Below are 114,964 nucleotides of genomic sequence, written 5' to 3'. Positions count from 1 at the left end.
ATCATAGTGGGTCCGACTTGTCATCCTCATCTCAGCCTTTTGACTGCGTGGACCAACGTGAAACACCCAGTCACTCAAGATGCCATTGGGTAGGAAATGCGGTCACCCGTACCCATGCCCACTAATTACTCATATCCAGATTACCCATCCCAAATAACATGGATAATGCCCAGCGGGTATGGGTAACCCGTGGATAAAGAGAACGCGTGAGACGCGCAGAACGCAGGCGTCGTGGCCGCCGTCATGCCGCCCTTCTCCGTCCCCTCGTCTCTATCGTGGACAGGCACCTTGCGGGCCCCTGAAGATCTTTTTCCACCGCGGGATCTCGCACTCGCCGGGCTCCACCTCGTCCCCCGCGGCGGCCTCGCTCGCTGTCCCTGCGCTCCCGCGGCACCCGCCACCGGCTCCGCTCCACGGACGGCGGCCTCGCGGCGCGCGGCAGTCGCCGCCTATTGTCGGCGAGGCAGATGTCGAACAGGACGAAGCCTCCGCGGCGCTGCCACCAGTGCTGGAGAAGGATGAGGCCAAGCAGGACGAGGAGCCGCCGCCGTCGTCGGCGAGGCAGACGTCGAACAGGACGAAGCCACCGCGGCGCTGCCACCAATGCCGGAGCAGGATGAGGCCAAGCAGGACGAGGAACAGGGACGCAAGGGCGGCTACGAACGCGATGCCGAGCGCCTCCCTCATCTTAGCCCGCGACTTTTCCGAGTAAACGGAGGCCTGCCCCGCGGCATGACTGTGCGACGAGCAATGTCTTCCCCAACCAGCGGAGTATAAGGATGGATTCGGATCGGATACGGATGTCACCTTTTACCACATTTTAATCCGGATACGAATGCGAATGCGGATGTCATCGGATACGAATACAAAACGGATATTTCGAATTCAGATTCGAATCCGGATATCTTCTCGATTTGAAACATAGAGCTATCATGAGTATCAATTTATTTTGTCAACAATTTATAGTAGATCAAAATCATTATACAAGTAGGGAGTAAAGGATTAGAAGATAGCTAATAAAAAAAGAATATAATTATCTATGCATAGCTTTTATATTAAATATATAATACTAATTATAAATATAAATAAATAAATATTTAAATACTTAATAATTAATATATAAAAATATTTTATCATTAAATAATTAATTAATTTGACTCATATTAAATAATTTTAATCATGAAATAAATATATTAAATAGTTAAAGTTAATTTTTATATCATTACTAATTTTAATAAATATATTATTAGTTATCTAGCTTTCTAAATAATTTAAATAGTGTACATCATTAAGTAATTAGGTATAAAGATAAGTTTAAGATTGTCTCACTAGTCACTTTTTCTTTGCGGATACGGACAGATACGGATGTGATCGGATATTCCTCGAATACGAATATGGAATCGGATAGAAAAAAGTTCTTAAAATCGGATTCGGATGCATCCATATGACATCTATATTAAAATCGAATACGAATACAGATATCCATATTTACGTTTAAAATCGATACGAATATGGATAATTCGGATGTTCAGCCATCCGGATCCATCCTTAGCGGAGGAGCAGCAGCATGGATATTAATACTTGGTTTATTCTCAACAGGTATATGGTCAAATGGGTAATTACCCTCCAATATCCATACATATACGGATAATCCATACCCTCTCCAGACAATATGAGTCTGAATTTGGGTACGGGCAACGGTTAACCAGTGGCATCATGACCAGTCACCCACCCCACAGTGGGTCCAACTTGTCATCCTCATCTTAACCTCTACCCTACCCCCTGCTACCGACCTGCTTTGTCCCACCCGCGCCCGAACAAAACATGCGGCCCGCAAAGCATTGTCCTTGAACAAACACCACCGAGGCGAAGCATTTCCCGTGGGCCCCCGCATTTCCGTGGACGCAAGCAACGCACAACAAAAAGCAGGGGGCCGTAAAATGCAAGCCGCTAAAAACTCGGACGCAACGCCGTCACGAGCGCATGGGCCCCAGAACAACTGTCCCCATCCGGGGCCCAGCTGTCGGTCACGGTCTCTCGCGGGAGGTCTCGCCTGCTCCCCGCGAGTCTTATCACCCCTGGCCTCGTTCTAATCCACACGAGTAGAGAGACGAGGCCGAGCACGGCTCCAACCGCAGCAGCGCGCGAGCCACGGCAACCGAACGCCCGCGACGCGAATACAGCCAGCGCGAGCACGAGCTCCTCCGCCACCCAGTGTGCCATCGCGTCGCCGCCGCGCCCGCCGTCCATGGCGTCCGTGTCCACGGCGCCGCGCGCGCCGCTCCCCGCGGCCGCGTCCTCCCCGTCCTCCGCGCGGCAGCTGGATCGGAACCCTAGCGGCGGCCGGTTCCTCGCCGCGCGGCGCCTCCGCGCCGTGCGACGCCTCGCCGGCGCGGCCACCTCGCGGCGCGCGCCGGCGGCCCGGTGCTCCGCGGCGCGTAGCCCGGACGCGGACGCCGGCGGCGAGCGGCGCAGGCGGGGCTGGGACGCGATGCTCCACGACGCGTTCCGGGGCGCCGTGCGGCGGTGGAGCGAGTACGTCAGCAATTACTGGCCCCCAACGCCCGCCGCGAAGGAGGCAGGTACGGGGAAGAGGGTTGGGAGTTCTCACGAAGCGATGAGCGGGGATGAAGAGGCGAGTAGGGCGGAGGAGGAGGAAGAGGGGATGTGGAGCTGGGAGATGTGGAAGCGGCACTTTGCTCTCATTGAGGAGAGCGAGCGCCTCGTTGATGAGCTACAGGTTAAATTGTATCCATCGTTCTTACCTGTAATGCTTCACATGTGGACGTAACCTGCTCACGATTCAACAGTGGATTTTTGACACTACTAATCATTTACTGGTTAGCATAAGTTTGAATGCATTGTTGAATGGAGAAAATTTTTTCATTTATGAGTGGCACCAAACTTGGAAGTTGAACCCTTAGAAATTACCTCTGAGGACTGTGCTTGGAACAGGTTAGGTTTTTGTAAAGTGACTTACCCCATGGAGTGAAATATGATGTACATAATGATTTGCCGTTTTTTGTTTAGCTTCTGCATTGCGGTTCATGACTTGAGTGGCACAAATCTGAAGAAAGTGCCTAGTGTGGATACTTTACATACTGCATTCATGCTAATTAGCTGTTATAAGAAGCCCAGGAAGAACTATTAAACCCACACTCAAATCTGAACAGGCTGCTTGGAAGATAATATTTGTTTTTGGGGGTTCAAATAGGTGTGTCAACTAGATCCAGAGGTTGTTGGATGTATTACATGGACCAGCTTGTAGGCTGATGAAAGGATCATTCACCAAAACTGTTATGTTATCTGTCACCATGCCAATGACTTATAGACTTTTCACATGTTGTCAACAATACGCTTTTAAAGTTGCAGGCTGAATGCCTGAATCTCAAACATTGAAAAATCAATTCATGATAGGCTCAATCATACAATAGCTTCACGAACCATGCATGATACTGTTGGTTGAAATCTGTAGATAGAACCCCTATGATTGCAAGAATTTCCATGGTCACAGGACTGAAAACTGCCTTTTCTCTTTTGTAATTTCTATCAGGCTGCATAGTTTTCAGTATACTATGTGCAAAAAGGTCTTTGGTTCTGGTTCATGCCAGTGTTGCAGCTTATGTGCCATTTTGGTGAGGTCTGATGTGGTTTTAAATTATTGAGCTTCTATTCATGTGATATCGAATATAATTTTATAAAGTACATGTGGTAGAACTTTATCTGTGTGAATGGAATGGCTTGCTTGCCTGGTCCACCACTGTGTATGTGTGTATGATTTTTGTGCAGATATCCCACTTCAAATTTTATAATAGTGTCTATATTGTCAAATTTCAAATGTCTTGATACCTATATATTTAATTTCAGCTACAACTCCGAACTGCTATTTATAGAGAAGACTATAGGAGTGCTCATAAACTGAAGCTGGCTATCGCGGCTACGGCAAGAAATGACACTGTGGGCAGAGCTATCTCTGACTTAAATGTAAGAGATACCTGTTGTTTCTTTATGCTATTACTGATAAATGACACTTCTGATCCAATCTTTGAATTGTCCTCTATACATTAAGTCCTAAGCATATCCCTCTGGTCCTGTGCTACAAAGGGTTGAATGTCAGGCAAAGTTGGTGGCTTGGATGTACTCCTTCCATTAAAAAATAAGTGACATTTTAGGATGCCTGCCTCCAGACAATTTAAACTTGTTCCCATATTTCCTGAATACTTAGATTGGATATAGAAATGATATGTGTAGATTTGCTATAAAAGTACATTACTAGAGTTTTAATATTGTATGTTCAAAGTGGTGTTTTTGAGATCTTATCAATATCCAAACCACCGCTTGGTTGTGGTTGAAGGGAACAGTAGCTAATAAGTTTGCAGCTGCCTGAAATAACTCAACTTATGGGGGCAACTAGTTGTTCTTGCAACCACATATTCTGTTAGCTGTTGTCCTTACATCCTCCGTTGTAAGCTGTATCTGACGACACATGTCTGACTTCATGTTAACAGAAGGGTGCTATGCAATACAGCACATATATAGAAGAATCAGTATTAAGGGTTTTTTTTTCGTCTAGAGGAGCTGAATTGATCCATGATCAATTTGAGGGATTAAGATTGTTATTTATAAGATAATTGACTGCTTTTTTGGGTTTTGCAGAGGGCAATAGAAGAGGAGCGCTACAGGGATGCAACATATATCAGAGATCATGTTGGTGCAGGATTGGTCAGTACCACACAGTACCTCTATATCATGTGCCCGCTGCCATCTAAGTTTCTGTAACCTCTTTTCATCCAAGCTAATAAATCTTAATTATACTTTCGCAAAAGATGAATATTGATCATGCTTTGTAAATTGTTCACAATTACCCATTTCTACATCTTATTTCTTTTCATCTGTGCAAAACAATGCTATTGCCTGATCCATTAGAGCACATGCAGCTGGGGTGGTGGTCTGGAATTTCTGGAAATTTGTCTGATCCATATGGTCTTATAATTCATATAAGTGCTGAACATGGTCGATATGTTGCAAGAAGTTATGATACAAGGTATTAATTTGTTGATTACTTATTATTTATGTGCATAATTACAATATTTTATTGTTTACGCTTTAGTTTATCATTCCGTGAGTGGACTTTCTGCTCATGTTTATGCTTTTTTCCCCTTTATGGCTGGAAAGCTCTCATTCATTTCATTTTTACAATTTCATTGGTGTGGAAAAAATGTCTAGGAAAATGTGGGTTTCCTACCGAAGTTTGCTCCAGTTTAAGGAGCTGTTGGCATTGCCATGGCAATGGGTCATTTCTGTGGTAATTTCAGACGCCAGGAGTGGCTGTCTTAGATAAATTGATGGGTGAAGCAGTAGAGATGTGTGTCCGTTTGTGATTGACTTGGCCTTGTTGATATATCAATCAGTTACTAAAGCTTATTTTTGAAAAACCATTTGAAATTATTACACTCCATTGAAAAAATGTGTTATGGATTCATAACAATGAAGAAATTATTTTTTTAACACAGCATGTCTCGGTATCCCAATCATAAGTCATCAAAAAAGTCTTCTGGAGTACTGCTACTGCAAGAACTATTTTATTTTATCATTTGTAGTTGGTGAATTGTGTAGCAAAGCTGCTAGAACAATAACAAAAGTGCATGTCTCATAAGTTAATACAACTGGCACTATAATTTTAAACTTTTTTCAATTTATGTGTTCATCCATGTACATATTATAATGACTCTTATATGATTTCATTTTACTAATGTTGAAAATGGTTACTTTATTGTATGAAATACTTATTTTTCATGGTGCGTACTAAATGACTTTTCAAATTTCTCTTCTTTTTCTTAGGCAGCTAGCTTCAGATGGCCATGGTTTTCCTATATTTGAAATATACTTTGCAGAAGCAAATGGAGAATACAAACTGCAGGTACAATGTTTTATGCTTAGTATAAGGAAAGTAGCATGCAAATATTGAATATCATCTTGATACTGCAAGTCTGGGGGGCCCCTTTTATGGGAAAAAAATCGAAATCGTATTCAATATAATAGACATGTTACCACTTGCTAGCAGTTTCATGATCAGAATATCAAGTTATCATGTTCTTCAGGAAAATTCAGGATGACCCCTTTTAATAACGCCATAAAATAAATCTGTATGTGACTTGTTGATCAGCTTTGCATATTCTCATATTGGTCAGCGTGATTGGGTCATATTGTTGTAGGCCTGTCCATGCTGGCATGCACATGTCCCTCAGGCTTGATAAAACATGCAAAACCTGGTTTCACTTTCAGTGTTGCTGTTATGTTGTCTGGGTCTCTGGGATGCTGTTATAGGCTTTATTCATTCAATCAAACCAACAGCCTTCCCATCATAGCTGCCCATTAGTTCTCTCATGTCAAGTTGTCAATGTCAACAAATCCATGCAATTGAACTCTGGAGTTTGAATTATACGTGGCCTGCATGATTTCCTAGATCATATTTCTTCAATTCCCATTTGAAGAGTTCGTTTTTTTTAAAAGGTATATTCTTCCATAACTATGGCCAAGGCCATAAGAACTCTTATCTTGTTAACTAATGTATTTTTATTTCCATCCATTCTCTGACAAGATAGGGCTGATATTTTCAGGCAGTGCATCTGCGACCAGATGATAGTGATTCTGACCAATTGCCAAACATTTTAAGAGAGAAACTTGGCATTGACAGTATAAACATATCTAGCAGTTCAGTAGGGTCTAAGCATGAAGAATTCGATGGAAGTGTAAACATGGATGATCAAGATAATGATGACAGTAATATTACTGCTGGTGGCCCAGCTGGTTTGAAAAACTTATCAAGCGATTCAACTGCCATTCCCAGGATTAAAATCTTGAAAGTGGTACCCATAGAAAATGTCAACCAAGACTACATAATCAATATTTTTGATCAAATTTCAGAGGAAGATGATGACCATGATGATTCTGAGGTCGAAAATGAATCCTCTCATGATATTGGTGATGGAGATAACACTGAAGGAGCAGAAACAGTTTCTGCAGAAGAGAATGGTGATGAATCTGGCGATGAAAATGATATTGAAGCCTTGATTTCAATTGATTTTGTCAGTGAAAATAACAACGATTATGCTTCCCATTCATCAGCTGCAGCATTTGAACGAATGCCAGCTAGATTAGAAAGAACAGACCGCTTCTCATTTTCCTTCTATACTGAAGAATACAATAAAAAACTAGGTGCGGGAAAAGGCCAGCAGACTTCAAACAGAACAGTTAGTCTGCATACTAGTCAGCAGGATGATGATGGTTTTGTCCAGCTTGATTGTGTAAAGTTGAGTGGCAGCAACAAGAAACTATCGGTAAGTATTTTATTGATATTGTGCTCTGCATTGGCTTTTGATGCCCTTCATTGTACTTGATGAATCATCTAACTGAACATCAATTCTTCAGTCTTGTTTTCAATTGTTCAGTCTTGTTCAGTCTTGATTCATTGTTAATGGTCTCTTCTGGTTTAATGTCTCTTTAGACGGATCACTCATTATCTGTAAGAACATGAACTGGTAAAACATCGAACATAACTTTTTATGCTTGAATCCTAGTGAACTTTGTGAACCACATTTCTTTCTGTAAACTGTGCCACCTTGTCCTTTGTTAAGAGCATGGGATTTGTCAATTATCTCGCTGGCAATACCTGCTTTTTTATTTTTCTGTTAATTGTCAGATTGTTAGATCTGTGTCAAGTACCTTTGAACATATTGATAGTGTGGACCCATGATGCTTCATGTCTCTTTTCTGCTTATTCTCACGTGCACACAAACACAAGTATATCATTCAGTTCAGCAATTGAAAGTTATATCATTATGTGTGCTTGGAGTAAAAAGAAAATGATTTTTTCAATAGTATTGTGGACTTGCATAATGAAATATCATTTCAACTTATCTTATGCAGATACTACAACTTGGCATCAAACAACATAATAACAAGGTTCAGCAAAAACTGCATGGAGTTACCCACTTCAGTCGGATTCAGGCGCCTATATCTTCAGATCCTCTTAACGGTATATTCTAAATTGTACATACCACTTGCCTTTTCTTGTTCTCAAATACTTTAAAGAGAAAGAGAATTGGCATTGTAAGAAACCATCCCACACACCTTCCACTTGAGCTTTTCACGGTAGCTTTATCCTCGTTTTCTGCTGGGGTATTGGCTGAAAGACATCCTTTGGGCAGGTTTATATGTGACTGCTTCAGGATTTGACTCAGAAATTATTAGTTTGCAACGGAAATTTGGTCAATATCAGGAGGATAATTTGTCAGAGGAGCATAGCGACCTACTGTTCTATGAGTATGTTGAAGCTGTAAAATTAACAGGGGACAACCTTGTGCCAGCGGGTCAGGTGTGAGGCCTCACTCAGTTCTTGTTAATATTACCATGTAAAAAAATATTTAATGATTGTAAGTAATATGCGTGTTCTGGTTTAGCCCATCCCGCTTTGAAGGATAGTTGAAACATCATTTTTTTATATTCCTATCCAAATTTGCAGTTTTCACTTACCAATTGTCTGCTATGGAGTGTGGTCATCGTATCATAAACTCTTTTGAACAATCTTCTCTGTCTATTTCCTTCAGTTTTGAGTAGCCCACTCTAAGTCTGAAGAGTTATTTAATGTGCTTTTTCATTGAAAGACATGATAATTCAGATTGACCTGATATGATTCCTATGCCAGGTTGTGTTCCGTGCAAAAGTTGGTGAGCGCTATCAGCTTCCTCATAAGGGAATCATCCCAAGAGAACTTGGAGTGGTATTCCCATAATCTGAATAGTGATATTATCTTTTCACCGGCAAACATCAAACCTTACAACTCTCCATGATATAGGTTGCTAGGTATAAGGGGCAAAGGAAAATTGCAGACCCTGGTGTCCAAAACCCTCGATGGGTTGATGGGGAGCTTCTGATACTTGATGGAAAGGTGAATTCAATAAACAAATTGCATCTTGGGTCCATAATATTTTTTAACATACTTCTGTTGTGCAACTTGCAGTTCATCAGAGATGGTCCTGTGATAGCTTTCTTTTACTGGACATCAAATTTTCATCTTTTTGAATTCTTTAGACGGTTGAAGCTTCCTGACTAGTTCCCTTCTAATAGAAGTAGTTGAAGGTATGCATTTCATCTTGTAGGCTCACAATTCCTCCATTATTGCATCAAAGTATATTAATTTCATTGTTGTGTCTTCCTGTGCTTGCCAACCACCGATATTTGTTTCATGCAGAGGTGATGCTTGTTGGTTGTTGCATGCCACCATTGGGCTTACTAGTTTTCTTCAGGAAATGCCATAATTTTTTTTCTAAATGTCATATTCTTGCTGTCCTGATAAGCATTAAAATGGACAAAACAGATCAAACTGAATAACTGGCTTAATTTTGTTTTGACACGAATAGGTGCTGTCATAGGGTAAAGCCAAAACTAAACAAAGTACGGTATTTTTATATTTATTTAGGATAAATACTATCGCTATGGTTTGGTGATGCTATTGAACCTTTTTACTGGTTACCATGAGTTTCTTGTGGTCTGTCTGCTTTTGATCAAAGTTGTATAAATTGCAAAGCTGTGAACATTTCAATTCAAAAGTTTGTTTGGGAATTGCTAAAGTGGTAGGGAGTTAAAGAAACATTGTTCCTGACTTCTCGTACCAAGTTTGGCTTGATATTTATGACTGTCTTTGATGAATTCGAGGACTAGTTTCATCATTTGTTGCCTGATAATGTCATTATGTTGGATACATCTGGTGTCGAAGTGTAGTATCCTAAATAGTTATAAATGTTCTGGCTATTTGATGTTCCTTAGTAAATATATTGTTGGGATCTTTGCTTCTTAGATGCCCAAACAGGGAGCATGAACAATAAGAAACTGGCGATGAAAGTAGGCACTTAATTCTCCAGCAATAACCAGAAAATTCAACCCTTTACACTGTGGAGAGAGGGGGCTATTTATACCCCTAGCCCTTGGCCAGGTTTTCCTAAATTGCCTCCTAACCCATTTACAGTTCACTTACAGCCGTTTTCGGGGTAAAATTACAAGGTGAGGTGTACAAATCCAACCTTCTCACGTATTCACGTTTTACACGCACGCCTACTCCCGACGAAGGTCTCCATGTCCTTCGTCTGGTCTCGTCCTGATGCTTGACAACATTCGGGCGCCGAGGTCCTTCGCAGGCCCCCGCCCACTTCTGAGTGATCAGCCGTGACCATCGTATCCGAAGGTGACCTCCCTGGTTCTTTCGAAGGTCCTGCTCTCCTGGCTTGTGCTTCCGGGCGAGCAACTGCATCCTTCGGTCCCCCGAAGGTGAGTTCCCTGGCCTGGGGCGATCTCGCGAGCGACCGTCGCCCTTCGGGTGTGCTCGCCTTCCTTCGTTGGAGCCCTGCAAACGAGTTAGGGAGCATTTCCGAGGGTGGGATCGACCTCCGGGAGTCTATCCGAAGGTCCAATTCCCAACAGTAGCCCCTCGAGGGTGAGGTCCGAAGCCGACGGTCCGAACCCGCGTTAAAGAAGAAGATTGCTCGTATCCTTCGGGAAGCTCCCGAGGAAAAACGTCTCCCGAACCGTCGGCTGCAACGGTCGGTTTTGGTTGTGTACATGTCAGGCTCCGATTGCGTCGCTTGGGAGGCCGACTCTTCGATTTTACCGTTGGTACTGTTGGTTTCCCCCGCCTATATAAACGGAGGGGGGGGGGTGTAAAACCTGTGCCCTCTTGAGCTTTGCTTACCTTCGATGTTTTTTGCTATAAAGCGCTTCTTCCGAAGGTTTTTAGCACTTATTGTGCCTTTGGTGCCGAAGGTTTTTTGGTTCGGACCTTTTGACAGGTCGAAGCCCCTTGGCGTTTATTTTAGCACTTATTGTGCCTTTGGTGCTGAAGGTTTTTGGGTTCGGACCTTTTGACAGGTCGAAGCCCCTTGGCGTTTATTTTGATAAGTATGCAAAATTTGCGGATTCTGCATACTTTGCTAACTTACAGTTTTACGCAGCATACAGATGCTGGCCGAAGCTTGCCGTTCAGGCTTCTTAGGCGAAGGTGACACTTTACTTGGGGGAAATTCATTGTATTGAATTAGTTTACAACAGGTCCGCCTCGTCAAAACCTCACCTCCGATGTGGAGTTTCCCCCTGTGAGGAAAAGAGTACGACCCTTTACAACATAAAAAGAAATGAAAACAGCTACGAAGGTCCGCAGTCGCTTATAGTTTTGCGATGCGGCCTTTTTACATGCTCATATGTAGTACTTCTTGAGGCTGTCAGCATTCCATGGATGCTGCAGCTCGTTGCCTTTGGCGTCAGACAGGTGGTACGACCCTGGCCTGTTGCTTTTGGTCACTAGGGATGGCCCTTCCCAGTTTGAGTGGAGTCTGCCGGAAGTTTCGGCGTTTGGCTTTCTTTTAAGGACCCAGTCTCCGATGTTCTTTTTCACGACCTTTTTGTCTCTCCACTTCGTGGTTTTTTTTGATACTTCTCAAGGTTCTCCGAAGCTTGAAGGATATCTAATTCCATAAGATCCTTTTTGCTCGATGGTATGGCCTCGACTTGGTGAGTCACCCTAAGACTTCGGTTTTAAGTTCTTCTGGTGTCATTGCTTCGGCACCATAGAGTAGCCTGAATGGGGTGAACTTCGTTGTTCTTGATTCTGAAGTGTTGTGGGACCAGATGACCTTCGGTAGTTCATCCGCCCATTTGCCCTTTTTCTGATCAAACAATCATTTTTTGATGCTGCCGAAGATGATGCCGTTGGCTCTTTCGACGGCCCCGTTAGATTGCGGGTGGTAAACCGAAGCAAAGATTGCCTTCGTGCCCACACTGTAACAGACTGAACTCTCTGAAGAGTTATGAATCAAACTGTTTGCCATTATCGACGGTGATTTCCCGCGGGACCCCAAACCTGCAGATGATGTTCTGCCAGAAGAATTTTCTAATTGTTTCTGATGTGATGTTGATTAGGGGTCTGGCTTCGATTCACTTTGTGAAGTACTCGACGGCAACTGCTGCGTACTTGTAATTGCCTTGAGCGGTGGGTAGGGGCCCAACAAGGTCAATTCCTCATCTTTGCAGGGGCCATGTCGGAGGTATTACCTGGGTTGGCTCCGAAGTTTTTGAGGACTTTGGGCCCATCATTTGGCATGCTTGGCATGTCTTGACTATGTGCTGGGCGTCCTTTAGCGTCGTGGGCCAGAAAAATCCTTGCCTGAAGGCTTTGGAGACGAGTTGTCTGAAGCCAATGTGGGATCCACAGAACCCGGAGTGTATTTCCTTGAGGAGCTCAATGCCTTCGGCTATGGAGATGCACTTTAGCCATGGGCTGGTGACGCCCGACTTGAACAGCTCACCCTTGGAGATTATGTAGCCCCTTGCTCTTTGGAACATTTTCTTCTCTTCTTTCTCATTTGCTAATTCATTGTTTCCCCGAAGGTATTCCATTATGGGTGTTCTCCAGTCTTCAGCTGATATGATTGAAACGTGCTTTTCTTTCTTCGGCTTGACCGAAGGTTCTGTGATTTCTTCGAAGAATACATCCGAAGTTAATTGCTCCTTTCTTGATGCTGTCTTTGCGAGTTTGTCAGCTTCGTCGTTCATGTGCCTTGGAAGAATATGAACGATATCGAAACCCTTGAAATATTTCTCCATTACTCTGACGGCATCGAGGTACTCGATGAGCTCTGGTTTTCTTGCTTCTGAATCTTTTTCAATGTGGTCTCTGACAACCTTCGAATCTGTTCTGACTATGAAGTTTTGATGGCCAAGGGCTTTCATTTTGCGAAGGACCAGGAGCAAGGCTTCATACTCGGTGGTGTTGTTGGTTGTTGATTTGAGGTTGCCGAAGCTTACGCGTGCTGCGTATCTTGTTTTTGTTTCCGAAGGAGACTCTATGATTGCAGCAATACCCGCTCCGTCGTTGCACCAGGCCCTGTCACAGTGCACGATCTAGGTTTCAATCGAAGGTTCCTCCTTGAAGGTTGGGGATGTCTAATCAGCAATGAAGTCTGCCAATACTTGTGACTTGATGGCTGTTCTTCTCTCGAAGTCTATCTAGAACTCAGAGAGTTCCGAAGCCTATTTGGCAATTCTGTCTGAGGCCTCTCTGTTACTGAACAAATCATGCAGAGGTTGATCTGTGACTACGATTATCTTGTGAGCTTCGAAATAGTGTCGAAGCTTCCGAGCAGACCTCACTACTGCATATGTAATTTTCTCTAGCTCTGAGTACAGGAGCTTCGAGCCTGCAAGAGCTTCGGATACGAAGTAGACAGGTAGCTGCTTCTTTCCTTCAACTTCTCTTTCGAGTACGAGCGCTGCACTGATAGCAGAGTAGGATGTTGCGATATACAGGAGCAACACATCCTTCGGGTCAGATGAGGTCATTTTGACCATGTTCTGAAGGTGATTTTTGAGTGCCTGAAGGGCTTCGCTTTGCTCGAGGCCCCACTCGAATTTGTTTGCATTGCGAAGGAGCTTGAAGAATGGTAGGCTTCGGTCAGCAGAGCGATGGATAAATCTGTTTAGGGCTGCTATCTGCCCTGTGAGCTTCTGTACGTCCCTGATGGACCTGAGCTCCTCCATGTTCCAGAGAGCTTTTAGTTTATCAGGATTTGCTTCGATGCCCTTTGTGGACACGAGGCATCCTAGCACTTTTTCCCTGAACTCCAAAGATACACTTGTTGGGGTTTAAGGATAACCCTGCTTTTCTTAGGCTGGCGAAGGTTTCAGCCAAATCTGCCACATGGTTACTCCTTATTGAGCTGGTCACAATAATATCATCAACATAAGCCAAGACATTTCTTTTGAGTTGGTGCTCTAGGACCACCGAAGACATTCTTTAAAAACTGTCCTGCATTCTCTAATCCTTCGGGCATTCTCATGAAGTAGTAGGTGCCGAAGGGTGTTATGAAGCTGGGTGTTATGAAGCTTGTTTTCTCTTCATCTTTCTTTCTCATCCATATCTGATGGTATCCAGAGAAGCAATCCAGCAGAGACATCAGTTGTCTGTTTGCCGCATCATCAACGACCTTGTCGATTCTTGGCAGTGGGAAGTCATCCTTCGGGCAGGCTTTATTGAGGTCAGTGAAATAGATGCACATGCGCCATTTGCCATTCTTTTTGACCGGCACGGTGTTTGCCAGCCATGTTGGGTACTTAACTTCTCGAATAACATTTGCATCTAGCAGTCTCTGGACTTCGGCCTTGACTGCTGCGACTTTTTCATCTGCCATTTTGCGAAGCTTCTGCTTCTTCGGCTTGACGTTTGGGTTGATATCTAAGCGATGCTCAATGATATGTCTGCTGACACCCCGTAGGTCATTGCTGGACCATGCAAAAACATCTTGATTCTTGCGGAGGAACTCGAGAAGCTCTTTTTCTTCCTCGGGCTCGAGGGTTGCATTGATAGTTACCATTTTGTCGGGTAGATGCATGTCAAGGGGGACCTTCTTGACTTCTTAGTCTTCTTCGAAGGTTGCTTTCTCGTTGTCTCTTTGCTGCTCTTTGAAGGTAACGGACTTGGATTCAGTCCGAAGGTTGTTGACATTTTTCTGGCCTGAGGTGTATCCCTGCTCTATGTCCCGCGCAAGCTGCTGGTCCCCGCGGACGGTGATGACTCCCGCGGGAGCTGGAATCTTCATGCACAAGTATAGTTGATGAACAATAGCTTCGAACTTATTGATTGTCCCCCTTCCTAGGATTGCGCGGTATGGGTAGGGCATCTCTACCACATCGAAGGTGATGTGTTCTGTTCTTGCGTTGGCTGTGTCTCCGAAAGACACATGGAGTGACAGTTTGCCGATTGCGTTCACTCTCTTTCCTCCGAATCCCATTAAAGGGATATCCGAAGGCTGAAGCAGGTTCAGTCGATGCCCATCTTGTCGAAGGTGTCAGAAAAGATGATGTCTGCAGAACTGCCAGTGTCAACTAGTATCTTGCCAATCCTCCAACCCTGAATTTTTGCCTCAATGACAAGAGCATCTGTGTGTGGGTAGCTGATGAGGTTGACATCTTCTTCGGAGAAGGTGATCGGAGAGTGTGACCACTGGGTTCTCTTGGTTGGACTTTTGGAGACGATGCAATGGACTTGCCTGAAGTAGTCTCTGCGCTGTCTCTTGTTTTCAAAGTCTAGGGTGGAACCTCCGGAGATGGGCATGATCATCTCGAAGGTTGGTAGTGCCGCGGGTTGGCTATTTGTGGTTTGGTTTTCTTGTTTTGGTGGGAGGATTGGGGGTGGTGGTAGCTGTTCTTGTGTTGGCTGAGCTTGGGTGACGGGTTGACTGGGGTGTGTTTGGGGGTTTGGCTGCGGCTGCCAGTTATGGTTGTAGTTGTAGCTGAACATGGGTGGGCGGTATGCTTGGGTAAATGGGAAGGGGGTGGAACGAACGAAGGTTGTGTGTACTGTATTTGTTGAGGTTGAGTTTGTGGAGTCTGAGGCCATGTAGTATGTCCAACTAGATTGGTTTTTTTCTCAGACTCCATTCTCTCAAGGGTCTTCTTTTCCGGGCACTGGTTTGTTCTATGATCAGAGTCAGACTCGTGGAAGTGACAGAATAATTTTTTGGGCTCACGCGAAGGTCCGCGACCTCGGCCTCTTCCTCTGCCGCGACCTCTGCCCCGTGCTCCGGACGAAAGTTGCTTGTCATTTGTGTGTTGCGGTTCCGACTCTGGTGGTATCATGAAGGGATCAAAGGTTAACTGTTCCTCATCATCTTGTGAGGGTTCCACAGGTAAAATGAGTCACTGAGCTGGCTGCTTCTCTTGCTGCCATATTTGCTGATTGTATTTTTCTGCCTGACACATAATTTTTATTTGCTCTACCCTTCTGCGATGGTCGGCATCTGACTTCGCGTACTTTTCTGCTTCTGTATAGAGCTTCTCCAGGGTCCTCGGGGGCTCTCTTGTGAGTTGAGAAGCAAGCTGACTAGGCAGGAGACCTTCGATGCATTTCTCAATCGCATCTTTCTCTGGGAAGTTTGGGATTTGAGCCTTCTTCTGAATGAACCTCCGGAGATAGTCATAGAGAGGCTCGCAGTCATAGAGAGGCTCGCAGTCGTGTTGTGGGCACTTGAAGTCTTTCACAGTGTTGGTATTTAGCCTTCTGAATCCCTGGAAGTCTTGGAGGAGCCTTCTTTTCAGCTGGTACCTGTTATTGATTGATTGTTGGGGAAGATATGAGTACCAGTTGGCCACAGAATCTTCACAAGCCATGACGAAAGACTTGACCATGGTTGAGTCGTCACCTCCGGCCGAAGCAAAGGTTGCTTCGTAGGCCATGAGGAACTGGGTTGGATCAGTTGTAGCATTGTACTTGGGGAGTTGTGTGGGGTTGTAGCCGAGCGGCCATGAAGTTCGCTGCAGAGCGACTGAAAGTGGCGAGGTCGGGTCAAATGGGAGGTTGACCGGTGGTGACCTTCGGTCTTCGTTGTGAGCGAAGGTTGTCTGGTGGATGACGCGGTTTTCTTGTTGGGCAGAACCTTCGGGCATTTCTTGGTATGCTCTCTGCAAATTCTCAACTTCTGCCTCCATTTCTGCTAGCTTGCGCCTGGCCTCGGCTAGCTTGTTTGCCTGGTCAAGTGCCCTCTTTTTGGTGGCGAGTTGAGCTTCGATGTTCCTTTTCTTCATTTCAAGGGTCTTGAGCTTGAGTGCTGCTTTTGTGAGCTCCGCGGATTGGGTTTGATGAGCTTCGGTGTTTTCGCTGTCTTCAACCGGATCTCCATGAAGAACAGCTTCGGTGGCGATGTTTTCAATTCGTGGGTTGGGCTTCTTCGTGTTGCGGTGGAGAGCCGTCAAGGACATGGCCAGGCTCAGTGGAGTTGCTTGTGGTGCCGGCTGGGGCTTTCCTCTTCGCTGGGGCCATCGAAGGTTGTTTTTCGAGCTAGAACGGTGGGCGTCGCTGTTGGGATCTTTGCTTCTTAGATGTCCAAACAGGAAGCATGAACAGTAAGAAAATGACGATGAAAGTAGACACTTAATTCTCCAGCAATAACCAGAAAATTCAACCATTTACACTGTGGAGAGGGGGGTTATTTATACCCCTAGCCCTCAGTCAGGTTTTCCTAAATTGCCCCCTTCTAACCCATTTACAGCTCACTTACAGGCGGTTTCGGGGTAAAATTACAAGGTAAGAGGTGTCCAAATCCGACCTTCTCACGTATTCACGTTTTACACGCACGCCTACTCCCGACGAAGTCTCCATGTCCTTCGTCTGGTCTTGTCCTGATGCTTGACAACCTTCGGGCGCCGAGGTCCTTCGCAGGCCCCCGGCCACTTCTGAGTGATCAGCCGTGACCATCGTATCCGAAGGTGACCTCCCTGGTTCTTTCGAAGGTCTTGCTCTCCTGGCTTGTACTTCCGGGCGAGCAACTGCATCCTTTGGTCCCCCGAAGGTGAGTTCCCTGGCCTGGGGCGATCTCGCGAGCGACCGTCGCCCTTCGGGTGTGCTCGTCTTCGTTCGTTGGAGCCCAGCAAACAAGTTAGGGTGCATTTCCGAGGGTGGGATCGACCTCCGGGAGTCTATCCGAAGGTCCAATCCCCAACATATATTGAAAGCTTATTGTGGTGACTGGGGAGCATTTAGGATGTATGCACCCAGAGGTACCGGTGCCGTAGCTGGAGAGCCACCTTGCTAGAATGCTAGCTCATTCTGCTCAGTATATGTTAGAAATTTATTAGATAGTCGTTTATTTTATTGTGAACTGGCTAGGCTGTACTTTACTGTCATCCATTCAAGTAAATGAACAGTAAAAGAAGGTCCCCTATGGTGCAGAATGATTATAATTTCTTATGGTAATTCAGTGCTGTGTCAGTAAATGAACAGTAAAAATGGTAAAACAGGCACAGTGAGCAAAAATTGCTTCTAATAGCTGCATTGTGACTACTTCATCATTTTTGTAGTCATGCATGGAGTGTAGTAGGATTATAAGTTTTAATTCAATTTATGTTATGTTTCTTTTTCTGCTTGTTTGCCGAGGGTCCTTCTGCCCTTCCCAACATTTCATTTGTGTAACATTTTCGTAATGTAGGTGACTTGACATTAGATTTGCTGTATTTCTTAGCAGGTCATTGCGATCCTCACATGTACATAGTTGACTTTGGCGCCAACTGGAGTCTGGGCTGCCTTTAAAGTCCCCGAATAGGACTTCCAATGCGGAGAATAGGGTGCTGGATGTCGCTTGAATTTATTTGGCTTGTGCATCCACTATGAAAATCTGCAGTAAGCGTGAAAAAAGAGCACACAACAGAATATCTTGCTGCCAACATGGATGAGCCATGCGCATTTCTGCTCACCTCGTCTACCGGGTCCGGAACTTGACTGCATAAAAACTGCAGTCCCTGTGTTTCGCAGAAAAAGTAGAATTAAAGCACCTAGTAAGGTAAAGTTGTGTAGCCGCAAATAATCCAAGATTTTGAGCGTATCTTGGTATGTAAAAAAGCAACAGTTTTTTTTGTTTTTTTTGGCAGTATGATCAAATAATCGAGCTACAATGAGCAGTGCCCACCTTGACTGTACATGTACTTCAATCAGCAGCGGAGGCGTAGACTGATGCGCATAATCTGCTCAACCCAGAATTGTTAATATATATTGAAGTTTGTTTAACATTGCCCTTTTCTTACGCATTCTACTTTTTTAGTTTTTGGCCCCTCAGCAACAAGCAAGGGTAGAAAAAGGCATGCTGTCGCTGAAGCAAGCGGTAACCTACCCTTTCATGTGTCGCACGCGCTGAAGCAAGCGGTAACCTACCCTTTCATGTGTCACTCGCGCGTGCTTGTTTCCCACGTAAACGATGGAGCGTACCTATAAGATACATCCAATGTTTCTCGAAACCGATCGAATGGTCTTGTTTTGTTACGGAAAAGATCGTATTTGTTATAGATCGAAATGTCATCGTCATGGGCTTGTGGTGAAGATCGTATTTGTTATGGATCGAAATGTCATCGCCGTGGTTGGTTTGCTCCAGGTCTTAGTTTTGGCTTTGGAGACAAGAGTGTCATTTCTTCTCTGGATTGGGCCAAGGAAGCACTGGAGCTTGATGGTATCTTGGCTAGAGATGCCAACTTTTGTCTTCCCTAGGTCATTGTGTCGGCTTAAAGCTCATCCAATATTTTTTTCTCTCTAAAACTATCTAGACCCTGTTTAGTTTGTGTTATACTAGGAATTATATCAATTTTGACCGCTAATTAAAAATATTAAATTAAAGCAGTTTCCAAAACCAACTTCAGAACTCCTGCGCTAGGAATTCTGAAGAATATAATGAGACATTTGGCCGCGTGATTAGATGATAGTTACTGTAGTATCACTGTAGCCAATCATCGATTAATTACTATCATTAGATTCGTCGCGAAAAATTACACTCATTCTTAAAAATATTTTGCAAATAGACTTCATTTAGTACTTCATGCATATGAAATCATGTGCTAGCGCAGGAGTTCTGAAATCGTGTGCTAGTACTTCATGCATACTGAAATTTGCAATGGTTCGATACAATACAATGGAATCTGCAAGTAAAAGACCATTTCAAACACAGGAAGAGTCAACATCAGGTGAAGACTTCCATTTTTCTAAATAGAAATCGACAATGCTTTTTGAGTACTTCATTTTTTGGAGGGAATTTTTGAGTATTTTATTTTGATGCGATTAGAAACGTCGAAGCTTAAGAGAGGAAAAATAGGAGGGAGCTTCCCGAGCGCCACGTTTCCGGCGCCCCCTTCTTCCTCCTTCGCCGAGCCGCGTCAGCGGCAAACGGAACCAAACCTAGAGAGCTCCCCGTCTCCCTCCCCGCCCCGCTTCCCGGCTTCCCCTCCTCTCACCACGCCGATTCCTCGCACCATCTCCTCCCCTCTACCATCCCGCCGCCGCCACCGACGGCCAATCCGCGGGGCCCCGCCCCGAATCCGCGCCGCCCGCGCCCAGATCTCCCCCCTCCGCGCCTCCGGATGTCATGAGCCGCCCCCATTTGCCCAAGGACCCGGCCTTCCCGCGCACCAATGGGTCCTTGGACGGCGGAGCCCGCGGCGTCGGCGAGATCGAGGAGGTGGGCGCGGCGGCCACCGTTGCCGTGGAGCAGTCGCCCTCGCAGTCCTCGTCCCCGACGGCGTCGTCGCCGGCGGCGGCGATGTCGCCGTGCGGGCAGTACATGCTGCACCGGGTGCGCAAGCTGGACACCCTCGCGGGCGTCGCCATCAAGTACGGCGTCGAGGTAATGCGACTGGAGTGACGTCCTGCTGTATTGTTTAGCGTGTCTGGTTTTAATATTACGTTGGTATAGTATCAGATGGGGTATAAAACAACAGCATTCTTTAACTTGTAGCTGTTCTGGGTGGAACGCCCTTCTATTTCGTATTTTTGGTGAACTGATTTTGGAATGGTTGGTGTATCCGGATTGTGTAGGTAGCGGACATTAAGAGGCTGAATGGCCTCTCAACTGACCTCCAGATGTTTGCACACAAGACACTGCGGATTCCGCTCCAAGGGAGGCATCCTCCGTCATCTTACCAGGAGAATGGTTCATTCGAGAGTGAAGAAAGGTAGCTGGAATGTGAAATTGTTCACCAGCATGGCTTGCCACATAAACCATGTTACCAGTGTCACATGTTGTGGTGCTTCTGAGCAAGCGTTTTTTTTTGTTGATTGATAGCCACTAGTTGACGGAACCGATACAAGTTCACTCATGAAATGCTTAGCAAGGTCAAGGTCTGGCTAGGACATTAGTGCAAGATCGCTGAGTACATGCAGATGCATTTCTACTATTGCCATGTAAATTGAAGTGTATAACGTAACTCAAACTAGTAATTGAAAGGGGATCTTAGCCTTGTAGTCTCATGCAAAATGTTTCTTGCCATTTCAAGTTTTAGCTGCATGTTTGTTGCCAAAAACTTTTCCACACCCAGGTGAACCTTCACCCCATCACAATGATCATTGAGATTTGTGTTGATCCTTTGTACTATCGGGATGATTTGGCCTATTAGTTACCAGTTACCCCCCCCCCCCCCCCCCCCCCCCGAGTTTGATTTGATTTTCTATGGAAAAATGATTTGAACTAAATATGGATGAATGTAACCTTGTGTGGGAGATTGCAGCTGGAGGTATGCGTTTTTTTTTTATTCATGGACTGTAACTGAAGGAGTCTTGAGTCCTTAAATCATTCTTTACCCACTTTTTTCTTTTGGCGACATGCACTTTAATCAATTGGGTGGGCATGTAACTTGATACTTTAAGTTCTGAGTGTATGAATGCTCATGTGGCATATTTAAAATGTTCATTAGCATATTTCTTTTGGCAACTTTAAGCTTTCTTCAAGTGACTGCAGTATTAGTTGTGGACATGAGTGAATCAACAATTGAAGAGCACTATAGGAGCTAGAGGTTCATGTGAATACATTTTAGTCATCTTGTGATCTGCACATATCTAAAATAATGTTGCCAAATTGGCCTGTACTTCAGAAACTTCTGAGTTTTTTTTGGCGAATTCTACAGTGGCAGTATTTTTAGTTATCATACACCACAAGAATGTTTGCCTTATTCTCTAGTTGCCGTAGCAACTTGCAAGTGCTTCTTCTTCCTAGCTTGTCGAGTCTTAAGGCTCTCCAGGATATTGGTTAATTTCATTGTATAGGGTCCTCTATAGTTTAGCGACCATCTTTGATATGTCTAAGATATACCTTACCTGATATAATGGTATTATTGTTTCAGGGAATGTACTCCACGACGCATTCATGATGATATCTTGGATTCTATATTGAAGACACCAAAACCCAAAGTTTCGCCAGCCATGAGTCTTCTGCAGGGATACTATGGCCTTGCACCACCTCCAAAGAGAGATCCAACAGGTGAAGGCACTGAGATGGCAGTCTATAGAAAAGGAAAATCTGCGTTTTTGGATGTTGAGCCATGGCTGGAGCCACCAAATTCCGACCCGTTCCCTCTTCAGAATAGGAAAACTAGAAGCTTGGCGATAGGTTCTTCTCTTATTGATGGTGATACTGATGAGAATGGTGATAGTGAAAGGTTGATAAGGCGGCGTCAGAAAGCTGATGGTGAGTTGTTACCTAGGGAGGAAAATGGTGGTGACTTCCTAGCAAGCGCTGGGAAAGGATTGGCGCTGAGGCCGAAGTCGAGTAGTCGACCAGAAATGAACAAGAGTCAGCAGAACCTTTTTGCAATGGCAGAGCCTTTGTTCAGCAATGGTCTGCAAACTGTAAGGAAATCATCCAGCACTCCTGAGTTCCAAGAGCCAGAGAGCAACACCAGTTCGTCCATATGGTCAGCGAGCAAGTGGAGCATAAATACAGATGCTTTTACTCTTCCTCTCCCCTTCCCCCGCTTTGACAACATCCCAAAGCCAATTGCTGCTTGGAGAAACAAGGCGGCTCGCGATTAATAATGTGCTATATCCTGGCCATGTGCATTATTTTCCCTTAAGTCCAGGGGGGCCAGAAAGTGTCCATGAAGGAGCTTACAGCTTAGGTTGACACCAGTCTTCACAGCTGCGGAAGCAAAGCAGGACCTTGGTTGGTTCCTGCTACTTGGAACATACTGAAGATCTGATGCATCCATGTTCACAGATGTTTCTAGATTAGGTTTACATGGTTCTCATGTTATATTGGACATGTTGCGCCAAGAGTAGCAGCGTTAATATTCTTGATATAAATTATAGATGTTAGATGACATAGAGGAGACTTCGATATTTGAGGGGATATTCTTTTGTACACAATGAGATAATGTAGAGGATCAAAGGGCGGTTATATATGTATTGTATGTATGATCCCATACCCTAATTTCCTTACGACGAAATCTGGACGGAAACTTGCAAGGATTTTGGGACAACGAAATCTGGACGGAAACTCGAGCAAGGATTGGGCCACGTCGGCTTGTAATTCCCTACCGTCGATCTTACATCTAGCGGTCAGAACCTGGGCGCAGCTGCGGGCCTTCCCTCGGCCATCTTCTTGAACCTTCACGCGTCACGAGCGGTCGGTGTGACAATTCATCTTCCCCGCCATTCGTGCAGGCATTCTCGCGCCGTCCACCACTCCACCTCCATTTGCTCTGTCCCCTGCCAATGGCAGCTATGGTGCCCAAGTGGAGAGGCCGGGCGCTTATGGACAACAAGCACACGCTCGTTGCCTGCCTCCCTTTTGCGCTCGGAGGAGCAGCGTAAGCAGCACCGCGAAGGCCACGCGGCGCGGGGCGACGGCCGGAACGCGAGGTGAGGGGTTTGGCTCGGCCCTGGTGGAGAAGGAGAGGAAGAGAAAAGAGGTTGATGATGAGAGGTGGGGACCTCATGTAAGTGAGAGAGGAGGAAGACGCATTAGTAAATATAATTGATAAGATAAGGATAAGGATTAAGGATGTAATAATAATACGATTTTGGAGTTAGAGAACGACCAAATGGACTTTTCTGTAAGATTTTTGCGCCGCCGCGCCGTGGACTTCCAATTCATTTCGTTAATTGGTTCCTCATCCAGTGTTAAGAGACAGGAGGAAGCCTCGCACCGTGGCCGCGCCTCGGCCGCCATCCACGGATCCACCCGACCACCGACGCCTCTGCATGCCGATGGCGGCACAGCTCATCAATGGCGCCCCCACCACCACTTCCCTCGCCGACGACCTCCACGCCGTAGCCGAGGTCCTGCTCCGCCTCCCGTCGCCGGCTGCCCTCGTACGCGCCGCGCTCGCCTCGAGGCGCTGGCGCCAGATCGCCTCGTCCCCAGTGTTCCTCCGCAGGTACCGCTCCCGCCACACCTCGTCGCCCCTGCTCGGCCTCTATGTCCCGCGCTCGCACGCCGGGCTCCCCTCTTTCCAGCTTGCGGATTCGGTCCGGTCCGACCGCGCCCTTGCCAAATTTGTGCGCGCCGGCGATTTCAATCTCACCGGCCTCGGGAGCCACCCGGAGTGGCGCCTCCTTGACTGCCACAACAGCCGCCTCCTCCTCTCCAGAGGCGAGTCACGCGCCGTGTACAACCCCGTGTCCGGGCACGAACCCCTATGGCTTCCGCTTCCGCAAATTAGTCCCCTCGAAGGCACCTTCATTTCTGAATGCTTGTTGCAAGGCCGTTGCGACGATGCGGCGTCGTTCCGCGTGTTCAGTGTGCAGCACCGTGGCTGTGACCAGATGGTGCGAGCTGCTGAGTACGACTCATGTACTCGCCAGTGGCGTCGCCATCAGTGGGTGAAGAACATCAGCAGACCTCAACATGACCAGGCGATGCACGCCGGTAGGCTCATCTTTTGGAGATACGAAGATACTTCATTGCTCTTGCTTGACACAGCCACTGTGGAATTCTCCATACTTGGTCTCCCCTTCACCTTCTTCCAACCGTCAATGTATGCCATAGGAGACACCGTCGATGGTGTCTGCTGCCTTGTGGGCCTTGTTGGGAGTGCTAACAACCTTCATTTGCAAGTGTGGCTGCTAAAGGAGGATGGTGTTGCCAAGATGTGGGAGCCAGAGAAGAAAGTTCCAGTTAGCCAAGTGCTTGGCAGGGATGCCCAATTGCATCAAGTCCATGTCGTAACCAATGGAGTAGCTCTTCTAGGTGGCGACCGGTGCCACCAATTTGCCATCAATCTGAAGAAAATGTGTATCGATGCTGAGTTTGAGTGCAGCGCTCTTGGTTATCCTTTGCATATGCCATGGCCACCTGCAGTGTTGGTGGAAACTGGTAGGGGTAAGTGATCTGCACTTGACACTTTAGATAGATGTTCAACAGAAGTATGAGTGAACTGCACTTTTTGGTTACTACTTACACTGGTCAATTGTGGTAACTTTGCTGCAGAGACTATTAATTATATTGTGGATGTTGTAACAAAAAATCTTTCGACAACTAAAGAAACTGAGGTATTTATGAATTTTACCCCCAACTTTTATTTCTATCAATCTATCAAAAGATGTTCCAACTTTTTGCGTACCAGCCATACATGATAATTGCCTGAGCATCTTTGTTCACTCAAATTTTGTTTTATAGCAACTGTACTTTATATTAAATTTATCGAATTTTTGCCACTAAAATTAAATGCTGCTGCAACCAGTCTTGCAAAACTTTGTTCATTAATAATTCTTGCAATTGTTTCTTATTATTTATTTGTTAAATGAATATGATGTTTGGCGTCCAATGTGAGAAGATGGTTTACAAAAGCAAGACAATCCCTACTAGCAGGCTAGATCATGTTGGCGACATGATCCCCTATAATCAAATGATCGTCCATGGCAGTGAGATGGTCCAAGGTATTCATACGACTCATGGTAATGACACTGCTGAGTCAGTGGTACGAACCAAATCAAGATGTGGCGGCGAGATGGTCTCTAGTGATCATAGTGGTAAGATGATCAATTGTAAACAGACAGTTATCTGTGGTAGTGAGATGGTTCAAGGTATTGAGATGACTCATGATAATGGCACTACTGAGGTGACTACTGCATCAAGATGCAGCAACCGGATGGATCATGGTGAGGAGATGATCCACTGCAACCAAATGGTTATTCGTGACAGTGAGATGGTTCAAGGTATTGAAATGACTCATGGTACTTACACTGTTGAGGCGGCACCTACCGCATCAAGACATGGTTGTGAAATGGTCCCTGGTAGGAAGATGGTTCATGGTTGTTCAATGATCCGCTGTAATCAAATGGCCATCCATGACAGGCAGATGGTTCAAGGTATTGAAATGCCTCAGGGTAATGACACTGCTGAGACAGCACCAGACGCACCACCAACCACAGCAAGACGTCGGAGAAAGATCTCCAACATCTGGGAGCATTTCACAACTGAAACCAATTCTGATGGATGCACACGAGCATGCTGTAATTATTGCAAGAGAACCTTTGCTGGCTCCAAAACAGCAGGCACTAGCCATCTAAAGAGGCACATTAGCCTGGGTTCATGTCCTGTGATGAAAGGTCAAGTGCCACCTTCATCAGGAAGGACAGGAAATCATGGCAGCTGTGCTGCTAAGAGGCAATGCATACATGCTGGCCCTGGAAACGATACATTTAATCGAAACGGCAATACATCGTATCTGGGGAACATGGACATTCTGACTGAGGTATTTAAGTTTTTTTTTCTTCCTAATTTCTGTTTCTGTTTATAAGAATGCAGCTGTGTATTTTGCAACGACAGGACTCAGGAGGTAGTTTGCCACTGAATCTTTCTTCTGTCACATTTTCTTATTTAGCAAATAGCAATTGTGTTTTATAACATTTGACTCCTGGTCTTTTTGTATGGAAAAGTGCACCTTCAATGATTGCCTCGGTTTATTTTTTCTGTTGCTAAATCCATTCATTTTTTATAACTAAATCCATTCATTTTTTATAACTAAATCCATTTAGCAGCCTCTAGGTACAAAACAAGGAAATGAATACTCAATATCAAAATGCTTAAAAGTGTTACATGACATGGACAATGTGTCGGATGAGATCAAGCATCTTGCCCTTCATGTTCTCAAGGATGCAACAAATCGAGAGATATTCATGAGCTATGAATCAAGGCTCCGTGGTTTGTGGTTGAAGAAGGAAGTTAGCAAACTTTGAACATAACAGACTCTATGTAAGTCTTGTTGTATTTTCCCTCTACTTTGTAGCTCCATTTTGTTTCCTTTGTTCAAGGTTGAATATTTTAGTTTCAAGAATCGAGATTGCAATTTTTTTTTGAGTAATGCTTAATGAGTGTTATATACCAAGTGCCTTGATTCAGTTAGATCCCTGTTACAGCCTAAATATATTTCTTATGAAAACTTACGAACTTACCTAAGTGCTCCAGTCAACGGTGAAAATACACTGTTCAGAATGAGTATCACATTTTGTTTTGTAGCTCCTACCTTGTGGTCCAGTAGAATACTAGCATTTAATATCACCTCCCATAAACTGGTGTAATTCAGTTGATATAACACCCGATTGATTCCACAGGTAGTCCGACATGGCATTGGCACCTCGTCAACACTGTTTGTACATATTTCAGTTTCTTATTTTCGTCTGGCTGCTGTATAATCTGAGTACACAAGAGAAGCTACAACAGGCTGCAAAACATACAGCCGTGATTTTCTTTCTTTGAATGCTGCATCATTTTTCTTTTTTCTTTGTTGAGACGCTGCCTTTGTTCACTGGGCAAAACATAAAACAAAGGCTTTTTTTAAGAGATAATTTCTTGAATCCCAAGGTCCTCTGATGAATCAGAACTTAAAGTTTTGTGGTTGGAGGAAGTTTGTGTAATAAATTCTGTTGTTTTGCCCTCTATTTTCCGTTTTTCTTTTTGAGTGCAACATTCAAGCTTGGATATTTCGGTTTGGAGATTGATCGTTTGATGTAATGTCCATCCATTGTTTGGCCAAAAGGAAATGCTACATTTATACATAAAGTCATGATGTTTCGCGCCTTAAAAAAAACTTCGAAATTATGTTGACAGCTTGATACGATGCCTGATGGCTCATTGTTTAGACAACTGTTTCTCATAACTAGTTTTAGTAATATAACCCTATCAAAATATTAGTTTTATTCAAAGTCAAATCTCCCTGAATCGGTCCAAGTTTTATACAGATAATATCAACATCTATAACACTAAGAACAATACACTATTAAGTTATATCTCGTGTGAGTTTAATGGAACTAACGACATATAGTAATTTTCTTTTCTTTATAGCAATTTGAAAAGTATATATAGAAATTTGATTTAGTACAAAGGCAACGTATGACATGAAAATCAAGTTATTGTGCAAACTATGCAAACCAGCGATCAGGACCCCAGAATTCTAATCCAATGGCTGCAGATAACACTTAACACCCCCCCCCCCCAAATCCCCTCCTAATCTCACTTTAGCCGTCCAAAGTGAGATTAGGAGGGGATTGATGGGGGGTTTAAGCGCTAAAATAACACTGTTTTATCTCTAGCCATTGGATTAGAATTCTGGGGTTCTGATAGCTGGTTTGCATAGTTTGCGCAATATATCTTGATTTCCATGCCATACATCAACTTTGAGATGATTTTGACGAATTCTTTTTTCACCGCCACATGGGAGGAAGCCTGCGCGCGTGTCGCACCATCGTCCGCGGATTTACAAGCGGAAGCCGGTCTCCCTGGCTTCACTCCCCAACCATCCAGTCTCTCTTCACAGACAGCCACGCGTTTCCCCACCTTCGGGACGAACCTTCCCGATGGCGACGCCGTGCTCCACTCCAGCCGCCCCCGCCGCCGCCGCCGCTTCCGTCTCGCGCATCTCGCCACTACGCCCTTCCCTACACCGCTTCCGCTTGTGCCCGGCACCATCGGCCGCGGCTTCCCCCATTTCCCTGGGGCCGGGCTGTCGTCCTTTGCCCAGTATCCGCTGTCGAGCGGCCGCGGGGCCGTCGCCGCCCTCCTCCGAGCCTCCTCCTCCGTCTGGTATTCGTATTCATTTCTCCTTCCGTTTCTGCAACTTTTGATCTCCAGTTAGCTGTGAATAGTTTTGCTGTAATTGCGCACAATTTGTTGACTGATCTGGCGTTTCAACCCGGGGCTGGGGCTGGGCATACCTGTTTTGATGTTGGTCCGTGGGACATCAACGTAGAGTGCGCTACACATGTTTGATGTAGAGAATTGGGGATTGAAATGAACTCGGTGGTTGGCTATGGTGGAGAAATTTTGGGGGCGAAGTGTGCGCATAATTTTTGAAGTAATCAGGTCAACTAATTAAGACTTGAGTAGATGAGAAGGGGTGACTTCACATCAATTAAGTTAATGCAAAATTCATCACTTGTCCGCTGTATAGAAGGCAATTGTATTCAACAGTCACCAAAGTTGTGGCTGTCCTATGACCATGGCAGAGCTTATTTGAATTAAGGTTCACTGTCATTTTTGTGATCTTTGTGAGTTATTTTTCTTTGTTTCCATGCCATTATTGCCATGTTAGTGCTTGTAATCCATTGATTTAGTAACCAGCCAATAGCCATATGATCGCCCTTGTCTATTCCTTTTTCTTGTTCCAGTGAAAACAAGACAGTAACCGGAAGGTCCCGGGTTCGAGCCCCAGCCTCTGCACATTTGTGTGGGTAAGGCTTGGGACTTAAAGACAACCCTTCTCCAGACCCCGCACAGTGCGGGAAGCCTACGGCACTGGGTACGCCCTTTTTTTTTTAGTGAAAACAAGACAGTCCTAGAGACCACCAAGCTCATCTTTGTGGTGTACTGAACATATAACGACTTGTGGAACACATATTTCTTGAAACATCCTTATCCCTCTTGGTAATAGTATCCTATTGGTTGGTTGGCTTCATGGTCTGATACACCCATTCATATATATTTCCCTTTTTGAGGTCTATCCAGTAAGAATACAATGTACCTATAGTGTGTTGCTGTGAACTATTGGATTTGATATTGGACACCTATAGGGTATCCGAGCTTTTTGATGAAGTAAATAAATTGCTAAAGATGGAGTTATAACTCCGAGCATATAATTAATTTTACTTCCCTTTTGACAGGTTGGCAAGAGAGGCTGTCAAGGTTGCAGGATAGAGTACGTATATTCTTTGCAGTTCTGTTCTGGATGTCATTGTTTTTCTGGGGAAGTGCCTGGGATGGCAGTAACAATTCAGGAGGCAAGAAGCGCCAACGATTTCGAAAGAAATCAAAGTGAAGATGCTCTAGGATTGACATTCAAGGACAGATGAATGTACAATGATGCGTAGTGAGCGTGTAGGCATAGAAAGCTGTTGTTACATGGTTGCATTTCAGCAACCATTACCCTGAAGGAAATTACTTGATCGTGTTGTGTATACTGCCGATCATTGATATGGAGATATGGGTGGCATTACAAAGGATTAAAAGAGACATGTATGCATGTTCCTTTATTTTATTGGTATTTATTCTGGCTGCAGAATTGCATATCATACAAAGTCTCGGTGGCGGCGAAGTTGGGTTTTCAGCTCACAATTATGTTTCAAGCATGTATACAGTCCTGGTTATGACTCTATTTCTGTGTCTGTCTTTAAGGTTTTTTTTTTCAAAAGTTGTTGATCTAGAAGCTTCAGATCTTATTAGAATTTTCCATTATGTTGGAACAGTCACGTACAGCGTTAGGATGTGATCACACAAAATGACACACTTGACCTAGTGGATTAGGTTGACAGATGTGGCGACAGGCACTAGGACGGACTTTTTGTAGCGGCACAACATTCATTGTGATTATCTTTTCTTACCCAGGACTTACTAACATATTCGGTACATATAGGGCTCGCTGGACAAGTGTTGTCAGGAATGATACGCGGGTGTTTCTTTTTTTTAATGAAAATATGGGTATTTCTTGCAGCGAGTGTCCTACAGCCTAGAAACTCTTTTGGAGCACGAGGTGGAGAAGAAAGAAGAAAGAGTGAATGTATGTAGACGTAGAGGAGAGTAGATCAGGGGCGTACTCAGGAATTCATTTTTCCCATTGTTGGGGTGGGTGGGTGGGGGGCCACAGTGCTAATTTTCTAGTAAGTTGATCAAATTTAAAAATTTTACTGCAAATTTTCAAATCATTGGGGGGGGGGGGGGGGGCTGCGCGCCAGAACTAGAATGCGGGTTATTACTTGTATTTGTCTTCTCCAAGCGGGAATGCATCTAGATTAACAAGTAATAACTTCATGATTCATGCATTTTTCTTACACGGGTCAAAAAGAAATTCGGGCTTGCTGGGAACTTTTTCATCGAACGCTCCGTTGCAACATCCAAGCAAGACATACCAGAAATATATAGGTGTAATATTAGAAAATATGTGAAAAAATTAATTAAATCATTTGACTCTCGGGCACGAAAATTTTCACCGCAACATAAACACCATGTTTCATGCAACATTTATCATGAAACATGCAGAAGTAATAGTTGCAACATCGAATATCAACTATTAAAACATATGTTGAGGTGTCCAATTTTTCTTTCCCGTCCGGACGTCTATGTCTTAGCATTTCCGGAAAAAAAATTGACTAGCACATTAGCATGATCATAGTTCACAAATAAAAGGAGGAAAGGAAAGGTTCCTCTCAATCATCACGATAGCAGCATGACTGCATGAGACAGTCGCGTTCATTTTGCAGGCACGTGCCATCTGACAATATGGGTCCACATGCCAGCCGCCGAGGAGCGCGAATCCGTTCGTACCCAGTCCCCTCCGCCTCGCCAACGGTAACGGCCTCCTCCCCAGAACAGAGCGCAAAACATTCCCCCCCCCCCCCCCCCCCCCCCGCCGCGCCACCGAACGAACTACGAATGAAGAGCACCACGGCGCCACCCACACCCACCGCCTCACGCACTTCGCCTTCTCCAACTCCTCCCCCAGCGCAGCTCCCCCTCCCCTTCCGGTCCGCCGCGTCTCCCACCACCCCACCGCCGCCACCGCTTCGCCCGCAGCCCTGCACCCAACCCTACGGCCCCCATGGTGTCCGCCGCCATGTCCGAGGACGACGCCGACCGGCCGCCCCCACCTCCGCCGGCGCAGTTACCGCCTCCTCGCCGCCCGCACAAGCAGCTCCAGCCGCGGGGGTACTGACCGACCGCTCCGATCTCGCGCTATCGGGCCGGCCGAGGCCCGTCGCGGGCGCCTGCTGAGCCGAGCTGATGCGGGCTCCGCTCGCGTGCAGGTACCAGGTGGAGGTGTTCGCGGCGGCGCTGCGCGGGAACACCATCGCGGTGCTCGACACCGGCTCCGGGAAGACCATGGTCGCCGTCATGCTGGCGCGTGAGCACGCCCGCCGCGCGCGCGCCGGGGACGCCCCGCGCCGGATCGTGGTGTTCCTCGCGCCCACCGTGCACCTCGTCCACCAGGTGCGCGTCCGGTGGTCCGTTTATTGTCTTCTCCAAGCGGGAATGCGGGGGTGGAGGCTTATGTTTCTGATGGGGAGGCGGTTGCGATAAGTTTGCGTTTTGTTCTATAGCAATTCGAGGTGATTCGGGAGTACACGGACCTCGACGCGGTGGAGTGCCATGGGGCATCAGGGGTCGGTGAGTGGAGCGCTCTTCAGTGGAAGGAGGCAATCGGGACTAAGGAGGTAAGCGCCAGGGTTCACCGAAGCCCGTGCTATATACGTCTGACTGTCTGAGGCGGTAATTGAGCAATTGTATGCCCAGAGCAGAGCACACTGTGCTTGATGAATGGTTTGGGACAAACAAGCGCCCTGGCGTGTTGACGGCTGAGGTTGTCGTCCACAAATGCATAGTTGTAGAGTGTATGCAGACTAAATAATCCTTGAACTTTGCTAAAAACACATACTGGTTTTGCTGCCAGAACCCTACAAGGATGCTCTACTTACATTCACAATATCTTGTAAATATTGATCAACTTAATTATCTGAGATTTTATGGCTTTCTAGTTCCGTACTGCCATATTCTTCTCTAGGATTTCATAATCATTTACAAGATATTTCAATTATCTTTTCAAAATTCAAAGTCCCATTTTTGCTTATCTACTATCTGCGATTTGGACTATGTGTTTGCTTTGAGTAATGAAGCTTTTCCTTTTCTGTCTCAGATTGTTGTTATGACGCCACAGATATTGTTGGACGCTCTGAGGCATGCTTTTCTAACAATGAATGTAATGAGCTTGCTAATATTTGATGAATGTCATCGTGCTTGTGGAAACCATCCCTACTCACAAATAATGAAGGTAGGATTGAAGATACTTTCTTTGATTTGACAATATTCATAGATAAGCTTTCCTCTATACCCTCTTGCAATGTTTGTAGACAATCACATTTTCTAAATAAGTGTCACGCAAAACTTTCTAATGTTTTATACCCTACTTGAGTTTAAAGGAGTTTTACGCTGATTCTGAGTGGAGGCCAGCAGTATTTGGAATGACGGCATCTCCTGTTGCCACAAAAGGTAGGAGTTCTGTACACGGCAATCATGTGTACTTTCTCTTTCGTCAAAATTATGCTTTGTAGTTACTTAAATTATCATGTTGTTTGACTGTAATTGCCTTCCTTTCGTTATGTCATGTTCCATGAAAAGCTCTTTTGATAAATTCTATGATACACCGATACTCCATTTTGGTGCCGTATTGGTGCCAAGACTTATTCTGGCACTGACACGTATTGTTGCGTGCATCACAAGACATTGCATTGCTGGAACTGTGACGCTTTCTCTTCTACAAATGCCGCTCTACTTCTCATTCTCAGCAGTACAAATTCTAGGTTACTGCCTGCGCATTAATGGTTGCTGCTTCAATATGCATCGGACTTGAATCTTGTGTGCTCATTGAATTTCCTTGTTAATAATTATTTTTAGCGCTGCTATTCATCCTACTGGAAGCTAAGCATGACCAATTTACTGAATCAAAGATGTCTTCTGATCTATGACTGTTTCGTTAGGCATATGTTTTCGAACTAATTATGATAGGTGCATATTTTGGGGATCCTTGACTATTGCTTGGCTAGGTTCATGCAGAGTGTGGCATGGCAATCCTGTTAGAGCATATTGTCACCTAGGATGTCAATTCTACCATAAAATGGATCATGCTATTCTAATTTGCGTTAGCATTTTGCTACAACCTTTTATTTATTGAAGCCCTATATTTTTGTCAGGGGCTTCTACCATAGAAGATTGTGAAGCACAGGTTGTTCAACTTGAACTGATATTGGATGCCAAGGTTCTTTCTTTTAGCAGCCAAAACTTCTTTAGTTTTGAATTTAGTGAGTTCTTTTAGGAAATCCAAGTTTGGAGCAACAAATTGATGTCAATATCTTACATGTTATTCCAGGTATATATTGTTGAAGATAGGAATGAACTGGAGAGCTTTTCACCTAGTGCAACAATTGTTAACAAATACTATGATCCTTACTTGTTTGATTTGGATGATCTGGAATCGAAGTTACAGATATTGTATGAGAAGGTGATTCAACTAAACTAATGTATTTCTTCTGATGCGCTAGAAAAATATGTCGTTTGAGTTGTCACACCCTAGAATACGTAATATATTATTTTTCATTTGCACTTATGTATATATGATATATTTAAACATTGCACTGTTGGGCAGTTTGATGGTTTGTTGGTTAGTCTACAAGAATCATCCCCTAATAAATTTGAAGACACTGATAGTATCTTGGAGATGTCAAGAAAGAGCTTGTACAGGTACCATGGGAAGATATTGTATGGACTAAATACTCTTGGTCCCATTGTTACATTGGAGGTAATATTTTATTGAAGCGTTGAGTATGTGTCCTATTTGTTGACTAGTAGCCGCATTAAGTTTCTGTCATCCTTTGTCCGGAGTGATTTAGAACTTCTTACACATTTGTAAACTGTTTCTATTGACTCTTGCCAAGCCAGGGAGTATACTGGATTAAAAATGCCAGGTGTGGTGTAATAGGTCGTGTTTCCTGTAGGATATACCATTGGGACTGTTGGTGTATATGTGAGCCCATGTATAGAGGCCCATCTAGAGGCCCATGTATAGGATCTATATATCGCACCCTTCTAGGGTTTGGAGGAATACAAACCATTATTCTCTCCAACATGGTTGTCTTGAACACCGCTGCGCCGGTAGTTCAGACTGCGGGGGGTGTTGGTGTATATGTGAGCCCATGTATAGAGGTCCATCTAGAGGCCCATGTATAGGATCTATATATCCCACCCTTTTAGGGTTTGGAGGAATACAAGCCATTATTCTCTCCAACAGAGACACCATACTTTTCTCCTTCTTCACTGAAAGAGAAAAAAATGGCTCCAGTCAGTGGATACATATTGCTGTGTGCCCTCCTTTATGAAAATCTTCTGATTCTTTCCCTGATAGGTGCCAGTTTTAATTGTGTAGCACTTGCACTGCTCACCTTACGTCCTTACCACCATTTTTATTAGAAAATATGTGGTGCTAATCCTAGTTCTACAAGTGTTTTCTTATAGCATTTTTCTTCAGATTGTATATTTCTGTTTGAGTAAAATGCACCACAGATCCATGAACTTGTCCCGCTGTGTCAGTTAGGCCTCAAACTCGCAAAATGCATATTAGACCCCCAAACTCCCTAAAGTGGTCCATCTCAGGTCGTTTTGGCTTTTCTACTCCCTCTGTTCCAAAATTTAGGTCGTGAGGTAGAAAACATATACATGCATTGCCTTGCAATCTTATTAACCAGAGTAGCTACTTGTACAATTTGAAATGCTTATATGCTAACTCCTTGTAGTTTTTTTTTCCTACCAGGTGGTGAAAATATATAATGAAAGCATCAGTACAGTTGGTGATTCTGAGGATTGCCACTTTTCTAAAGCTAGCCTGAACTTACAGGTGTCCTATTTTAAAGAAGGTTTATTTTTGATAGAGGAAATTCTGCCACATGGTATGATGCGGTCTTTACTTGTTTTGTTCAGTTTCTTATTTCTGATGATGATTGCATAAGCAAGCATGCACTATTTATTATATCTCGAAAGTATGTTTAATATCTTACTGTTTTTGCTTGCAACTACATATCCTACATTGAAAACCTTACAATATCTTCCCTAGTTATTAGTGATAGGGAAATAATATAGTTTCAAGAGCAAGTGGGAATTTATTTATTTCCATGTGTTTAGTTAATATCTTTAATTTGCAAGTCATGTTACAAGATAAAAGGAAGATAAATACATGTTTCTATTCACTTGTTCTGTTTCTTGCATGCTTGATGCTCAATCCAATCGTGCCACAAACAAATTTCAGCACTCCCTGTTGTGTGGATCCATAGATTCCTAGACTAAATCCAGTGTAACAGCGTACATGGTGGGTTTATGCATTGCCCTTGGGGCACTGTACTGGGCTGGTTATTTCTTATCTCTGAAAAAGACTCAACCACGGGGGAGACTCCCTCTGGGCTTTGTTCAAAATTCTAAAAAGGTGCTCTGCTTCCAACTGGGTCGGAACGGAATTCAAGGCCCTAACCGGTCCACTTTGAAAAGCTTGGCTTCTTATTTCTCTCTAAGCGTGCGTTTGGCAAAGCTCCCAGAGCTGATTCTCTGCTGAATCCAGCAGGAGTTCTGCCAAACAGTTTTTAAAAGAGAAGTCTGCTAATTCAGTGAAGTGATTCTATGAAATTAACTAAGAGGCTGGGAGCTGAAAAAAGTAGCTTCTCCTGATTCTGTGAAGTGATTCTCCATCCTGGTTTTAAGAAAGAGTTTATGCTAGAGAATCAAAGAGAATCATTTTTAGCCACAAAATCACTTCTCTCACAGAATCAGCTCCCACAGAGAATCAGAATCAGATGGTGCTCTACCAAACAGGCCCTAATACATAGAGGCACAGCTCCTCTGAATATTCAATAAAAAGAACTTCATATGGAAGTTGTTAATCTGCATGTTTTCGGGTTCATCATTTTTAGTCTTTTATTTTGCTGAACTCTCACTATACTATCACCAGCTAGGAAACTACACTTAGTACATGATGTGTTTTCTAATTCTTATGGCATCGTCCTATAATAGGTTATGAGGAACTGATGAAATTAGAATCTGGTTCCGTGGAACTAACTAAGAGGGGATATATTTCTTCTAAAGTGGATACACTGATCAACATTTTCAAATCATTTGGGTAATATCTTACACCACTCAAGATGCTTATTTTTCCTTTTTTTTTGTTGGTACAAAGATACATTTATGTGTATTTTCTCCACAGCTCATCAGAGGAAGTCATTTGCCTGATTTTTGTTGAAAGAATTATGACAGCCAAAGCTGTTGAAAGGTTTATGAGAGGAATTGTGAACTTCTCTCGTTTTTCAATTTCTTACTTAACTGGAGGGAGTACATCAAAAGATGCTTTGAGCCCAGCAGTACAGAGATTTACTTTGGATTTGTTCCGAGCTGGGAAGGTATGATGTGTTACTTGTCATATTTGATTTTAAATAGGATTTCAAATGATATGCTAACATTTGTGTCAATATCTAGGTGAATATGCTTTTCACAACAGATGTTACTGAAGAGGGTATCGACATACCTAACTGTTCTTGTGTGATACGCTTTGACCTTCCCAGAACTGTTTGTAGCTATGTCCAGTCTCGTGGGCGTGCCAGAAGAAGCAGTTCGAGTTATGTTCTTATGATTGAGAGGTACAAGATTGCCACACTTATCATTTACATTTTGATATAGTTTTTTTTTGAAAAGTGATATAGATTATTTAGCTTTAAAAAAATTTCATGGTCACTGCTATCCGCTTCCATCAGTTGCAACCATGCATAAATCTTCTCTTCTTTTGATGCTTTGTCTGGAACTTTCAGGGGAAACTTGGTGCAGCAGGAACATATATTTCGTATAATAAGAACTGAATACTATGTTAAAAACTTTGCACTTCATAAATCGCCCAATACTCCATCGCATGATTTGCCTCTCAAAGAGAAGTACACATATCATGTTGACTCAACAGGAGCGACTATCACTGCAGGCTGCTGTGTCAATCTAATTTATAAATATTGTGAGAAGCTACCTAAAGACAGGTATTACTTATACTTCCCTGTAACTATTTATAACCTTTTTTGTTCTATTAATGTTAGTTTTGTTTCGTCTGGTTGCATGCTTAGAATTTCAATTGGCTTTGTCGCTGTTGGTGGGTAGCATTTACTTGCGGGATGAAAAGTTGATCAGACTTAAAATTAGATATAATACAATAACTACACATCCTACCCCCCTCCCCCCCCTCCCCCCATGTTTTTTCTGTATTTTTGTCACAAAAAAAAATGTTTGTCCATCATAGCACTCTTATGCAGGTATTACATGCCAAAGCCTTCATTTGATGTGGCTCTCAAAGATGGGTCTTATCAATGTATCTTGACAATGCCTCCCAATGCTGCATTTCGAAGTATAGTTGGACCTCCAAGCAATACATGTAATTTAGCTAAGCAGCTTGTATCCCTTGAGGCATGCAAGAAATTGCACCAGCTGGGAGAACTCAATGATCATCTATTACCCACTGAAGAACCTACTAATATTGATACAGCTGTAACAGATGGAAAATGTCTTTCTGGACCAGGTATGGGCCTAATATATTTGAAGTCTTGCACACTAGCTTATATCAAGATTTCATGGAGCCTAACGTCTCTGTCTATTTTGTTAAGTTTCAGCACTAATAGAATACTGTTTACAATGATTGTGACTCGGAATGGGCCTGAATTTTTGCGTAGCAAGATAAATATTGGTGAACCTGTGCTGGTAGAATGTGTTTATTGCCTTGCATTTGCATGTTGCATCATAATTACTTTTACAGGAACTCTCTTCATATATAGTGTTATTCTTTGGACTTGTCTATTAAAGAAAAAGTCTCCAGGCCATTGAGCTCGGTTGCCTTTATGTAGCTACTCTCTCATTTGTTACTTGTAGCCTTTAGTTGAGCCATACGCGGTGTACACTAGTCTGCAAAAATGAAAGTTGCCAGTAGCATTCCCATAAAGTGTACCAACAGCTATGACTTCTCCTTTTGAAGAAAATTCTTTATTTTTTAATTGCTCTTTCACCATTTCGGCAGGAACAACTAAACGAAAGGAGCTTCACGGAACAATAAATGTTCACGGTCTATCTGGAAATTGGATCCATGAAAGTGAAACTGTCACTCTGAATACTTACAGATTTGATTTTGTTTGTGATCAAGAAGGTGAAATCTATGCTGGGTTCGTTCTCTTAATGGAATCATCACTTGATGATGATGTGGCAAATTCAAAAATAGATCTCTTCCTTATACCTAATAAGATGGTCTACACAACTGTAACTCCTTGTGGAAAAATTCAACTGAACAAAGAGCAGGTTGTTCGTGAAACAATACTACTTTTGTTAGAATTCTATAAAGTTTACCCATGGCTTACCTTTCATAGTTTTCTTCAGCTGCGTAAAGGAAAATTATTTCAAGAATTCTTCTTCAATGGTATATTTGGTAGATTATTTCATGGTTCCCGAACGAGTGGACTACAAAGGGAATTTATTTTCAGAAAAGGCTATGAAATACAATGGAGCTCAGACAACATGTACTTACTTTTGCCTTTGAGGCATACCTCACATATACAGTGTGATCTAAACATACAGTGGGAAGCTGTTGCATCTTGCTCTGATGCAGTGGAACATTTGAGAAATTTGTATCTGGAAGATGGGAATCTTAATCATGAAAATTTAAGTCCAAATAAAAGAGACAAGGGAGAAGAAATAATTCATCTGGCGAACAGATCTCTTCATTTTTCCAGTGTCAAAGATTCAGTTGTGCTATCTCTTCATACTGGGAGGATTTATTCTGTTCTCGACTTGATTTTAGACACAACTGCAGAAGATTCATTCGATGAGATGTATAATGGGAAAGCTTCGCCATTTGCTTCATTCATGGACTACTACCATCAAAAGTGGGTGTTTGTTTTTACATGTCTCAATTTCAAGAATGAATCATTCTGGTACGCTTCCTCACTATTTTCTCTGTTTTCATCTGTGTAGGTATGGTATTGTTATTCAACACCCAGGGCAACCTTTGTTGCTGTTAAAGCAAAGCCACAATGCACACAATCTACTTTTCTCAAAATTGAAGTACCTAGGTACTGTAATCCCTAATGTAGTAGCATTCTTACTCTGTTGTAATGAACTTTGAGTCTCCATTATTGTGTTACTATTGACTCTGTTTTTACATGACATTCCACCCAACTTATGGCAGATGGTTCAACTGGCAATCCTCTGCTCTTGGAGAAAGAGCAAATTCATGCCCGAGTCCCACCTGAACTACTCATCCACATTGATGTCACAACTGATATTCTTAAATCATTTTATTTACTCCCTTCTGTAATGCATCGGCTTCAGTCTTTAATGCTAGCGAGCCAGCTTCGCAGTGACATTGGTTACACTCTACACATACCTAGTAGTCTGGTTCGTTCTCTCTCATGATAGTACATATCGTTTTACTTTGTAAAGATAATAATGCATACCTCAAGAATCTGATTTCTCTCATGTCAGATATTGGAGGCTATCACAACTTTAAGGTGCTGCGAGACATTTTCTCTTGAGCGGCTGGAGTTATTAGGAGACTCAGTGCTGAAATATGTAATAGGATGTGACTTGTTCCTAAGGTATCCAATGAAACAGGAAGGTCATCTCTCTGATATGAGATCCACAGCCGTATGCAATGCAACATTGCATAAACATGGAATATGGAGATCCTTGCAGGTTGATGCTTTCAATCCTAAGTCCATTTGTATGTGCAAGAGAGAAAATAGGAGAGAATAATGGCTTGTATTCCTCCAAACCCTAAAAGGGTGGGATATATAGATCCTATACATGGGTCTTAGATAGGCCTCTATACATGGGCTCACATATACACCAACACCCCCTCCCGCAGTCTGAACTATCGGCACAGCAGTGTTCAAGACTGGACAACAAGAAAGCCAACACCCCCCGCAGTCTGAACTACCGGCGCAGCGGTGTTCAAGACTGGATAAGAAGAGAGTACAAATAGAGTACAAAAGGGCAAATACCCCCCGCAGCCACAACTAGCCACCGGCTACGTTGAGGCTGGAGCGAAACTCCGAAAAGGTCAAGGAGGGCAGTCCCTTGGTGAAGATGTCAGCAAACTGGGAGGTAGTTGGGACATAGAGTACCCGAACATCGCCGATGGCGACTCTGTCGCGCACGAAGTGTAGGTCGATCTCCACATGCTTCGTCCGCTGATGCTGGACGGGGTTGGTGGAGAGATACACGGCGTTGACGTTGTCGCAGTACACGAGCGTGCTCTTGGCGAGCGGGCTGTGGAGCTCCGCCAAGAGCTGTCGTAGCCAGGACGCCTCCGCCACGCCGTTAGCAAAAGCCCGGTACTCCGCCTCAGCACTAGAGCGGGAGACAACCGGCTGCCGCTTGGACTACCAAGAGACCAGGTTGCCGCCCAGGAAGACGGCGTAGCCGGAAGTGGAGCGACGAGTGTCCGGGCAGCCAGCCCAGTCAGCGTCGGTATAGACCACCAGCTCAGCAGAGGACGAGCGGTGAAGCACAGGCCGAGGTCCACAGTGCCGCGGACGTAGCGGAGGAGACGCTTCAGCGCAGCAAGGTGTGACTCCTGGGGATCATGCATATGGAGACAGACCTGCTGAATAGCGTAGGTGAGGTCCAGCCTGGTGAAGGTGAGGTACTGCAAAGCGCCAGCCAAACTCCGGTAGGCAGTAGGATCAGCCACCGGATCACCTAGATCAGCAGACAACTTCGCCTGAGTGTCGACAGAAGTAGAGCAGGGCTTTCAATCAGTCATCCCAGCCCGCTCCAGAATATCGAGTGCGTACTGCCGCTGGTGAAGGAGAAGGCCAGATGGGCGAGGCTCAACAGTGACGCCCAAGAAGTGGTGGAGCTGACCCATATCCTTCATAGCAAACTACTGCTGCAGAGGGAAGATGACACTCTGAAGCAACTGATTACTGGAGGCTGTGAGCACAATGTCATCGACATAGAGCAGCAGATATGTAGTCTCATCCCCACGGCGGTAGATGAAGAGAGACGTGTCAGACTTGGCCTCGGTGAACCCCCAATGTCAGCAAGAACGTGGCGAACCGAGAGTACCAAGCCCGAGGAGCCTGCTTCAGACCATAGAGAGACTTGTTGAGTCGGCAGACCATATCCGGACGACTCGAGTCCACAAATCCTGCTGGCTGAGAGCAGTAGACAGTCTCTGACAGAGTGCCGTGAAGAAACGCATTCTTCACGTCCAGCTGGTGCACAGGCCAGGAGCACGAGAGCGCAAGCGAGAGGACCGTGCGCACGGTAGCAAGCTTCATCACTGGGCTAGAAGGTCTCATCATAGTCCACACCAGGCCACTGGGTGAAACCCCGGAAAACCCAGCGAGCCTTATAGTGCTCCAGTGTGCCGTTAGCCCGACGCTTATGCGTCCAGATCTACTTGCTTGTGACCACATTGCCACCAGACGGACGTGGCACGAGGTCCCACGTTTGGTTAGCAAGAAGAGCCGCGTACTCCTCTTCCATCGCGCGACGCCAGTGAGGATCCGCCAAGACGTTGCGGACAGAGGAGGGTACCGGAGAGACCCGCAGCTCTCCCTCGGTGGCGGAGAGAGTCGCTTCCTGAGACGTCATCCGCCGAATCACCATGGGATGGACATGTCGAGGATCCCGATGGACGACTGGCGGGTGGCACACCGCCGGCTCGACTCGAGAGCGAGGCGGCAGTGGCGACGGCTCCGGTGTAGGCGTCGCAGGAGCCTCCGGAGCCGGAGGCGGCGCCGGCGCCGACCGACGCCGGTACACCTGCACCGGCTGAGCGTACCGCGGCGGCGCCGGCGCCGAACGACGCTGGTACACCTGCACCGGCTGAGCGTACCGCGCAGGTGCAGGGAGGGAGGCATCGGGGCTGCGCGTGGCGCAGCAGGGAACCCCGGGGCCGCGCACGGCACGACAGGAGGTCCGGGGGCCGCGCGTGGCGCAGCAGGGGTCACCGGAAGCGGTGCCGGTGCACCGGGAAAACCTGCAGGGAAAGGGCAGACAGGTAACGGTGGCTGAACCACCGGGTTAGTCGGAAACAGAGACTCCAACTCGGGGTCAGGAGAAGGTGTGGAGGAGGTGGAGTAGGGGAAATCCGACTCATCAAAGATGATGTGTTGGGAGATTAGGAAGCGGCGAGAGGTGAGGTCAAAGCATCGGTACCCTTGTGGTCAGGGGAGTACCCAAGGAACACACAACGAGTCGAGCGGGGCGCCAGCTTGTGAGAAGCGGTGGCGGAGGTGTTAGGGTAACACGCACACCCGAAGACCCGAAGGTGATCGTAGCGAGGAGGGGTACCGAAGAGGGCGTGGTGTGGAGTGGGAGCAGGAGAAGCAGTGGACGGAAGACAGTTAATCAAGTAGGTGGCGGTGTGGAGGCTCTCGGCCCAGAAGCGCGGGGGCAGAGAGGCCTGGATCAGAAGGGTGCGCATGACGTCGTTCGTCGTGCGAATCATCCGCTCAGCCTTGCCGTTCTGAGGAGAGGTATACGGACAAGACATACGCAGCTGAACACCCCGAGAGAGGAAGAAAGAACGGGAGGTGGAGTTGTCGAACTCACGCCCATTGTCACACTGGACGGCCTTAACGGTGAGGCCGAACTGAGTGGACACCCAGGCAAAGAAGTGGAGGAGGGTGGGGAAGGTCTCAGACTTGGCCCGCAAAGAAAAGATCCAAGAGTAGTGCGAGAAATCATCGACCACCACCAGATAGTACTTATAACCAGAGAGGCTAAGAACAGGAGAAGTCCACAGGTCACAGTGAACAAGATCGAAGGCATGCGTCGCATGCGAAGAAGAAGAGGAAAAAGGAAGCCGAATATGACGACCAAGCTAGCACGCATGGCAGAGGTGCTCAGCAGGAGCCCTAGTACCAGAAACATCGGTATTACGACTGACCAGAGCCAGAACGTCGCGGCCAGGGTGACCAAGACGGCGGTGCCAGGTGGTGGAAGACGACGTCGCGGCAAAAGCGGCAGACCAAGACGGCCAGGGCGAAGAAGAAGGCGAGAGTGGTGCAGCGGAAGAAGGAAGGCGAAGGGTGTAAAGGGGCCCGTACTGTCACACCAGAGTAGCGGACGCCGGGAGGCCGAATCCTTTATAGTGAGGCCAGAAGAATCAAACTCGATGGAACAAAAATTGTCAGCTATAAACTGATGAATGGAAAGAAGATTATGAACCATCTGAGGAGGAATAAGGACATTGGAAAGACGAAAGGAGCCAGGAGCAGAACCCACGGCGGTGACAGGAAGACAAGTCCCGTCACCAACCATGATGGAAGAAGGACAAGAGGGGTATGGGGGTCGGACAGAAGAGAGGATACCGGCATGTGGGGTGGTGTGGAAGGAAGCACCCGAGTCCGCCCCATGGCGCTGAAGGACTGCGCGAACAGGGGAGCAGCAGCGGCGAGCATGGCCGCCGGCTGGGGCTGAGGACGAGGGGCCCCCTGACCCTGAAACGGCCACATCGGGCCAGGAGCAGGAGTGGGAGCCGGAGTCGGGGTCAGAGTGCCCCGACGGCCTCCACCAGTACCACCAGAGGTAGCGCCGCCAGCACCACCACCACGTCCGCCCCGACGACGACACCCGCGGCCTCCCCCACTCCCGGTCTGGCCGGTGAGAGGAGAACCAAGGAGGGGGTCGGTCCAGGATCCAGATCCAGAGGGCGGAGCCTGGTAGGTCTTGGCAGCGAGAGCAGCTTCGGCCGTAGCACCGCCGACGGCGATCGGCTGCCCGCTGAAGGCGGCGGCGGCAAACGGCGCGTCCGCGGGGGGCATCCCAAACGCAGGCCACGCGGCAGCGAGGGAGGCAGCGGCTCGCGCGGGGTCCCTGGGCGCGACGGCCTGTGCGGCGTGCGCGGCGGGCGGGACGGCCTGCGCTGCGTGTGCGACCGCAGGCCCCGCGCCGTAGGCGGCGGCGGCGGCACTGGGGCGCCCACGGCCGCGGCGCCCGCGCCCAGGGCGGCGGCGGTGGCTGCAGCCGAGTCGGCGGCAATGGCAGCGGCGCCCGCGGCGTGTGCGGCGGCGCTCGCGGCGTCCTCGGCACCCACGGCGTGCGCGGCGGTAGCAGGGGCGGCGGCGGCGGCGTAGGGAGGCCGAGTAGGGACGGCGGCGTGCGGCCAGGGGGAGGGGATCGGGCGGCCCGCGTCGAGGCCCTACTAGCCAGAGCAGAGGGAAAGGAAGAGAGGGGAGGGAAGGAGGAGAGGGAAGGGAGGGGCGGCGCCGGCGGCCGGCCGGCCATGTAGGCGGCGGCGGCCATGCTAGGCTGATACCATGCAAGAGACAAAATAGGAGAGAATAATGTCTTGTATTCCTCCAAACCCTAGAAGGGTGAGATATATAGATCCTATACATGAGCCTCTAGATAGGCCTCTATACATGGGCTCACATATACACCAACAGTATGGCGTCAATTTGCTGAAGTTTATAATTGATTCTGTCAATATTCTTTACATCATAATTCAACCAGTTATGTTTGATAATGACACCAACAAATTCCTTATCATGTAACAAAAGTTGATACTTCCTAGAAGCTTTGTCCAATTGGAATAAAATGCATGAAAGTATTCATGCTACAATGAAAACAGGAGTCCAGTTACATTAGTTTTTTAGTACGGAGTACTCCTTTTTTTATAAAAAGCATATAAATTTTTGACAGTTTCATTGTTTTCTTTTCTTTGCTACCCTCCTGTAGTTTCCTAAACTTATACCGGAGGCCTGGTGTCATCTGATTGATTTCTTTGATATATTTCATTTTTATTAGATTTTAATTTTTAATGCCCATCTGTTTCATGCTTTCAGGGTTATGTACGTGATAGTGCATTCGACCCACGTCGTTGGGTTGCCCCTGGACAGATATCATTGCGTCCTTCTCCTTGTACCTGCGGAGTTGAGACTGCATTTGTGCCTTTTTGTGGAAGATATATCAGTGACGATCCATCGTTTGTCGTGGGAAAACCATGTGACAGAGGTCACAGGTGGATGTGCTCGAAAACAGTATCTGATTGTGTTGAGGCGCTAGTTGCAGCATATTATGTTGGTGGTGGCATCACTGCTGCACTTTGGGTTATGCAGTGGTTTGGTATTGATATCAGATGTGATATGAATCAAGTGCAGAAACTGAAATCTAATGCATCTCATCTGTGCTATTTATCAAAATTGAAAGATATTGAGGAACTGGAAACAAAACTAAAGTACAACTTTTCGGTCAAGAGCCTTCTGCTTGAAGCCATAACACATCCATCTCTGCAGGAATTAGGGGTCGACTATTGTTACCAGGTTAGTGAAACATAGTAGTTCTTGTCATAGCTGTAGCAGCTTTAGACTTTTACTGCATTAGATTATTGCATTTAAATCACCCAATTTCTTGAAAGTAGATACGTGTCTTAATTTTTTCTTTGCATCAGCGGCTGGAATTTCTTGGTGATTCTGTGCTGGACCTACTAATCACACGACATCTCTATGCTTCCCACAATGATGTTGATCCTGGAGAATTAACAGACTTACGTTCTGCTTTGGTTAGTAATGAGAGTTTTGCACAAGCAGTTGTCAGAAACAACATTCATAATCATCTACAGCATGGATCTGGAATACTTTTGGAGCAAATAACAGAGTATGTCAGGTTCAATTTGGAGTGCAACGGGAACGAGAATGAATTCTTTCAACAAGCTACATGCAAAGTACCCAAGGTTCGAAATCCTATTTTCAGTGTTGTAAATTTATCTTCTTTTGAGTGAATGATGCGCAGATCTCCTGCATATTCTTGATTGAAACATGAGATTCATTGTTTCTGTGATGTCTATTTGCAATGTGGAGCTTTTCTAAGTCGACAGTATCCACAAAATTAAGCAAGCTAATTTTATTTTTCCTGTACAGGTTCTTGGAGACATCATGGAAAGTATTACTGGTGCAATATTTATAGATGTAAATTTTAATATTGATATGGTTTGGAAGATTGTTGAACCGTTGCTGTCTCCAATGATTACCCCTGATAAGCTTGCATTGCCACCTTATCGTGAGTTGCTGGAGTTATGTAGCCACCTTGGTTGCTTCATTAATTCAAAATGTACCAGTAAAGGAGAAGAATTAATTATCGAGATGACGGTGCAGTTACGAGATGAACTGCTGATAGCACAAGGGCATGACAGAAATAGGAAGAGTGCAAATGCAAAGGCAGCAGCCCGAATTCTGGTTGACCTGAAGGTATGTTTTCTCAAACAGAAACAAAAATAGCAAGAAGTGTCTAGTTCAAGGGTTGGGGGCAGCTCCATGGTGATGCACCTTGGGTGTAAATTTCTTGCCTTTTGCAATGGGAACATTCATATCTCCCGCACACTCTTCCTAGGATGTGCAAGTTCATAAAAATATAACTGGTGTTCTACTGCTTTGGTAATAGATGCTTTGTTTTGTTTTTATTCTACCATGCTCGATACTGATTTTATTTTTGTAAGCAGAAAAGGGGTCTTTCACTTAGACAATGTTTATCTAAGGCTAAGCAATTGGATACTGTCTCTTCAGAACTGCAATCTCAATTGACAAGTGTAAGCTTCTAGAGAGTTCTCAACAAAATGGCACTTCAAGGTATTGAATTTAATTCTGACTTTCTGAGTTATGAACATTATTGCATCTCTGCAGCTGGAAACACGACATGGTTATCCTGATGTGGATGGCCGTCTTAGCCTAGATGGTCTTTCCTCAGTGGGAGCAACAGGTGTGTCCTGCTTTGGTTGTTATATGGTACTCACTGGCTTGCAGCCTATCAAATAGGAAATACTAAAAATTAAATTTGTTTACCTACTTCTATCTGCCACAAAATACTTACAGTACTCAGATACCATGCCTTTTCATATGCTCTCAGTTTTTCTTCCTCTCAAAATGGATAAAGGTGGACCTCGGACTGCACTTTTTAAGTTATGCAAGATTTTGCAGTGGCCAATACCGAAATTTAAATTTGTGGAACGAAGGTTTAGGTATGTATATTAAAATTCCAACATATTACTGTCTACTAAAAGAACATGAAACTTTCATTCACATGAACCTTGGTAATGCTTATTCATTTGGTCTTTGCAGAAATTTTATGCTTTCGTTTTTCATTTTTGACCGAAGCTTTTGTTTTTCTTCATTGTGTTTCTTTTTAAGCATCACAATTACTCCTGCACTCCTGCAGAAAATAGCAGGCTGCTAATACTATATCAGATAGTATGGTTAGTTGCCTGGTTTAGTGCTTATATAAATCATCTGAGCAGCAGCTATTTTATGCTGCACATACTTCTGATCAATGAATTAAAGCAGTATTGAGGGTATTTTGAAATATTTATTTTATTTATTTATTCTGGAACAGGACTCCTATTATTCTGGATGGGGTTACAACTACAAACTTCAATAGCTTTGTTTCCACCATCACCTTGCACATACCTGATGTGACAGTCATTACGCTTCAAGGTGATCAACGAACTAACAAAAAGAGTTCTCAGGATTCAGCATCGTTGGTAATGCTTGAGAAACTCCAAGAACTCAAGGTCTGCATATGCAAGATGCAGCAGCAAAGCGGCATGGATCACATCAGTTAAGTTATTGGATCCACTGATTAACATGGGCGTGTGTCCCTCCCAGGAGTGACCATAGTTCGAAACATGTGTAGGCTAACTATAGGATGTGTTAGCCTGTTACTGCAATGGTAATACCTGACCACCATGTTATTAGTATGCAGTCCTAAATCTCTTAGTTTCAACAGCTATTAGTACAATTTATTTGGAAGAAAAAGACATTGCCATCTTTATTTCTAGTCCCTTGTGGAACTGTTACCATCTTGTTAGCTCCAAGCCAGAGTTATCCGATTATTTGGATCCTGAGGAGTTAGGACCTTAACTGACAGAATATCATTATACGAGTCATCCAACTAAACTGATATCACATTCAAGGCTGGAGCCACTACTGTTCCAGAACGCCTGAAGCTCCTATATTTGTCTTCTTTTCTTTGGCCCATAGAATGCCATGCCAAATTGCCAATCACTGATCATAACCAAAAACCAATCCAGTCGTATCCAGACCTGAGACCTCTACTCCATGCCAATCTCACCAAAGAAGAAAACAAGAGCAAAACTGCATCATCACCGGCACACACCACACCGTTAGGCATCATTTACAACGTAAAGCTTCTGATGATCACCTACCAAAACGCGACGAGGGCGTCTTGCCTGCCCTGTCGAGCAACCCCGCCACGACCACCTTCTTCTTGCACTCCTCCGCGGCGCGCGGCCCCACCGCCACGGCTTTCTCGGCGGCCACCCCCACCGCCGGGTCGCCGAACCGCCGGCTGCCGCCAGCGACACCGCTGCTCTGGGCCTTGGCGCCGGCGCCGGCAGCCCTCGCCCGGACGAAGCGCGCGCCGTACAGGCACGAGCACAGGAAGACCACCGCGGTGACGCGGCCGAAGAGCACGATCACGCCCAGCGTCGTCGCCGCCGTCCACAGCCCGCCGGCGCCGCCGCCCGGTGCTGTCGACCCGATGACGGAACGAGTGCCGCCTCGACGGGGCTCGCGCTCGCCAGGTGCGGCCGGCGGCGACGGCGGCTGGCCCGTCGGGTGGTCTCGGGCTCGGCTGGCTCGTCTCCTCCGTCCGGGAACGAGCGGGCGCCGTGCCCGTGCACCGGGTGCTCGCGGTCGCAGCTGTCGCCGAGGCTTGCGGCTGCCTGCTGCCGCTTGGCCCGTCGTCCGCCGCTGGCCGTGGCTTGCGCTTGCTTTGCTTCTTGGCGTCGCCGAAAGTGCTCACCTGCTGCAGAGCGGCAGTGAGCTATTGAGCAATGGCGTCGACCGTGGGAGAATAATAATGTTGAAGCATTTGGAAATATTTGATTGTCCATTGCGTGATGATATGCATATGTACAGTATCTTGCCAGGGTGCGAGCTGAACCAATCATACGTTGCCACGTTGGTCGCCTGCAGGTTGGTGCCTAACGGTGTCACGAGAAAACATATCACAAACGGTGTCACGAGAAAGCATATCAGATCGTCCTTTGTACAGCAACCCGCCCGCTTGTACTGTCTTTGTCATTTTGAAATGGCTTTAGGTGTGCACCATGAAAATATAAATCCACAAAGCGCGCCAAATCGCTATAGATAGTATTATTAATAAAAAAAGTCCAAATTACTCCAAGTCTGGCCTAAATAATCCGGATAACAACTCCTGCCCAAAATTATTTCGCAACCATTTCAATTGGTCTAGTCTACCATTTATAAGATTTGTCTTCTTATTTCTCCACGCACACATGAAGTTTTGAGTTCAAATTTTTATGAGGATGATAACAAACATCATAAAATGTGTTTTAAAAAATAAATTATTATTGTTTTTCATCATTATTTTGATACACAGGACATATAATGACAAATCAACTCTAGCAATACAAAATTATGTCAAAAATAATATTCAAAATATAATGTGTTTTTGAAACGTAAGTTATGATGTCATTGGCAATCCACTTAGTTGGGGAAGAAGGTGCACTGTGCAATCTACCTACTACCTAGTAAGACAGCTCCTGCTGTTTTCCAGCATATGCTTTGATTTTTTTTAAAGAAAAAAAACAACAAGATGCTTTGGTCTCGGTCCAGTAGTTTTGCAATGAATGCTAAAATGATACGCGTGATCAGAGTCTGCATTCAGAATCCAAGATACACGAACCAGTAGCACTGCACAGTGCCAGGAAGGTCTGTATAAGCGTTCCTATCGTCACTAGCGCATCCATGGGCCCGACTAAAGCAACAAGAAGAAGCTTAGTATCGCGCTGCTTGCTGTTGTCGCTCACGAAAAGCTCGAATCGAAAAGTCCGGCGTGGACGTAAGATTCTATGGCTCGTATCTTTGCTGATTTGCTTATCAAAGAACTGACACAAGGTTAACAAATCCTTTCCTTTAAAAAAAAAGGTTAACAAATCCTTATAGTATTGACTTTCTAGGATCTGCCTACTAGCTAGGCACATGAGAGCAACTCTGGCTTCTATTTGAGTGGCTGAAACATTTTGCTCAAATTTCCATCTCTAACGGCCCCCTACTTAAGTGACTAAAATGAGAGGGTGACTAAATTTCCTCTCTCACCCCTCATTTTGGTCACCATCTACTTAGGCTACCAAAAGTAGGAACCGCCATTTTTAGTCTATTTAGTCGGTGCTGCTGGAGTAGATACTACATTTTGAGTGACTAAGCTTGGAAAGTGGGTGACTAAAATGAGTTTTAGTCACTCAAATTTAGTCACTCCACTAGAGTTGCTCTGAGTGTGCGACACTTGACTCGTCTATGCTCTACCCGTTGGCTAAGGTCCTGTTTGTTTCAAGGGACTTTTGCATATTATGGGTCTAAAAAACAAACAGGTGGGATTTTTTTGGGCTAAAAGTCTCTTAGAGTCTAAAGAAAAAAAAAAGACTCTCAAGAGGAGCTTATTGATACTTTTTCCCTACAATTCCAGCCTACCCATGCGGGGCCCACCCCCACCCCCTCGCGACCCGATTCCCCCCTCCTCTGCGCCTCCTCCCGCCGCCGACACCGACGCAGCATGCGCCAGCCCCCCGTCGCCGCACCTGTTCCTCCTGGCGCCCGCCCGTGGAGCTTGCCGCCCCCGCCCCCTAGAGCTCGCGGGCGCTGCCCCGTGGAGCTCGAGGGCACACGGCACGGCGGCGGGTCCATGGCGGCGGCGCCGCCCCCCGCGGCTCCGCGGCCGATGGCGCCCCGCCCACTCCGCCGGCGCCTCCAGCGAGGAGGAGGAGGAGGAGGGCTCACCCGCCACCGCCGCCGGTAGCCACTCCGGCCAACGCGCCGGGAGGGAGTGGCCCGAGGACGAGGGCGCCGGGCGGGAGGCGCCGTTGAGGCTCGCTGGCTCCCAATCCGCTCCAGCTCCTTGGCCTCCTCCCTCCTCGTCTCCTCCTCCTTGTCCTCGGCGCCCTCGGGGGCCACCTGATCCGCGCGCCTCCTGCTCTGCGGCCACCTCGCCCTCCGCTGCGGCGAGCTCCTGGTCGGGGTCGATGGCGTGGTTAAGGAGCCATTGCGAGAAGCCGACGCAGGCGGGGTCGTGGGAGTGGGCGGCGAGGAGGTCGGCGACGACGGTGGCGCGGAGGGAGGGGTTCACGGCGAGCGTGGCGAGGAAGAGGTCGTAGAGGAGCGTGGAGGAGCAGAGCTTGTAGGCGAGGTGGAAGGAGAGGGATATTTGGGTCCTTTCACCACTGCAAATAATGATCTCTAGTCCCTTTAGTCTCTCAAACCAAACAGAAATGGATTTTTTGTTTTAGCCCAGAGACTAAAACTAGTCCAGGGACTTTTAGGAACCAAACAGGTCTAACTATGGGTCGATGCATCTTCGCTTAGCTCGATTCAACCTTGCTTACTTCTTCGGTCGTGCGCATGGTCGTCGATCCACCCTGCCTGTTGGCTATCCTTCGCAACCGAGTGATGATGAGGAGCAAAGTTATTGAGTGCGAAAACAGCCTGAAATCCTAAAATGAAATTTTTTTTCTTTTAGCATTCCAGTCGCGAGGTTCTTAGTAAACCCACGTGACGAGCTATAGTCGCGCGCCAAAAACCTGAAGTCACACAACAGCGGCGTTGGTGGGTCAACCACGCAGCCTCCCGCGGTTGGCCCCGCGCTCGCTCATCGCCATGACGCCGACCCCGTTTAAACCACCCACCCACTCACCAGTCACCGCTAACTAACCACGTACACCTCGGTTACGCGCCAAGGATGATGATCCGGCGACATCAAAATAAATTAACCACTAATCAGATCAAGCGCACGATCGGAGTTACTAGCGACCGATCGACTGCTCGAGATAAGATGATGGGCGTGCGTTGCGGCCATGGCGCGATCGGCCTCCACTCCGCGTAGTACGTACCTTGGCCGGGAGGAGGGCGCCGCCGCCTCCGGAGACGACGGACGCGAGCGCCTTCTTGGGCTGCAGCGACGCCGTGAGCAGCAGCAGCAGCCGCGTCCCCCTCCGCTTGCTCTTCCCGCTGCCGTCGCCGCCCGCACCCTTACGCTTGCCGCCGCCCTTCCGGAAGAACCACGGCCACGCGAGCCACGACAGCCTGAGCCTGCGCCGCCGCCGCCTCTTCCTCGCCGGCGCGCCCGCGGACTTGGCGCCGCCCCAGAAGCAGAACGGCAGGCACGAGCACCGTCGCCTGTCAGAATCGTCGACGCCGCCGCCCTCAGCTCCGGCGCGGCTCTCCTCGAGCACAGGCATGGTTGCCCAATGATCCCCGCCGCTAGCTAGCTAGCTAGAGCAGAGCGCCGTGACCGGCCGGCGGCGCGGAGACATGCCCCCACGGCGCAACGAAAAATTTCGGAAGCTTCCTCTCTGCTGGCGACCTGATCAAGAGACGAGTGAATTGTCAGGCTATATGCGAGCTGCGCTCTCGATCGGAGATTCGGAGGAGGAGGAGGAGGGGGATTTCGGAGACCAATTTTCTAATTAACAAGGCGCACGCGGTGCTGCTCCGGGCGGGGTCATGATTGCAACTCATGGAATGGAACAGGCCCCGGCGGCCGGCGCACGACCAAGAAGAGCTATCAGCACTCAGCAGCAGCTCGCGAAAGCTAAGGCGCGGAGGAATTTTTAATCCAAGCCGCGGTCGCGGTCGCCTATGGGGAGAAGAGGAGCGCCGCAAGCAGGCAGACTGGTGCCAGTGCGAGCAAGCTTGCAGCGAAAATGTTTACAAATTTGTTTGGAACAGGCGGATCGATCAGGAATGAGGTGTGATTATATTGTATTGTATCTTCCTGGAAATGTGTGCTGGTTGTTCTTTATTATTGAAGAAGGATGGATGCATCTTGCGTGGAGCTCATGTCGCTTCGGAGTAATACATTAGTACTAGCTGCAGAGTATGTATGGCCAGCCTCTATTTCAGCACAAACAGTTCTACGAGAGGAGCTTAATTTGTTTTTCGGTTTTGGTTTTCAGTTGTTGAACGGATTTTGCCGAGCCGGAAAGAGCAGTCGTGTGCCGTTATGTGCAGGGGCGGATCTAAAGGGGGGCTAGGGGGGATTAAGCCCCCCTACCTCCCTAAGACCCATGGATACCCCTAAGCTCCTTCTTAATTTTTTGGAAGAAACAATGAAGAGGAAGAGGGGAGGAAGAAGAAGAGAGTGAATATGAGCCCCCTCTACATTTTTGAGCTAGATTCGCCACTGGTTATGTGCCTGGACGTCTTCGGTTTTGCCAGTCCACGTTTTCTCTTTTTTTTAAAAAAAAATTTTTTTTGGCACAAAGCAGTAAATAGTATCGTCACTATGTAATCACTGAATCACTCTCTATAGAAAGTTAAGAGCAAAATAAAAGGTAGTACGCCTTTATAATAACCGCGCTCTGCTTTCACGAAGCAGCAATTTCTCTAGCTACACATTCTCTGGATTTCTTTTAATATGGTTTCTAGTTGTGCAGTAATTTTTTTTGCTTTGCTAATCGATGGCTCAAACCTTGGAGCGCAAGTAGGGATTATATATGCTTCTCAAAGCGAAAAAAAAAAACGGACGTGAATCCCGAAAACAAGGCTTGTGGTACCTGTATGCATATACTCGAGACGCGAGTGAACACGTGCCTTTGCAGAATTCTCTTTTTTAAGTTTAGTTTTCAAGGGAATTTTTTATATAAACGCATCATTTTAAGGAGGTATAGAAATTAGAAGATTGAATGCTAAACCATTCTAGACGGTAGAAAATGGTTAATCAATTGTTAAAATGAAGTCCCCCTAACCTACTAATAAACTATTGTGACGTTGAAGGTCACGAAATTTTCGAGCAGACTTTGATCTCAAGAAAACCAGTATGGATGTACTCGCCTAGAACAACTCCACTTTGACGAATCCTAGTTGCCCATCTTATCATCGTCTGCTGACCGGACGCTAGTAGTCAATAAAACATCAGTTAACTTTCCATTACTCTTTGTGATATTACAATCATCTAGTATGCATCCAGTAAATATATGTTAATACGTTTTTACAATGAAATTGTGCAGTATATTTGCTTGAGCTCATGCATAGCATTATTCAAAAACTAAGAAAAATGGATGTCTTTTAGAAAACCATTGGTGACAAAGAAAAACTGCCGGTTAATAGCAAAAGATAAAGTCCATTTACTACTCTGAGGCCCCCAAAGAGAAGTTTGGCTCTATTTATTACTTCCCCAAACTATACTCCCTCCGTATATGAAAAAGAAGTCGTTTTGAGCTTATCTTAAGTCAAATATTTTAAAGACTATAAATAAATTCTTTTGTGTTGAGTTTGGAAATATGAAAGCGATGTAAGTAGATTCATCTTGAAATGTAATTTCGTAAAAGTATATATAAATTATATTTTATAAAATCTTATAGAAAAAGATAGTAGTCAAAGTTGTTTTTGAGACTGTCGATGTCTGAAACGACTTCCTTTACCAACCTGGAGGGAGGGAGTATAGTAAAATGGATTTTTTCCGTAGCAAAATAATTTCTTCTGTTTGCATTACTTGCTTGATTTTTTTTCTGATTGTTATGCTTCTATTATATATATTAAATGAGAGAGGGATAATGGTTTGGTCAACTACTCAACTCATTTTGTTGTGATTTCTTTTCAAGAGAAACTTCCACTCCCTCTTCATCAAGAAAACTTCTTCCCTTGGTGTGCAAGTAAATGCAAACGCCAATGTTAATCCTATGGCCATCACCATTTCCTGGATGATCTCATGCTGCTCTTTTCTATCTCATAGAAAGCAAGTGGCTATTCCTTAAGAGAGCGATTAGTTTGGTACCATGTTTTCATAGATCGAGCATCATTGTGTTTACAGTTTGACAACTTGCTTGGTCATAACAAAGTCACCTGAAACAGCACGCCCATGAAATGTCTATGTACGGACGGCACCCTGCACGCTGACCAAAGAGATCAAAACAGCGGCCATCTAAACTATGTGTACATGTGCTCGCTTAAAAAAATTGTATATGCCTGCCAGCGATTGAACAAGACAGGCAGATTTGTGGAGTCTTCAAGTCGAACACGGGTCCATTACTTGGCGACATTTGCATGCAATTAAACCGCGCGTCTTTTATCTTTAACCCTGTGAGTTCTGTGACCTTTAGAAGTTATCGGTGCAGCGGTGGAGAGCGTCAAGCTGCATGTTATCATGGACGCCATGGCAGGAAGCTCACGAAGGAGGATAAGGGAGAAGTGGAAGAAAGACATGGGCAGTTGGATCATGATCCAACAGCCAGGGGAAATCGAGTGTCCAGTCCAGGCCCTTTATAACACTCTGCCTGAACATAGACAGGCCCCTTGCTAGCCATGCTTAGTGGCGTTAAAACCATGCTACCGTTTTACCCTGAGTTCTTAAATTGGCAGATGTGAAGTACTGAATTTTTACAGAAAACTGAAAAAAGTTATTTGCTGAGCTTTTCTTCGGTCATAGGAGTATTGGAGAACCACATTGTCCCGTTTTAGAAAACAGAGCAGCACAAGAAAGGGCTGGGCAAACCTCAGCACAACGCCCGTAGCAGCCACCAGATACCAATAGACAGCATTGCAATCAACACAGGGGGCCCCAAAAGGCTCAAGCGGATTCAATCGAACAGCCTAACAAACAGTAGTATAGCAAACCTGTGGAAAATGGCAGCGAAAAAGTAGAAAGACAAGCCACCGCTATACATGCACACGTCTGGAACTTCTTTTTTAGGGCTACACGACTGGCACGTTAGGATGAGGATGAATGAATCAGCAGATGTGCATGAATGAAGCAGCTCAAATAGGCATAAAAAAGCTCCAAATGTAACTCCCCGAAGAAAATTAGGTTTAATCCACAAATTTGAAGTAGGCATGTCAAGTGATACAAATTCAGCATAACTACAGCTGCAGCATAACTACAGCTGCAGCATATCTACTTGTACAGTTACGGAAATGTTTGGTTCATCATCCATACATCCCCAGCAACGTGGATAGGGGAAAGTGCGCCCAAATTTGAACTGGGTCCAGCAAACTAATCGGTTGGGCAGAATCAGGGCATCTACAACAATCCTGTAACTTGCAGCCTGGGAAAATCAATATCGCCGGATGTCCTTTGGTGGTTTGAAGTTGATGGGATGGGTTTCTGGTGTTGCGGTTAGATCCTCTTTCCACATTTTTATAGTTTTATCTGCCTCACAAGTCACAAGCCTAGATCCACTGACATCGTAAGAAAGGGCGTATATGCATGCCTCACTCTCCAATGATCCTGAAATTGGAGATATCAATGGTAAGCATGACCGATATAGATTCAAGTTTAAACAAACTTATATGCCTAGAATTTGGAAAATTTCTAGCTAGAACTCATGGTGAAAATTTCAGCAATGATTGATATAAGCAAGTATAACCACTGATACCAGAACTTCTGAAACAACTGATGTTCTCAACCTCTACTTGCCACAAGAAATATTGTGAGGAAAAACAGATGAGTTCTACCTGTTGCTTATCCTATTACCAATCAATGCATGGTGAAAAACAATACTTACCCGGTTGAACTATAGTCTGCTCTTGTTGAAAGTTATGGCCACTCTTCCAGTCCCAAAACCACAGGCTTCCATTGTCCCCTGCTCAAAAAAAAATCAAATACTAGGAAGAATTTAACAGTATAAAAGCAGATTTGCTCATGAAATCTTACTGCCTATAACAAATAATATGAATGCTCTCTCCAAAGTGATTTGAAACTATGGGAAATAATGAGATGACAAAGGCAACAATCGTTTCACCAGAAGAAACCAAAACTTGCTGAAAGTTGTTCAAATACTGCTCTTCTACAAGTGGTAAAGAGACAAACATAAAGCAGAATATGATGCCTACAGCAAGTATAGAATGGTGAACTAAATAATGCAAATACACTGTTCTGAACAACTGAATGATGCCCAAATCATAAATTCGGGCAATAATTATTTTATATACATTTATAAAACATATAAAAATTATTATATTAATGAAACATTTTTATCAATGCAAATTTGATCTTCCATGCTTCTAATATAAATATTTAACGACAGTAATAGTCAGGTTTCTTTTTTTCATCATGTGATAGTCAGGTTTCACAAGTTTTTCATTGTAGGGAGGTCCCTAGAGATAAAATCAAATTAATAGAATACACCAAATTTTACAATGCATACCTCCAGTTGCCATGACACCATCCTCATTTACAGCCATAGAATTTATGATAGTTTTCTGCTGAGACCTAACAATAATAGACATGAGAAGTGTCAGTCCAGAGAAACTACAATGCCAAATAATGAAGTGATATTCCACACAAGAACATAAGCATCATGGCAGCATTTAAAGCTCTACTCATTCAGGAACCACCATTGTATTCTTTAGTTGGTAAACCTTTTTGCATTTCTCTTGGGTAAAATTAATAAAAAGTCAAGGAGGGAGTCAATGAGTTCCCTTTGCAGTTTGCACATTGCACAGAACGACTGAAGGTCCAGAGACACTATGACTAAAATTAAAAGCATCACTAATCAGCATAATAACAAGGGTTTAGCTTCCTTGAGAGGCCAAATTTGTTTCCCATCTAAACTAACTGATTATTTGTTTCACCTCTGTTGATTTTTAATTGAAAATAACAAGGAGAAAATAGTTTTTTATCCACCAAAAGACACAACCCACTACCTTGTACTTTTTGACCAAACAGTGTAAAGCCATTGAGGTTAAAACCAAACTTTTTAACAGGCTATGTATCTTTCAAAGAGATTCCGTTCCAGCATCTGGGGGTATTATAAATACTGTACTTTAGTTCAATCTAGAGATCGTACATCATGTATGTCCCCTGAACCCCACTTCCTAGTTATGTAGCAAGGAGAAAGTCTCACCAGAAATCAGCGTTACACTGCAACAACAAAAAACGATATGTGCAAACAACGATTTCCTTTTTGAATGTTTTCAGTCCTGCACCGTATGCTGCTTCGTGGTTTTATCCAAACTCAAGTAAGTATAACAGACTTGTTCAGTCGGGTTTTGAGTAATTGATAAGAATTGTTAGTCTAGATCATACTATCTGAAAAAACCACACAAATGCCTCTGTACATTTTTGCTAAGCAAATTTTTAGTAAACTGAAACTAAAAGGATTAATCTAGATCTTACTATCCAGTGAACACCACACAGATACATGGCACATTAGACTCCAAATTGTAGCAGAAAATACACACCAAATTGTAGTAGAAATTACACATGGATATTCAAATTCATTACTTATCAGATAGGTGATAAAAATCATCTAAAATTACAAAGATAATAAAGAAATAATCACAACAGCACATATATAGATCACTTAATTGCAATGTTGTACAAAAGGCAAGGTTTCTTGGCTTTGTGGTACACAACCCTATGTTTATTGATATTGAAAAAAACATTTCCACCTAACAACATACTATACACATTTTGAAATTTGAATATCAATCGAGTAGCAATTAGCATATATAGTGTGATGTCCCAAGTTAGGATGTGATCAAAAAAACATATAACACAAACACAAACACAAATATAAGAGACTGACAGCATGTTGTGGAGGAATTCTCCTTTGGGAAGGCTAAACTTCTTTATGTTGTCCGCTGATGCTGATGCAAATGATTTCCTGTAAATGAAATGTTATTGCAAAGGTCTAAAACATCATAGATGATATGGAACTGAACACAGGTAAAAAACTAACTCCTTTGGATGCAATGCCATAGCCCGAACAGACTTCTTATGGTGTGTAAGAGTACACATAGTCCTCCCTGCACAAAGAACGAACTGAATTGGAAAAGCAAACAGGAAAACATTCACTTTTTTTTAAAAAAAAATTGATAGATAACTTACCAGCAACAAGATCCCAGAGTTTGATAGTTGTATCATGTGAGCCAGTTACAACTTGAGGATCCTGAGACATAAGGAATATAAATGTATCCGAGAGTAGGTATTATGATAGGGAAATACAATTTAGAGTAGAGTAAATTACAGAAAACTATAAGCACTTGCACTTTTTTAAAAAATATTACAACTTTGTGCAGTGAAAAACATAGCGAATAGTTGTAGTTTTGTGCAGAAGTCATAGTTTTGTATTACTAGGGGCACAAATAGTTGTAGTTCTGTGAAACTGGTCCTTTGTAGTTTACTTATAGGTGAGTGCTCATAGTTGTAATTTTGTTAAAAGTACTCCAAAATTTATGATACGCACAAAATACACAACCTATAACGTGTCAAGATCATTTGTTCACTGTTGCCAATCAGACATGAGTAAAACTAAAATGTGATACAGATATCAGAGCCCTTAACCTATAATTCTGCAAAGAAGAAATTTCAAGAGTGTTTTACACATGATCAGATGAAGAGAATACTGTGTAGCGGAAGAAAATATTTCAGATGAGTTACAAGAATGTGAAATGTCGAAATTGTTTCCTTACCGTTGGGCGTGCAAACACTGAACAGACAGTGTTATCGTGACCTGTCAAAGCAGAAACATGCGCTTTCGTCCGGATGTCCCACACCTGTATATGAAGGTAAGTAAATCAGATAAATCATAAAGCACTGTATGCTGCTAGACCTTTTTCACAACGTGCAATCGTTAGAGATTATTTCATACCCTGCAAACTGAATCTCGACCGCCAGTCAGTAATATATCAATAGTTGGATGGAGAGCGAGGCAGTAAACACCGCTCAGATGCCCATGGTAAGACCTAATAACCTTGAACATAGAATATGGACAAGATGTCAACAGATGTTTATATGCAATATAAATTACAATAAGAGGTAAAACTAACCTTGTTTTGTTCAAGGTCCCAACATTTTACTTGTTTGTCATCACCAGCAGAAAATAAATAAGTATGCCGTTGGCTGACAGCAAGTCCTACATCAAACGTGAATTACATCCACCATCAATCACTAAATTTCAAACTGGGATAGTATTGGAGAGAATATTTTTTGTATTCCTCCAACCCTAGAAGGGTAGGTATATATAATACCTACACATGAGCCTCTAGATGGGCCTCTATACACATGGGCTCAATATACTCCAACAGATAGGAAAATGGTACTGTAAGGATGTTGAGAAATCCTGGCTAACCAAAACCAAGAGAAACTTACCACGAACTTGTTCAATATGACCAGTCAGAGTAAGCTTCAGTGTTCCTGATGCAAGATCCCATATCTACAGCATGACATTAGTTGGAGGAAGAATGAACAAACTCATGTTGGTTGATGGCTTAATGTAAGAGCGAATTAGGTCTTGCAAGAAGCTGGAGAAAATGCTGAGATGTAACATAAATATCATTTGAATCGCAAGGCGTTCCTAGGACAGTTAAAAGTGTTGATAACAAATTATGTTATTGCACTAGACGAAGTGGTAGTTTATAAATACACACTAGTTTCTAGTTTCCCAGGAGTAGGCACAAAAAGCACTACAAAGCAGCTTTAGTTGCAGACAGTTTTTGGATCCGGTTTCACGCTTTAAACACCCACCAACTTGTCATCTATTCATATAGCCATTAGAAATAGTTACAAATATTCCAAAATGATCCTAAAATTCTGAAACACTTTTGAAAATCTGTAAATTGACAGTTTTTCACTTCTTTCAATCTCCACAAAGATCTGGTTACTGTATGATCTAGCTTCGTACAAATGCATCCACAACATGGTACTCACAACTAGAATCCTACTTGATGCAGCAAGTTTCCATAATAGCATCGAAAGCATGATATGCAGATAGCCAAATAGAATAGTATAAGAAAAAAGGTGTGCTTCAGATAGTGGACGTCACCTTTATTGTCCTATCAGCTGAACCTGTACAGAACCACTCATTGCCCGGATCAAACGCTATAGAACGCACCCAACCCAAGTGACCACTGATGACCTGTATATATTTGCAGGAACCATTGATATTAGTTTGAGAATGAGAAATGAAAACCATGTTTTAGGAAGCAAAGAACATGGAAAGTGAAAGCTTTTGCCCGTCGCCCTGTGTTAGTGGTTTAGGCTGTCAATAGTAGAACATGAATTCACAAAGATGGAACCTATTACCTATGTCACTAACGAGGTGGAATCAAATTCCCAGAAACCATTCACAAATGTGCCAAACTTATTAGGTAACAAACTATTGAAGGTTGCGGTTGAAATGTTGAATGGAAGATGAATATACCCGATAGTTCTTCCAAGGAGCATGCCACACAGGCCGTGGCCATCTACTTGGTATCCTTTCCATCAGTGCCGATGTAGAAAATCTGTAGGATGTATCAAGAAATCAGCAATTCACAAGTGACTGCTAAGTTGTAAAATGCATCAAAAAGTAATGATTGAGAAGTGAACAGATATCTAGGGGAATTTGCTTGTTTCTTGAGAGCCTATAAAGCATTTTTGGATAGAGCAATATGGCTGCACATATATTACGAAAATACAAAAGATGGCATTTATCCATGCAAAAGAAAAGGACACTAGAAGAACAGTCTACCTGTTGCTTATCCTATTACCAATCAATGCATGGTGAAAAACAATACTTACCCGGTTGAACTATAGTCTGCTCTTGTTGAAAGTTATGGCCACTCTTCCAGTCCCAAAACCACAGGCTTCCATTGTCCCCTGCTCAAAAAAAAATCAAATACTAGGAAGAATTTAACAGTATAAAAGCAGATTTGCTCATGAAATCTTACTGCCTATAACAAATAATATGAATGCTCTCTCCAAAGTGATTTGAAACTATGGGAAATAATGAGATGACAAAGGCAACAATCGTTTCACCAGAAGAAACCAAAACTTGCTGAAAGTTGTTCAAATACTGCTCTTCTACAAGTGGTAAAGAGACAAACATAAAGCAGAATATGATGCCTACAGCAAGTATAGAATGGTGAACTAAATAATGCAAATACACTGTTCTGAACAACTGAATGATGCCCAAATCATAAATTCGGGCAATAATTATTTTATATACATTTATAAAACATATAAAAATTATTATATTAATGAAACATTTTTATCAATGCAAATTTGATCTTCCATGCTTCTAATATAAATATTTAACGACAGTAATAGTCAGGTTTCTTTTTTTCATCATGTGATAGTCAGGTTTCACAAGTTTTTCATTGTAGGGAGGTCCCTAGAGATAAAATCAAATTAATAGAATACACCAAATTTTACAATGCATACCTCCAGTTGCCATGACACCATCCTCATTTACAGCCATAGAATTTATGATAGTTTTCTGCTGAGACCTAACAATAATAGACATGAGAAGTGTCAGTCCAGAGAAACTACAATGCCAAATAATGAAGTGATATTCCACACAAGAACATAAGCATCATGGCAGCATTTAAAGCTCTACTCATTCAGGAACCACCATTGTATTCTTTAGTTGGTAAACCTTTTTGCATTTCTCTTGGGTAAAATTAATAAAAAGTCAAGGAGGGAGTCAATGAGTTCCCTTTGCAGTTTGCACATTGCACAGAACGACTGAAGGTCCAGAGACACTATGACTAAAATTAAAAGCATCACTAATCAGCATAATAACAAGGGTTTAGCTTCCTTGAGAGGCCAAATTTGTTTCCCATCTAAACTAACTGATTATTTGTTTCACCTCTGTTGATTTTTAATTGAAAATAACAAGGAGAAAATAGTTTTTTATCCACCAAAAGACACAACCCACTACCTTGTACTTTTTGACCAAACAGTGTAAAGCCATTGAGGTTAAAACCAAACTTTTTAACAGGCTATGTATCTTTCAAAGAGATTCCGTTCCAGCATCTGGGGGTATTATAAATACTGTACTTTAGTTCAATCTAGAGATCGTACATCATGTATGTCCCCTGAACCCCACTTCCTAGTTATGTAGCAAGGAGAAAGTCTCACCAGAAATCAGCGTTACACTGCAACAACAAAAAACGATATGTGCAAACAACGATTTCCTTTTTGAATGTTTTCAGTCCTGCACCGTATGCTGCTTCGTGGTTTTATCCAAACTCAAGTAAGTATAACAGACTTGTTCAGTCGGGTTTTGAGTAATTGATAAGAATTGTTAGTCTAGATCATACTATCTGAAAAAACCACACAAATGCCTCTGTACATTTTTGCTAAGCAAATTTTTAGTAAACTGAAACTAAAAGGATTAATCTAGATCTTACTATCCAGTGAACACCACACAGATACATGGCACATTAGACTCCAAATTGTAGCAGAAAATACACACCAAATTGTAGTAGAAATTACACATGGATATTCAAATTCATTACTTATCAGATAGGTGATAAAAATCATCTAAAATTACAAAGATAATAAAGAAATAATCACAACAGCACATATATAGATCACTTAATTGCAATGTTGTACAAAAGGCAAGGTTTCTTGGCTTTGTGGTACACAACCCTATGTTTATTGATATTGAAAAAAACATTTCCACCTAACAACATACTATACACATTTTGAAATTTGAATATCAATCGAGTAGCAATTAGCATATATAGTGTGATGTCCCAAGTTAGGATGTGATCAAAAAAACATATAACACAAACACAAACACAAATATAAGAGACTGACAGCATGTTGTGGAGGAATTCTCCTTTGGGAAGGCTAAACTTCTTTATGTTGTCCGCTGATGCTGATGCAAATGATTTCCTGTAAATGAAATGTTATTGCAAAGGTCTAAAACATCATAGATGATATGGAACTGAACACAGGTAAAAAACTAACTCCTTTGGATGCAATGCCATAGCCCGAACAGACTTCTTATGGTGTGTAAGAGTACACATAGTCCTCCCTGCACAAAGAACGAACTGAATTGGAAAAGCAAACAGGAAAACATTCACTTTTTTTTAAAAAAAAATTGATAGATAACTTACCAGCAACAAGATCCCAGAGTTTGATAGTTGTATCATGTGAGCCAGTTACAACTTGAGGATCCTGAGACATAAGGAATATAAATGTATCCGAGAGTAGGTATTATGATAGGGAAATACAATTTAGAGTAGAGTAAATTACAGAAAACTATAAGCACTTGCACTTTTTTAAAAAATATTACAACTTTGTGCAGTGAAAAACATAGCGAATAGTTGTAGTTTTGTGCAGAAGTCATAGTTTTGTATTACTAGGGGCACAAATAGTTGTAGTTCTGTGAAACTGGTCCTTTGTAGTTTACTTATAGGTGAGTGCTCATAGTTGTAATTTTGTTAAAAGTACTCCAAAATTTATGATACGCACAAAATACACAACCTATAACGTGTCAAGATCATTTGTTCACTGTTGCCAATCAGACATGAGTAAAACTAAAATGTGATACAGATATCAGAGCCCTTAACCTATAATTCTGCAAAGAAGAAATTTCAAGAGTGTTTTACACATGATCAGATGAAGAGAATACTGTGTAGCGGAAGAAAATATTTCAGATGAGTTACAAGAATGTGAAATGTCGAAATTGTTTCCTTACCGTTGGGCGTGCAAACACTGAACAGACAGTGTTATCGTGACCTGTCAAAGCAGAAACATGCGCTTTCGTCCGGATGTCCCACACCTGTATATGAAGGTAAGTAAATCAGATAAATCATAAAGCACTGTATGCTGCTAGACCTTTTTCACAACGTGCAATCGTTAGAGATTATTTCATACCCTGCAAACTGAATCTCGACCGCCAGTCAGTAATATATCAATAGTTGGATGGAGAGCGAGGCAGTAAACACCGCTCAGATGCCCATGGTAAGACCTAATAACCTTGAACATAGAATATGGACAAGATGTCAACAGATGTTTATATGCAATATAAATTACAATAAGAGGTAAAACTAACCTTGTTTTGTTCAAGGTCCCAACATTTTACTTGTTTGTCATCACCAGCAGAAAATAAATAAGTATGCCGTTGGCTGACAGCAAGTCCTACATCAAACGTGAATTACATCCACCATCAATCACTAAATTTCAAACTGGGATAGTATTGGAGAGAATATTTTTTGTATTCCTCCAACCCTAGAAGGGTAGGTATATATAATACCTACACATGAGCCTCTAGATGGGCCTCTATACACATGGGCTCAATATACTCCAACAGATAGGAAAATGGTACTGTAAGGATGTTGAGAAATCCTGGCTAACCAAAACCAAGAGAAACTTACCACGAACTTGTTCAATATGACCAGTCAGAGTAAGCTTCAGTGTTCCTGATGCAAGATCCCATATCTACAGCATGACATTAGTTGGAGGAAGAATGAACAAACTCATGTTGGTTGATGGCTTAATGTAAGAGCGAATTAGGTCTTGCAAGAAGCTGGAGAAAATGCTGAGATGTAACATAAATATCATTTGAATCGCAAGGCGTTCCTAGGACAGTTAAAAGTGTTGATAACAAATTATGTTATTGCACTAGACGAAGTGGTAGTTTATAAATACACACTAGTTTCTAGTTTCCCAGGAGTAGGCACAAAAAGCACTACAAAGCAGCTTTAGTTGCAGACAGTTTTTGGATCCGGTTTCACGCTTTAAACACCCACCAACTTGTCATCTATTCATATAGCCATTAGAAATAGTTACAAATATTCCAAAATGATCCTAAAATTCTGAAACACTTTTGAAAATCTGTAAATTGACAGTTTTTCACTTCTTTCAATCTCCACAAAGATCTGGTTACTGTATGATCTAGCTTCGTACAAATGCATCCACAACATGGTACTCACAACTAGAATCCTACTTGATGCAGCAAGTTTCCATAATAGCATCGAAAGCATGATATGCAGATAGCCAAATAGAATAGTATAAGAAAAAAGGTGTGCTTCAGATAGTGGACGTCACCTTTATTGTCCTATCAGCTGAACCTGTACAGAACCACTCATTGCCCGGATCAAACGCTATAGAACGCACCCAACCCAAGTGACCACTGATGACCTGTATATATTTGCAGGAACCATTGATATTAGTTTGAGAATGAGAAATGAAAACCATGTTTTAGGAAGCAAAGAACATGGAAAGTGAAAGCTTTTGCCCGTCGCCCTGTGTTAGTGGTTTAGGCTGTCAATAGTAGAACATGAATTCACAAAGATGGAACCTATTACCTATGTCACTAACGAGGTGGAATCAAATTCCCAGAAACCATTCACAAATGTGCCAAACTTATTAGGTAACAAACTATTGAAGGTTGCGGTTGAAATGTTGAATGGAAGATGAATATACCCGATAGTTCTTCCAAGGAGCATGCCACACAGGCCGTGGCCATCTACTTGGTATCCTTTCCATCAGTGCCGATGTAGAAAATCTGTAGGATGTATCAAGAAATCAGCAATTCACAAGTGACTGCTAAGTTGTAAAATGCATCAAAAAGTAATGATTGAGAAGTGAACAGATATCTAGGGGAATTTGCTTGTTTCTTGAGAGCCTATAAAGCATTTTTGGATAGAGCAATATGGCTGCACATATATTACGAAAATACAAAAGATGGCATTTATCCATGCAAAAGAAAAGGACACTAGAAGAACAGTAAGATGGTTACACTGGATCTCGAAGTTTGCCTAGCAACTAATAAACAGAAAACAATTATTCACTGTTAATGCAACCAGTGCAATACCATAAACAATACTCATGTCATGCTACATGGTACAAGGGCAATAGCTATTGAAACAAAGACAGGTGAACAAACCTGTCAGATGATCCAGGAATTGACAAAGTTGTATTTTTGCCAGGAATTGTAGATTCACTGAACATAGTTCAATCAGAGAAGTTAGTTAAGGGGAAAACATTAGGGTGTTAAACTAGTTTAACAACAAGCAAGGCAACATGAATGCACTTACGGTGCTTTTGGTAGCATAAGAGGTGCAGGGACAATGGCATTACTAGTGCCTTCTCTGTGAGCATCTTTTGTATCTTGTGTGCCTGAAAAGATAATTGCAAGCTCAGATAAAAGCTTCTAACAGGAGACCGCAGTTTGCCGAAGGGTTTGATTTTTCAGCTCCAATTATCAGAATGGATCACAATTCCAAAGGTGCTACAAAAAATATTAAAACGCTGAGTTCACCAGGGAGCGATTCATCACGTTCACAATGTTAAAAATACTGAATTTTAGGCAGACGCTAGAAATTTCAGCACCAAGAAAGCAGTTTGCTCCTGTCCTAATATATTATTGCAGTTTAGTCCTGTCCTGATATAAAGTGAATGAATGCTATATAGGACAGTGGAACTTTTAGTTCATAAGGTGTTTGTGGAAGATGAACTGCACGACTAGGAATCATCTACTTGGACAGACAATCTAGACAATATCAGTTTCTCCAATGGAAATATGAGGTGAAACTTGTAGTACTTGATCAATATACATTCAGATGTGCTCCGGAGACATATTGCCAGCAGGACTAAGATCTTATGAAAAGCAAACTAACATTTTTTTTTTTGAAAATGCAATAATAACCGGCCTCTGCGAGAAAAGCAAAACAAACTACATCTGAAAAATGAAGATTACTTGTGGCAGGCTATTCAGAAGGAAATCCGAAAGGTTTTTTATGATTTCCTTTGTGATACATAGAAGGAGCAGGGACAAATGCAATGATTTGTTTTAATTAAACAGCCGGATTCCCCTGGTCCATACCAGTTCAGTTCTTCTTCGTGTTCGATACAGAGAAGGAGCAGGGGGAAAAGTTTACACCAGATGGGTTTAGCTGACGTAAATGGAACCCTTTAGGAGACATTGCAATAGAATGAGAATTGAGGTACTGCTTCAAACCCCATCAATGTTCTGTGTAAGACACTTTTTTCCCCTGCAGCAGTGACTGTGTTTGCTGAATGAGGGTATCAGACCATCAGTGCTATCAAACCACAAAAGATGACTGCCTAAGGAACTCAATACTAGTAAACTCGTTTTGGTGGTAGTTCAGTATCATCTAAGGTTGCTCACTTTTGTTTTGGGTAATTTAAGCAGGGCATGTAGCCTGTCTTTTGCTACTAATGAGTTATGCAGATTGCAGTCATATACCTGCAAACTACATTTTTCACAAGATATGCCCTGATTCCTGTATTCCCTCTATTCCGAAATGTAAGGCGTTTTTAGTTTTGTCCTAGTCCTAAGTCAAACTTCTCTAATTTTGACCAAGTTTATAGAAAAATGCGCCAATATCAGCAACATCAAATTAGTTTCATTAAAGTCACCATGAATGTCATGATAGTGCATTTATTTGATATTGTCGATGTTAATATAAGTTTCTATAAATTTGGTCAAAATTAGAGAAGAGGTGGTACGTTGTAAACAACTTTACAATCAATCAATTGTGCCAGCTCTAGAAAACTACGGAAAAATCACGAAACCACAAAAGTTCCAAAAGACCTAAAAATAGTTCTTCGAGGAGCAAAAGGTCAATTTTTTTTGTCATAACATGAAAGAAGAAAAGAGCGAAGCTAACCTGGCAACGCAAGCGCTGTAGACGGCGCCGAAGTCCCCTTGCCCTGCCCGCGCCCCTGCTCAGCAGGCGGATCCTTCACCGCCCCGTACTCGGCCCTCACCTTGCACCCGGTGCGAATCCTCTTGCTGCCCCCCACCCGAGCAGCAATGAGACCAAGAGAACACGCGGTGTTAGGGTTCCGTCCGCGCTAGGGTTCTGCGGCTGCCAAGGAAGAAGAGAAGGGAATGGGGCGAGCTAGGTTTTTACCTCTCGGCGTCGGGCGCGAAGAGGAGGGATTGGGCGGGGGCGAAGAGGTCCAGCGAGCGCTTCAGCGACTTCAGGCTCAGCTTCTTCAGCGACTGCGGCTCGACCGGCAATCCATCCGCCGCCATCGCCGCCGGCATACTCCACTCCCCCCGCTCCCTTCGCACCTCGAGTCGGCGGCTCGTCTTGTCCCCCTCCGGTCCCACCTGCCAGATCCTCGCGGCAGCGCGTGGGCCCGGTCGAGTTTTTTCCGGCCCATGGATTACAAGCCCAGCGAATGACTCGGCCCATCGGGCGTCTCCTCTCCAGAGTCCTAACCCTTCTCCCTCCAGCCCCAGTCAGTCACCACGCTCCGTTCGTTGCCTCGCCGCCGCCGTCTGCTGCTGCGTCCCCGGCCCTCCGGCAGAGCGGCTCTTGCTCTCTTCACCACAGGTAGGTAGGCCGGCTTTCTCCTATGCGTTTTCCTACTTTACTTCTCGTTTGATCCGACTCTGTAGTTTACGGGTTGGATCTAAGACTTGGGTGAAATGGTCGGTTGTGGTTGGGTTGAGATGGAGTGATTATGAGGCCATGGATGTGCGGGGAAGGATCCTGTTGTTATCTTGTGCTGTGGACGAGTGCTGAGGTTCACTAGGTTGGCTCCGAGGGCTCCTCCTGGTTCAAGTCCTGAGGCTCTGGACCCTACGGTTCGATTGTGCAAAGTTCCGTCTGAATGTTATCCTCGCAAATTGCTCTGTAGCTACTATTGTCGGTCAGGATTTTACAACCTTTCTTGTTGTCCCCCTTTCTCTTAGTTGTTTTGTGCAGCTTCTATAGAAAATTTGGGAGACGCTCGTTGTTAGGCCGCCCTCCTTTTGCTCAAAATCAGATCCTCGTTTGGTCTGTTCTTGTAGTCTGCATATCCCTGCAGCAATGTGGAGTTGGCAACTGGTCTTCTGCAGGCCATATGGTCCATTCGAGGCCACACCAAAGGTTGATTGAACTGGCATTTTGTGGGAATCTCGGTCTTCTCCTAGGCTGATGCACTAAGCTTCACTGTGCTAAGTTATAAATTACTGTTAAGTTAGTATCTCAGCAGTATACCGTGTCAGTTGAGTAATTGAGTAGTCGTATCAGGGTGGATTGTTGATTTATTTGTTCAAAGCAGAATGGCTTCTATATTGATCGGGTTGGTTAGCATACCTATATAAGCAAGACTACTAGAAAGATTACTAGCATGACACCAGATTACTGCCTGCTGCCCAGGCAACTGAGAATTGGTTTGCACTCCCTTGTCTGACCATCGGCTCCTCATTGCTGAAAAAATAAAATGTATGGCAAATAATAGTTCTTTTCTTCTTGTTAATGTGCAGCAGGGAAACCGGTGACCATGGTGATCCCTCCACCAGAAAGGGCAGCTAGAGTCACCCGCTTTCTGAAGCCCTACCTGTTGAGGATGCATTTCTCAAACAAGTATGTATCCGCTCAGGTCATCCATACCCCAACATCGACTGTCGCATGTTCAGCAAGCTCGCAGGAGAAGCTTCTGAGACCAAACATGGAATCGACCCGTGATGTTTCAGCTGCGGCGAAGATTGGAAAGTTGCTTGGTGAGCGCCTTCTGCTCAAGGGAATACCTGCAGTGTCCATCCATATGAAGAGAGAACAGAAGTACCATGGGAAAGTCAAGGCTGTAATAGATTCTGTTAGAGAAGCTGGAGTCAAATTGTTGTGATTGTTATGTTGAAATTATTGATCTCATTTAGCATTTGACGCTCATTGAGCTGTGTTTCTAAAGTTTGCTATTTTGTAATATGGTGCTAAGTGGGACATTTCTAAGTCAATAAAAGGACTTTTGTATTGCTGAATGTCTTTTTTGGTTCTGAATGGACAGGAAATGTTGTACATCTCAGTCCGTAGATTCTTGTTGCTGCTTATTTTTAGGCAATCGTGTATCGTATGACATGGAAATTGTTATATTTGTTTTGCATATAAAGTTTCATGACATCATGCGAGAAGAAATTGCATGCTGTATTTGCTGTACATCATAGATTTAGCATGCTGCCTTCACCTGGCCGGTCTTATCAGAAAAGGACAGTTCCCACATGGCAGAGGTTGCCTGTTTGGGCTCCGTTTGGTACCCTAGCCAATTTGCGTTACAAAGAAAATAATGCATGCATAAAGTACTAAACAACATTTATTTATAAAATATTTTTACAGATGGTGCAACTTTGCGTGACGAATCTAATGAGCCTATCATTGGCTACAGTAACGCTATAATAACTATCCTCTAATTGTGCGGTCAAATGCCTCATTATATTCGTGTCGCGAAGTAGCGTAGGGGTTGTGGAGTTAGTTTTATAAACTATCTTTATTTATTACTCGTAATTAATGGTTAAAGTTGGCTACACCTAGCACTACTATACCAAATAGGGCCCTTGATGCCGTTTGGTTGGGCCAAATTAGGCCGTATAGATTAAGCGAAGCAGAGTAAGATCACATTTTAAGAGCCATTATACACATACAGATACAGAAGAGCATTACAATGGCAAGTAGTTATGTGTTTCTCTATTGCATGAGCTCCTAGTACAATCTATGCCTTCACGGCCTTTGCCCCCGATCCCGGTCGAGCAACCCCCGGAGCACGACGAGCTTCTTGTATTCCTTGGAATCCACGTTAGCCACCGCCTCCTCGCCGCCGTCGCTCCCGGCCGCCCGCGCCTCCCGCCGCCGGAGGAGCCTGGACAGCGCGGCGAGCCACGCGCACGCGCAGGCCACGGCCCAAACGCGCCCGCCGAGCAGCCCCGCCATGGACACCGCGGCCACCACGGACAGCCCCACCACGGGGCCGAACGCGCCCACGCCGGCTGACACCGCCTTCGCGCAGGGCCCGCGCGCGGGCGCTTCCTCGCCTTTGCCGGATCCTCCGCTGTCGCTCGGCCTCGGCCCGGTGCGCGCCCGCGCTCGCGGCTCGGCGGGCGCGCCGCGGGGTCGTTCCGCGCGGCGCGAGCGGCTGCCGACGGTGGCTTGGGTCCGCGACGACGGGGCCGCAGGCGCTTCGGACGGTGGCCGCGGCGGCGGCCGCTGCTCCGTGTGCTCTAGCTGCCGCTGCTCGTCGTGGGTGCTGCTGCTGCTGCCGCTGTCCAAGGCGTTATGCTGTGATAGGGATTCGATCAGGAAGCAGACCGTTACCATTGGACGACAACAAAAAAAATAGTGAAATCGAGAAACGTTCTAACTCTCCGAATGGATTTCGAGAAATAATAAAATACCTTACATATACTAGAGCATTAGAGCAAGTTTGCAACACGAATTGGTACAAAACACGAGGGTCATGTCACGTATCGCGCACGTGTTCCAGTGTTCTGCTACTGCCGAGCTCTTGGACTCACCTTGCGTCGTCCAGGCGCGCGCGCCGGCGCCACGAACAAGAAGCAGCACCGGGACTCACTGTCGCCGGCGCCGCGCCTCATCGCGTCACTACCAGACGTCCCCGGCACCGGGTCCCCGTCCACGGATACGTTGCGCTTCCTCCGCCGCACCCACCCCTCCGGCGGCGGCATCGTCCCCTCGTCCGCCAGCGCCTCCTCGCCGCGCTCGCGACGGCGGCTGCCGAACCCGAAGCAGAACACGGCGCCCCAGCCGGCGGCGAGCTTCCGCTGTCCGCGCCGCCGCCGCCCGCTCGCCACCGAGGCGGCTGCCAGAGCGACGTCCTCCTCCTCCGCCGCCGCCGCCGGGGCCATCATGCGCCGATGCACGCGCCGGCGTGCAAGAAGCCAGCAACTGGCTGCCAGCAGCCGCCTAATCCTAGACTTCCCCGAGACGAAAAGACAAGAATGATTAGTTTTTAATGGCCTCGGGCGAACCAGACATGGTTTGCGCCGCTAGCCATCGGATTAGCTGAGGGAATCCGTGTGGCTGGCGCCGAAGCAACGAGCGGAATTATACGGTCAAGTACGGCAGTGCCGGCGAAGTCTTCGGTTACGCGGCTCATGACTTGCACAGCACGATCAGGGGTCAGGAGGAAGTAGCTGGGGCTGGGGGCGAGGGGCGGCCTATAAAAAATTGACACCTGGACAAGGCCCACTACTTGCCATGAGGGAGGAAAAAAGAACTAGAGTTTAGCAGGAGTGTTTGTGTTTGTTAAATTGTGATCACGGCTGGTGACATTCAAGGCTACGAAAGTACGTAGTACTTCACTACTACGACAATGCTAGATTCCACGGTTCTCTCTAGAAGCAAATACTACGTCTATTGCGTAGTCATGTGTGCGGCTGGGTTATTTACTTTTGTGGATCTCTTGTTACTATACTCCTTGGAGGCTTATCCTTTTTACCAATGGACCCTCCCACGTCGCCAGCTAGCTAATTTGAGAGAGAGAGAGAGTAATTGACACTCTTTCTCCCGTTAGGCTGTGTTTAGTTCGCGAAAAAATTTGAATTTTAGTATTATAGTATATTTTGTTGTTATTTTATAATTAATATCAAATCAAGAACTAATTTGGATTAAAAGATCCATCTGATATGAAACAATTATACTGTGTAACGGGCACTGTAGGAATTTTTTTGGGAAACTAAACAGGACCTTAGTTATTTCATGTTAGAAATCCAGCATCCGTCTCCTCTGCCCGAGCTTAGCTACCACTGCGTCACCACCTTGGCCATTGCTCATGCACGAGTGAAAAGTGAAAGAGTAATCTTATAAATTACGCCACCACTCGCCAGCTGATTTTGGAATTGCAATTCGATAACGTAAATTACGCCATATTTGGATCAGCTACAGATCATTAAAAAGTTCTAGACAACCTAATAGACTCTATATAATCTTATAGCTGGCCTCACCAAGCTATTTTCAGCTAATAGACTTTGCACGATCAGATCAACAATAATAAATCTGATTATCTAAGGACGGATCTTAGCTATCCACTCCACACTGTTCACGCGTTCTAAGTATCGGTTGAATACTTGAATGGCACATATAGCTTATATATACATGTTGCATGCCATCCTCAGCCATCAGAAAACGGCGACACGGTCATCCAAAATTTCTTCTTCTCATCAGATTCAGGACACGCTCCCATGGGAACAGGGGCGGAGCAAGGATTGAAACATAGAGGGGGCTAATTTACTAATGCTGATAATTAGAAGAGGCCACATCTTATTAATAAGCAATATTAACAATGAAATTAGAAGGTTTATGTGTAGTTACACCAACATTAACATTAGGGGCCATGGCCCAAACCCGCCCCTGTCTCCGCCCCTGCATGGAAATTCACTCCCGTGTGTCGCTTTCCGTTGTGCTTTTCCTCCGCAGTCCACACCCTTCGGTGACCGTTTTCCGTGCGACGCGAGAGCCTTTGATTCTCGATCGGACGGGCGAGGCGCTGCGCGTTGACTGGCTCGTCGGGTGAGTTGACTCGCACGGCCGGAACTACCTGGCCGCCCCGCTTGTTTCGCTCTAGCCGGAAACTCCGAGCCCAACTCCGGAGGTCGAAATGGCGGCGGCGGCGGCGAAGCCCGTGGCGGTGCGGCGCGCGGAGGAGCTGGTGGGGAGGGAGATGGCCGGGCGCGACGCGTCCCACGACGCCGCGCACGCGCTCCGGGTCCGCGACCTCGCGCTCTCGCTCGCCGCCGAGGAGGGCCTCTCCGCCCCCGCCCTCCTCCTCACCTTAACCACCAACCGCTCGCCTCTCCATCGCCTCTTCTTCGTTGCTCGGCCCCATCCGCGACTATCTTCCCCGTGATTTCCATTCGATTTGCTGACGCGCGTGCCCGTTTGATTGCCGCAGGTGGAACTGTCCGCTCTCCTGCACGACGTTGGTAACTCCTCAGTCCTCACCCCCACCCCCACCCGCAAATATCCTCTCTCGATTTCATTTGCTTTAACTCTCCATTCGAATGTGATCAATTTTTTCCTTCTCTTTTCTTATGCAGGAGATTACAAGTACACCAAGTAAGGGGGGATTCTACTGTCTTGTTGATTTTGCTCCTTAGATTTTAAGAAAGTGAAAGGGAGTTGAGTTAGAGATAATAGCTGAAAGCCTGAAATCCCTTGTGCTGTGGCGATTATGCATTAGTGATAGAATTTTGACTGTTTTTAATAATGGAGTTTAATTCCGGCATGTGAATTTGATTGCATAAATGGATACTGGATAGGAACAATGTGGAGGATATGAGTGTCGTCGAGATGTTTCTTGAAGAGGTAGGATTGGAGGAAGGGCAGAAGGATGAAATAGTGTCAATTATTAAGGGGATGGGTGAGTTATTGTCCTACTGACTTGTTTGCATTTATGCATCTGTACTTCATATTTCTTCATCGGTACAACTCATATGGGACACAATCTAGGCCTTGTTTAGTTGCCTTCAAAATTCCAAAACTTTACAAGATTCCCCATCACATCAAATGTTTCAACGCATGCATGAAGTATTAAATGTAGTTAAACAAAATAACTAATTACACAGTTTGTCTATAATTTGCGAGACGAATCTTTTGAGCCTAATTAACCCATGACTTATTCCTCTTTCATTTTGCGTGTGCGCATTTTATTATGATCTCACATCTCAGCTTGTTTCTCTTCATGCACTTGTTTGTTCTCCTCTATGGTAGTCTGCAGCAGAGCATTTTAATTCATGCTTAGTGAGACATTCTTGATATTACTGTTGCGAAAATTTCTGTTAACCCTTTCATAAAACTGCAGGATTCAAAAATGAAGTTTCAAAGAAGTCTATTGCTGATCCCACTCTTGAGTTTGCAATTGTACAAGATGCAGATCGCCTGGATGCAATTGGTGCAATTGGTAAGTACTGCTTAAGCGGAGTTTTAAATTCTACTCTGTATAATGCAATACAGGTTAGCAAACTCTACATCAACAGCAACAAAGCATTTTAGTCCCAAGCTAGTTGGGGTAGGCTAGAGCCATAATCCAACATGAGCCACCAGCATAAAAGGAAACAAAAGAGAAAAAGGATGCATATATAATGAGGATATGGAGAGGAAACCCAAGTGTTAGCAAACTCTACAACCTAGATATACATAACTTTTTCCCCAAGGGGTGGCATTTTTCTATTTATTTGAGCTCTGCTAGAATAGATGCATCGAACGTTTCCCTCTCCATTAATTTACCAAATTGACTGTTGTGGGAGAACACCATAAGTTGTGGCAGAGCCAGGCCACCAGGGTCCTGGCTGCCCGTGCTGCAGCCCTGGTTATTGGCCTAAAAATATGTGGAAGCTTACTTGGTTTTGTGTAGAAACATCTTTTTTTGAGACCAAGAGCTAGAAACATCTTGACTCAGTAGGGATTATAGGCACATTTGAAGCTTTGAACTGGTTCAGCCCAGGGTCCAAACCATTCCTGGCTCCACACCAGAATACCATTACTCGTGCATCTAAAGGCATTGCAAACCAGTAGTATAGCTTTCTGACACCTACTTGCAGTTGCAGAATCACTCTAACCTCTCTTAAGAGCTGTCATACAAACTGTTTTCATTCTGAAATTCACTTGAACAGTTGTTCAAATAGTATTTGTTTATAACTTACTGTAGCTATTCGCCTAACTGATATGCAATGGTATGCTAATTGCAATATTAGCATACCATTGCATATCAGACTATTGTTACTGTTAGCATACAGGTGCGAGGTACATATTACATTTGATGTGCTAACTAAAACGGAAGAAAAAAAGAGAACAAAGATAGAACATATGATATTATACTAGTTTTCATGGTTGTAGTTGTACATTTTCATTTTGGAATGTGGATCCCGTTACGTGGCTTTTCACAGTTTTACCAGAAATGCTTACACGTCTGGACAAAGAAGACTAAAGATGCTCATATGTTTTGTCTACCTTTTTAGTTTCATATAAGAATTCCATGTTTTGATCTTCTTAAGTGATACCTGCAGGTATTGCAAGATGCTTTACGTATGGTGGGAGCAAGAACAGCGCATTGCATGATCCTAGAATACTTCCGCGTGATAACTTGTCAAAGGAAAAGTGCATGTCCAAGGAAGAGAAACAGACATCGATTAATCATTTTCATGAGAAGCTTTTTAAATTGAAGGACATGATGAAGACAGAGGTAATGGTTGGGCTTTGTTATAAAAGTCTTCTTACTGCTGCATATCTGTCTTGTATAAAAATTCAGGAAGAAAGCATTATCTCTACACCTACTGAATCTAGTAAGAGCTGTAAAGTGATGTTAGGTCTAGTTTGCCTTGTTTTTCCTCTTCTTTTATGGAAATTATTTTGCTTCATTTATGCAGTGTGTATGAAAAATTGATTTGCTTAGTCTCAATTCATTATGGACTGATGTATGATTAACAGCCACGTGTTATTTGTTCCCAAATTCATTTTTTTAATGCACGTGCCATGGTATCAGCAATAGTTTACACTCGTTCTATTACTCTCTTATTTGCTCCACATGCTGAAACATAGTTTCACTCTGTGAGTAGGCTGGCAAAAGAAGAGCAGAGAAAAGGCACAAGTTCATGGAGGACTTTGTGGCTGAATTCTATGAAGAGTGGAGTGGCAGGGCTTGAAGTTGAACAACCAAGTTTAGATTCGTTGTGAGAGAGTGCAGTTGGCCAACCATATCTCAACAACTCGTGATGATGTCCATCTACCTGGGCTATTCTCTGCTGTTGAAAGCCTATAAGAGTTGCTGAACAAAATGATACGCCTCTGTGATTAGCAGTCAACCTATCTGTCTGGAGTCCGTAGATGGCGTTGGTCTGCCAAGTACACAAATCGGGCACGTAGAGTAGTAATAGTACTGAGTCAGTTGGTTTGGAGCAAATGTATTCAAAGAGATGCCATGCATCTTGCTGCTATTTGTACTGAAACGATACTGCTAAAATAAACCTGTTACATCATCTGGAGCTTCAGCGTTTTGCCATCATCACACATATACATATACAAAAGTTCTGTACTCCCGGTACTTGTCTACACTACATGTAAACGGTAAGATCCATTACTTAATAATAAAAGTAGCACTACAAAAGAGACGAAACAGAATGAAAACAGAGGGCATCTTTTCACACAGAACCATCATCCACTTCCTCTCACAAAGTTGCGCAACTTGCAGACCACATCAGCATCTGCAAAGCAAAGCTCCGAATTAACGGTGTCAAGCTCAGAGCCCGCTGCTGGCCTTGTCCCTCTTGGCCAGCGTCACCTTGAGCCCGTGCTTCATGTACATGGTGAGCGCCATCTTGGGCGCGACGGGGTGGCCCTCGACGACGCGGACGCGGTAGCGGCGGAGGATGGACGCGGCGGCGAACTTCATCTGGTAGTAGGCGAAGTCCTTGCCGAGGCAGAGGCGCGGCCCGCCGTTGAAGGCGGTGAACTTGTAGGCGGACTCGCCGGCGAAGCGGCCGTCCCGGAGCCAGCGCTCCGGCCTGTACTCCCGGCAGTCGTCGCCCCAGATGCTCTCCATCCGGCCCATGGTGTACATGGCGTAGATCACCTTGGTGCCCTTCCTCAGCACCGTCCCGTCCGGGAACACCTCGTCCTCCACCACCTGCAGTACGTGCGCGGGCGTGCACACGCGGTTCGCAGATCGTGATCAGTACTGGAATTAGCAGCTGCGATTAAGTGATAAAGATGATCCCAAAGTCTCATTTGCACAAGAAATCAAGCTCTTCTTGATTTGGTTATCGGTGCGGGGTTTTGCAGGCCAAGGTTGAAATAAAAGAAAGGGACCGGAAACTTCTGTGACAAGGCTGGCTGCTTGTGGGCCCATAGTAGCTTGCCACCGAACAGTGACTTGTTTTCGCTCGATCACCTAGTCCAGAGGAGGTGATGGTGAGCTGATCTGGTGCACAAGTCAGCGACCTGTGCTCTCAGACTACTGTTTTCAAGATAGGATATGATCGATCGAGTAGCTAAACTAAGGACGGGTAGTACGTGCAACTACTAAGCTACTGCTTGGGTTGGCCCGATCGGCACGCGTCTCTATCAGACGCCGCATAAGATACCCAAAAAAAAGAAAGAAGAAGGAAAAACAGGAGATGCAGGCAACATGTAGATGAACTACTTGCAACCTGTTAACTCCTGCAGCTTACGTTCTGTTCTCCCCGGCCCGTCCCCTTCTGTCCACAGTGCCCAACTCCCCATGGCCACGGGCCATGCCACATTATCAACTAGCAGTAGGTGCAATGCAGAATCAGCCCATCGCGTCAGGATTTAAGATGCCCAGCTTCCCAGCTGCTACTTTATGTTTCTGTCTCTCTGCAGAGAGAGTTCAGTGCTGCAGCAACACACTGGCATCTGCTAGTTTTGACTCCTTGTTTTCTACACTAATCTTGCAAGTCATGCAAATTGCATGCAGTTTCCGATAATAAGCATGGTAACCGTACCTCATGCGGATAGAGCCAGCTACTCACACACTTGGGGATGGACTCGACGCTACAAGGACGAGTTAGTTTCATTTCACCGAGCGGCTACGCGGAGTGCAACCCTAGCTCGATCTCAAATGTAAAGCGCGTGCGGTGTGCCCGTTTCATATGCGACACTTGTTTGTTGGAACTTAGGAATTTCACTCCAAGCGACTCAAATCCTATAGGATTGGAAGAAGCTCATGTGCATTTTAATCTAGAACCTGTCTAGACAAGCATTTCATTTGGAGATAAACTCTCGTATTTCAAAAAAAAGAGTAAAAGTAATCTACTATAGATACTAAAATGTTTGATTTAGGATAAATCTAATACGATATGTAAACAAAAACAGAGGGAGTAGCATTCTAGCACATTTATTTGGGGATCGACAAGTAGTTATATTCTTTTTTTAAAAGCAAATCAATATGAAATTGTGTGTTTGCGTACGTACCTCCTTGTGGTCGACGGGGACGGAGGGGTAGAGGCGGAGCGCCTCGGAGAGCGCGGCGTGGAGGTACTCCATCCGCTTCACCTCCTCCGGCTGGAACACGAGCTCCTCCTCGACCTCCCCGGCCTGCGCCTTCCGCGCCGCGACGATGCCCTCGATCTCCTCCAGGATCCTGTCCTCCACGGCGGGGTTCTTGCCGAGCAGCCAGAAGAACCACGCGAGCGCCACGGAGGAGGTGTCGCGGCCGGCCAGGATGAAGTTGACGCAGATGTCGCGGAGGAACTTGTCCGAGTAGGCGGGGCGGCTGTCCTCGCCGCGCATCTTGGTGAAGACGGTGAGGAGGTCCGACCTGCGCCCGGCGTCGCGGCCGGCGTCGCGAGCGAGCTCCTCCTTGCGCCTGCGGATGACGTCGTAGGCGAACTCGTCGACGCCGGCCAGGGAGCGCTGGAGCACGCGCTCGTTGCCGACGCCGAGCGCGCGCATGGCGCGCCACACCGCGGTGGGCGTGAGGAAGCGCACGATGGTGGCCTCGGTGGCGTCCTCGAAGGCGCGCGCGAAGGGGATCTCGGGGAGGCCCGGGCGGAGGCAGCCCGGGTCGACGCCGAAGGCGATCATGCAGACGTTGTCGAAGGTGAGGCGGAGGAGCACGTCCTGGAGGTCGAGGGCGGCGCCGGCGGCCTCGGCGGCGGCGAGCACGGGGAGCAGGCGGCGGTGCACGAGCTCGACGAGGGAGCTGGCGGTGAGCGCGCGGAACTCGGCGGAGTGGAACTCGAGGCTGGCCGCCTTGCGCTGCGCCCGCCACACCTCGTCGTCGGCGCCGAAGATGCCGTCGCCGAGGAGGTCCCGCACGGTGTCGCGGAAGTAGGGGCCCTTGGGGAAGCTCGCGAACCGGGTCTTGAGGAGGTGCTCCAGGTTGCGCGGGTCCGCGGTGACGACGCACTGGAGGTTGGTGAGCCAGGGCCCGCGGAACGTGAAGGTGCCGCCGCGCGCGCGGAGCACGCCCGTGATCCACTCGTACATGTCGCCGCGGAGGCCGAGGAGGAGCGACGGCAGCATGCCGACGAGCGGCCACGAGGGGAGGCCCTGCGCGCGCCGCTGCCGCAGCGAGTGGATGGCCACGAAGATGGACACGGCCACGAGGAGCTCCAGCGTCTGCACCTCCGGCAGCAGGCCGGCGAGCCCGCCGCCGACGCCGGCACCAGGCGCCGCCGTGGCGTTGCGCGAGGCGGCAGTGTCCATGGCGCCGCCGCTCCCGCTCATGGCGCGGTGGTGGCACGGAGGAGGCTGCTGGGGCGCGGGGAAATAAAGGTGGCGGCTCTCCTGCGTTGCGCGCTGTGCAAGGGAGGGAGGGAGGGAGTGTGCGAGCTTCTTCTGGCTGGGATGGATCCAATATATAGGTGGGATGCCATGCCGGTGTGGTTGCTTGGTGGCAACTTACGTTCGGGCCGTTTTGATTAGGTGAGCTGAAAGTCTGTGCGAGGACCAACTCGCTCTTTCCCGCCGCGACAGACAGCCTGATTTTGTCACGCGCGCGAGCTTAATCCCCACGCTAAGCCTGCTCGCGGAACCAGCTTAATCCGGTGCGCGCGTGCTGCTAGAGCGTCGCCTGATGTGGTGCTTAATTTGTGTCCGTACTTGCATTTGCATCATCCATCTATCCCATCGTACACGCGCGACAACTTTTCTGAAAGATCACCACCGTATTTGGTCGACAACCGGCAACCAACCAACCCCTGCAGATCGAGCAAGGCCTGTTCAGAGCACAAAGCATTCCGATGAATTTCCTACGAATTCAAATTTATGCTCTTCGAAAGGAAAAAAAAATACGATAATAACAAATTAAATATACCAGGGAAATAAGGATCAAGTGCTGCCTGTGTTTGTAGCACTGAAGGCTGCGCATCCGGCGAACGGGGCGGAAGTGTACATGCAGGGGATGCTAATTGCGCGACCGTGACATGCTAATTTTTGCGTATGGTTAAACCAGCCGCGCTTTCCCTTTCCGAAAGTTTGGCCATCATTGGATCCGAATCAGCGGTACACGGTAGCCTCGGGAAAAAGCGCGCGCGACGGAGCCGGACGGGGGGTTGCGGCGGATGGCGGTGGCGGGTTTGGGTTGGTGTCTGTCCGGCTCTGGCTGGCTGGTGTGCCGAGGGCCGGAGCCGGGCTCTATTCTACTTCATAGCGCGCGCGGTAGCGTGCGAGCTGTCGCAGAAGACCGCGGAGGGAGCCATGCAGGCCTAAATCTTCACGTGCAAGGCCCATTTAATCAAATTAACTACTTTCTCATTGGCCGGATTCTTTTTTCTTCTTTTGCTTCATTTGCTAGCAACTAGCAACTAGCAACTAGCAACTAGCAACTAGCAACTAGAAGGCGGCAGTCGCCGTTGTCCAACAATCTCAGATGATACTTTTGTAGAAATTTTTATTTGAAACTAGTACACTTTACAATATTCAAATGATATTGTTTGTGGGGCATTTTTATTTGTTTTTGAAAATTTGTTTCAGAACTATTTCTTTCGTGGGACGTTTTGTCTCATTCTTAAACCACTTTGCTTTCTTTTTAAAACTATTTCCTATTTTCATATGTATTATCTGTGTTCGTTTCAGAATATTTTCTATTCTTGAGGGTGGTGCGTTCGTAGTGAAATTGTTTCTACCTCACTACCAAATTATTCCAAATATTATCGCGCGCGTGGTCTTTCAGTCCAATCAGAATTCTAATTTGGAGAAGTGTTTTATGAGTGAGTTATAATATTTTAATGTAGATTGTGTGCTGATTATCTGTTCACCTTCGTTTCCTCAATGCATGGGTCATGCGGTGATTTTTCTTCTCTTGAGACGTCCCCGGACTCCCGGAGCCGGTGCCGGAAGCCCCGAGGTCTCGTTCCCTCTCGATGGGTGTCGCGCCCGCCACTCGGGCGGGGCGGTGGCGAGTGGTGAGTGGTGACCAAACGCAACCACTGTCTCCCCACCCCTCTCCCCAACTCGCCCTGTCGCCCCGGCGGCCACTGCATGCCGCCTCCGGCTCCGCGCCGGCCGCCGCGGGTTCCCGAGCCGTTCCGCGCGTCGTGTCTGTCGCTCGCTGTAAACTAGCAGCAGCAGCTCGTGTCGTGTCCATCGTCGCGCGCCCGTGGTTTATTACGCTCGTTTTTTTTTACTGCTTTCCACACGCGTCTCTGCTCTCGCTCCGGCGGAGGTGACACGCGCGCGCGCGGGCGGCCGGGTCGCCGGTTCGCTGAGCTAGATCGTGGAAACCGACGAGACGCTTGGCGTCTCGTGATGGCCCCGGCCCCGGCCCCCGGGTCACGTCGTCATCCGGCGCCCAGCGGTCAAAACCCTCTCTTTTTTGTCCCTCGTCAGAAAAGAGTCATCGGTAAGACGCCGCTGGCCGTTACAAAGTTGGTACGTCGGCATCTCCGGCAGAGATCGCTTGCGTGCGAGCTGCTGAAGCTGAAGGCACCAGATCATTACGAGCGGCTTGCTCGATCGGTCGTCTGATTGTGATTGGACAGTGGAACGGAACGGAGCGGTTGCTTCTGACAGGCTCGTCAGCGTGCTAATGACCTCGTAGCCTCGCCGCGTTTCTACCCGGAGGTTTGTTCATCGTAGGGGATCCATCGCATCGGCCGGGCCCTTCCTTGGATGAAAGATGGGGGCAGCGCCGCGCAGCCGAGCCGCCGCCCATTGTTTTCTCAAGCGAAGAGGGATGCAGCAGCCACCTCGACCCTGACGTGACCGCCATGAACATACGGAGTGAGAAGTAACGTGCACAAAAGAACCACCCGTGTCCAACGATGCTCCCAAAAAAAAAAAACTCAGGCGCGGCGCCCTACCGTTAACCAGCGAGGATTCTTGTTTTGGTGCATCGCGGGAGTCGTTCGTTGTTCTACCTGCAATGCACCCACAGGCCACAGCCACGTCCCGTTCAGAGGGAGTAGCTGCGATTGGTTGTCTAACGAGCAACGACAAATTGACTAGCAGGCCCGGGCCCAACGGTTGTCAGAGGTACACTTTGGGCGGCATGCAGCCACAACTTCATTGTGCCTTCCGAGCAAGTTCAAGAGTTTCGCCTGCTGCTCGCCGGCTGCTGCTGGCGGAACCGCGCGCACGACGGTGGCGGACCCGCTGCTATTTCAACACATCTTCGCCGGCCGCAGCGGGCACGTCGCGAGATGTTCATCGTCTTCTCTCTCTTCACTTCTCTTAGACATGAGCCGGCTAGTCGCTTGTCATAATATTTGTTCTTAGCCAGTAAGCCGTATCTTTGGGCTAGAGGGAGATGCAAACTGGAACTACTCTGGAAGGAGATGATGTTGCCAACTTTTTCACTGTCACCTACTCCTATGCTTTTGCCAACCTCATTCATGTGTTGCTGTCGTCGGTGAGCTACGCAAATGAAAAGAATATAATGACCTGATGATGCAGGGGACAGAGTAAGATTCAAGATGCAGGATTTATACAAGGATAAAACACTGGAACAAGATAACCAAAACAACAAACAATTCAAACTGCTGGATTCAACCGAAGAAACTACGCGGAAACAGAGTCAAACACAATAATACGCACGTAATCTGATCGTCCTTTACAGACTATACACAATAATACAAATGACAGTTCTTGTTATGCTGATTACTTCAGTTATACGGATACGGACAAACATAAACACGGTTCAATGTTCCAGTCACTAATAAAGCCTTGTATGTATGCTATGATGTAGTATTAGTACTGCTGTGTAATATGTATCAGATACTGCAGACCGTAAGCATGTTCAGCCATTGAAGAGGGGAAAAGTGACCATGCATTTCATGCTCCTCCGGTGAGCATGAGCCGCCGGGCGTGCTGCCTCCCGGCGAGGTGCTGCTCGACGTTGAGCCCGGAGGAGAAGTGCACGTCGCACACCGGGCACCGCACGTTCATCTCCCCGGCGAGGTGCGCCGCCTTGTTCCGGTGCTTCCGCCCCTGCTCGTGCTGCTTCAGGTGCCGCGCCGTCATGCACAGCACGCCGCAGAGCCCGCACGGCACGGTGGGCTTCTTCTTCGCCGTCATGCGCGGGCGTGGCGGCGTTCGTCGTCGCCGGTGGCGCGGCGGCGCCCTGGCTGCTGGAGAGCGCCGACGGCGGGAGGGAAGACGTGCCCGGGGCGCGGTGGGCGTTCGGCGCCGGTTGCGGAGGGACGTGCTGCGGCTGCGCCGGCGCCGCCTGACACGTTGATTTCTGCGGCGGCTGGCGAACGCCGGCGAACCCCGGGGGTAGCTCGGACGAAGGCCTCTTTGCCCGCGTGGAATGCGGCAGTGGAGGCGGCGGCGGCGGCGGCGGCATTTTCTGATGTACCTGAAGAGGGATGGAAACAGTACATGATTACCATGACAGTGATGACACCACGAATGTAGAAAGTAATATACAATCACCTGAACTTGATATGTGCCTTCATGCATTGAATTGAAATTTGTAAAGATGATATGACAGCAGGTACCAAAATTTAGGATGAATGCAACTAACAAAAACTTGCAGTACATTATGATGCCTTCTTTGCACAGGACATGCAAAAGGAAATGTGGTGTGCCAAAAAGAAAACTGCAGCTGTGAACAGAAGGACACAATCTAACAATTTTCACCGCATAAGCATTCCGGGTTTCAAGAATTGAAAAGTGTTTTTTATCTTACTCTTTTCCTCTGAACAGATTGAAAATGTGGAGAGGAGGATCTGTGGTCTTTGATTCTGAGAAGACAATGTTTGCATTTTGTTGTACCAATAGGCTCAATTGGTGTTCCTTCATAATTTAGTGCAGTATTATCTTCTATCCCTTGTTTGTTTTTACTGAAAAGTGCAGCTGCAGAGGAAACTCTACTCTTTCACTATGAACTGTGCTAATGAGCAGCTGTAGCCGTGAGTCAAAAAAACCAGTGAGTTATCATAACCAATACGCTACGTAAACTTCAAATTCTTTCTTCACATACTACAGTTATTTTCAAAATACTTGGATTTTAGGATATAAAAGTTTTGGAGCACATTTCAGTGGTGTAGATTGACTGTCCTGCAATTCTAGTGCGAAACTGACTTTATTTTTCCTTTGAATAAACCATTTGCAAGCGAACAGCAAGTCTTATCTTTTATGACTCGCAATCGAAATGTGAGATTGCACAGGAGCTACTGGAGTACTGGACCTCTCAAATAGCTTCACAAATTCAAAAATACTGGTTTGTACTGAGAATGTGAGAGAAGGACGCTATGGACAGTGCCTCACCGGCGTGGGCGGAGCACTGTTCCTGAACCAGCCCATCAGCTCCTGGACGCCGGAGGCCTGCCCGCCTGGAGCAAGGTTCCCTTCGTCTTCAATTTTGATAACCTCCGGCACTGTCCTCCGAGATGGCGTCGCCATACGCAGAGCAGATGATGGCGCGATGCGCTGCCAAGGGTCGCTGAAAAACCTCTGCTATCTGAAGCATAATTCAGTGAGAAAACTAAGAGTGTTTCATGAGGCCGCAGGAGAAAATCCAAGGAAACTAAGTTCAACGCGCGAGACAACTCAAAGGGTAAGAATATGTTGTGGCTCTAGGAGGAGGGCCACAGCCGGGTGGCGTAGTGCACCCGTCTAATCTCTAAGTGTGGTTATTCGGGGAAGTGCAAGCGATACCTCAGATCTACTCACCAAGGAAACACACAAGAACACTCGGGAATTTTAGAGTGGTTCGGGCCGCCGGAGCGTAATACCCTACGTCCACTGAGAGTAGTATCGCTCTTGTGTCTGTGGATGAGTCTATCCTCTGCTTCCCAGTCCTCCTCTGGACCTGGGTCTTTCTCTAGCGGGCGTCCCCTTTTTATAGCGCAAGGAGGACGCGTACACAGGCATTAGACTCTGACAGGTGGGTCCAACAAGGATGTATAGAATATTATGATAAAGACATTAATGGTGCTATAGTGGTTGAGAATCTCATCGCCGGATACGCTTCATCGCACTGTAGATTCTCTGACCGAGGGGGGTCTTTACCTGTCCCATCGGCGAGGCGCCCGTTGAGGCGGCGTAGGTTGCGGCGTAGACTGTCGGGTCTACCGCGTAGGCGTTATGATACTATGTTGCCGAGCTGTCGTGTCTAACTGACGCGCGTGGCGTGGGCGGCGCCAGGGACTGCACTGTGTGCCTTGGTAACGTGCGGTCAATAGTACAGCCTGGCAAAAGTCACCTTGGGCTCTGCTGTGGCAGAGCGCACTTATGTCTCCCGCATTGAATGCGGTAGGCGGGCGAGTCTTCCCGGGGAAGTTTCGCGGCCGCGCGCGTGCCTGTGTCTGCGGACACGTGGCAGCTCCGGACCCCCCCCAGGTGGGGTGTCTGTTCTCTCCCCACCGAGGGGTCCGGATAGTATATGGGGTCCAGGACCCCGTGGGAGGTCCGGGCCCCCTGTATGTTTTGGCTGATCGCTCCCTTCTCCGGGACATGTGGCGTCACCGGACCCTTCCCTAGCACGGGACGGGTCCGGGCCGCTTGTTTGGTGGGATGGAGCCGGACCCAGGGGTCCGGATGCTCAACGCGTAGTTACATATAATTACGCGAGTCTTAACACAGCAAGAGGGGGTACCCTAGTCCAGAGATACCGACAGTGGCCTCCGGGTCCACCTCGGGGGAGGTACGAACCCGCAGGTGGGGGCATTATCGTGATGTGTTCTGGCACAACTTGGCCGTGTTGGCGTGCTCATGCGAGCGGGTGCTCTGGACCCCCTAAGGGTCGTAGCACTTGTTGCCAGATTCAGGTACTAGAGCGCTCTCCGTAGGGCGGTGAAGGTGCAGGCTTAGGGTACGGAACCAAGCTAAGCAGCTGCACAGACATCGAACCGCCCAGGGAGCAAGCACCACTTCCCGGACCTGTCTCTCAGGCGACCGTGGCGAGCAGTCTCCGCCGGAGCGGGCCACCGGAGTGGACTTGAGCGACCGTGGCGAGCGGTCTCCGCCGGAGCGGGCCACCGGAGTGGACTTGAGCGACCGTGGCGAGCGGTCTCCGCCGGAGCGGGCCACCGGAGTGGACTTTGAGCGACCGTGGCGAGCGGTCTCCGCCGGAGCGGGCCACCGGAGTGGACTTGAGCGACCGTGGCGAGCGGTCTCCGCCGGAGCGGCCCACCGGAGTGGACTTGAGCGACCGTGGCGAGCGGTCTCCGCCGGAGCGGGCCACCGGAGTGGACTTGAGCTGTTGCCATCGATCCACCGAGATACGTTAACCGGATCTCGCGGTGCGGCATAGGAACCGTGTCTTATACTAGAAAGGAGTCCGGACCTCTAGACACGGCAGCCTCGGATACTAGGGTACTCGTAACAGGGCAGTGAAGTGCGTAGGCTTAGGGTACATTACCAGGCTAAGTGGCTACGCAGAACCCCTCCACCCGGGGAAGCTTCGCGTCCGCGCGCGTGCCTGTGTCTGCGGACACGTGGCAGCTCCGGTCCCCCCAGGTGGGGTGTCTGTTCTCTCCCCACCGAGGGGTCCGGATAGTATGTGGGGGTCTAGGGCCCCGTGGGAGGTCCGGACCCCCTGTCTGTTTTGGCTAAGCGCTCCCTTTTCCGGGACACGTGGCGTCACCGGACCCTTCTCTAGCACGGGACGGGTCCAAGCCGCTTGTTTGGTGGGATGGAGCCGAGCCCCAGGGGTCCAGATGCTCAGCGCGTAGTTACATATAATTACGCGAGTCTTAACACAGTAAAAGAGGGTACCCTAGTCCAGAGGTACCGACAGACAGTTTATGGAAAGCAAGAGGCGGGAGGCGAGAACAAAGAAAACTCCAAGAAATTTAAACATGGGATTCGAGAAATTGCCATGAGACTGAAAGTGCTAATCAAAGTTTTCTGAGGGAAACGAAAGTAAACTGGTGTGTGTAAGTGAGAGAGAGAGCTAACCAGTAAACTCTTCAATGCAGCCAAGATCATCCAATGCTCCAATGGCTATAGCCTATAGGATCAGAAGCACTCAACGAGACGGACTTGAGCGTAAAAGCAGGTGTTAATGTGTTATATATAGCTTTGTCTTTTGGCACGCGTTGGTTGGGCTCACGCCTTGTGCATCGTGACCACACTCCATGGGCCAAATCACAGAGCAACGGACAGAGAGATCGAGGGAGCATTTCGGCGTACTGAAATTGTTTCGTGTAGAAAGGAGGGGTCCAGCAGGTTCACAAAAATCAGGTGCCCTGGACTTAGCTTGTTAGCAGCGTTCTTTGTTTGGGGGGCATGGTTGTCAAAATCTCAATTCAGGCCTGATTCAACAGGTGTTACTCGGGCACGATTGTCATGCAATAACTTTTTTCTATTGTGATCCCACTTAAAACCTCTAATTCTATTCGATTCAGGGCCTGTTTGGACGTCGATATTGAAAGCCGAAAGACTTTGCATTGAATTGGATTGAATACCAAATCTTTTTTTTTGAAGTAAAAATACCAAATCAGAATTCCAAATCTTCCAGCTGCACACTTCGACACCTTTATCTTGCTTTGTTGCTAGCAGTTGTGGAAGCAAAGAAATGAGATCATTTTTAGACAAGAGGACATGCCCCTGGCGCAGCTCTTACAAGCTTGCAAGATTGAGGCACGAGCGTGGAGCTGTCGGCTCCCTCGGAATGATACGGTCGTCAACGACCAGTGGTGCTCCTTTTTCTCTTTGGCAATGTAAACCTCACCTGAAACCTGTGTCGAATCAAACTATCAGGCCGTTTAAGGGCCACTGCAATGAATGAAAATCAGTTGGGGATTCTCTCTCCCTCCGTTGACCCCTAAAAAAAAATCAGAATTCGGTGGCGGCACCTGCACACATCGCCGGTTCCTTGTTCCATACTTCCATTACACGGTTACAACTTGCACCTGCAAATGCATTCGCACCACCATTTTGTTCGATGCGCTTAGAAGTCTTCCTGCGGTCTGTTGTCCGACGACAACTGACTGGAGGCATAGCTTGTACAACATGACATCATCTTTCAGACTTTCACCTCCATACATGACATCATCCATGTCAATACACGGTGGATATGCATGTCACCTTTTCAGGGACCTGATGAATATTGAATGGACAGAGTGGCAGACAGAACAAGCGCATATCCACCGTGACATTTAGGATGAATGGATAGGAAAACCAAAGCCGGTCTCAATCGGAGGAGGGTTTTATGATATTAAATATTATTAATTTTGTTGACTGGAAAAAGAAAGAGAATGATAGAGTTTTATGAAATGGAGGAGAGTTTCAAATGGTTCAAACGGCTAGAATCAAGGAAGCACACAGAAATAGGACGAGCCTGAGTATAACAGAGTCAAACACAACCCAAATGACAATTTTAGCAATCACTAGGCTGGTCCCTTGTGATTACATCGATATGATGAACGAAAACAAACACAGTTCGATGTTTAAACTGTAGGGAAACGGGTAGGCTACGCTAGCATCACTACCGCATAAACTCAAGATACTTGCGAGTAGAAGATCATAGATCGTTACCACTAGACGCGCAGCGCAGCGGAAGAAGTCGCGCGTCGATGTAGAGGAAGTAGTCGATCACGTCCCACGAACCGAGCTCCTCGTACTTGATCCCAGCAGCCGATCAGCGCAGCAGTCGCAGCAGCGCCTCCACGGAGTCCACACGTACGGGGATGAAACGCCGGGCGTCGGTGTGCTAGCACCGCACGCACGGCAAGGGCGGCGGCCGAGAGAGAGGGAGGGGCGGCGGCTAGGGAGGTGGCGCGGCTCAGGTCATCGCCCCCTAGCCCCTCCCTCTTATATATAGGGCGTACTAATGGGCTTCTATCTCATAGGCCCATTAGTAACCCTAATCCCTCTTGGATCAATATCTACTTGGGCCTTTAAACCGTATTGTGATGATGGGCTCTTGGGCATATCACCAACAATCTCCCACTTGCACTAGAGACAATCATACATGCAAGCTTTCCAACATTCCAAATCCCTTAAGTGTGTGACCCGTTAGGTTCATGTGTAGGTGGTCGTGATCGGAAATCATTTCCGAATCACAAGTCAATAGCGGCACCTAGCAGGGCATAGTGACTCACAAATACACATAAAGATCATATCGGGCGAACCATAGATATACTCATACACCGATCCCTTTGCCACACGATACCAGTCAAGCTCAAAGCGAGATGCGTGCCACCTTTGTGATAGCTCGACCATTCTCTCGATCTAATAGTGGATTCTATTCATAACTAACATTTAGTCATCATGATTAACTCTTTAATCACTTTGGCATGGCCATGCACTTTCAAATCCAACTATCTCGAGGGGCCCAGAGATATCTCTCCCGTTATCTAGGAGGGGCAAATTCCATCTTGATCCGCTCACATCTCATTCCATGTTTCATGACATACCTGTAAGCTGCTTTTGTAACTACCCAGTCACGGAGTAGCGTTTAGCAGCCCCAAGATGCACCACTACACACAGTGAGAAACAATGGCAATCTCAGGTCTAAGGATTCAGTAGGTATAATACTCAAGAACAACTGATGGCACATACAAAATAACAATCCCAACATTGTCTTGGAGTGGGTCAATCCAACACCGTGTTCACCAACATGTGTCCACATCATTAATCCGATATCTCCATATCCATGATCCGTGAAACATGATCATCAATTAATGCATGTGCTAGTCTCAACGTCGTTGTTGTCCCACACAACGACATAAACTAGGGATAATTTAGAATCATATCATTTTCAACAAAGAGTTTCACGAACAAGTCACATACTTGATAATCAATGTAAAATAATCATCCATGGAACAAATAACAATTGTTTATCATTACATAAACATACTCATGACACAAAATCTCCCACGCACACTAGAATCACTGATGTAAGTATCTAATACCCATAGATCTCATGTGCGCCTCATGCTTTGGTTGTGGGAGAGGCTTCGTCAACGGATCAGCAACATTTGAATCCGTGTGCACCTTGCAAACCTTCACATCACCTCTCTCAACAAAGTTACGGATGAGGTGATACTTTCGCAGTATATGTCTGGACTTCTTAGTTGTTCTAGACTCCTTTGCTAGTGCAACGGCACCACTATTATCACAATAGAGGTCCACTGGACTGGACGCACTAGGAACAACACCCAAGTCAGAAACAAACTTTATGATCCAAACAGCTTCTTTTGCAGCTTCGGAAGCTGCAATATACTCGGCCTCTGTCGTCGAATCAGCCACCGTATCTTGCTTGGAACTCTTCCAGCTCACTGCCCCACCATTGAGGCAGAAAACAAAACCGGATTGCGATTTGGAGTCATCTTTGTCTGTTTGAAAACTAGCATCGGTGTAACCCTTTACAAGGAGCTCATCTTCGCCTCCAAATATTAGGAACATATCCTTAGTTCTTCTCAAGTACTTAAGGATACTCTTTACAATTGTCCAGTGAGGTTCACCGAAATCTGACTGATACCTGCTCGTAACACTTAGAGCAAAGGAAACATCTGGGCGCGTGCAAAGCATAGCATACATGATCGACCCTATGGCTGAAGCATAAGGAATCGTACTCATCCTCTTTTGCTCATCAGGTGTCGTAGCACACTGACTCTTGCTTAGAGTAATGCCATGTGACATTGGCAAGAAACCTTTCTTGGAATCTTGCATATTGAACCGATTCAATATCTTGTCAATGTACGTGTCTTGGCTCAATCCAATTAGCCTTTTTGATCTATCTCTATAGATCCTAATACCCAGAATATAAGCCGCCTCTCCTAAATCCTTCATCGAAAAACTCTTTTTCAATGAGGTTTTAACGGCTTCAAGCATTGGAATATCATTTCCGATCAGTAATATGTCATCCACATATAGGACCAGAAACACAAGTGCGCTCCCACTAGCCTTTTTGTAAACACAAGGCTCATCTTCATTCTTGATGAAGCCAAACCCTTTGACTACTTCATCAAAACGAATATTCCAACTCCGAGATGCTTGTTTCAATCCATAGATGGACCTCTGAAGCTTACATATTTTCCCAGCATTTTTAGGATCGACAAAACCTTCAGGCTGTGTCATATACACATCCTCACTTAGATGTCCATTAAGAAAAGCGGGTTTGACATCCATTTGCCATATCTCATAGTCATAATATGCGGCAATTGCTAGGAGAATCCGAACAGACTTTAGCATTGCGACGGGCAAAAAGGTTTCCTCATAGTCAACACCTTGAATTTGTCGGAAACCTATCGCCACCAATCGTGCCTTATAGATGTGAACATTTCCATCCATGTCTAATTTTTTCTTAAAAATCCACTTACAGTCGACAGGTCTTACACTGTCAATCTGATCGACCAAGTTCCAAACTTGATTATCATGCATGGATTTTAACTCGGATTCCATGGCTTCAAGCCATTTGTCGGAGTCGGGTCCTAGCATTGCTTCTTTGTAGGTCAAGGGCTCATCATTTTCCATCAATAATACATGGCGCTCCTCCGTAATAAGGAGGTTGAGCTTGTCAGTAGCGCGACGTGCCCTTATAGACCTTCGTGGGGCTGGTGCCTCAACTACGGGTTGTGCAACATCTTGCACATCCCGTGGATCTTCAGTGGGTGCTGAAACAGTTTCGGGTGTTTCCTGAATTTCTTCAAGTTGCACCTTGCTCCCACTAAATCCTTTTGAGAGAAACTCCTTTTCTAAGAAAACACCATTGCGAGCGACAAACACTTTGCCTTCTGCCTTATTGTAAAAATAATATCCTTTGGTTTCCCTAGGATATCCCACAAAGAAACATTTGTCTGACTTTGGAGTGAGCTTATCTGACATCAAACGTTTGACATAAGCCTCACATCCCCAAACTTTGAGAAAAGATAATCCGGGACGCTTCCCAGTCCATATCTCATATGGTGTCTTCTCAACAGACTTACTTGGAACCCTATTCAGTGTGAACGCAGCAGTTTCAAGAGCATAACCCCAAAATGACAATGGAAGATCAGCTTGGCTCATCATGGACCTAACCATGTCCAACAAGGTTCGGTTCCTCCGTTCGGATACCCCATTCCATTGAGGCGTTCCGGGCGGAGTTAGCTGCGGAATAATTCCACATTGCTTCAAATGATCACCAAATTCAAGGCTCAAATATTCTCCTCCATGATCAGATCGCAGAAATTTAATTGTCTTGCCTAATTGATTTTGTACTTCATTCTGAAATTGAACTTTTCAAACGATTCAGACTTGTGCCTCATTAAGTAGATATAGCCATATCTACTAAAGTCATCAGTGAAAGTAATGAAGTACTGAAAACCACCTCTGGCTATTGAGCTCATTGGTCCACATACATCGGTATGTACAAGTCCCAACAAGTCACTCGCCCTCTCACTCTGACCAGTGAAAGGCGCTTTGGTCATCTTTCCAAGCAAACAAGACTCACATGTGTCAAATGATTCAAAATCAAATGAGCTTAACAATCCATCTTTATGGAGTTGTTCAATGCGCTTCTCATTTATATGACCTAAGCGACAATGCCAAATAAAAGTGGGATTCAAATCATTTGGTCTAAGCCTCTTAGTATTAATGTTACAGACAGATTTATCCTCAAGATCAAGAACATATAATCCATTCACCAATGGACAATGAGCATAAAAAATACCATTGCAAAAGATAGAACAACGTTTGTTCTCAATTACAATCTTAAAATCACCAACTTCTTCCAAACATGAAGAAGAAATAATGTTCTTGCTCAAAGCAGGAATGCAATAACAATTATTTAATTCCAAAACTAATCCGGAGGGTAGAGACAAGTGGTAGGTGCCGACCGCCAACACCGCAACCTTTGCGCCATTGCCGACCCGAACGTCCAACTCGCCTCTTGCAAATCTTCTAGTCTCACTTAGACCCTGCAACGATTTGCAAGTGTGAATCATCGATCCAGTATCAAATACCCATGATTCACTAGAAGATAATGCAATATTTATTTCTATAACATTTATACCTGAAGTGGAAGTCTCACTTCCCTTCTTCTTCTTCTTTTCTTCCAAGTACTTCTTGCAGTTCCTAGACCAATGTCCCTTTTCATGACAGTGGAAGCATTCATCTTCAGAAGTAGGGCCAGATTTGGCCTTAGGTGCTGGCTTTAGCTTAGAGCCTGAGGACTCACCACCGGAACTCTTTTCCTTGCCTTTACCTTTGGGATTAGGAGGCGTCCAACACTTCCTCTTTTTGTTCCCCTTCTGAATCATCATCACATGATTGGGATTCTTCTTAATGCTCCCCTCTGCTGTTTTTAGCATCCCATGCAACTCACTCAATGTTTTATTCAAGCCATTCATCTGAAAGTTCATGATAAAAGGCTCATAGCTCGCCGGGAGCGACTGGAGAATAACATCAGTAGCCAAGTCTTGGTGAAGTTCAGAACCAAGTCTATCCAAAGTCTCAATGTAACCAATCATTTTGATCACATGAGGACTGACTGGGCTACCTTCTGCCAGCTTGCACGCAAACAAGGATTTTGAGATATTGAACCTCTCAGTCCTGGCTTGGTTCTGAAACATCCAACGCAGCCCCTCGATCATGATATGAGCATCCGCATGCTCATACTGCTTCTGCAGATCAGGGGACATGGTGGCGAGCATCAGACAGCTGACATCAAGTGAGTCATTGCAGTGCTTCTCATAAGCTCTGCGATCAGCAGCAGTTGCATTGTCAGGGAGATCATCAGGATATGGCTGCTCAAGAACATACTCCTTTTTCTCTTGCCTGAGAACAATTCTCAGGTTGCGGTACCAATCAATAAAGTTTGTTCCATTCAACTTTTCTTTCTCAAGAACAGAACGCAAATTGAAAGCGGAATTGTTACTGGCAGACATGATCTACAACATTAAAGTAAAGCAAGATTTCAGCACTAAGTTTATGTAAAGACTTTCATTAACTGATTTAACAAAAGACAACCTACTATATCAAAGTCATCTTCCCTCTAATGACATATAGTGGTTCAAGATCCATAATCACTAAAATTCTAGTGAGCTTTAGCATCACGGCTAGAAAAGTAGTGATACAGGTAAGTAACAAATTACTAATCACATCTCTATGCGACTCTTGTTTGTTGGGTGGCATCCAATGCCCCGGCCCCAACCCTATGCCTTAAAACCCAAAACTGTTTTGATAGCTTTGCTGAGTAAACCAATACTATGCTTGTGAATGTCCGACATCCACCCTATACAAAAGTCATATTATATTGTGAATAGTATGGCCTCTTGCATCACAATGCGCTCCATCGCCATGGCTCCAAGGTGACCTCCATTGCCATCCGTCCTGTCTTGTGGTGATCATCATCGCCATCATGATTGAAACCTCCATGAAAAGATACTAAGCTATTACATCTAATAGCTAGTGAAATAATTACATGAGGATTCAAACATCACAAGTCGACACGCAGGTCGTTATACAATAATGGTGCAACCTCAACCCGGTTGTGTTAACTTGCGACACGCAGGTCGCACAAATCATCACATACATCATCACATGACATTGAGGCCATACCATTCACATCACACCCTGCAAAAACAAGTTAGGCGTACGACGTGTTCTACCAAAGTAGCGCTTGGGAAGCCGCTACAGCGAGAAAGCAACGGCGGTCCCTATGAAAATCTCATCAAAGTGATCGCATCACCTCAAATCCGAGCCATTCATAATGCCTCAATTTTCACTAGGTCAATCACCTTGACCGTGCAAACTTTGCACTTGAGAAGACTGCATCTACACATGACCTTGATCTGTTCGTTCAATCTACTGACTATGCACACAGTTAGTCCCGATGGTGATTCCAGCCGGTAGGGACATGTCGTATGCATAACAGAGAAAGAACACAAACTAATCTTTTGTCACATGCCGCGCAATCAACTCGCTCCAGTTTTAACCCCTTATGACCAATTGATCTAATCAAACCGTGCAAAAGTAATAGATCCAATCTACTACAACAACATATCACCTATATGCAAAAGATCCAGACCAAAAACTACGCAACCTGGCTCTGATACCACTGTAGGGAAACGGGTAGGCTACGCTAGCATCACTACCGCATAAACCCAAGATACTTGCGAGTAGAAGATAATAGATCGTTACCACTAGACGCGCAGCGCAGCGGAAGAAGTCGCGCGTCGATGTAGAGGAAGTAGTCGATCACGTCCCACGAACCGAGCTCCTCGTACTTGATCCCAACAGCCGATCAGCGCAGCAGTCGCAGCAGCGCCTCCACGGAGTCCACACGTACGGGGATGAAACGCCGGGTGTCGGTGTGCTAGCACCGCACGCACGGCAAGGGCGGCGGCCGAGAGAGAGGGAGGGGCGGCGGCTAGGGAGGTGGCGCGGCTCAGGTCATCGCCCCCCCTAGCCCCTCCCTCATATATATAGGGCGTACTAATAGGCTTCTATCTCATAGACCCATTAATAATCCTAATCCCTCTTGGATCAATATCCACTTGGGTCTTTAAACCGTATTGTGATGATGGGCTCTTGGTCATATCACCAACACAAACGTCACGCAAAATACGTTGTAGCCTGACACCACGGTTTCAGACATACTATATGCATTAAGCAAATGCGGCGGTGCATCCTCAGGCTCCTCCGTTGAGCTTGAGCCGCCAGATGTGCTGCTTCCCGGCGAAGTGCTGCTGGACGTTGAGCTCGCCGGAGAGGTGCACGTCGCACACCGGGCACTGCACGTTCATCTCCCCGGCGAGGTAGGCCACCTTGTTCCGGTGCTTCCGCCCCTTCTCGTGCTGCTCCAGGTGCCACGCCGTCATGCACAGCACGCCGCAGAAGGCGCACGGCACGGTGGGCTTCTTCTTCTTCGCGGCCGGGTGGTGCCGCGGCGGCTTGGGCGGCGGCGCGGACCTCCGCTGGAGCGGTGGGGGCATGGCGGCGATGGCGCCCGGTCCGGCGGCGTGCGCCGGCGGCGGGGCGGGCGGGGCCAGCAGGGCGCGGCATGCGTTCGGCGCCGGGTGCTGCCGCGGCGCCGACGCCCTCTGCCCTGGTGGCCTGCGCTGGTACTGCTTCGCCGGCGGCTGGCGAACACCCGCGAACCCCGGAGGCGGCGCGGTGGCCGGCCTCTTTGCCCATGGGTGATGCGCCGGTGGAGGCGGAGGCGGTGGCTGTACTACCTGAGGAGCAGGAGCGTCACACAACAGTACATGATACAGAAAATCAGTGGTATGCAAATGCTGTTTGTAACAAAGATGAAATGAATGCAGGTGGATACGGCTATAATTATTCGTTGGCTGAAGAACTTGCAGTTCAGTAATATCGGATCATTTGCATAGTTCCATTATTTCTTTTTAGAAGATATATGTAAAGAAAAGTAAGCCTGTGGTAGTAGTAACAGTAAAATGTGACAATAGGTGAGTTTAAGCTGTGAACTAACTGAAGCATGCTGTTTTCAAACCGTATGCAGAACATTACACATTACAGTGCCACAGTTAGTGGTCCTTTTCCACACTGAATAAAGAAAGAATGCAGACAGGAGGAACTGTAGTATTTGATTTGAGTGCAATGTTTTTGTTCATTTAACTAAAAAATGCATTTGCAGAGGATAATGCTACCACAGTACCGCTTTGAACTACTAGTATCATTTGAGGGAAGGCACCATCACAATGCAACTTAACTATGTTTCAGGTTTGGCACTGATAGATGATGATAACTGAGAATGAAGATGAGGCTGTTTGCTGAAGAATATAGTTCTAGCTGTGCCACAAACTGTCTTTTCAAGGCTACTGCTATTTCATTATGGGACGTAAGTCATACTGGGCTGACACTCAGCGACTTACATTAAAGCGAAATATGAGTGCAAAAATTAGAATGAAACAAAATGCAGTTCCCGCTTAAAAAAAAGGAAAATAAAAACAGTCCATGAACAAGAGTATTCAGTTTCTCTGAAACATCCACAAAAGCAATTTTACCTCATCATGCCTTAACACAACAATGCTACCGCAGAGAAGCTACTCGACCTTTTTTTCTCTGAGGTGACATCACTTCCATGCTTAGACTTTGGCATGCAAAACGACATGCTTGAACTGAATGTGAAGTTTTGATCCGACCATGACTTCGTAACACAAAACTCACAAGCTTTGGGCTGAAAAGGAGGAAGCGATGGATTGTGCCTCACCGGTGGGGGTAGGGGAGGAGGCGGCAGCTGGGCACTGCCAGAGGCGCAGAGGTCCCTTTTCCTGAGCTCGACCCCGCGCTTGACAGCCTCCCAGAACTTGTTCCTCAGCTCTTGGTCGCTGGGGACTCGGCCGGCGGATACACCTCCGTTCTCCTCATCCTCCACTTTAATCACACCAGCGGTAGCCGGGAACGGCGACGCCATGCTCGTCAGAGGAGTCGATCGCTAGGTGCGCCGCCGAGCGATGACGATCTCTGCAACCTGAAGAAGAGTTCAGTTAGAAACAGCAAGAAGCATCTCGCGAACCAGGAAAAAAAGTTAAGTAAACACCCAGGAAAAACCGTTTTCTACTCACAGGAAGTTAAACAAAAATGAAAGAGAGAGGGCAAGAACAAACAAATCCCAAAGCATGTACAATTTATATACTATATACTGAGTGCATTCGTTCATCCCGCGTTGGTTAAACCTCACGCCTTATGCATGGTGAGGGCAGCACACTAGGCAAGTAAGTCGCTGGAGCGACTGTTTTGGGGTTCCTATCTATCTATCTTCAGCGTAATCTATTCATTTTTAAAGTCTATTTTGACCCAATTATCTGTTACAAATATATTTAACATTTCAATAAAATTAACTCAATATTTTGTTAAACATATTCAACATTTTCTTTTAAAATGTTGAAACTGTAAAGACAAAATATTGAAATTGAAAACATAAAATGTTGACAATACTAAAATAAAAATGTTGAACAGATATCGGTACCCTGTAGTAGGGATACCCACTCCTACTGCTGTAAGGCAGGACTCGCATAGTTATCCGTAACTACGCCATAAGGGGCGGAGCAGCCGGGCCCCACGGGTCCGGTGACGCCACGTGTCCGCAGGCCTAGGCCAACGGCCCCGGACCTGCTCCCCGCTCTGGGACGGGTCCGGTGACGCCACGTGTCCCTGAGGAGGGGAGGCTCCGCGCGTTAACAACCGGGGGTCCCGGACCCCCATATACTATCCGGACCCCTCAGCGGGGAGGGAACAAACACCCCGCCTGTGGCAGGTCCGGAGCCGCCACGTGTCCGCAGGCCTAGGCACGCGCGCGAGTCTTCCGCTGAAAGACTCGCCCACCCACCGCATTCAATGCGGGTGATTGAGGCGTGCTCTGACGCCGCAGGACGCGGGGCAGCCTTTGTCAGGCCTCACTGTACACCGCATATTACCGAGGAACACAGTGCAGCCGCAGGCGCAGCGCCCGCGCAGAGCACGCCTTGCCGCATTAAATATATACGACGGCACGACCCTTTCCATCATGTCGCCTACGCCGCAAGCTACACGGCCGGTACAGCTACGTGGCAGGCTACGCCGCAAGCTACGCCTGGCACCGTTTCGACAAGACAGAGCAAAGCACGCCGGTCGGAAGATTCCCATGGACAAACCATGGCAATTCTAGAATAATATCTCTATCACCTGCAGCGCCATAATGCCCTGTACAGTATGTTATTTTACACTGCATCGTTGGGCCCACCTGTCGGGGACTCAACGGTCATGTACGCGCCTCCCTTGAGATATAAAAGGGAGGCGCTCGCTAGAACAGAGGAGGGACACACACACGGGCTCTCAAGCTCTCGGAGCACAAGCAATACAACACACAGTGTACGTAGGGTATTACGCTTCGGCGGCCCGAACCACTCTAAACGCTGGTGTTCATTGTGTTCTAGATCGAGATCGAACTAAGCGCAGCTACCCCTCGAGTTCATACTCCCTTATGGCTTAGGCGGGTGCATTCCGCCACCCCGCTGTGGGTTTTGCACACCACGACATTTGGCGCGCCAGGTAGGGGCCTAGCGAGTTTTAGTTCATCTCATCCTTGTCTCCATAGTTCGTGTGGTGGAGCACTCTCACCACGATGACGCCGTGGAGATGGCGGAGGGTGTGGCATCATCCGCGCCACGCGCCTCTCGCCTTCCTGCGCAGGGGGCAACCGTGCCCGTGGAGCAGCCGCCGTCAGCAGCGGCGCACGCTGCACATCAGCGAGTGTCAGGGCGCCTATCAAAGGCCACCTCACAAGCTGCGAGCGGCGGGGCGCTGGCGGCAGCTAGGGAGTTGCTCCGCAACCCTCCGGCTGCTGCAGCTTCACCAGACGCTCTGAGGCAGTGGCGGGACGACGTTGACCGTCTCCTCCACTTGGCTCAGGCCTCCCTCAGTTCTGCAAGGACTGGGCAACGACCTCCGCCCGACAATGCGGTGGTACCCTACCACCGATGCCAGGGCAGTGCGTCGACATCCGTGCACTACTGTGAGGAGTGCGCGAACAGAAGACCTGCAGGCGGAGCTCAACCGCAGGCGTGCGGGTGAAGACGCCCGCGTCTCCCTGGAAAGAGCGAGAGAACGCCGCCTCAACATCGAGGGCCGCAATCTCAACGCCGACTTGGATGCCGCGGCACCCAAGCTTCCGGGAAAAGCCCGGGCACCAGCGCCTGCCCCGGTTGCTGGGGTGGGCTGCGCCGCGCTCGCGGATCATCTCCGCGCGGTGGTCTGGCCATCCAAGTTCCGCCCGCACCTGCCGGAGAAGTACGACGGTGTGGCAGCCCCGCCTAAATTAATCTGGCTTAAGTGCGCTAACCATCATCAAAATGACAATCAGGGTTAGCACGCATTTAAAACTGAGTAATTCGGCAGTGCTATCGGGTAAAATCCCTATTAAACCACTTGAAACAGGATCGACAAAGCAGTCCAGAGAATGCAACACTCCACACATTTTACAGTACAGAGTATGAAAACTGATTGTTATTATTATAAACCGAGTTTTAATTTATAAAAGTACAACAGAGTTCAAGTTTGACAGAAAACGAACGATAGTCTAACGTCGAAACCAGACGTCATGATGAAGCCCGTACATGACATCAGCCACATCCTCAGATGTACCACCTGAAAAACAAAGCCACAAGCAAGGCTGAGTATACTAATACTCAGCAAGACTTACCCGACTAAGGGTATACTTAGCCCTTTATCTAGACATGCAAGGCTTTTGGCTTGAGGGGTTTGTTTGCCGAAAAGCAATAAAGAGTAGTTCCTTAATTTCATATTTTAGCTTTCAGGTCCTAGTTCAATTAACCATTCTAGGTGAGCATCTATCCAATAGCATCCATGGTGGAACAATTATCTTTCATCAGCATCATCTTTCACTTCTTACTCTATGTGGCAAAAGGGTTAAGCAGTCCCAAACCATGAGAAGCGGACGATTCGAATCGAATTTGTTAACCTGGCCAGGCAGACCTAACACACACGCATGGGGATCGACGTCTCGCTTCGCCCACGCGACTTTTCCCTTCAATTCCCACTGCACGGAACAGGCCCACCGCCCTCGACTACAAGAATCCACGCCACGGTACGGCGCCGGGTCGTGAGCCTTCTTGCACCCGCATGTGGCCGCATGAGAACAACGTTCAAAGACGGTGGGAAGGTATGTTCCGGCCTCAGTGCAATCCAGTACTTAAGCTTACCGATTACCATATTTCTCGGCATGGGGTTAGTACGTTCAAAAGCTTAACCACCACTACCACACACTGCGACCTTATCCATTTTCACTAAACAGACGGGGTATCACAAGTACCACAACCCCGCCCGTGAGCCTTATAGTTGCAGCATGTAGTAAACATTCAACTCCTATAATTCTCGCGAGTGACAGGAAATCACTCGACTTCTACCGAACCATTAGCCTAGCCAACTAGCGACCTACACATACTAGTGTTCAAACATAGGTACCTAGGATCATGCAGCTAAGGTTCCAAGCAACTCCTGTAAACTTAAACGCGCAAGTAGATAAAAATAACAATAAGTTGCATAAATTTAAAATAGATAGGACATGCTCCGGGGCTTGCCTGAGAATAACACTAGGTCAGTGTTAGTTAGAGAACAACTGCTCGGCGAGCATCTTCCTTTGGTCATGCACATCGGAATCCATCCTTCCATCTTCTAGATGTGTCCACCATTCACCGTCTTCTGACTCGGCTTCAATCGTTACATTCTTCACGTGGTTCATCTATCGTACCTAAATGAAATGCAATAATGCATATGTATGAATGTAAAGTTCCGAGTTGTTTAGCGATTTAGACGTTATTATTTTTCCTTCACGAAAAAGTTGTAATCCAACATAAAGTGAATTGGTATGGGAAACTTGTCAATTAATATTTCTTGGGCAGTCATTTATAGAGTAGTAATTTTATCTATACTAACTCATAAAAGAGCTGGGTGTGTTGCTTTTCGTTTATATTAGTACAGAAAAAGCATTTCTACCCAAAATAATTCTCCAGGCTAGGGAATGTAAATGCTGGTAAAGAAATTTGACCAGTAGGTTAGATTCCTTAAGATGAGCTTGTGGTAAAGTTTTCATAATTTATTGAGCTATACAACAAGCATAATAATTTAGATTCCTTTCCTAGGCATTTGTCTAACTACAAATCTACAGAGTAAACTACTTAGTTTCAGTGGCTAAAATTTTACAGGCTTGATCATGTTCTGAAAACCAAGCTTTAGTAAAAAAATATGAGATTTTTCTAAGGAAGGAAACTAGAGCTTTCGATTTACAAAGTTTATTCATGAATAAATCAAAAGGACTAGTTATACATTACTAAATATTCCCAAAATTTTTCTATAGCATCTAGAAACAAATTTAAGGCTGTTTTAAAAAAATTTGAGCTTGATAAAACTAATATAGAACCCTGTGTATTTAATTCTATTTAACATAGGCATAAACCAAGATCTAATGAAACATATAGCTATAGTTGTCAAAATGTCATCAAATTTTTACAGTAAGCTACTCATCTAGGGTATAGCACACTATCCAAAAATAAACTAAAGATCATGGATAGAACTTGAGATACATACAAATATGGATAAAACTAATAATTAATATAGAGATAAAACTATTGGTCAAATGAAAAAGTGGATGTAACAAAAGTTGTAGGTCTTGTTTCAAGGATTCCAAAACATTTAGATTTGTATTTTTATAATTTTTCTACGATTTTCTAGGTATTTTCAAAGTTCGCAGCTTTTGAGTTCTATAGTTCCTGTCGTTTTTACACTTGGACCCCTGGATTTCTGTTTTCTTCACAGCGTGGGTCCCTGGTCGGGTGAGGAACAGAGGAGGAATTCCGGCCCTTTTTCCGGTTAGTAGAGTCACCGGAGGTGGGGGCTAGGTTGGGGGAAATGGAGAGGAGGTCGAGCCGCACCTGTAGAAGGTCTCGGTGGGGGCTGGGGTGCTCGAAATTGGCGGCGCCGCGGAGAGCGGCGGCCGGCGGTGGTCTGCTCTGGCGCGGCAGCGCTCCGGCGGGCGAGGGCGAGTGGTGGAGGGGTCGGTGAGCTTCAGGGGGAGGTCGTGGAACGATTTCCGGGCTCAGTTTGGACGAAGGGAGACTAGAGGTGGGAGCTTCGCGGGAGCAGGGCGACGGCGGCCATGGGGTGCCGCGGCGTCAGCTCGCCGGTGAGGCAGGGAGGGGATGGCTGGGCTCGGGAGCTTCTCTGGGGTGAGAGGGTTCCGTTCCCGGGGTCAATTGGAGCCGGGGAAGGGCGGAGGTGGGAGCTCGACGGTGCTGGGACGGCTGGCGGGCGGCGGGCGGCCGTTCTGGGGCAGAGAAGCTCGGCTTGGGGCCCTTCTAGGTGTGAGGAGGGGACGAGGGAGGAAGAGTGAGCTTCTGGGCTCGAAGCAAGGGGGCCTGGTGTTTGAGGGGCGACGGAGCGGGGTGGAGCGGCGCTTGGCCGGCGATGACGCGCGAGCATAGCTCGATTCGGGGAGGGAACGAGAGTGAAGAGGAGAAGAGCGATTTGGCTCGCGACTGGATAAGGACGGCTTGAGCAGCGACGGTGGTTGAACGGCGCGACGACGCTTGTACTACTGACGTCGAGAACGGCGACGGCGTCCACGGTGTGTCGAGCGGAGGAACGACGGGGGCGCGTGGCGAGCGTGGAAGGCGCCAGGGATGCCGGTGTGGGGGCAAAACCGGGGACGAGGAAGGCGATTTTGGCCGGGGGCGCGACGCGTCGGCGGCCAGTGGCCGCGCCGGCGGCGAACGGTGACTTCACGGCGAGGAACAGAGAGGAAGGAGAGAGGGAGATGAAAATGAGGGCAGTTCTGTAAATAACTCGAAGTTCCCAGTTCCAGTTCGTAAACTTAGCTTTTCTCCTTCTTAATGGCCTCAAACGAAAAACTTGTGAATACCAAACTTGCTTAAAATTTTGAGATCTACAACTTTCGTTTCAGGCAAAAGTTCATTTGAGGCTTCGTTTGAAAGATAAAATTTGAAACTTGAGTACATTTGAAAAGATACTATATGCTTCGAAATTCAAATTTTTCTCCCATTTTTGTGTGGCAACTCGAAAAACTTTGAACACAAAAGTTGTTTGTCATTTGAAAACCCATAACATTGGTTTTGGGCAAAAGTCCATTTGAGCAATGATTTAAAATTTATTTTTAAAACCTGTTCGTTACGATTTGAAAGATAACTTAAACGTTTCGAACCTGTAATTTGAAGAACTCGTCATTTCATGTACAAAATTTTATTTTCTCACCTGTTTTCATATACACATAGACATACATACACATGCATATTCAAACACACACATATATTATTTCCCAAAAGAAATGCATAATTTGAATTGTTCTTGCTTATTAAGCATGATAATGTGTTTATTATTTCTTGCTTAGTATTTTAAAAATCTGGGATGTCACAGACGGTACCACTAATCTGTCGGAATTCCTGCAGGTGTACGTCACCGCCATCACAGCAGCTGGTGGCAACGACGCTGTCATGGCGAGCTACTTTCATGTAGCCTTGACCGGGCCATCCCGGACATGGCTCATGAACCGCACTCCTGGGACGATTCAGTTCTGGGAGTAGCTCTGTTCGAGGTTCACTGCGAACTTCGCTAGTACATACCAGCAGCATGGTGTGGAGGCTCACCTCCATGTCGTGAGGCAGAAACCCGGAGAGACGCTCCGGGCATTCATCTCGCGCTTCACCAAGGTACGAGGTACCATTCCTCATATCTCTGACGTGTCTATCATTACTGCTTTCCGTCAGGGGGTACGTGATGAGAAGATGCTCGAGAAAATGGCGACGCACGAGGTGGAAAGCATCACCACGCTTTTTTCCCTGGCCGACAAGTGTGCCAGGGCCGCTGAGGGCCGCGCATGGCACTCAGCCCCCCAAGGCGGAGTCGCCGAGGCTGGTGGCTCCGGAGCCACTGTTCATGGCGGTGGCAAGAAGAAGAAGAACAAGAACTGCGGTCGCGGGGGACCCCAGGCTGGAATCTCAGTTGCTGCGGCAGTAGCACCAGCTGCAGCAGCGGCAGCTGGGGGCCAGAATGCGAACGACAAGCGCCCGCGCCCGCAGGGCGGCAATGGTGGTTCATGCCCAGTGCATCCCACCGCTCGGCACAGCGCTGCTGACTGCCGCGAGATCCAGAAACTCGCGAAGCGGGTCAGTGGGCGGCGTGAGCAGCCCCCCCAAGGACGGCTCACCCCCTCCTCGCCAGCGGTCTGGCAAGGAGAAAGTCTTCGACAGTGAGACCGCTACCGGGGGGAAGGAGCTGGGGTACCGATCCCCCGCTCGCGAGCTGAAGGGCGTTTACCGCCACGACAACTCCGACTCCGACAGCGAGGAGCGCCGCAAGAAGTTGTACGTAATGTACGGCGGAAGCTGGGAGCTTGTCTCCCGGCGGGACGTGAAGACCCTTCGCCGAGAGGTCCTTTCGGCGAAGCCGGGGGTCCCGAAGCGGTGCCGTACCACAGGTGGAGGGACACCACCATTTCCTTCGGGCCATCTGACTTCCCGGAGAACATGGCCGGGGCTGGTGTACTACCTCTAGTCACCGCCCCTGTCATATCCAATGTCAGGCTCTATCACGTGCTGATTGACGGTGGGGCTGGCCTCAACGTCATCAGCTATGCAGCGTTCAAGCAGCTGCAGATCCTGGAGTCCAAGCTGACTCCCTCTCGCCCATTCTCCGGAGTGGGCCCACATCCGGTGTTCCCTCTGGGGAGCATCACTCTGCCGGTCAAGTTCGGGACCGAGGAGAACTTCCGCACAGAGAGCATCTAGTTCGATGTTGCGGAGGTGAACCTCCCGTTCAATGCCATCATTGGCAGGCCAGCTCTCTACCGCTTCATGGCCATTGCCCATTATGGGTACTTGGTCCTGAAGATGCCTTCCCCTGCCGGTGTTCTCACCGTGTGGGGTGACCGCACTGCTGCTGTCGCTGCAGTCGAGAAACTGCATGCTCTGGCGGCAGAGGCTGCATGTTCCGAGGAGGATGCCCCATCCGCCTCGTGAGCCAAGGTGCCTGCCAAGGCACCAAAGGTTCAACCGTCCGACCCAGACAATGTTCCCGTGAAGACCGTGCAAATCGGAGCGGACTCCTCCAGGACCACCCACATCGCGGGAAACCTGGAGGAGAAATAGGAAGACGCGCTCATCACTTTCCTCCGGGAAAATGTGGACGTGTTCGCCTGGGAACCGTCACAGATGCCCGGGATCCCTAGGGAAGTGATCGAGCACCATCTGAGGATCTACCCCGACGCCACGCCGGTACGCCAGAAACCTCGGAAGCAGTCCGTGGAGCGGCAGAACTTCATTCATGAAGAAGTCCGCAAGCTGCTACACGCTGGCTTCATCGAGGAGGTCCACCACCCCGAGTGGTTGGCCAACCCGGTCGTCGTCCCAAAGGCCAACGGGAAGCTTCGGATGTGCATCGACTACACCAGCCTCAACAAGGCATGTCCGAGAGACCCCTATCCTCTTCCACGTATCGATCAAATTGTGGACTCCACCTCCGGGTGTGACCTTTTGTCTTTCCTAGATGCATACTCTAGTTTCCACCAGATTCAGATGTCTAGAAAGGATCGAAAGCATACTGCTTTTGTAACAGTGGATGGACTTTATTGCTATATTGTCATGCCATATGGTCTGCGGAATCCCTTACCCACGTTTGTACGAGCTATGAACAAAACTTTCTGTAATCTAATTAGAGATATTGTTGAGGTGTATGTTGATGACATTGTGGTCAAGACTAAGGTAGGGTCAACACTAGTTGAGGACCTGTCCCTCGTCTTCGACCGGCTACGCGCCACGCGCACGAAGCTGAATCCCGAGAAGTGCGTGTTCGGCGTCTCGGCAGGGAAGCTGCTGGGTTTCCTGGTCTCACATCGAGGCATCGAGGCAAACCCAGCTAAGATCAAGGCGATCGAGGTGATGAGGCCTCCTGGCCGCATCAAGGACGTCCAGAAGCTCACTGGATCTCTGGCCGCTCTTAGCCGCTTCATTTCGAGGCTGGCTGAGAGGGCCCTCCCCTTATTCAAGCTGTTGAGGAGGTCCGATCCATTCTCTTGGACTGAAGAGGCTGAGCAAGTCTTCCAGGAACTGAAGCAGCATCTCACCTCACTGCCAGTATTGGTGGCTCCAGAGCCAGGTGAGACGTTGTTTTTATATCTTGCTGCGTATGCAGAGGCGGTCAGCATGGTGTTGGTGGCCGAGAGGACGGAGCAAGCCCGCCATGGGGACACCTGGGTCCCTCCGGCCAAGGATGGTGAGCCGAGCCACGGACATGGGGGTCCGGCAGCCACTCCTCTGTCTGAAGGTCCGGACCTCGGACCAGGGGGTCCGGAGGAGCCTCGATCCAGTGGGAACCCAGAACCGCTGGGGGCCCAAGGACCTGACGTGGTGGACAAGGATGAACCGGACCCGGTGGCCAGGGTCCGGACCATCCAGAAGCCAGTCTACTATGTCAGCGAAGTCCTCCACGAGATGAAGGCCAGGTATCTTGAGACGCATAAGCTTATCTATGCCATTCTTATTGCATCCAGGAAACTGCACTATTACTTTCAGGCACACAGGGTTGTTGTAGTGACCTCTTATCCACTAAGAGCGATCCTGCACAACTCCAACAACACGGGCAACATCGCCAAGTGGGCAGCAGAGTTGGCTGAATTCCAGTTGGACTTCCAGCCCCACCACATGGTCAAAAGTCAAATCCTGGCTGACTTCATAGCAGAATGGACTCCTTCCCTAAGCAATCCTGGGGGTCCAAACATCAACGCCGGACCGCTGGAGCTACAAATCAGAACACCAGTCTTCACCGAGCCCCACTGGACACTCTTCTTCGACGGGTCCGTCCGTGAGTAGCGGGCCGGAGCTGGTGTGGTCATCATTGACCCAAGCGGAGATCAATTGAAGTACATGGTGCACCTTGAGTTCAAGGCCACCAACAACATGGCAGAGTACAAAGCATTGATCTTTGGCCTGACACAAGCTCTGTCTCTGGGGATCCGGCAGCTCCTGGTGAAGGGAGATTCTTAGCTCATCATCAAGCAGGTCCGGGGGGATTGCAGTTACAACAATCCCCAGCTCGCGGCATACCTCATTCATGTGAGGAAGCTCGAGAAGGACTTCGACGCCTTGGAACTGCAACATGTTCCCTGCGAATTCAACTCAGCAGTAGATGGTCTCTCCGCGAGAGCATCTACCTGGGCATCCGTGCCCGAGGGCGTCTTCGAAAGACGGTTGCTGAGACCTACCGCCCAGCCTGTCGAACTGGGTGAAGGGGATCAAGCCGGCACCTCGAAGCTAGCGGTCCCGGCGGCATTCCATCTGTGGTGCCCGCCCTGGGTTGTGTGCTCTATTGAGGATCCTGGAGACCTCATAGAGCATCTCCCACCTGCTCAGGGAGGTCCCGATGCATGGATCTCCGAGATCCGGGACTACCTGAAAGACAATATCCTTCCTGATGACGATGTGTCCGCTGAGCACATAGTACGATTGGCTAAACGCTACGCGGTGGTAGAAGGGGATCTCTACCGCCGTGGCGCCAATGGTATCCTCATGCGGTGCATTTCCCAGGAAGAGGGCCGCGACTTGCTCGCGGAGATCCATGGAGGCGAGTATGGAAGTCATTCCTCATCTCGCACGCTTGTTGGTAAGGCCTTTCGGCCTGGCTTCTACTGGCCGACAGCACTCCGGGATGCAGCCGAGCTGGTAAAGTCCTGCAAATAATGCCAGTTCCATGCAAAGCAAATACACATACCGGCTCAGGCTCTGCAAATGATCCCGCCCTCATGGCCATTCGCCGTATGGGGCGTGGATTTCCTGGGGCCATTCCCCCGGGCCATCAGCGGATACCGGTTCCTCTACGTCGCCATCAACAAATTCACAAAGTGGCCGGAGGTTACCCCTGTGGTGAACATTACCAAAAAATCAGAAGTCGCATTCCTCAAGTCCATTGTGTGCAGATTTAGCGTCCCAAACCACATCATCGTGGACAACGGGACCCAATTCAAAAGCAGACTCTTCCAAGAGTACTGCGAGGACATCGGCATCCAACTATGCTTTGCGTCCGTGGCACATCCCCGCAGCAATGGACAGATCAAAAGGGCAAATGCATAGATCCTCAGGGGACTCAAGACCCGCACCTACAACTGATTGAAGAAGCATGGTGCAAAGTGGGTTGACAAGCTTCCGTGCGTGCTATGGGGCAACCGGACCACGCCCAGCCGAGCCACCGGGGAGACCCCATTCTTCCTGGTCTACGGGGCTGAAGCATGCCTTCCCCCGGAAATTCACCTGTGCTCACCACGGGTCCAGGCTTTTGACGAGTCCATGCAGGAACAGCTGCGGCGTGACGATGTGGACTTCGTTGACGAGCGAAGGTGGCGAGCCGCAATCCGAAATGCACGCTACAACCAGGCGCTCAGGCGTTATCACCAATGGTTCGTGCGCAGTAGGGAGCTCCGGGTTGGGGACCTTGTCCTAAGACGGATCTTGAATCGAGCGGGGCTTCACAAACTCTCCCCCTACTGGGTGGGTCCCTTCAGGGTGACGGAAGTATGCCGGCCTGGATGCGTTCGCCTTGCCACAGAAGAAGGAGTGCCGCTGCCCAACCCGTGGAACATAGAGCATCTGCGTAAGTTTTACGCTTAGACAGAGCAGGGAAAGAACTTTTCCTTTGTAATAAGAAAGAATCAGCGTGCGGTCCAGAGCGGTGGGGGTCCGTCCCTGTAAACCCGGCCTCTGGCGTCCATCGCACCACCGGCTAGCATTAACGCGCGGCCCAGAGCGGTAGAGGTCCGCCCTCATAAACCCGGCCTCTGGCATCCATCAAGTTGCAAAGGAAAGATTTACTGCCAGTTCTGTCTTTGTGTCAAAATTTTATTTCACATTTCGATTCACAAACTTTTTCCCTTTCTAACCCCCGCGCGGACTCACTCTTGTCGTTACAACTAAGATCTGTATTGAGTTGCTGGACTACCGTACAGGTCCAGACCCCCTTGCTGCTGGAAGAGGGGTCCGGACCCCTAAGGACCTGCTCTAGAGAGGGGGTGCTTGTTTCCTGGGGTGGTTCAGAGTCCTGTGTAGCCGCTTAGCCGGTTCCGTACCCAAAGCCTACACGCTCCACCACCCTGTAATGAGCGCTCTAGTACCCGGAGCTGGGTAATTAGGAGCCCGGACCTCGTTCCAGCTCAAAGGTTGGCTTCCTAAGTCCTACACGGCAGGTCCGGCTTCATATCTCAAAGGATCAAGTATGACAGAATGGTCTCACCCTCTGATAGGAGGGGTTCGGGATCCTGTGAACCAGATCCGGAGAAGAGGTGCTTGTTTCCTGGAATGGTCCAGAGTCCTGTGTGGCCGCTTAGCCTGGTCCCTTACCCTAAGCCTACGCACTCCACCACTCTGTAACAAGCATCTTGCTATCTGGACCTGCGTACCCAGAGCTCCGGACCTCATACTAGCTTGGCGGGCCGGTTCAGAATAGGTCCCGCAGGCCTGCAACTAACTTTTGACTTTGAGTGATATGCAGGTTAGGCCTTGACTGGTGGTACCTAGCCTCAAACCATTGAGCCTACCTACTAGGGGGTCCCGGCATCCGCTTTAAGGCTTCATGCAGATCGAGGTCCAGTCTCAGTGGTAGACAGACTCAAAACAACTGAGCCTGTCTCCCAGGGGGCCCGGAGCGTTCGCTTTGAGCCAGACACCAAGAATCGATTCTGCATGCGTCAAACAGCTAAGTTGCAGTATCATTACTATCATCCCAGTGAGTTTGATTTTCCTCTCTGTAGTTTTTTCTGCTATACAGGGAATAAGTCGCTCGTTTGACTTGCAATCTATGCTACACCTATGCCCAAGGACACTTGCTCAACCTCATACGGGGGTCCGGAGCGTCTTCTCGGCTCGGATGGCAGATAGGTTCTAACAACTGAACCTATCTACCAGGGGGCCAGGGCGCCGAGGTGCTGCATACCACAAACCACAGCAACTGACAAACAGCTAGTTGAAATTTTCTTCTATTTAAAATTTCAACAAGTACAATGTTTTTACATCTACAAAAAACAAAACAAAAGTGCTACTGTTGTGATGGCCCAGCTCCGAAATCTGCAGGCTCACGCTTGAAGTAAGCTGCAACGAAGTCGACGACCTCCCGCAAGCCTTCCCGTGCGGAAGCTTCCGTCTCCGCCACCGGACCATCAATGACTGGGGCCAGCGAGATGGCGGGTCGTGGCTTCGGAGGCAGGTAAAAATGTGCTCCGCCACCATCCGGATCAGCTCACGGCCCTCGGCTTCGAGGTGGCTGGCGAGGACCTGCTCCAGGCACCGGAGTCTCTCTGAAGCGGAGTCCAGCAACAGGAGGGCATCAGCGAGTGAAGCTGGGGGCTCTACCACTTGGATTGGACTTAGTCCGAGTGGCACCAGAGCCGAGCTTGCTTCACCTGCCCAGTCGGTAATTCGGTGGGCCCCCTTGCGCTGGTCCTCCTGCAGCTTTCGGACCGCCTCCTGAACCGCCTCCTGCACCCGGGCGTCCAGTGCTGCCTGGGCCGCCTCCACCTGGCGGGTCCTCTCCTGGAGCTTGGCCTCCTTCTTCGCCGTCGACTCCTTCAGGGACTTGAGGGCCTCGCGCTGGCGCGCAAGCTGGAGCTCCATGTTGGTGGCATGGGATTCCCGCTTTGCAAGGGACTTCCTATCCTCCTCGAGCTCCATCTCGGCAATAGCCTGCTTGCTGGCGGTCTCCTGCAGCTGCTCGCACCATCCATGCAGAGTCTCATAGAGCTTGTCGAGCTCCTGCTTGCGGATCTCGAGACCCTGGCTGCGAGTCTCGAGCTTGGATCGCTGGGCCATAAGACCGGCCTCCGCCTTGGCAATGGCCGCCTCCCGCTGCTCCAGGGCCGCCTCCCGCCCCGCCACCGCGAGCTCCCGGCCGAACACCTTCCGAAGACTGGCTCGGTAGGACTCAAGGTCGGCCTTGAGCTGGGACCGAACACGCGCAACATGGGAGGCTTCGGCCTTCGTGCGCCCCTCCAGGCGGGTGTGCCAGTCACCGAGGCGCTGGCGCTAGCTCTCCAGGGCCGCCCACTCCCGCTGAAAGGCTGCCTCGGCGGTAGAAGTCGCCTCTTCTATGGTCCGCCGGACCCGTACCAGCACCCGGGAGAGGGGAACCGCATCCTCCTCTGGGGAACCCTGCAGGAGCCGCCTACCAGAAACTACCTTAGGCTCCTCCTCTGCTACAGGTGGGGAGTTGGGGGTGGTAGCACCTGGCGCATCTGCCGCGGGCACCGAGGTGCTCGTCGTAGCCGCATCAGCCCCCGCCGGGCTCGCTGTCACCAACCCCGGTGCCGCCGTGTCTGCCGCCGTGGTTGGGATCTCGGGAGCCGCTGTGTCGGGCGTTTCCGCGCCTGGCACCGGTACATCCGCCGCCGCTGCTTCAGACGCCATCTGATCTACCGTTGCCGCCGGGACACCGGTCGTCTGGACCTCCGTCGGAACCTCCTCGGTGGTCCGGGGCGTCGGGCTAGAGCTGGCATCTGACGGAACAGCGGCGGTGGAAGAGCTGCCTAGGCGAGAGGCCCTAGCAAACAAAGAGAAGAAGCCTTAAGCAAAAAGCGAAGCACCGGGAATAAGCGGGGTGAACGGAAGAACACCTACCTCGAAGTGTCGGGTCTCCAGCGTCCACGGAGGCTGGGTGACTGCTGCCGTGGCGGCGGCGGAGGCGCACCTCGTGGCCGCTGCTTCTGCCCTGGTGGTGGCGGTGGTGGTGGAGGCTGCGGCTGCTACTGCTACTGCCGTCGCTGCTCCCGAGGCGGTGGCGGAGGCGCACCTCGTGGCTGCTGCTGCTGCTGCCATGGTGGTGCTGGTGGTGGTGGCGGAGGCTGCTGCTTCTGCTGCTGCTGCTGCCGGGGAGAGACACCTCCCGGCGGTGGTGGTGGCTGCCGTGGCGGAGACGAAGACGCACCTCGTGGCTGCTGTTGCTGCCGGGGGGAGGTGCTTCCCGGCGGTGGTGGTGGCGGCGCGGCTACTCCAGGGGTCCCGCGAGAGCCGGGGTCTAGGAGCTACCCCTGCTCGCGTCCTCAGCAGTCCTCTGACGCTTTGCGGCGAGCTCCGTAACTGGGGTCCCGTCGCCGCGGTGCAACCTGCGCCGGCTCGCTTCCTCCGGCGATGCGCCGGAGCTGCTCCGGGCCTGGCTGGGACCGCTCGCGGCGGAGCTACCAGCCACGACCTGCTTGCCCTTGGCAGAAGGGCCAAACCCCGCGGCGCTCGGCACGGCCTGTTCCCCGGACGCACCAGGGATCCGGATCCCACGGTCCGGGTCGCCTCCAGTTTGGCGCGCTGCTAGCCCACCGTCGTCGAGGGTCGGCAGAGTGTCCAGCACCGCAGTCCTCAGGCGTGAGTCCTCGCAGAGAGGAACGACACCCTGGGGAAGGATCAGGTGGTCCGGGACGAAGATCTCCCGCGTCACCGCCCGCACCAGGACCCCAGGGCTTCCTGAGTCAGATCGCTCCCCTCTCCGCGGTGGGTCCTGCTGCAGTCGTTGGGGCCGGTGAAGCTCCAAGCAGGACGCGGCCGCTGCTTCAGGGGGCGATCCGGCGCTTCAGGAAATCCCCGAGCACGTGTAGTGAGGTGAGGCCGCCCTCCACCAGCAACCTGATCTTGCTCAGCACGGGGTCGAACGCCGGCGGCAGGGACGACTTAGCCCGCCAGGACTGGCGGTCGGAGGCGGGTCCCTCGGTCGGCAAGGCGAGGCGCTCGTTGGCTTCGGTGGTGACGATCACCCACTCCTTGCGCCAATCCTCCCACTTCCCGC

The 114,964-nt window shown here is 47.1% G+C and overlaps 12 protein-coding genes across 24 annotated transcripts; 7 read left to right on the top strand and 5 right to left on the bottom strand.

Moving 5' to 3' along the window:
• The first annotated feature begins 2,103 nt into the window (after nucleotides 1–2,103).
• On the top strand, nucleotides 2,104–18,607 carry LOC120650708 (protein EXECUTER 1, chloroplastic-like). Of its 8 annotated transcripts, XR_005665778.1 has the most exons (15): nucleotides 2,104–2,740; nucleotides 3,868–3,984; nucleotides 4,657–4,722; nucleotides 4,938–5,044; nucleotides 5,842–5,920; nucleotides 6,621–7,340; nucleotides 7,930–8,038; nucleotides 8,211–8,377; nucleotides 8,708–8,782; nucleotides 8,858–8,950; nucleotides 9,023–9,141; nucleotides 15,480–15,734; nucleotides 15,878–16,497; nucleotides 16,636–16,890; nucleotides 18,066–18,606. XR_005665778.1 is itself a non-coding variant. In XM_039927930.1 (12 exons), exons 1-11 carry the CDS (start codon nucleotides 2,249–2,251, stop codon nucleotides 9,113–9,115), a joined length of 2,118 nt encoding a protein of 705 aa, XP_039783864.1. In that variant the 5' UTR covers nucleotides 2,104–2,248; the 3' UTR covers nucleotides 9,116–9,141; nucleotides 18,066–18,606. The 8 variants fall into 8 exon arrangements, 3 of the variants coding, with proteins under 3 accessions (XP_039783864.1, XP_039783865.1, XP_039783867.1); XR_005665777.1 differs by having other exon boundaries at nucleotides 15,582–15,734; nucleotides 15,878–16,890; XR_005665776.1 differs by having other exon boundaries at nucleotides 15,878–16,890.
• Nucleotides 18,608–19,679: 1,072 nt separating this feature from the next.
• LOC120650709 lies at nucleotides 19,680–22,789 on the top strand. Its single transcript, XM_039927934.1, has 3 exons — nucleotides 19,680–20,204; nucleotides 20,396–20,532; nucleotides 21,697–22,789. Exons 1-3 carry the CDS (start codon nucleotides 19,947–19,949, stop codon nucleotides 22,382–22,384), a joined length of 1,083 nt encoding a protein of 360 aa, XP_039783868.1. The 5' UTR covers nucleotides 19,680–19,946; the 3' UTR covers nucleotides 22,385–22,789.
• Nucleotides 22,790–23,118: 329 nt separating this feature from the next.
• On the top strand, nucleotides 23,119–27,277 carry LOC120650707. Of its 2 annotated transcripts, none has more exons than XM_039927929.1 (5): nucleotides 23,119–24,674; nucleotides 24,783–24,844; nucleotides 25,129–26,049; nucleotides 26,336–26,549; nucleotides 26,909–27,277. In XM_039927929.1, exons 1-4 carry the CDS (start codon nucleotides 23,555–23,557, stop codon nucleotides 26,531–26,533), a joined length of 2,301 nt encoding a protein of 766 aa, XP_039783863.1. In that variant the 5' UTR covers nucleotides 23,119–23,554; the 3' UTR covers nucleotides 26,534–26,549; nucleotides 26,909–27,277. The 2 variants fall into 2 exon arrangements, with proteins under 2 accessions (XP_039783863.1, XP_039783862.1); XM_039927928.1 differs by having other exon boundaries at nucleotides 26,333–26,549.
• Nucleotides 27,278–28,080: 803 nt separating this feature from the next.
• On the top strand, nucleotides 28,081–29,943 carry LOC120650710. Its single transcript, XM_039927935.1, has 2 exons — nucleotides 28,081–28,376; nucleotides 29,453–29,943. Exons 1-2 carry the CDS (start codon nucleotides 28,151–28,153, stop codon nucleotides 29,605–29,607), a joined length of 381 nt encoding a protein of 126 aa, XP_039783869.1. The 5' UTR covers nucleotides 28,081–28,150; the 3' UTR covers nucleotides 29,608–29,943.
• A 1,262-nt stretch (nucleotides 29,944–31,205) lies between these two features.
• LOC120650706 (endoribonuclease Dicer homolog 3b-like) lies at nucleotides 31,206–48,170 on the top strand. Its single transcript, XM_039927927.1, has 26 exons — nucleotides 31,206–31,490; nucleotides 31,589–31,772; nucleotides 31,883–31,996; nucleotides 32,476–32,610; nucleotides 32,759–32,828; nucleotides 33,530–33,594; nucleotides 33,706–33,837; nucleotides 33,982–34,134; nucleotides 35,143–35,278; nucleotides 36,390–36,495; nucleotides 36,580–36,772; nucleotides 36,849–37,009; nucleotides 37,178–37,393; nucleotides 37,664–37,926; nucleotides 38,419–38,693; nucleotides 38,772–39,277; nucleotides 39,366–39,463; nucleotides 39,580–39,788; nucleotides 39,876–40,085; nucleotides 45,194–45,670; nucleotides 45,799–46,080; nucleotides 46,268–46,594; nucleotides 46,846–46,932; nucleotides 47,027–47,102; nucleotides 47,250–47,361; nucleotides 47,733–48,170. Exons 1-26 carry the CDS (start codon nucleotides 31,384–31,386, stop codon nucleotides 47,959–47,961), a joined length of 4,923 nt encoding a protein of 1,640 aa, XP_039783861.1. The 5' UTR covers nucleotides 31,206–31,383; the 3' UTR covers nucleotides 47,962–48,170.
• Nucleotides 48,171–48,333: 163 nt separating this feature from the next.
• On the bottom strand, nucleotides 48,334–53,203 carry LOC120647815 (translation initiation factor IF-2-like). Its single transcript, XM_039924649.1, has 4 exons — nucleotides 52,832–53,203; nucleotides 52,267–52,739; nucleotides 50,855–51,632; nucleotides 48,334–49,158 (listed from the first exon to the last, which is right to left on the bottom strand). The coding sequence occupies exons 2-4, from the start codon at nucleotides 52,612–52,614 to the stop codon at nucleotides 48,557–48,559; spliced, it is 1,728 nt and encodes a 575-aa protein (XP_039780583.1). The 5' UTR covers nucleotides 52,615–52,739; nucleotides 52,832–53,203; the 3' UTR covers nucleotides 48,334–48,556.
• Nucleotides 53,204–56,118: 2,915 nt separating this feature from the next.
• LOC120650704 (protein pleiotropic regulatory locus 1) lies at nucleotides 56,119–61,665 on the bottom strand. Its single transcript, XM_039927921.1, has 12 exons — nucleotides 61,519–61,665; nucleotides 61,141–61,233; nucleotides 60,468–60,531; nucleotides 60,146–60,231; nucleotides 59,968–60,069; nucleotides 59,789–59,872; nucleotides 59,205–59,265; nucleotides 59,056–59,122; nucleotides 58,903–58,980; nucleotides 57,520–57,584; nucleotides 56,878–56,955; nucleotides 56,119–56,600 (listed from the first exon to the last, which is right to left on the bottom strand). The coding sequence occupies exons 1-12, from the start codon at nucleotides 61,579–61,581 to the stop codon at nucleotides 56,428–56,430; spliced, it is 1,014 nt and encodes a 337-aa protein (XP_039783855.1). The 5' UTR covers nucleotides 61,582–61,665; the 3' UTR covers nucleotides 56,119–56,427.
• A 162-nt stretch (nucleotides 61,666–61,827) lies between these two features.
• On the bottom strand, nucleotides 61,828–69,173 carry LOC120650703 (protein pleiotropic regulatory locus 1-like). Its single transcript, XM_039927920.1, has 15 exons — nucleotides 68,975–69,173; nucleotides 68,729–68,853; nucleotides 67,133–67,214; nucleotides 66,982–67,038; nucleotides 66,519–66,600; nucleotides 66,141–66,233; nucleotides 65,468–65,531; nucleotides 65,146–65,231; nucleotides 64,968–65,069; nucleotides 64,789–64,872; nucleotides 64,205–64,265; nucleotides 64,056–64,122; nucleotides 63,903–63,980; nucleotides 62,520–62,584; nucleotides 61,828–61,955 (listed from the first exon to the last, which is right to left on the bottom strand). Exons 1-15 carry the CDS (start codon nucleotides 69,109–69,111, stop codon nucleotides 61,843–61,845), a joined length of 1,296 nt encoding a protein of 431 aa, XP_039783854.1. The 5' UTR covers nucleotides 69,112–69,173; the 3' UTR covers nucleotides 61,828–61,842.
• A 79-nt stretch (nucleotides 69,174–69,252) lies between these two features.
• Nucleotides 69,253–70,818, top strand: LOC120650705 (50S ribosomal protein L18-like). Of its 4 annotated transcripts, none has more exons than XM_039927926.1 (2): nucleotides 69,253–69,407; nucleotides 70,324–70,818. In XM_039927926.1, exon 2 carries the CDS (start codon nucleotides 70,341–70,343, stop codon nucleotides 70,683–70,685), a length of 345 nt encoding a protein of 114 aa, XP_039783860.1. In that variant the 5' UTR covers nucleotides 69,253–69,407; nucleotides 70,324–70,340; the 3' UTR covers nucleotides 70,686–70,818. The 4 variants fall into 4 exon arrangements, with proteins under 4 accessions (XP_039783860.1, XP_039783856.1, XP_039783857.1 ...); XM_039927922.1 differs by having other exon boundaries at nucleotides 69,281–69,407; nucleotides 70,327–70,818; XM_039927923.1 differs by having other exon boundaries at nucleotides 69,325–69,403; nucleotides 70,327–70,818.
• Nucleotides 70,819–74,407: 3,589 nt separating this feature from the next.
• Nucleotides 74,408–77,820, top strand: LOC120650702 (uncharacterized protein YpgQ-like). 2 transcript variants are annotated; one of them, XM_039927918.1, is made up of 7 exons: nucleotides 74,408–74,618; nucleotides 74,739–74,769; nucleotides 74,884–74,902; nucleotides 75,106–75,206; nucleotides 75,648–75,746; nucleotides 76,852–77,027; nucleotides 77,401–77,820. In XM_039927918.1, exons 1-7 carry the CDS (start codon nucleotides 74,445–74,447, stop codon nucleotides 77,485–77,487), a joined length of 687 nt encoding a protein of 228 aa, XP_039783852.1. In that variant the 5' UTR covers nucleotides 74,408–74,444; the 3' UTR covers nucleotides 77,488–77,820. The 2 variants fall into 2 exon arrangements, with proteins under 2 accessions (XP_039783852.1, XP_039783853.1); XM_039927919.1 differs by having other exon boundaries at nucleotides 74,415–74,552.
• Nucleotides 77,745–81,134, bottom strand: LOC120650701 (cytochrome P450 86B1-like). The gene is made up of 2 exons (XM_039927917.1): nucleotides 79,775–81,134; nucleotides 77,745–78,467 (listed from the first exon to the last, which is right to left on the bottom strand). The coding sequence occupies exons 1-2, from the start codon at nucleotides 81,029–81,031 to the stop codon at nucleotides 78,081–78,083; spliced, it is 1,644 nt and encodes a 547-aa protein (XP_039783851.1). The 5' UTR covers nucleotides 81,032–81,134; the 3' UTR covers nucleotides 77,745–78,080.
• Nucleotides 81,135–97,234: 16,100 nt separating this feature from the next.
• Nucleotides 97,235–99,062, bottom strand: LOC120647814 (formin-like protein 20). Its single transcript, XM_039924648.1, has 2 exons — nucleotides 98,859–99,062; nucleotides 97,235–98,001 (listed from the first exon to the last, which is right to left on the bottom strand). Exons 1-2 carry the CDS (start codon nucleotides 99,060–99,062, stop codon nucleotides 97,312–97,314), a joined length of 894 nt encoding a protein of 297 aa, XP_039780582.1. The 3' UTR covers nucleotides 97,235–97,311.
• Nucleotides 99,063–114,964: the final 15,902 nt, after the last annotated feature.

This window comes from Panicum virgatum, chromosome 9K (genome assembly GCF_016808335.1).
Source record: "Panicum virgatum strain AP13 chromosome 9K, P.virgatum_v5, whole genome shotgun sequence".
Lineage (NCBI taxonomy): Eukaryota > Viridiplantae > Streptophyta > Magnoliopsida > Poales > Poaceae > Panicum > Panicum virgatum.
The sequence above is the reverse complement of the archived record's forward strand: the minus strand, read 5'-3'. Positions and strand labels throughout refer to the sequence as shown.

What these genes read in the sequence shown, in the direction of transcription:
- LOC120650707 (XM_039927928.1), top strand. Translation starts at nt 23,555, where the DNA reads ATGCCGATGGCGGCACAGCTCATCAATGGCGCCCCCACCACCACTTCC. An exon ending in CGACAACTAAAGAAACTGAG is followed by an intron (nt 24,845 to 25,128) that starts GTATTTATGAAT and finishes CAATGTGAGAAG; the next exon opens with ATGGTTTACAAAAGCAAGAC. An exon ending in ACATGGACATTCTGACTGAG is followed by an intron (nt 26,050 to 26,332) that starts GTATTTAAGTTT and finishes AAATCCATTTAG; the next exon opens with CAGCCTCTAGGTACAAAACA.
- LOC120650703 (XM_039927920.1), bottom strand. Translation starts at nt 69,111, where the DNA reads ATGCCGGCGGCGATGGCGGCGGATGGATTGCCGGTCGAGCCGCAGTCG. An exon ending in CTCCTTGGAAGAACTATCGG is followed by an intron (nt 66,234 to 66,518) that starts GTATATTCATCT and finishes AAATATATACAG; the next exon opens with GTCATCAGTGGTCACTTGGG. An exon ending in TCATATTGAACAAGTTCGTG is followed by an intron (nt 65,232 to 65,467) that starts GTAAGTTTCTCT and finishes CGTTTGATGTAG; the next exon opens with GACTTGCTGTCAGCCAACGG.
- LOC120650706 (XM_039927927.1), top strand. Translation starts at nt 31,384, where the DNA reads ATGGTGTCCGCCGCCATGTCCGAGGACGACGCCGACCGGCCGCCCCCA. An exon ending in TATGTTCTTATGATTGAGAG is followed by an intron (nt 37,010 to 37,177) that starts GTACAAGATTGC and finishes TGGAACTTTCAG; the next exon opens with GGGAAACTTGGTGCAGCAGG. An exon ending in ATGGACTACTACCATCAAAA is followed by an intron (nt 39,278 to 39,365) that starts GTGGGTGTTTGT and finishes TCATCTGTGTAG; the next exon opens with GTATGGTATTGTTATTCAAC.
- LOC120650709 (XM_039927934.1), top strand. Translation starts at nt 19,947, where the DNA reads ATGAGCCGCCCCCATTTGCCCAAGGACCCGGCCTTCCCGCGCACCAAT. An exon ending in CCATCAAGTACGGCGTCGAG is followed by an intron (nt 20,205 to 20,395) that starts GTAATGCGACTG and finishes CGGATTGTGTAG; the next exon opens with GTAGCGGACATTAAGAGGCT. An exon ending in TCATTCGAGAGTGAAGAAAG is followed by an intron (nt 20,533 to 21,696) that starts GTAGCTGGAATG and finishes TTATTGTTTCAG; the next exon opens with GGAATGTACTCCACGACGCA.
- LOC120647815 (XM_039924649.1), bottom strand. Translation starts at nt 52,614, where the DNA reads ATGCCTGTGCTCGAGGAGAGCCGCGCCGGAGCTGAGGGCGGCGGCGTC. An exon ending in GCGCCCTCCTCCCGGCCAAG is followed by an intron (nt 51,633 to 52,266) that starts GTACGTACTACG and finishes GTTTGGTTTGAG; the next exon opens with AGACTAAAGGGACTAGAGAT. An exon ending in TGGGGGTGGGCCCCGCATGG is followed by an intron (nt 49,159 to 50,854) that starts GTAGGCTGGAAT and finishes GCAGCAGGTGAG; the next exon opens with CACTTTCGGCGACGCCAAGA.
- LOC120650705 (XM_039927926.1), top strand. Translation starts at nt 70,341, where the DNA reads ATGGTGATCCCTCCACCAGAAAGGGCAGCTAGAGTCACCCGCTTTCTG.
- LOC120647814 (XM_039924648.1), bottom strand. Translation starts at nt 99,062, where the DNA reads ATGGCGTCGCCGTTCCCGGCTACCGCTGGTGTGATTAAAGTGGAGGAT. An exon ending in CTCCTCCCCTACCCCCACCG is followed by an intron (nt 98,002 to 98,858) that starts GTGAGGCACAAT and finishes TGCAAATGATCC; the next exon opens with GATATTACTGAACTGCAAGT.
- LOC120650701 (XM_039927917.1), bottom strand. Translation starts at nt 81,031, where the DNA reads ATGAGCGGGAGCGGCGGCGCCATGGACACTGCCGCCTCGCGCAACGCC. An exon ending in TCCCCGTCGACCACAAGGAG is followed by an intron (nt 78,468 to 79,774) that starts GTACGTACGCAA and finishes CACGTACTGCAG; the next exon opens with GTGGTGGAGGACGAGGTGTT.
- LOC120650702 (XM_039927918.1), top strand. Translation starts at nt 74,445, where the DNA reads ATGGCGGCGGCGGCGGCGAAGCCCGTGGCGGTGCGGCGCGCGGAGGAG. An exon ending in GTCAATTATTAAGGGGATGG is followed by an intron (nt 75,207 to 75,647) that starts GTGAGTTATTGT and finishes ATAAAACTGCAG; the next exon opens with GATTCAAAAATGAAGTTTCA. An exon ending in AGGACATGATGAAGACAGAG is followed by an intron (nt 77,028 to 77,400) that starts GTAATGGTTGGG and finishes CTCTGTGAGTAG; the next exon opens with GCTGGCAAAAGAAGAGCAGA.
- LOC120650704 (XM_039927921.1), bottom strand. Translation starts at nt 61,581, where the DNA reads ATGGAAAGGATACCAAGTAGATGGCCACGGCCTGTGTGGCATGCTCCT. An exon ending in GTCGAGATTCAGTTTGCAGG is followed by an intron (nt 59,873 to 59,967) that starts GTATGAAATAAT and finishes CTTCATATACAG; the next exon opens with GTGTGGGACATCCGGACGAA. An exon ending in CAGTGTTTGCACGCCCAACG is followed by an intron (nt 59,266 to 59,788) that starts GTAAGGAAACAA and finishes CTTATGTCTCAG; the next exon opens with GATCCTCAAGTTGTAACTGG.
- LOC120650710 (XM_039927935.1), top strand. Translation starts at nt 28,151, where the DNA reads ATGGCGACGCCGTGCTCCACTCCAGCCGCCCCCGCCGCCGCCGCCGCT. An exon ending in CGAGCCTCCTCCTCCGTCTG is followed by an intron (nt 28,377 to 29,452) that starts GTATTCGTATTC and finishes CCCTTTTGACAG; the next exon opens with GTTGGCAAGAGAGGCTGTCA.
- LOC120650708 (XM_039927930.1), top strand. Translation starts at nt 2,249, where the DNA reads ATGGCGTCCGTGTCCACGGCGCCGCGCGCGCCGCTCCCCGCGGCCGCG. An exon ending in ATGGAGAATACAAACTGCAG is followed by an intron (nt 5,921 to 6,620) that starts GTACAATGTTTT and finishes TGATATTTTCAG; the next exon opens with GCAGTGCATCTGCGACCAGA. An exon ending in TTCTGATACTTGATGGAAAG is followed by an intron (nt 8,951 to 9,022) that starts GTGAATTCAATA and finishes TGCAACTTGCAG; the next exon opens with TTCATCAGAGATGGTCCTGT.